The 141,434-nt window shown below is 43.5% G+C and overlaps 5 protein-coding genes and 2 long non-coding RNA genes across 26 annotated transcripts; 4 read left to right on the forward strand and 3 right to left on the reverse strand.

Moving 5' to 3' along the window:
* The first annotated feature begins 985 nt into the window (after window positions 1-985).
* PSMD4 (proteasome 26S subunit ubiquitin receptor, non-ATPase 4) lies at window positions 986-9,402 on the forward strand. The gene is made up of 10 exons (NM_001136560.1): window positions 986-1,053; window positions 5,410-5,550; window positions 6,175-6,289; window positions 6,719-6,805; window positions 7,371-7,439; window positions 7,622-7,837; window positions 8,231-8,339; window positions 8,506-8,637; window positions 8,711-8,778; window positions 9,232-9,402. Exons 1-10 carry the CDS (start codon window positions 1,028-1,030, stop codon window positions 9,400-9,402), a joined length of 1,134 nt encoding a protein of 377 aa, NP_001130032.1. The 5' UTR covers window positions 986-1,027.
* Window positions 9,403-30,560: 21,158 nt separating this feature from the next.
* ZNF687 (zinc finger protein 687) lies at window positions 30,561-40,247 on the forward strand. Of its 7 annotated transcripts, none has more exons than XM_007485414.3 (9): window positions 30,561-30,791; window positions 34,750-36,839; window positions 37,096-37,274; window positions 37,512-37,688; window positions 37,809-37,971; window positions 38,173-38,508; window positions 38,642-38,754; window positions 38,847-38,982; window positions 39,381-40,247. In XM_007485414.3, exons 1-9 carry the CDS (start codon window positions 30,569-30,571, stop codon window positions 39,402-39,404), a joined length of 3,441 nt encoding a protein of 1,146 aa, XP_007485476.3. In that variant the 5' UTR covers window positions 30,561-30,568; the 3' UTR covers window positions 39,405-40,247. The 7 variants fall into 7 exon arrangements, with proteins under 7 accessions (XP_007485476.3, XP_007485477.3, XP_056675347.1 ...); XM_007485415.3 differs by having other exon boundaries at window positions 39,384-40,247; XM_056819369.1 differs by having other exon boundaries at window positions 30,563-30,776.
* A 158-nt stretch (window positions 40,248-40,405) lies between these two features.
* PI4KB (phosphatidylinositol 4-kinase beta) lies at window positions 40,406-68,045 on the reverse strand. Of its 3 annotated transcripts, none has more exons than XM_056819371.1 (12): window positions 68,027-68,045; window positions 56,925-57,852; window positions 52,308-52,352; window positions 49,705-49,932; window positions 47,435-47,662; window positions 45,637-45,746; window positions 45,251-45,355; window positions 44,909-45,032; window positions 44,049-44,314; window positions 42,236-42,368; window positions 41,925-42,045; window positions 40,406-41,219 (listed from the first exon to the last, which is right to left on the reverse strand). In XM_056819371.1, the coding sequence occupies exons 2-12, from the start codon at window positions 57,822-57,824 to the stop codon at window positions 41,038-41,040; spliced, it is 2,442 nt and encodes an 813-aa protein (XP_056675349.1). In that variant the 5' UTR covers window positions 57,825-57,852; window positions 68,027-68,045; the 3' UTR covers window positions 40,406-41,037. The 3 variants fall into 3 exon arrangements, with proteins under 3 accessions (XP_056675349.1, XP_007485479.1, XP_007485478.1); XM_007485417.3 differs by lacking the exon at window positions 68,027-68,045 and adding an exon at window positions 66,345-66,540; XM_007485416.2 differs by lacking the exons at window positions 52,308-52,352; window positions 68,027-68,045 and adding an exon at window positions 66,345-66,546.
* On the forward strand, window positions 66,896-79,577 carry LOC130457527 (uncharacterized). 3 transcript variants are annotated; one of them, XR_008916801.1, is made up of 3 exons: window positions 66,896-67,507; window positions 77,486-77,554; window positions 77,672-79,577. It is a non-coding gene; the product is annotated as an uncharacterized LOC130457527 (long non-coding RNA). The 3 variants fall into 3 exon arrangements; XR_008916802.1 differs by having other exon boundaries at window positions 66,896-67,377; XR_008916800.1 differs by lacking the exon at window positions 66,896-67,507 and adding an exon at window positions 75,711-76,571.
* A 7,941-nt stretch (window positions 79,578-87,518) lies between these two features.
* RFX5 (regulatory factor X5) lies at window positions 87,519-92,365 on the reverse strand. 6 transcript variants are annotated; one of them, XM_056819374.1, is made up of 10 exons: window positions 92,225-92,365; window positions 91,390-91,575; window positions 91,032-91,065; window positions 90,660-90,742; window positions 90,129-90,251; window positions 89,759-89,878; window positions 89,559-89,640; window positions 89,053-89,254; window positions 88,847-88,938; window positions 87,519-88,699 (listed from the first exon to the last, which is right to left on the reverse strand). In XM_056819374.1, exons 2-10 carry the CDS (start codon window positions 91,500-91,502, stop codon window positions 87,734-87,736), a joined length of 1,815 nt encoding a protein of 604 aa, XP_056675352.1. In that variant the 5' UTR covers window positions 91,503-91,575; window positions 92,225-92,365; the 3' UTR covers window positions 87,519-87,733. The 6 variants fall into 6 exon arrangements, with proteins under 6 accessions (XP_056675352.1, XP_016284651.1, XP_007485481.1 ...); XM_016429165.2 differs by having other exon boundaries at window positions 88,817-88,938; XM_007485419.3 differs by having other exon boundaries at window positions 91,390-91,509; window positions 92,225-92,364.
* Window positions 92,366-92,773: 408 nt separating this feature from the next.
* LOC103098472 (uncharacterized) lies at window positions 92,774-115,873 on the forward strand. 5 transcript variants are annotated; one of them, XR_008916805.1, is made up of 5 exons: window positions 92,774-92,905; window positions 93,850-94,298; window positions 95,879-96,720; window positions 97,098-103,834; window positions 112,097-115,873. It is a non-coding gene; the product is annotated as an uncharacterized LOC103098472 (long non-coding RNA). The 5 variants fall into 5 exon arrangements; XR_008916804.1 differs by having other exon boundaries at window positions 93,850-94,214; XR_001627336.2 differs by having other exon boundaries at window positions 93,850-94,214; window positions 96,556-96,720.
* On the reverse strand, window positions 101,822-110,889 carry SELENBP1 (selenium binding protein 1). The gene is made up of 12 exons (XM_007485418.3): window positions 110,747-110,889; window positions 107,999-108,052; window positions 107,588-107,700; window positions 107,186-107,371; window positions 106,321-106,441; window positions 105,063-105,245; window positions 104,540-104,718; window positions 103,571-103,649; window positions 103,349-103,470; window positions 102,939-103,031; window positions 102,601-102,719; window positions 101,822-102,254 (listed from the first exon to the last, which is right to left on the reverse strand). The coding sequence occupies exons 1-12, from the start codon at window positions 110,748-110,750 to the stop codon at window positions 102,092-102,094; spliced, it is 1,416 nt and encodes a 471-aa protein (XP_007485480.1). The 5' UTR covers window positions 110,751-110,889; the 3' UTR covers window positions 101,822-102,091.
* Window positions 115,874-141,434: the final 25,561 nt, after the last annotated feature.

Here is a 141,434-nt window from a genome sequence, read left to right on the forward strand (position 1 = left end):
TATATGCATAATATGTATACACGTGTAGTATTTGGTTATATTTTATATATTTTACACGTTACCTATATATGTTGCATATATTATAAATAGACATGAAAGATAGGGAACATCTAGAGAACAATGTGGCATCAAATGGTAGTTACTATATCTTTTTTTTCCTTTGTTAAAAGGAAGGCTTCATTATGCTGGGGAGAAGGTTATTTCCGGAACAGAAATGGCTGATGCAAAAACAAAAAGTATCATTCGTAGATATACACACATATGTGTATATGCACATAAACGTACATTTTTACGTATATATATATACATACATATATACATATATATAATTTGTATATATTATATACACATGTATATAATATATATATACACATGTATATAATATATATATACATATGTATATATATACATATATATATATACATATGTATATATATATATATATATAATTTAAATACAAGCCCTCAACCCTCTCCTTTTTTCCCTACTTCCTATTCGCCTAGTGGGGCAAACCTTAGGGTTCTTGCATAGGTCCGGATCAGCAAGATCAGGCTTCAAAACTATTCTAGAAAACTGGTCACAGACCCTGAGTTCTATTTCCATCTCTGACAACAAGCTGGCTGTGTGACACTGGGCAAGCTACTTAAATCTGTGCCCGAGGCAGGATGTTTGATGGATTTGCACTGGTAGAGGAAATTCCCTTCACCCACGAAATAACAAGACCGGATCTTATCCCTTGCCTTGTAGAAAGATCCGCTACAGCGTGCCTAGTCCCAGAACGCCAGAATTAGGAGAGAGCAAGTACCCCTCCTCCCATCTCCCGGTTTCTGGTTACGCCAAACCCCTTGTTCTGCTCTTCTGCCACCCCTTAGACTACAACTCCCAGAGGGCGCCACGGCCCTCTCTGTGCAGCGCAAGCGCCTGACCTGAATGGAGCCCTGGGATTGGAGGGGCGGGTTTAGCCAATAGGATAAAGCATTATTAGGTAGTCCAGAAGAGCCGGTCGGGGAGGGAGGAAGGAGGCAAGATGGTGTTGGAAAGCACTATGGTGTGGTAAGAGATTGGGTCCGGGGCCATGGGCGACAGCTAGTCTGGACTGGAAGTGCGAAAAGCCACTACCGGCACCAGCCAGGAGTGGGGACGAGGGAGCCGCAGTGGCTTGTGTCCAGGCGGCGATGGTGGCCTCGGCGGCCCCGGGTGGATTCCCTGAGTCATTCCGGGGCCCGGGAAGGCTGGCAGGCAGGAGGGAAGCGGGAGAGGCCGCCCCTAGTGCTCAGAACTCGGGGTCCATCGCGGCGTTATCAATGTGGCCCTTCTTCCTCCAAGCTTGGTCCTGATTGCCTCTGCCTCCTCCTCGCACCAGCGACCTGCCCCTTCTCTGGGGGGGCTTCCCTTCCGCCCGAGCTCCTAGCAGGATCAGTTCCGTTCTAATGCCTTCTCGGGCTGGAACCCAACCCCTGCTAGCCAGGAGCCGGACGGGCACAGAGAGGCAGCGCGCTCCCTGTCCTAGAAGCCTTGTCATTTGATTACAAGTATGTCTATACAAATGAGCTTTGGATAAGGGCTGAATGGGAGCGTCTATAGTGAGTGGAACGAGGGACAGCACAGAGTTCACATCCCATCTTTGCGCCATGGGCGACTTACTTGGCCTTTCTGGTTTTCTCATCTGTTAAATGAGAGTTTAGATTCGATGATGTGTTCAAATAAGTGGACCACTTTGGGAAAAGCTTCCTTGAGAAGGCAGCTCTTATAGGATGAGGAGGGCTAGAGAAGGGGGAGGGCCTTCCAAAAAGTGGACCTAGGATGATCAAAGAAGTGACTAAAGGCAGATCTTAAGAAACTCTGTTGGGCATTCAAAACCCCTTCATAAATAAGCCTCTGCACACACCCACAAACACACACACACACACACACACACACACACCCCTTTCCAGTCTTTTGATTTGCCAATATTTACTCTTCAGTCCAGTAACATTGGTTTCCTGGGTGTTCTATAAACAAGACACCACTATCTCTTGGCTGTGGGCATTTTCTCTGGCTATCTCCCATACCTGGAGTGTCACCCTCCTCATCTTCACTTTTTGGCTTCCTTTAAGTCCCAGCTAAAATCCACTGTTTACAGAAAATCTTTCCTAACCTCTTTTAAGTTCAGTGCCTTCCCCCTGTACTTTATTTCCTACTTATCCTGTATATAACTTGCTTTGTACATATTTGCATGTTGTCTCCCCTAGATTGTAAGCTCCTTGAGGGCAGGGACTATTTTGTGCCTCCTTCTGTATCCCTGGCACTTCTTCACATTGTACTTGGCACATAGTGAGAACTTAAATGTTTATTGAATCATATTGAGTTATAGGATGAGGAGGACTGGAAAAGAATGAAAACCTAACATGAGCAAGGAGGTGCCAAAGTTTATGTTGTCAGGGAGCAATAGATAGACCAAATTGACTGGTGTGGTAGGTTCCTGTTGTGATTATTAAGTATAATAGTAAAAAGTGAAGAAGGGTCCAGATTGGAAATGTTCTTGATTGCCAGAGTAAAGAGTTTGTTCTTTTTACAATAGACAACATGAAATCATTTGTTGAAGATTTTTTGACCAAGAGGAAATCATAGTGCAAAGTACCTTTTTAGGAGGATTAATGTAGTAGCAGATTAGGATATACTGGAGAAAGGAGAGATTGAAAGCAAGAATACAATTTATTCCAGTGATAGGGTCCTAGATCAGAGTATTCCAGCAGGAATATAAAGGAAGGGATAGATATGAGAAACCTAAAGGGAAGATTCCAACATGACAGTGACTGACTTGGCAAGAAAAGAGAAAGGCTTTGAGCCTTAGGATAATTGACATAAATAGGGAAGTTCAATTTTGAATGCTGGATTTTGAAGAAAGATGATGAGTTCAGTTTTTAGATATGTATAGTTTAATAAGCTAGAGGGTTCTCCTGTTATAAATTTCTAGTAGGTACAAAAATGATAGGTGAGATGTCATTTGGTCAGTAATGTATATAGAATATCAACTTTGTAACTATTGGAAAATATTTTTAAAAATAATAGAATCCAGCCACTGACCTAAAAGAGATCACAAACTAATTTAGTTTAAGGTTATACCTCCTGTGATTTTTGAAGGGAGGGAATGTTTCTGTTTACTATTTTATTATGCCCCTTACCTCATTTGGCTGTCTATGGGTTGATTTTATTCACAGTCCAATATTTTCTTAGCAAATCACTTGGACTGTTTCCAAAGCTGCTTTTGTTTCTCCCTTCAAGGAATTTGGATTCATATTCTGGAAGCTTTAGAAAGAGCTCTTGATCAAAAGGCTCCCTACCCTTTTTGTGAGGATAGCTAATTGGGAGCAGTGAGGTCTTAGTATTTGTTTTGGGTTTTTTTGTTTTTTTGTGATACCAATTCATTTAATGTGATAACTGGTATTGTTTAGTTCTCAGAGAAAGATGGTTGAAGACTGGTTGAAATGATAAAAATTTAAACCACAGATTTGGTTTCATGGTAGTTTATTTCAGTATTTAGATTTCAGGGTAACAAGGACAGAAAATTCACTTTTATAAATATATGTTGTAAGAAAAAGTGTCTGATATTTCACAGCCTTCTTTGACAGAAAAAAAAAAACAACATCTGGCCAAAATTCGTCCTGGTAGTTTTGATTACAAGATTAATTTTAAAGAATTGTCACATGAAAGTTCCTTTAGACTGACTTGTTCTTTTGATGTGAAATCTGGGAGTACAGTATTACTAATATTCAGTGTAGATTTTTAAAATACGATTATATCTTGAGTTAAGGATGGAACAGTATTTCCACAGCTGTACTTGAAAGCTTTGCAAGGTTTTCCCTGCAAACTCTAAATTTTCAGACCTCTTCTAATGACTGAATAACTCTTTTATACTACAAAGGTCTAGGGTAGTCTACAGGTTGGAGAATCATTGACCTACCTTAACTTGAACCTAATCAGTTACCTCCTAAATAACCTCCTTGAGAATTGATTATCAGGGCATCTGAAGTGAGGAAGACTTGGGTTCAATTCTGGCTTCAGACATATCCTGGGCAAGTTACTTAGCCCCATTTGCCTAGCCCATAACCAGTTGTTACTAAGACAGAAAATAAGGGTTTTTTTAAAAAGAAGAGAAAGAGATTGGTTATCTAGGCTTTGTTTAAAGACCTCAAGGAAAGCCTAAATGTCTTTCAAGGTGGTCCCCCTCGCCTTTTCAAATGTCTTCTCTAAGATGACTTTTTCTGGCTCCTTTATTGCCTTGTGACTAACAACTTTAAAACTTGGACTATCATGTCCATCAAAGACAAATAGAAGTGAATTTTGAATTCTCCTAATAGAGCTTCCTTTAAAAGTTAGCTTAGATCAAGGGTGGACCACATTGATGTACTTGTTCCATCATGGGCCAAAGTATTTATGTCCCTCATTGTGCGTGATCTGTGGTCCTAGAACATTAAAAGGGAGATGATAAGAGGAAGCTTGGAAAACTCAAACCCTTAAAACTTAATTTTTTTTAAACCCTCACCTTCCATCTTAGAATCAATACTGTGTATTGGTTCTAAGGCAGAAGAGCGGTAAGGGCTAGGCAATGGGAGTTAAGTGACTTGCCCAGGGTCAATACAGGTGGGAAGTGTCTGAGGCTAGATTTGAACCTAGGACCTCCCATCTCTAGGCCTGGCTCTCAATCCACTGAACTACCCAGCTGCCCCCTAAAACTCCATTTTCTTAACTTCATTCCCATCTTTTAGCAAAGTTGCTGAGCAGACTGTCAAGTGATAAAGCTTAGAAAAAGTGACCTGGAATTAAGTTCAGATTCCCAGTTATGACAGTTACTAAGATCATAAGATTAGAGCTGGGAGGGATTTTTAAAAGATTATCTTGACCACTTCTCTCATTTTACAAATGACCAAACTGATGCTCAAAAAGGTTACATAAGAGGTCCAAGTCACACAGTAGGTGGTAGAGACCATCTGTGTGACCATCACTAAGGTAGGTAACTTCTCCACCTCAGTTTCCTCTTCATTAAAATAGGAAGGATAAAACTAACACCTACTTTTGAGAATTCCCTTTTTAATCCTTCAAACATTGTATAGATATAATTACTAGTATTATTTTCTTTAGCTAGTTTGTAGCCTACTCATTTGCTTTCATATGTTTGTTGTTTTGCAAACATTCTTAAATTTTGCCTGCCTCTGGGAAACTTCCCTTTTAATGGGATAGAATATTAACAAATCAGAGACTTAAGAATGCTTAGAAAGTAGTGTTTGGATTAATACAAATGATATATTGGTGCACAAGTTCTAAGGAAATATTGAAGGCTTTCCAGGTGTAAGAATATTGATGCTTGTCTCTGCATTCAGAATTCCCAGTGATATTGTTCGTCCCTAATTCCATACCCTGTTCCCACAGTGTTGATAACAGCGAGTACATGCGGAATGGGGATTTCCTGCCCACACGGCTACAGGCCCAGCAGGATGCAGTCAACATAGTATGTCACTCCAAGACACGCAGCAACCCTGAGAACAACGTGGGACTCATCACATTGGCCAAGTACGGAGGCTGGACTTGGTGGGCAGTGTTATTTTCCCACAAATAACTTCCCCTGAAATAGGCTGTGCATTATCACTGCTTTTGTCCATGTAAACTTAGAGTTCCAATTCACTTTAATAGCCTGGACAAAAAATTATTAGTAAGATAAATTGGTTACAGGAAACCTAAATTATAGTCTCTTCTAGAAGCATTTAAGAATGACTTTTGGATTACTGATATCACTTTGAATTGACCATTTTCAATTCACCACTACCACAAACCAATTGTCATCTTGAAAATGGATTTGGAAACGAGGGTTTAGACTAGGGAAATAGAATTGAAACAGAAAGGTAGGCTATTTCCCAAGGCCCTTCCCCAAGAGGATGGGATTGGATTGAAGTGTTTCCCTTCTGAGAGTAATCCTGTCAGCAAATCTGTGTTCACTGACTTCTATTTAGAGAGCCCGGTGTAGCACTAGGATCCTAAGGGAATACCTGGGAAGCTTACTCCTTTAATAGAAGACATTGGACACATCCACGAATGAAAAATTTGTATGAATTATAATAATCCTAAAAGGAAAAGGTGGTTGGAGCAGTTAGGAGGCATTTACGTTGGCTTGGACTTGATTTTGTCTGTTTTTTGTAGTGACTGTGAGGTACTTACTACACTAACCCCTGACACTGGCCGGATTTTGTCCAAGCTCCACACAGTTCAACCAAAGGGCAAGATCACCTTCTGTACTGGCATTCGCGTTGCCCATGTAAGTGGGACATATCTTCCCAACTCTGGCCTCATAGCACCTTCATACCAAATTTTTCTCCCCTTGAAATCTCCCTCCCCAAATCAAGTAGAAATAATAGAACTGAACTAGAGATAGTTAGCCTTGAAAATGGAAAGGAGGTGAGGTAGAGCCCAAGATTTGGGGAATATGGGAAGGGGTGGATGACTTTGTAGTAGGAACTTCTAGCCTTTCCCAATGCCCAAAGCATAAAAGGGATGTGAGAATTTAGACCTTAGGGAGATCTAGGATTTGGAGGAAGGAGAAATAAACAAGGCATATGGGAGCTCTTTTCCTAGAAACCAGAAACCATAAGAAAGGTCCCCTTCTTTGGACAGGGGGATGATGTAGTGGGCAAACAATGATCCTGGGTTGTCTTTGGGACTAAGATTCCTCTTCTTTTTCTACAAGTTGGCTCTGAAACACAGACAGGGCAAGAATCACAAAATGAGGATCATCGCCTTTGTGGGCAGCCCAGTAGAAGACAACGAGAAGGACGTGAGTCTATCCTGGGGATGGGAATGGAGATCTGAAAGATGAGAACATTTCTGGAGAAGGGGATATTTGGGACCATAAACCTTAGCAAGGATATTAGGTGGGGGTGAGAGATCCACTTGGATAGGGAAGCTTTCCCTCATCAAGCTGTAAGAACAATAGGAGTGTGACTGGATAGGACTAGAAAGGAGGAAGTTAGGGTGAGAAACTATGTGTATTTGACAGGGTGGAGAAAGAAGGACTGTCTGCTCTTCTCACCCAAGGACAGTGTGGAGTAAGGGCAAGAAGCCAATCTTGAAGTGAGGAGATCCAGCGTTTCAAATCCTAGTTTAGAGACATAGCAATGTGACATTTAATCCTTTAGAACCTTGGTTTCTTTGTTTTTAGCTGACATTTATAAAAGACTAAGATTATTAAGGTCCTTTATTATTTCATTCAGTTAGTAATGCTCATACTCCTAGCCTCACAGGTTGTTTTAGAGAAAGCATTTTGTAAATCTCAAAGTGCTGTATAGATGTGCGTTATTATTTATTTTATTTATCTTTCATTTTCCCAACTCGCTGTGTAGCTGGTGAAGCTAGCAAAGCGGCTAAAGAAAGAAAAAGTGAATGTTGACATTATCAACTTTGGGGAGGAGGTAAGTTGGGAGCAGTTGGGATCCTGACTTGAACAAACCAATAGACAAGACTCTTGAGGGCAGTGAAAAGAAATTTCTTATTTAAAGGATTACCTTTGCTGAATGAACCACTGATGGGGGAAACAGCATTTGGAGGGATGACTTTCATAACCAGATTAACCATCTCATGTTTTTCTCCCCAGGAGGCAAACACAGACAAACTGACAGCCTTCGTGAACACTCTAAATGGCAAGGATGGGACTGGTTCTCATCTGGTGACGGTGCCTCCTGGGCCCAGCCTGGCTGATGCCCTCATCAGTTCTCCTATCCTGGCTGGGGAAGGTGGTGCCATGTTGGGGCTAGGTGCCAGCGACTTCGAGTTTGGGGTGGATCCTAGTGCTGATCCTGAACTGGCCCTGGTGAGGGGTAAAGCCCTGACCCCACACAAACCCCACCTTTGTCTTCCTACAGCATCTCTAGGACCCCATATCATTCATTCAATAAATATTCCTTGTATACCTACTAGGTGCAAGATATTGCTCATAATTTCCATTCTTCCCCCAATCCCCTAATTGTCCAGATTCCGGAAGCTCTGATCTCAGGTTATATAAAAACTGCTTCTTTTGGAGCCATTTGCTTCAGTCCTCATAATTTGACTCCATATTTATCTAGTCTCCTTACCCCGCTTCTCCCTGAAACACAGACCATAATCCATTCTCTTATGCTCTTACTCCAGAGCCCCATCTAATTTTCCTAGAGCCAAAGGAGGTGGGAAATCTGACTTCCCTCTTCTCCCTTCCCTTTCACCCCAGGCCCTTCGTGTATCCATGGAAGAACAGCGACAGCGGCAAGAGGAAGAGGCAAGACGGGCAGCAGCAGCCTCTGCTGCTGAGGCTGGGATTGCCCCATCTGGGACTGAAGGTAGGAGTGAGAGATAGGGACACAGGGCTGAACCCTGTGACTAGGGAAAGGGCAATCTGACAGAATGGGGCTACAAGGGGCAGAGGGAGTGAAGTCCACACACCCTACAAGGGCAGGAGAAAAATGACTCACCCACCCCTTTATTTTCCTCCCTTCAACCTCCCAGATTCAGATGATGCCCTATTGAAGATGACCATCAGTCAGCAAGAGTTTGGTCGAAGTGGGCTTCCTGACTTAAGCAGCATGACTGAAGAAGAACAGATTGCATATGCCATGCAGATGTCCTTGCAGGGTGCTGGTGAGTGAAGGACTAGACGAGGAGGGTGCAGGGGAAAAGGGAGCATGCTGACCAAATGGACCTCTCTTTCCAGAGTTTGGACAGGCAGAGTCAGGTGACATTGATGCCAGCTCAGCCATGGATACCTCTGAGCCTGCTAAGGTAATGGTTGTTCCCTAGTCTCCAACTCTCCTAGCCCAGAAACTCTTGGCATCCAAATCCAGTGCTCCAATACTGGCCTCTCCTTCGTCCATAATCATGGCTTCTTGCTCTTGGAGAATCCTGTTGTTCTGCTAGGACCTATGTATTCTTGTACACTGGGAAGTAGATGGAAGAGTGAGAATATTCTTTATAACTTGCTGAAGGGAAAAAAGATACCATGAGCTTATTTTTAAGGAACAGACATAGGAGAATCCTGTTTTCTCTCTTGCCAAGACAAACAGACTAGACAGTTCTTTTAGAAAGAGCAGCTTTGTTTGACTTCTTTTGGCCAGGGTGAGGGGGCCCTCTTGCCTAGGCACTTCCAAGAGTAGGAAAGGGGCCTGGAAACAGGATTTGTAGGGAACAGATGTTGCCTTCCTGTCCCAAGAGTAACACAGTCATTCATTCCTCAAGGAGGAAGACGACTATGATGTGATGCAGGACCCCGAGTTCCTCCAGAGCGTCCTGGAGAACCTTCCAGGCGTGGACCCCAACAATGAGGCCATCCGGAATGCCATGGGCTCCCTAGCCTCACAGGCTGCTAAGGATGGCAAAAAGGAGAAGAAAGAGGAAGACAAGAAGTGAGGCCAGAAGGGAGAGAGTGCTCAGTCTCCTCTCAGGGGGCTGAAAAGGAAGGGTAGGGTGGGGGGGTTGTCACACAGTGGTTTAGGTGGTGGGCTTGTGTAACAGTTACAACCCAAATAAAGTTTGGCAATTTTTTTTCCTTAAAACTCAAAACTACCATTTGGGGGGAAGGAGGAGAGACTGTACACCGGGAAGAAGGACATTTTTAGCTCTTTGGGCCTCTGAGGTGTAGTCACTGTCAGAAATGGATAAAAGAGCCCGGAAGTGAGTGGAGGGAAGGCTTCCGCTCCTGGGAAAGAAAACAAGGAAGTTTGCCAAACAGGACAGATTAGTTAGCTTCAATGTAAATATTGGGTGCAGTTTTAGTAGGATTCATGGAATTTAGAGCTGGAAGGAACCTGTCATTTTACAAATGAAGAAAATGAAATCTAGGCATGTTAAAGGTCTTGAACAAGATCCCAATTGCTCAGCTGCTGATCCCAGAGTCTATACTCGCTGTTTACACCAAGTTGTCATTTTTCTTCCTACAGTGATCCTTACCATGGACAATTCACTCAGTTTCTGTCCACAGGTGGGAGGGAGATAGATGATGATTTCCATTTGGCCGTCACTAGGATCTTATCTAGGGAATCTGCCCAGCCTGACACCTTGATCCAGGCCTTGGGATCAGTTCAAACAATTTCTTGTGATTTCTGCATTTTAGCCCATCTCCTCAATTATGCAAACCTCTCGATCAGAATATTTTTACAGAAGCTACTTCTCTGCCTCCTTCCTTTGCCATTTCTTCACTATCTGGTAAAGTTGTCTTTTCACTTGTTCCTTCTTTGAGCAATGGATGGGTAAAGATGGAGGCTAGAGTGATCTCAGATGGCTTCTTTGAATCTGCCATGCTGTACTGGAAAGGATATGATAGACTTTCCCCTGAATTTCCCTAAGAATGAAAGGAATGGTGGTTTGGGATTGGGAAGCTCCTTTTAAGAGCACAAAGCAGTTGTCTGGGGTGCTTGGGAATTCTGAAACGGAGTGGGAAGCCTCTGATGGATAGTGATTTTGTTCCTTAGACTATGGATGTCTGGAGTGATTCTGGTATATCACGTGCTCGTACAGTTCTTTCCTTGGATACCAGAAAAGAATCATGATTTTTGTCTTTACATCCATGGCCTAATACGGCAAATTTCCTATTCGAAACAGGGCTGAACGTTGAGGGCATTTGTCACTTAAGATGGCCAGGGGGTCAGGTGGAATTTTGAATCCCCAGTACCCAACCCATAGTACAGATACATCTTTTCCTTAATGCAGATGGATCTCACGATGCTGCTGCACAATGGAGTCAATAGAGCTTAACTCTACTTGTTGGGTGACCCTTGGCAAAGAGCTCCCAGGGCTCTAACCTGTGGTCAAGCTGTAATTTGCAGAGGAGGTGCTGGCCTGTATTAGTAGTTGAGGGAGTTTCCTCAGCCCAGAGCTTTATGGACCCAGGACTTCCCATCTCCTTTACCAAATGCTAAATCAGGATGTTTGGTGGTTTCCTCTCGCTAGAGGTATCTCCATACTCATGATTGTCTTCAGTCTTACTCAAGCCCATTCCTGCCATCGGTAACTGACACTTACATAAATTTGCAAAGAATCTTACACCATCTCAGGATCCTCGCACCAGCCTTGGGAAGTAGGTATCATTGTAATCTCCATTTTACAGATGAAACTAGCAATCATTGAGGTTGTAACTTGCCCCTGATCACATTAAGGGTCAGATGAGGAATTGAACAGCCTTTATCTCTTACCAGCCATACCTCACTGCCAACCTCTGTACTCCCCATACCTCAGTCTTCAAGTCTCCTCTTCCTCTCCTGGGTGCCCCAAAGACATGCTCTTGTCCATTCTAGCTATCCAAAGATATGGTGGAGTCCAAAGAGACTGGCCATTCTGACTTCCAGCCTCCACCCCATTCCTATCTCTTTCCAGGCACTGAGGGACCCTGGCCTGACCAGACCTTGCTTGAGGAGCTGTGGTTAACAACCATCCAGCTTGTCTTGAGAAGGACAAAGAAAAAGAGCACCATATCTAGTTTGAAGAGAAAGTCTCCACAAGGACTCAAGCTAAATAGGAAACTCTTAACAAATTATAAGAAACTAGATTTAATGATACTTTCTGCGCAACAAAATATTTGATTATATAATAGTTGAAGGACAAGAGGAAACCCTTTGTAAAATGTCAAAAAGAAAAGGAATGGATAAATAAATAAAATAAATTCCTTTTTGTAGTACACGGTTCAATTTTTTACTAGCTTTCTAGGGGTTGGACAAAGTCATCAATAAAAAGATTTTTTTAGGGGGCAGCTGGGTAGTTCAGTGGATTGAGAGCCAGGCTTAGAGATGGGAGGTCCTGGGTTCAAATATGGATTCAGACATCGTAGCCTTGTGATCCTGGGCAAATCACTTAACCCCTATTGCCTAGCTCTTGCCACTCTTCTGCGTTGGAACCAATACACAATATTGATTCTAAGACAAAAGGTAAGTTTAAAATATATATATATATATATATATATAATCTCTGCAGTTATAAATGCTTATTAGATATATCCAGCAAAAACCTGACATCCAGGATCAATCCAGAATTTATCTGCATTTATGTTAAAATCTATTTCCTGTTAGTAACAGGCAGTCTTTGAAGGAAGAAGCAGAAATTGTCAATGATTGCCTGAAAAAAACACCAACTTTAAAACTACTCTGAGATATCACTTTTAATTGTCAAGATTTTTTAAGATAATAAAACTAAATGAAATTAATGTGGGGTTACAGGAGAATGGGCACCTGATTAACTACTGTGAAATTAGAATGATTTTTGGAAAGCAACAGGAAGTTCCAAAATGGACCGCTAGGTGGCACAGTGGATAGAGCATTGGGCCTGGAGTCCTGAAGCCTTGAGATCAAGTGCACCATCAATGGGTTACCCACTGTTACCTTGGGCAAGTCACAACCCTTTTTGCCTCAGTTTCCTCATCTATACCACGAGCTGGAGAAGGAAATGGCAAACCACGACAGTATCTTTGCCAAGAAAGCCCCAAATGTGGTCACGAAGAGTCACAAGACCAAAGGGACAACAAAAATTCCAGAATCTTTTTTTTGATCTAGTGATCCTATTCAAAAGGGAAGGAAAACCTGTCATCTCCATAAAATAATAACTATTTAAAATAGCACAAATTGGAAACGATGCATATCTCCATTGATTAGGAAATGACTAAAGAACTTGAAATTGTATCGAAATATTATGCCATTAAGAAACAGGAAGTCTGAAAATGTAAATGGAGGAAGAACATCATTGGGACAACTGGGTGGCTCAGTGGATTGAGAACAAAGCCTAGAGATGGGAGGGCCTGGGTTCAAATGTGGCTTCAGATACTTCCTAGCTGTGTGACCCTGGGTAAGTCACTTAGCCCCCATTATGTAGTCCTTGCCACTCTTCTGCCTTGGAATTCTAAGATGGAAGGTAATTGGGGGTTGTTGTTTTTTTAAGAACATCATGAAGTGATATAGATGAGAAAAATCAGAACATTATAGTCTGACAACAAAATTCTTTAAATATACAGGGAAAGAGCAGAAGGGGACTTCTAAGTAGATGGGACACGTTTTTGTTACTGTTGAAAGGTAATATGCACTTTTAAAAAATCTATAAATTGATGTTTAGGCTTTTTTATGTACAATCTCAAGGTTTTTGTCGGTGGTGTTACTATTTAGAATTTTTAAAAAGTTGTAATGATTTCAATGCAGACATTAATTCCTTGCCCTACTAAGAGCAGGATTCCTTTCAACATATGTAGTAACCTAGAATCTTGGGTGCAAATCTCAGGTTGCCGGCTAAGTATATGTCCATTTTAATGCTCCTTGGAGGACTAGACTCAAAAACAAATGATGAGTTTTTATAGCTAAGAACCTTGAAAATCTCTAGGCTTAAGTTCTGTCAATACTACCATTCAAATACAATTTGGAGGAACCAACTTAAAATCTGGCTGGAATGCTAAACAATGAGGTCGATGGCAGGTTTTCATAACAAAGGTGGCTTTTGTTTTTGCCCCAGAATTTCATTTGCATGTAAATGTGTGTGCTGGGAGCCCAAGGGTTCCTCTTTACCCCAGCCCCCACCCAATTCTGACCGCATTTTGTGGAGGCTATTCCCCCAAGTAGTGCGGGAACTCCCTGATAATTTTGTATCCCTGATGCTTAGCATGTGGCTGGGAACATAGTAGGCACTTAATGAATTAATAAACACTAAGCACCTACTGTGTGCTAGGCACTGTGCTCATTGCTGGGGATACAAAAGAGACAAGATGGTCACTACCCTCAAGAAGCCCCCAATATCTAAAGAGGGAGACAGTGTACAAATACATACAGAGCAATAATAGCCAGGATTAACAGAGGGAAGGCACTGGAATTCCGAGGGTTTGGAGAGGACTCCCTGGAGAATAGTGAGATTGTAGTTGCAGCTTAAAAGAAGCCAGAGAAGTCAGCAGTCTTGGTGGAAGGAGTTTTCCAGGTCTGCGGGGCAGCCAGAGAGAGTGCCTGAAGCCCAGCTATAGAACAGTACTTAGCAGGGAAGAGTCCAATGAGGGTTGGGTTTTTTGTTGTATTTTCAGGCAAGGGCAGACGTGGGCATGTTTGCAGGCAATCGAAATGTGCCAGTAGGGAGGGAGAGAGTGAAAATAAACGAGAGGGGGGCCAGTCTGTTGGAGGAGATGGGATGGAACGGAGCGCTTGAGCAGGTAGCCTTGAGAGAGGGGTAAGGCCAGCTCATCATGTGAGACAGGCGAGGAGGAGAAGATGGAAGAATGCATATAAAATGGGAAAGGGGAGAAGAGGAAACTCGTAGCACATGATTTCATTTTTTTTTCCTGTAAAAATATGAGGCAAAGTTCTCAGCTGAATGGGAAGAAGAGGAGCCATGGAAGGTTAAAGGGGGGGATGAGCCACTGGGGAGAGTGAGATAGTGGGTTGTTAAAGGAAATATAGCAGGGTTGCTTAGCAGCAGGGAGGTCTTGGTTGAGGTTGTGTCACATATATTTGTAGTGGACCAGTCAGAATGGCTGGGTGATTTTCTCTGCCTTTGTTCAGTAGCCTCTGTGAGGAAGCAAAGGCATTAAAAGGTGGGAGGGATTCAAGGCTTGGGCTTGGAAACGCAGAAAAGCATAATTGGTCAAATGATAAGGGGGCCAGGAAGGAGGACAGAGGAGAGTTGAATTGGTTCACTGGGGGATCAAAATGGGGAGGGGGCTACTGTAGCGGGCATGACCTGAGAGAATAGCGGGCTCAGGGGATTGGAGGTTATGGTGTAGGTGAAAAGGAGGTGAAAAGCCAATAAGGGGATTCTGGCATCCTTGAATGAGGCAATGGCACATTTGTGGGTGATGGCAAGATGAAGAGAATGACCATCTTGGTCTGTAGCTGAGTTGGGAGGGAGGCATAGGTCCTGGGAAATAAGTAGGTTGAGGGCCTGAGTGGTTAGAGGACGTAAAGGAAGACTAGGCATGCTGTGGTCCCTTGGCATGAGTGCAAAAGTTGGGAGACCAAATGGTAAGCCAAGTTCAGAATTCATTGAGAAAGGAAAGGGAGTGACTAGGGCAGGGGGCTGGGCTTGTCTGTAGACAGCTTCGGGGATTTTGATTTAGGTAGTAGATAGTATTCGAGTAGCATTATAAAGAGATCAGTTTTGACATGGCTAAAGTTAAGGAGAGTGGATGCTCTCCAGAGCTACTCGCAGGGATCCTGGAAGAGATCTTGGAATGCAGAAGGAGCTGGAGGAAGCTGGCTGAGTGAGCAGCAACTGTCACTTCCTGTCCTGAGCTGGGAGAGGAAGGTTGCTTTCCTGAGTTTACCCACCTCAACCTGTTGTGGGAGAAGAAACCCGTCAACGACTTCTGGAGGTTCCTGTTTCACCAAAGAGATCATCGTTCACAATCTAGCTATGCCTCCTGGTTTAGCAACACCGCCTAAGAAGAATCGGGCTTGGTGGGCTCTGAGTGAACGCAGCCATCTTGGGTTCATTTGGAGTCACTTGGGAACAACTTCTAAGATAACTAATTAAATCAGCAACGGAGGATTGTAGTCAGGTCGCTCGGAAAAGGGTTGGTGGGGAATTAGCTAGTCAGGAAGGAAACAGGGTAGAAGAATCTCTCCTCAGAGAGACTTAGACTGGCTGGGGGTAAAGTATAGAAATCAGAGTCAGGGTAGCCTTGAGTTTCAATCCTCATCGTTTAGCCTTGATTTCTAAATAAACAAAGTTACTTTTCTGCAAATCAGTCCCCAAGACTTGTGTGCGCTGGCTCAGTGAAGGAAGGTTCATTTTGCCTTCCCTTCACCATAGGGAACTGGGATACTTATAGACAGCCCATTAAGTGGATAACACTGCCTATCCACATTATTTGTTTTTTCAGTTAGGAATAGGAGAAGAGGTGATTGAATGATGGAGGTGGCAGAAGAACCTGGAAGTTGCAATGGGGAACAAGGACTATTCATCCCCATGGCCCCACCTTAGCTGATGAGCTGAGGAGAAGGCATAAAAGTGCAGTCAGTAAAGGGAAGGGTAACCAGGGAGGCTGTCATTGGAGTGGGGCCAGGTTTCAATAACAGAGAGTAGATGGAAAGAGAGAGAAGAGGAGAGATTCAGGATGGAGAAGTTTGTTGCCTGTAGAATAGGGATTCCAGTTTGGTTAGAATTCTGGGGTGGGACGTGTGAAGGGTATAGAAAGGCAGCAGGTGGTAGGAGGCAGGGAATGGGGTTTCAGTGACGGCTTACAGAGGATCAGAATCACTGAAATGTGAAGGATATTGTTTGTTCTAGAGTGGAGGCTGCCATTCCCCTTCCCAAAGGAGAATAGAGGCCAAGCTGGGAGCAAGTGCAGTGTGAGATGGGAGGGAGGCCTTTCTTTATTTCTCTTCCCTCCAAAGGGTAGAGATTAGGCAAGAAAAGGGGACAACAGAAGAAGGGAGTAAGACCTGCACCTCAGGAGAAAGAAATGCAATTTCCCGCCAACTGTCTTCCTCTTTTCTCAACAACTGGCACAGGAGGCAAAGGGAGGCCAAGGAGAGGTTTGCTTCTCTGCCCTAGAGATCCTCCACATCCTGGTTGGGAGATCCGGCTGGCAGCAGGAAGTCTAAGCTGCCTTGTGCTGGCACAGATGCAATCTGTTATTTTGGAGCCCATGGAAGATGCCTGCCTGGCCCTTGCTGCCTTTCCTCAGGGAGCATGCAGGAGATGGAAGGCTTAAAGCTGAGTGGTCAGAGGAACGTTTGGCTCCTCCTGAAACTTTCTAAGTAGAGGCATGATCCGACCTGACCTGGAGGGAGGGAGAGAGGGGAAGAAAGGGGAACATTTGTCTATGCACTTAGCCTTCCATCTTTCTCTTTGCAAAGTGTTCTCTTAAGGTTATCAAAGATTTCTTCATTGCTAAATTCAGTGGCCTCTTCTCCTTGGACTTAGTAGCTTTTGACACTACAGAACATCTCCTCCTCCTTGGTACTGCTTCTTCCTTCATCTTTTTTCCTCCTTGCCTAATCATTACTTCTCCATCTTGCTGAATCTTCTCCCCAGCCTCTGTCCTGGGCTGCCGCCTTCTCTCTCTCTTGTCTCTTTGTAAGCTCGGCTATGAGTTCAGATATTCCAAAATTTGTTATGAAGCTATTAATGTGAGTAATATGAAATTTCACCTCATTGGCATTGCAAAAGGATGATAATAGTTTGCATTTAATACCAGTCAGAATTCAGTCAATTTAATGCCTGTATGCAGGTCAAGGGTTTAAATCCATTACATAGCCAGTCTGTACTTGCCTCCCTCCTTTGAGACTGTGATATGCTATTGCAAACCAACAGTTGGGTTCATTCTTTTTCAAAGAGACTTCAACAAAGTGAATAAAAGGAAGAATACTTCAGATGGAAACACTGTCAAGCACACGCACAAAAATTTTCCTTATTACATTAGAACAAACATTTGATGTCCCTGAATGGCACAGACATCCGAGTAGTCATTCTAAAACAGAACGAGATGCTGGAATCTTTTCCTCTCTGGTACAGAATATTTTTCAGGACACAGGTCAAGTCAAAGAGAAAGGCAAAGATCCGTCACCTTTTTTGTGGCTGACCAAGAACTTCAAGGAATAGAAGGGTTCTGGTGATAGAAATGGAGCATCTCTTAGCTGTGTGCATTAAAGACTCCAAAAAAAAGAAACCCCAAACTTACTACATCTCTTCACAGGTGTGGTTAAGGCAGTGAAAGAAAATGGAAATGGAGTATGGTTGGAGAGCTTTAAAAACTAAGTTCAGTTGCGTAATGTCCAATTTCCTGGAGAGGCCCCTTGTAGATGAGGAGGCAGTTCAACAGGCGATATTTTGAAGAAGATAATCAAAGAAGGTGTATGAGGTACAAAGGTGATCAACACACTTTTAATATCGATGAAACAAGCCTATTTTGGAAAAGTATGCCTTCTAGGAATTTTATTTCTAAGAAAAGGAAAAAACAACTAGGACTTCCAGGGTCTATGGATCAATCAATCACCTAACACTTGATTGGGAGGTAGTGTAGAAGAGTTTAAATGCAAACTAGTGCTTGTTTATCACTCAAAATCCTTGTGTTCTGAGACTACCATCATTGATTGCTTTCACTTCTCTGTGGGCATAAAAAGCATGCAAAAAACTGATTTTCTTTTCTCTATTTTTTTTAAACCCTCTCCTTCTGACTTAGAATCAATACTAAGTATCAGTTCCAGGGCAGAAGAGCAGTAAGGGTTAGGCAATTGGGGTTAAGTGATTTGCCCAAGGTCACTCAGCTAGGAAGTATCTGAGGTCAAATTTGAATCCAGGACCCCTGGCTCTCTATCCACTGAGCCATCTAGCTGCCTCCCCTAAGGAACACTTTTGCACTAGCAATTTCTAAAACGATAGATGGTGATGTAATTTCCCTAACCAACTTTTGGAAAAATTATAACATCAAAAATACAATTGAAAATGTTGCCTAAGCTTGATAACAGATAACTGCAAACAATACGTGTGTGTGTGTGTGTGTGTGTGTGTGGCCCAGAGGTTCATTTTGCCACATTGTATATAAACAGTAATTCTGAAGGTTTTCCTTCTCAAAAGTAGAATGTTGTAGAAAAAATGAAAGAAAGTTTGATTTTGATGAATTGGAAAATGACAACGTTCAGGAGATTCTACATTCACATTCCAACTAATTGGTGCTTTTATTTCCATCACCCTCCATGTTACCTAGATAACATAATTCCAAGGGTTTGAAGAAGACAACAAAATGGCAAAGAAACAGATCATGTCCACATGAACTTTGCTATCAGAGAATTTGGAGTGATTTTTTAACCTGTATAAGTTATGAAGAAAAAAATTATGTTGACCAAAGCTTGCAAATTATCTGCCATGAGGATAAAGCTTTCTGCATCTACCAATGTATATAAAAAGATTTAAAGAGAAGTCAGGCCAGTCTCAACTGCTAAAATATTTTAAATGATCGTGGCATTTTTTATCATCAGCGTAGGCTTCTCTTTAGATGATATTTAGTCAGTTAAGACTTTTTGCTTTATATAACTTTTCTATTACTTTATCATAAACTTGAATCAGAAATGCATTTTCTTATCCTTTGCTGATATATTACATTAATAGATTTTTTAAAGTCCTAATTTAACATTATTCATTGAGTGTTTCCACTGAACTGGAACCAGTTACCATATTTTACAAGTATTTATAGCTTTAAATTGGAAAAGGGAATGGCAAACCACTCCAGTATCTTTGCCAAGAAATACTTACATGGGATCACTGTCAGACACGATTGAACAGCAAATTCAAATAATGTGATCAGTATATGGGGGTTCATTATGTACACTAATCAGGACCTAGCTGTAGAGAGAAGTCTCATCTCTCTCCTGAGCTTCAGCCCTTCTCTAACCAACTACTTTCTAGATGGCTCCAACTAGATATCCTGGAGGTATCTTAAACTCATATCTAAACAGAGCTCATTACTCTCCCCCCTCCCCCCAAGTCTACTCTCTTGGACAAAGTTCCTTATTTTTGTTGAAGGCACCAATGTTCTGCCAAGGACAAGTAAAGAACCTCCAGAAGTGTCATTTCCTCTACTTCCCTTCCTCCTCTACTTCTACTCCCACCCTGGCCCAGCCACATCATTACAATACTCATATTTAGAGGGGATTTGGTGATGGGGAAAAGAGAGCTACTACCTTGGATTCTAGGAGTAGGAACTTTTGTGTCTTTACACTGTTGCTCCTGAGTTCTCATTGTACACTGACCATTAATATTCAACCAGTAGACTCTATTAATTCTTAACAAAGGCATTTACTAAATGGCATTGTAAGAACAATAATTATAAACATTCCCTAAAACTTAGGGCATGTGCACCTTCCCCCAACACACACAACAACATATCTAGAGAGGGGGCATCAACTCCAAGCACAAAGACAGTAAAGAACAATTTTAGGGGGGAAAAATCACTTTGAAAGAATTTCTAATGAAATGTAGATCTCCAGACAGAAAGCAGATGGACTCCCTAAGCCCTCCCTTCCTCCCTCCCTCTTTTCTTCTCCCTCTCTTCCTCTCTTCTCTTCTCTTTTCTTTCTCTCTCTCATTAATGCAGGAATTTATTTTGCATGACTACATATTTGTAATGGCTTCTGGTTGTTTTCTCCATGAATTAGGAAGAGAAAGGGGGGAGGGAGATAATTTGGAGCTAGAAATAAAGTAAAATAGAATTTAAAGAAAATAAAGGGAATGACTTCAGAAAAACTGGCAAGATTTTTATGAACAGATGCAGGGAAATTAACAGAACCAGGAAAATAGTTTATATCATGACAATATGATAAAGACAAACAACTCTGAAAGACTTGGGACTCTGCTAGCTTAATGACTAGCATAACAACTAATTCATAAATCCAGAGGGCTAATGATGAAACATTTTACCCATCTCTGTGGCTCCCTCAAACTCAGTTGATAATGAGAAAGAAATTATCTTCTGGGAGGTGTAATATGCTGGGATGAAGTAGATTTTGCAGGGCAGATAACTAAGAGCCTGAATAGACAGCTGGGCAGAATGGCAAGTGAAGCCAAAGCATTTCACAAGCAAAATCAATCAACCAACAAATGAATTAAGATTTATTAAGTGCCTACTGTTTGCACTTATCTCAGTCCTTAATTACTCGTTCTCCCCTTAACACTGTGATAAATTCTGGGTATTGCAAATGTGAACTTGACAGAGTGGAAATAGAACCTCAAGTGGGGAGAAAGAGAAAGAATGAGAACAAATGATTAAAGATTGGGCCAGATGAAAAGAGAAAAGGGCAGAGAACAAGAAGGAACCTTTTGCTTCCAAAATGAGATACTACTGCAGATCTCATTGCTCCTTTCCTTCACCACCTATTCAAAAAAGGAGGGGGAGAGAAAAATATAAGGGGATATAATGGAGGAAAGCACAATTAGCTGGCATAAATGTGAATGGGATGAACTCATTCACAAAGCCAGGAGAGTAGCTGAATGAATTAGAAAACAAAAGTCAACTGTAGTCAATTCAATAAGATGGGGAACCACCCAGAAAGGTATGTGATGTGGGGGCATGGTAGAAAAGTGAAAGAAGTCCTAAATTAGTGCAGTCAGCTGGAAAATGAAGAGATTTTATGAACTGAATTCCCTTCTTTAATAGAGGTTTTGGAGTTTGTGGCTCCCCACTCCAATCAGGGGGACAGAAGGTAGTGATGAGGTTATGGGATCTTGCAGAGTGATGATATATTGTTTACAAGAAACATATTTATAACAAAAGTCAAAATGAAAGATTAGAGCAGAATTTATTATCTCAGTTGACTTTTTAAAAATAAGGCTAATAATTACTATCTCAGATAAAGAGACGTGGTGTTTTGTTCAGAGGCACTATAACATCAAAATTTCATATATATTCATGAAATATCAGAGCATACTTGAAGGAAAAGTTAACTGAATTGCAGGGGGAAGTTGATAGCAAATCTATCATAGTTTGGAAACTCAGCATACCTCTTCCAAAAACATGCAAATCTAAGAAGACAAACAAGAAAGACTATAAGGACTTGAATAGAATTAAAGAAAAGTTAGATGTGCTAAATATTATGAGGAAATATATATATATGTCTCAGATGTGAATGGCACCTTTACAAAAACTGAGTATGTACTAAGGCATAAACAAACTCAGAAATATTAAATACTTCATTCTTTACTAATCACACAATAAAATTATAATCAATAAAGGGAATGTGAAGAAAAATTCAAGCTTAAACAGAGACAAAATAATTTGGTCCTAAGGAGTCAAATAATTGATAACTTCATAAAAGAAAATGACAACAATGATATAAGATACCAAAACTTTTGGGATTTTTCAAAGTACTCCTTAAGGGAAAATTTATATCTCTAAATGCTTTAAACCCTAAATAAGCAAAAGATAAAGAACAAATTAATTGATTGGGAATGTGACTAAAGAAACATAAAAATCCAATTAAACACAAAATAGAAATAATTAAAATTAAATAAGAAATAAAATTGAAAACCAAAACCCCACTGAATTGACAAATAAAACAAACTGTTTTAAACAACTAATATAATAGAAAATTATTAGCCAATTGTTAATATCAAAAGTAGAAAAGGAGAGCTAAAAAGAATAAAGGAAATCATTGAAAATGATCTTAATCATATGCCAACAAAAGTGACAATTTCAGTGAGATGGATAAATATTTTTTAAAAACTACTCAAATTGACAACAGAAAAAATAGCACATTTTAAATAACCCACCTCAGAAAAGCTGGAGAAGTATGGTATACTGGCTAGAGAACTGGCCTTATGGCAGAAAGACCTGAATTTAAGTCCCTGCTCTTGTCACATTTTGCCCTTTGGGACCTGGAAATGAGTCTCTTCTCTATACTCTAGGAAACTCTCTAAGACTATAAATTATAGAAAAGGTGCCAATGTTCATTAGTAGAAGTTCTATTGGATTTCCCTATATCAATGAAATCATAGGACCATTCCCTATCTCAAATCCCAAATCTCAGAAAAAGAAATTGAACATATTCCAAAGGAAATTCTAAAGGAAAAAAAAACAAGCTGGACCAAATGGATTTACAAGTAAATTTTATCAGACATTTGAATAATAATTAACTCATATTTCAATATAATTCAATAACACATTATTATATATTTAATAATTTCAGTATAATTCCAATTTCCTTCCAATGAGACAAACACTGTACTGATACCTAAATCTGGAAGAGATAAAGCAGAGGAAGGTACTTAATGATATTTCTAATGAATATTAATACTAAAATATTAAATATAATTTTAGTACATATTTAAAAGATTATATACTATGATCATGTTGGATTTATTACAGAAATGTAGGGCTGGGTTAGTATTAGGAAAAATGTAAACAACAAGACAAGAAATTTAATAAGAAAACCAATAAAAATTATGATAAATTATAGCTGCAGAAAAGGTTTTTGATTAAATATAGTACGCTTTAAAAAGAATAGGAATAAATAACTCCACATAATTATCACTATTTCTGTTTATTATTCATTCCTATTTTGAAAGGAAATTATTTACTTTGGGGCTTTTATGCTATTTAATGAGGCAAAACCCAGGACAAAGAAAATTAAAAGCAGTTTATTAAAAGTATGTCAAAATTGTGTTGATGTGGAATCTAGAAACTCCAAAACTTGTAGCCTAGTAAGATCTGATGAACCCCAAGTTTAGTCAGGCTACAAGTCTGGGGGTTTCTAGATTCCACATTGACAACAGCAACACATTGATGGGCTGATCACTGGGGATCAGCAAGGTTTCAAAATGGGCCATTTTTTTAATAAGACAATTTGGATAGGTCCAGGTCAGTAAAAGATTTTGGACCAGGTAGGTAACATGACAATTTCCACACAGGTGGGGCAAGTGACTTGTCTACATGACAGGTATGTGCGTGGGGTGACTTGACTAGTGATAGGGATCAGAGTATACCAAAATGTAGACTGAGTGACACATCACCTCCCAACACTGATTAACAAGCAGGTCTGGAAATGATGGGTCACTGAGTCAACAAAATTCAATACCTGACTTTCTGGCCTTAAGATACCATTCCCCAGCTCTCCACACCTTCATTCTCCAGCTTTTCAGCTCCCTTTTGTCTGGTCATTTTCTCCCATTAAAATGTAAGCTCCTTGAGGGCAGAGACTCTCTTTTTTGCTAGTATTTATTTTCTCTAGCCCTCATCATGTATGGCACACAGTAAAACTTGTTACCTTCCTGACTTTTTCCAATAAACCCATTAGAACATAAGTGCTTGTTAGGACAAGGTAGAAAGAAATTTTCCATTCAAAATAATTATAATATGTAAGATAGTTGGGAGTCTATAGACCAAGATACACAGAGGAATAATATGACTATAACTTCAAAATATTTTTTACAGAAATAAAGACAGATTTTTTTTTTAAAGAAACATTAATTTCTTATGGTTGGGTCTTGCCAAAAGAATCAAAATAACAATTCTGCCTCAATTAATTTACTTATTTGTTGCCACGACATTCAAATAATTGAAATGTTATTTTCTAGAACTAGATATACTACTAATAATTAATCTGGGATTTTAAAAAAAGTGGGAAGAAAAGGGGCTTAGCAGTATTCAGTCTCAAACTATACTATAAAGTAGTAATCATCAGAACAATTTGATACTGATTAAAAAATAGAAAAGTAGATTAGTGGAACAGATTAGATATAAAAGAACCAGTGGCAAACAAACCTATCAGTACAACTGTTGATAAACTTTAACTTCTGAGATAAAGACTCATTATTTGACAAAAAAACAAAAAAATTGGAAAAGGAAAATTGGAAAGTAGTCTGGCAGAAATTAGGTTTAGACTAACATCTAATAATATATACTACAATAAGATCCAGATGGTTGTAGATGAAGGCCATATGATAAAGAACTTAAAGGGGCAAAGGAAGGATATATACCTTTCACAGATATGGAAAAAGGAAAATTCTTGACCAACTAAATGGAAAAGAAGTTTGCAGGAGATAAAGTAGATAATTCTGATTACATAAAATTAAGATATTTTCACAAACAAATATTTATTTAAAATTAAGTGGGATATAGTTAACTGGGAAAATACATTTGCAATAAATATCTTGGGGAAAGTCTGATAGCTAAGATATATAGGGAATTGATATCAAAATATAAGATCAACAATGACACATGTAAAACCCAGTGGAATTGATTGTTGGCTGGGTTGGGGGAAGAGGGGAGGGAAAGAACATGAATCATGTAACTGTGGGAAAGTATTTTAAATTAATTAATTAAATAAAAAATTTCAATTAACAACTATATATATGTGTATATATATATATATACACATATACATATATATATACATATATGTATATACATATATATATATATATATATATATATATATATATATATAAGATCAAAAGCCATTTCCAAGAGATAAATAGTCAAAAGTTACAATGAGGCAGTTTTCTGAGGATGAAATCTAAGCTATACCCTTGCTGCTAGCAATCCCTTTTCCTTCCTACTACCTCTACTCTTCCCTTTCTTCAGAATACAACATATCTTGAATCTTCCTTGCTGGAAAGGTCTATCCCACATACAAGCTTGTTATCTGGTGCCCCATACCTATCTGCCTGTTAAATTAGGAGTGGAATGACCCGTGGCTTATGGATATACTATTCTTCTCTGTAAAACACCCTCTTCTGCTTTGCTGCTCTGTAGGACTGTCCAAATATTTTATATGGAAGAACTAGAGGAATGACCAAGATCTTGTCATAATAACCTTATTAGCATCAGGGTCAAAAAGGACCTCTCAACTACATGCTAGGCTTGAAGATTATGGTACCCAAGGCCCGAGTCCTGTATATCCTGCTCCCTCCAGTGATCTGATGATATCCTTCATCTTTCCTATTCTCTCTAGTCCTGAATGTATCCTTTGCCTCTTCTTCCCTTGGCTTTTTCCCCCCTCATGCCTTTCCATTCCCTTAAATGATTCACTTCCCTGGGCAGCCTTATCCATTCTTTACTTCCAAAGCTACTTTTTGTTTAGCTGAACTCACTCTTCAACAGCAACTATAGTATCCATCACTTCCAGCTTTCAGCTTAGTTTATGCCTTCAGTTAAGAGTAATATTTTGCTCTATTGGGAACAGAAATGACCTTTATTCTAAAATTGGCAAAACTTTGATTGTGGAATGGCTGAACAAATTTTGGTATCTGTTGGTGATGGAATACTATTGTGCTGAAAGGAATAGTGAACTGGAGGAATTCCATGTGAATTGGAAAGACCTCCAGGAATTGATGCAGAGTGAAAGGAGCAGAACCAGGAGAACATTGTACACAGAGACTGATACATTGTAGCATGATCAAATGTAATTGACTTTGCTACTAGTAGCAATGCAATGATCCAGCACAATTCTGAGAGACTTATGAGAAAGAACCCTATCCACATTCAGAGAAAGAACTGTGGGAGCAGAAATGCAGAAGAAAAACAACTGCTTGATCCCATGAGTTGATGGGGATATGATTGGGAATGTAGACTCTAAATGATCACTCCAGTGCAAATATTAATAATATGGAAATAGGTCTTGATCAATGATACGTGTTAAACCCAGTGGAACTACTCATTGGTTACAGGGGTGGAGTGGGGAGGAGGGGAGGGAAAGAACATAAATCATGTAACCTTGGAAAAATATTCTAAATTAGTTAATTAATTAATTTAAAAATTTCCATTAAAAAATTAAAGAGGCAAAAGTTTCATTAATTCTGCTCTTTTGCAAGATTCTTTTTTACTTTCTCCACCTTTCAGCAACAACAGGTGGTAAATCAGAGAAGCAGCTTCTGCCTTTTCTTTTTTTCAGCATACTGTCAGAGAACAGAGTATATTCTCCCTATTTATTCTTCTCAGCAGCAGGTGGCAATAGAGGGCGTTCTAACCTCTCCCTGGACAACCAGTCTTCCTGGTAACAAGGGATAGATAGTGCAGAGAAAGACCCAATTCCCTTTGACCCAATTCAGACATCTGTTCTTTATGCTTTGGTCTCACTTTCTTCTTCACTCTTTTTTTTTTAATTCAGCAGCTGATTCTTCTTTAGTTTATGATTAGTAGTCAAATTCTCATTGTCTCTCTATATTTGGATCAAGTCTATTTGTCCCACAGTCAGAGAACAGTCTTGGTGTCCATATTTATCCAGATATTAATCTAAAAGTTCTCCGATTCTTTGATTCTTCCCATTCTAGTCCCAGAAGCAGATCGCATTCTCCGTTTGTTCCAATGTTCTACAGCTTGTCAGATACAAACGTGCAAGTACAGTTTCATCATTCTGAGTCAGAGAACTCAGCCACTGTTTTTCTCTGAAGCTGACTTATGCCCAGAGATAAACAAACTGGAGGAAAGACAGAATAAGTATAGCAAATAGAAATAAATACAAGGTCGTTAAAATACGAGGCTGTTTGAGGGAAAGAGTACAAGTAGTTAGAACAGAAAAGGTTTCTCACAGAAGGCAGTACTGGAGTACTCCAGGGAGGGAAGATTTTTCCAGAAGGGAGCAAGGAGGAAGTGCATTGAGCACAGCATTAGGAGATGGTGTGAGGAGCCAGAGAAGGCCAGTTTGACTGGCTCCTGGAATGTGGGAGAAGGAGTCATGTCCATTGAGGTGAGACTGGAGACAAAGGCAGAGGTCAGATTGTGAAGGGCATCCAAAACTAAACAGAGGAATTTATATTTTAACCTAGAAATGAAATAAACAGGGAACCAGTGGAGTGTACCAAGGAGGGGATGGACAATATGGACAGAGCTGTATTAAGGATGATCACGGGAAATAGTGTGTAGGATGGCCTGCAATGGGGAAAGAAGAGGCACAGAGACCAGTTGGAAATTCCAATAGTAAGAGAGAGGTCTTAAGGGGTAGAAACGACAAGATTTGGTGGTGTGAAGGAGAGTGAGGAGTTGAGAATAATATTCTGGGTATGAATCTGGGAGACTGAAAGGAGGAATTTGACAGAAATAAGAAAGATTGTGAGGAGTAGGAGGGTGGGGGAGCAGCTAAGTGGCTCAGTGGATGGGGAGCCAGGTTTAGAGATGGGAGGTCCTGGGTTCAAATTTGACCTCAGACACTTCCCAGCTGTGTGACCCTGGGCAAGTCACTTCACTCCCATTGCCTAGCTCTTACCACTCTTCTGCCTTAGAACCAGTACCCAGTACTGATTCTAAGGTGTAAGGTAAGGGTTAAAAAAAAATTAGGAAGATTGCTAGAAAGGTGAGGTTTTTAGGGAGAAAGAGCCTGGGTTCTGTTTTGGACAATGGAGTTTAAATGTCTCTGGGAAACTTATTCTGAAATGTTTAATAGGCATTTGGTGAAGCAAGACTGAAGCTCAGAGAGATTGGGCCTGACAATGATGAGGGTGATCATTTAATGCATGAGGGACAGCCCAGCATGGAAGCAGGATATCAAGTCATGGAGGCAGGATATAGAATATCAAGTATGGGGAAAAGTCAGTAGAACAGGTCGGTGACAGAGTGCAAAGAAGAGCAATTTGTCATCTGCCTAGAAATAGAGGGTGGAGACAGCTTGTGAAGGAACTTGAATGCCAAACAGAGGAGTTTAGGTTTTATCCTAGAGGAAATGGAGAGCATGTTTAGAATACTTAGAAAATGAATAAGAGATAAGGAGAGTACTAGTAGCTGGGGGCGGGGGAGCTTCATGTAGATGGTACTTGATCTGAGACTCAATGGAATTCCAGGGATTTCAGCTGGCAGCTGGGAAAAGGGAATGGAGAGGGCAGACCACCTAGGAGACTGAGAGGGGATGAGGGGCCAGAACATGGCTGGTTATAGTGTCAGGAGAGGAGGGGACAGAAGTGCTGGAGGTAGAATTGACAAGATTTGTCAACCCTTTGGATATGGGAGGAATGGTGGGTGGGTGCGAGCTTCCTAGTTAGTCAGTAAACATTTATTGAGCATCTACTATGTGCCAGACACTGCTAAACTCGGGATAGATACAAAGGAAGGCAAAAGATAGTGTCTGTCCTCAAGAAACTCACAGTTCTAGGTTACTTTTGAGGGAGGAGTAAGAGACTTACTGAGAATGTGGGGGGTGCTTGCTTTTCATTTCTCTATTGCATATTTCTGTCCTAAATGAATATTTTGTTGTCCTAATGCTGTACTAAGTGTATTTCATTCAGTAAGTGGCTGAGGTGTTAAGAGGAGAGAGACTCAAAGTGGGAGGTCAGGGAGTTTCTCAGGAGAAAAGGTTCTGCTCCTGTTGTGAGTCACCTTTTATTTGAACCTGAGTTAACATCTGAGGCTCCCAGAATTATCCTGGAGCAAGGGGAAAAGTCAGCTAGAAGAGGTGATTTAATTATGAGAAGATACAAACTGGGAACCTGGATTGATGGGAGTGCAGAGTTTTTTTGAAACATAGGGAGTATGATACAGTGGGAAAAAAACCCAACAACACTGAAATAGGAAGCAGAGGGCCTGGGTTCAAATCCTACTCTGCCATTTACTATCAGTGATTTTAGGCAAGTCATCATCCTTTCTTAGTCTCAGTTTCCTCATCTGAAGGTATAATTTGAAGAACTCCTAGGGTTGGATTAAATGACTCTTTCCAGCTTTACACGTGTAATCTTAGGGGAGTAAAAAAGACAATTTTCAAGACCAGGGGTTAGAGGACGAAAGGAACTTTTATAATCATTTAGTCCAACTCTCTCATTTGACTGATGGAAATTCAGGGAAATGATTCTTCCAAAGTCACCCCACCATCTTGGCTTATTTACTTTAAATCCAATATTCTTTCCATCACACAATCTATATTAATTTCCTCCATAGCTAAATGATACAGTGGATAGAACTAATTATCTGGATTCAGGAAGACCCAAGTTCAGATTAGGCTTCAGACTCTTCCTAGCTGTGAGATCTCCCAGGAAAGCGACTTAACTGTTCTTTGCCTCAGTTTCCTCAAATGTAAAATGGAGATAATCATGGTACCTACTTCATAGGGTTATTGACTCAAATGACATAGTTGTAAAATGCAAAAAGTTTCAATATGTGACTGGGCAAGTCATTTACCCCCAATGGTCTAGGCCTTGCCCAGGATCACATAGCTAGGAAGGGTCTGAAGTCAAACTGGAACCAGGACCTCTCCCCGCCACCTCTCCGGACCTGGCTCAGGTCCATTGAGCCACCTTGGGCTCCCCAAATCAATTCCTTTTACGGGGCTATTTGTCTTTCCATTAAGGAGAGTGTGGATAGGGTCTCTAAGGTCAAATTCAACTCCAAACCCTATGATACATACAGGTAATTAAAGGGCAGAACTCTATCCTTTAAGACCCCCAAATTACTTCACTAAGTGGCCCAGGGGATCAGTAGTAAGACTTAATGTGGGTCATCAAGGAAGGCTTTTCAGAGGATCACATGGAAGTCCCAAGAAGGAGGCAACTCAGCAGACTTTCAAATCAAACCATATTCCACGTGTCCCACCTCCCCTCCCCTAACGACGTCATAGAAAGAAAGGGAAGGCAAAGCAAGTGAGTCTGCAGGAACAGCGCTGGGCCACGTGGAGTTTGGTGTGTGACGTCACCACATGACCAAAAACTCACTCTGCCCATTGACAGAACCTGGCATGTCAGATGGGTGGCGTAGTGACGTCGCCATGGCGTCACGGCGCGGAGTACAGTCTCGGAGGTCATCTTTACGAGAAACTAGCGTGGCCGGGCTATTTCCTGAGTCCAGGAGGAGTTGCCCCTCCCCCTCCAGCAAATAGAAACTGAAAACTCTTTCATATTTGCATACATGAAAACAGGCCAATGGGCTGTAGGAGGACGGAGGGACATCTGAGAGGAACCTACTCCAATGGAAAAAGAAGGACTAAGGCTGAGCAGCTCGGAAGCCACTGAAGCTTCCTCCAATGAACTTTAAGGAGCTCAGGTAAGAGGATAGGTAGGTTTATCAGGTTGGAAACCAATGGGGAGCGAGATTCTCTGAGTGACGAAGCCCCCAGTCCAATGAGGATTGGAGGAGAGCAGGGACCTCTGCCGGAGAGACTTCAGCCGGAGCCAGTAGAATCTAGTTATGGGCAGGGCTGGAGCGTGAACGATGGGCGTCCTGTCCAATGGCGAGTGCAGAAGCAGGCGGCTCCGGCCAGGAGCGCAGAGGGTGCTAAGGGAGGGGGAAAGGCTGTACAGTGGAGAAGCAGGAAGTAGCCGCGGCAAGAAACGGAGGCTGCGGGAAAGGTGGCGGCAGCAGTGGCTGCAGGAGCTGGGCAAAGACCGCATAGTGTCGGCCTGGCCCGGGACCGGAACAAGTAAGCCCGCCCCGGGTAAATACCCGCCTCCGGCCCCGCCCCCTCTTTGGGGGCGGGTAAATACCCTCCCTTCCCCCACTTGGGTAAATCCCCCCGGGGGGGTTGTCGAGGGGGGGGGTGTTGAGGGTGGTAATCTGCACTGGAAAGGTGCTGCTCCGCCGCCGCCGCCGCCCACCTGGGTCCGGCTCCGGGTGGGTGAATCTCCCGGCAGAACCGTTCTCCCTACAAACCGGGTAACTACTCGGGAGACCGGAGGCACCTTGGTGCCGGCCCCTTCCCCTTAGCCTTTGGCCCAAGGTGGTGACCGTGTGTCCAAAGGCTGCAGGGGAGCACAACCCAACAAGGTGCCCGCGCCCCTGGGGAGAGGTAGTTGCGGACCGGCAGTCTCCCCTTCCCTCCGGCCCAGTAAGATCCGACGGGGCTGGGTTCAAAGGCTTGAGGCCTGCGGGGTCAGCCTTTTTCCCCTCCCCCACCCCACCCCTGCTCCGCCTCGAAAGGAAGCTGATGTCCTGCGGCCCTGCCCCACCCCACCCTTGGGGGGCCCTGGTGAGCTAGGAGGGGGGGCGCAGGGAGGGCATTCCTCCTGGCCTTGGGAGACCTGGACTGTGGTCAATTACAGGCAGCCCAGAGCTCTGGGGTTTAAATCCTGCAAAGGAGAGGAGGGAGGAGGGTGCCAACCCCCAGGGCACGAGCTGCTGCTGCAGATTCGCTCTCGGAGACCTCAGTAAGGAACTGGGTGGAGGGACGGACGCGAGTCTCCCCTCCCCATCTTGCAGCCTCAGTTTCCCCTTACGCCTTTCCCAGTCCTTGGACCAGTTTCCCTCCCCTCCCTTGGGCTCTGACTCGATCTACTCCGACCCTGTGCCTCAGCAGATGGCCGATACTTAATTCCGCCCGCTGCCCAGCTAGTCTGCAGCCTAATCGCCTAGTGTGCGCTGGCCACCTCCCCTCCCTCCCCTGCCCCACCTCGCCCTCAGTACCAGGCAGTGGGAGCCCGGGGAAAGTGGAGCACTCCTTCCCCTTCCATTTCTACCCTTCCCCTCCCCCCACAGGCCCTGAGTGGGCCGAGAGCTCAACCTCTTCCTGTTCAGCCTTCTCCTTTGGCTTTTGGGCAAGAACAGAAGGAAAAACTGAGGGGGGTGGGCAGCCCAAACCTGGAGATTTTGAGTCAGGAAAGCGCTTCCAGCCTTAAGTGCCAGGCTGCTTCTGCCTTTTGATGTGGGTAGCTATGGGATGACCTCAGAAACCTAGCCTGAGCAACCAACAAGGTGTGGAGTGGGGTGTATAAATGGGGGGGGGCATGACAGACTGGGCTTTCCTGTACTCTCAATTGGCCACTCCTCTTTTCCACCAGCCACCTCACCATCAGTCACTGCTCCCAGGCCAAAGGAGGGATCTGGGGCCTCAGGAGAGCCAGGGGAGCCCTGAAGCTTTTGTGAGTGCTTCTAGCAAAGACAAAAGCTGGGACCGCTTAGCTCTTAGTTGAATTTGCTGAAGACTGGGGAGAGGATTTCCCTTTTTGCCTTAAGCTGCCTAGGTTTCCTCCCTCCCCCTCCATTTGCTCCCAAAGGTCCCTCCACTGGTACCTGCTGCCACCTGCAGAGACTATCTCTAGTTACCATCCTGGGGCTGGGGACAGGTGAGGGAACTGGCCCCTGGAGGACTGCGGGCATCTTCAGAGAAGGGGGAGGGGATTTGGGAAGGTAGAATCCCTGAGCCTTGTTTTTGGAGACATTGCCTAAACTTGCATTCATTCCCTCTCTTTTCTTTTGATGGGGGTGGACTTTGGCCAGGCTCTAAAGGCTACTGCTGTGGGAAGGACTTAAGGCAGAACCAGGGACGTTGGCGGGCTTTGAACGGAATTAGTTGCCATCAGGATGGTGATGGGAGTGTGTGTAGCTTTTTACCTTGGCAGCCTTAAGGGGGTCGTGCCCCTCCTCCAGCCCTTCTCTCACATTCTAAGCTAGCTTCTCTGGGGAGGTCTCATCTTTAAGTGTTCTTATGCTTCTTGGTCCCTTGGCCTCTGAAGAAAGGAAAAGAGAGAAATATGGAAGAAGAAAGGAGGAGTGGGCTGAGGGAAGTCTGTGCCACTCTAGGGAAGACTGGGGAGCTGAGCAGCAGGTGTTTGTGACTGAGGAGAGGCCCAGAGCTGGGGCTTTTGTGACCAGATATGCTGTCATTGTCTCTGTGTCTTTCAGTCTGTTCTAATCTTGATGTATCTCTGACTTTCCCAGTCCTGTTTTCCATATTGGTCAGTTTACGTTCCCCTCCAGTTGAAGAGAATTACTCCAGTTGGCCTGAATTTAAATTTATGTGATAACCATGGACAGTCTCAAGTGATCCTAACCTCAGATTTCCATTGCCCACTCACCGGATTCCCCAGCAGGTGTGAGATCTGAATATGATAAGATCACATTTTTAGGTGGCACTTTCCAACTTTTATTCAAATTTATCCCTACGGAGTTGGAATGATTCTCTCCCTTTATGGGTAGTTGGTCACACTGTGGTCAAGTGAAACTTTCGATGAGGTTGAACCTCTTCTTGAATCCCAATCTAGGGCTCTGACCATTTGGCCAGATTGCTTTCCTTTGAGCCACAGATGACCTTAATCGATCCTGTGGCCAACCTTGAGCCTCGATCAGTATCTGTATCAACAGTTATCGATTGTTTTTCTTTGCTGGGTTCTAGGCTGAGTGATGGAGTCACTTCAAGGACAGGGCTCGTCCCTCTAAAACCTCAGCTGATTTAGCTTGCTGTGAACTGTCCAAATTGCTCACGACCTTTCCTGTTCTACTTGTACATGTCTACGCACATCCCTATCTCTTTCTCTGGCTTTCTGTATCTGCCTCTCTTGTCTTCAGCCTCTTTTTCCTGCTATCCATTCAGGTCCCTCCCTCCCCTCCATCCTTACCCAGCAGCTCTCTTTTTTCCCCTGCTTGGATCCTTGAGATGTGGTGGGGGTTTCTCATCTTCGATTAGTTACCAAGTCCTGTCAACTCAACCTCCTGTTCCTGCTCCACACTGACAGCACCCCCGTACAGGCTCTCCTCATCATTTACCTTGTCTCTTGTAATAACCTCCTTATTCCTTTCCCTGCCTTTAATCTACTCTTCAGGCAGAAACACCTTCTTCAAGACGGTCCTTCTGCTCCTAATAAAAAACTCCCCAATGGTTTCCTCCTGCCTGTCAAGTAACATTTAAACTGCTCGGCATTCCAGGCTACCCGCAATCTGGCCCTGTTCTCCCTTTCAACCTTATGTCCTAGCCTTTCTCTCTGCTCTGTGCTCCAGAACCAGATCCATGCCAACCCCATGCCCTCCTTCTCTTCCTGCCCCCTCTCTGCAGTGCCCGACCTCCCTCCCTCCCTCCGTCGATCCTCATCTGTCTCCTGGTGGATCCATGTACATGTTGTTGAGCCCCAGCCTTCGCTGTGCTACCTGGTTGGATAGTGTGTGATAATTCTCTTAACACTTAGGATCCTGAGCTCATACATCTAGACCTAGAAGAGACCTTCACAAGGTCATCTAGCCAATCCCTTCATTTAACAGATGAGGAAACTGAGGCCCTGGGAGGTTAATGGCTTCTCTAAGTAACCAAGAAGGAAGCATCAGGAGAGATTTGAACCCCATTGCTCTGACTCCAGAGCCAAGTTTCTTTCCCTTGTACCACTGGGGGCTCCCTTATCATGCAATATTGTGTATTGGAGCTATCTGAGTAATTGTCTTATTCCCTAGTAGACTGTAAGCCCCTTGAGGGCAGAACTGGTGTCTTCTCTGAACCTTGTATGTCCTGCCTTGCTAAGGCACAGAGCTCTGCACACACAGGCCCTTAATAAATGATTGTTGTATTGCATTGTCCAGTCTGAGGGTTCTTAACCAGGCCAAAGAGATGGGGAAGGATGATGGGGAAATAAAAGTAAGAAGTGTCCCTCCCTGAAGTCTCAATTCCTCCCTCTTATTCCCTCTTTCCCCAGGTGTAGGTCCCACCCCCATTATGGGGGACATGAAGACCCCAGACTTTGATGACCTCCTTGCTGCTTTTGACATCCCTGATATTGATGCTAATGAGGCCATACACTCAGGGCCTGAGGAAAGTGAGGGGCCTGGGGCCCATGGGAAGGCAGAACCCAGTGGTGGGGCATCTTCTGGGGAAGGACCAGGCGCTGCTGGAGATAGGTCAGCAGGTCCAGCCCAGCCCTCTGAGCATAGCCTTCCCCATCCCGACATCTCCGCTGTCAGTGTTATTGTCAAAAACACTATATGCCCAGAACAGCCTGATTCTATGGGAGGTGGTTCAGGTGGGGATGGAGCCCGAGCAGGGCTAGGCCCCAAGGAAGGGCCTGTGGGACCCCGACTACTACAGAATGGTTTTGGGGGCCCTGAGCCACCTCCCCCAAGAGCTGCCCGCTCCCCGGTTCCTCCCAGTGGAGAGAGCTGGAAAGACAAAGCAGGGGAAGGGAAGCCTTCCTTGGACCTTTTTGCACATTTTGGGCCTGAGCCTGGGGACCCAGACCCTTTGCCTCCTTCTGCCCCTTCTTTATCCCGTGAGAGGGCCCTGACCTCACCCTCTTTCTCTACCCCTTTTGAATTGAGCCAGGAAAATGGTCCTTCTCTGCTGCCACCTGATTCTTCCCCCCCCTCAGGAACCACAGAGCCAGGCAGTGACAGCCCCCGTCATCCTTCTGGCTCAGGCTGGTCCGCTGTGGCCTCCAGCCCCAAGGAGGTGGGCATCCTTCCTAACAGTTCACCCCCCCAGTTGGGTGGGGCCCCTTTTTTTAAGTCATTGCCAGCCTCAGGAAATCCTCCCAGCTCCCCCAAACCACTGGGCACCAGTCCACCAAGAGATGAAGAAGACGATGAGGGAACCGCTGACAAGTCTGCCCCTGATACCCCCCAGAGCCCTTCAAGTGGAGCTGAGGCAGCTGACGAGGACAGCAATGACTCCCCAGCCTCTTCCAGCTCTTCCCGACCTCTCAAAGTTCGTATCAAAACTGTTAAAACGTCCTGTGGGAATATCACCAGAACGGTGACTCGCGTCCCCTCAGACCCTGACCCTCCTGCTGCCCTCCCCTCCATCGAAGGGGCCCTCCCCGCTGACCCTGGCCTCCCAAAGGTCCCCCCAGGGGCCTCTACCCCCGAGAGCCCCAAAGTGGTGAGTGTCCAGCTAGGGGATGGCACAAAGTTAAAGGGCACCGTGCTCCCGGTAGCCACCATCCAGAATGCCAGTACCGCCATGCTGATGGCAGCGAACGTGGCCCGTAAAGCGGTCGTTCTGCCTGCTTCGGCATCCCCTAAGGCTGTGGCCAAAAGCGTCCTTGGCTTGGCGCCCCAGGGCCTGCCCAAAGCTGAGGGGAGGGCGGCATCGGGGAGCGGGGGCCAGAAGGTCAACGGCGCCTCCGTGGTGATGGTGCAGCCCTCGAGGCCTGCGGGGGCCGGGGGCACGGTGATCTCTCGGACCCAGTCCGGCCTGGTGGAGGCTTTCAACAAGGTCCTCAACAGCAAGAATTTGTTGCCAGCTTATCGGCCCAATCTGTGCCCACCGGCGGAGGCGGGGCTGGCCCTGCCTCCTGCGGGGTACCGCTGCCTGGAGTGCGGGGACGCCTTCTCCCTGGAGAAGAGCCTCGCGAGACACTATGACCGCCGCAGCATGCGGATCGAGGTCACCTGCAACCACTGTGCCCGCCGCCTGGTCTTCTTCAACAAGTGCAGCCTTCTACTCCATGCCCGCGAGCACAAGGACAGAGGGCTGGTCATGCAGTGCTCCCACCTCGTCATGCGGCCGGTGGCTCTGGACCAGATGGTCGGGCAGCCGGACATCACGCCTCTGGTGCCCGTGGCTGCGCCCCCTGTGACTCCCCAACCCCCAGCCACCCCGGGCAAGGGGGAAGGGGCTGCCGAGTCCCCGGCGTTACCCCTGTTGGCCGAGCTGCCGCCAGCCTCTGCTACTACCTCTACTTACACCTGCTTTCGCTGCCTCGAGTGCAAGGAGCAGTGTCGAGACAAGGCCGGGATGGCCGCTCACTTCCAGCAGGCCGGGCCCCCTGCTCCGGGGGTCGCCAGCAACGTGAGTCAGCCTTCTAGGGAGAGGCACCACGGACGTGTGTCGCTTGTGCCTTGGGCAGGGGAGATTCTGAGGAGCGGGGAGAGACCTGGAAGGGAGACCCAAGCGTGGTAGGGAGGAACCTCACGTGGGAAGAAGGGAGCTCCCCGTTTTCCTTCCCCCGGAACGCTAGCTTGGGACGGGAGCTCCCTGGCCTCTAGCCTGGAGCCGGGGGGAGTCCGTGAGGTGCCTCTGGATCACCTTCGCCCTCCCTTTCCAGGTGTGCCCGTCATGTCCCATGATGCTTCCCAGTCGCTGCAGTTTGAGTGCCCACCAGCGCATGCACAAGAGCCGCCCCCCGCACGTCTGCCCAGAGTGTGGGGGGAACTTCTTACAGGCCAACTTCCAGGTCCACCTTCGGGAAGCGTGCCTCCACTTCTCCCGCCGCGTCGGATACAGGTGCCCAGCGTCTGGCTGCTGCGGTCCCCCCCTCGCCTTGTCCGGGCCTCGTGCTGCGGGGCAGCCCTTCCCTCTCCCGCCATTTCCCAAGGACGGTCCTTGCCCGGCCTCTTGGGCTCTCCGCTCCTGCGGCAGCGGGCGGCTTTTCCATCAGAGTCCGGCCTGGAACTGGCCCCGAGGGGCGGAGGGGCCGGGGCCGGGCTGCCGGGCCGCTGACCTTGTTCTCCCTCTCCCCAGGTGTCCGAGCTGTTCGGTAGTATTTGGTGGGGTGAACTCCATCAAGTCCCACATCCAGACGTCCCACTGCGAGGTGTTCCACAAGTGCCCCATTTGTCCCATGGCCTTCAAGTCTGCGCCCAGCGCCCATGCCCACCTCTACACTCAGCACCCCGGCTTCAGCTCCCAGCAAGCCAAGTGAGAGCCTGGGGAGCTGGAAGGGTGGAGGCCGGGGGCCGGAGGGGGGCCGAGGCGCGCCCCTCCCTTGGGGAACGGTGGGGGGGGGGTTCTCTTCCCCCAACGCCTCTCCCTCCGTAGGCTCATCTATAAGTGCGCCATGTGTGACACCGTCTTCACCCACAAGCCTCTGCTCTCGTCCCATTTTGACCAGCACCTGCTACCCCAGCGAGTCAGTGTCTTCAAGTGCCCCTCGTGCCCGTTGCTTTTTGCTCAGAAGAGGACCATGTTGGAGCATCTCAAGGTGGCCCTGGGCACTGGAGTGGAGCCCCCGGAGCAGGGCTGGGGGATGGGGCCGGGCGGGAGCGTTTCTGGGGACCAGGGGTTACGGCACACTTAAGAGGGGGTTGTGGGGAGATGAAGTGGGGCGGGGTGATCCATCGAGACTCCTCTGACCCTCCATCTCACCCCATGGTGACTCCCCTCCCTTTTCTCCCTCCCACAGAACAGTCATCAGGCTGGGCGGCTGGGAGAGGAAGCTGGGGGGAAAGGGACTGGGGGTACCCTGTTGACCCCTAAGCCTGAACCTGAGGAATTGGCTCTGTCTCGGGGTAGGGCAGGCCCTCCCACAGAGGAGTCATCTTCCTCTTCAGAAGAAGAGGAACCCCCTAGTTCCCCTGAGCCCCCCCGACCAGCTAAGAGGTCCAGACGTGAACCAGGGGGGAACAGGGGCAATAGGGGACGGGGCGGAGGGCTTGGGGGCTGGACCTGCGGCCTCTGCCACTCCTGGTTCCCTGAGCAAGATGAGTACGTGGCCCATATGAAGAAGGAACACGGCAAGGTGAGGGGGAAGGGCACCCAGAGCAGATTTTTGGGGTTGCTGGGCACATGGGGGGAAGCTTGGGCCAGAGGAGGGGCCGGGGGCCGCTGGGGAGCCCCAAGCCCTCACTGTGCCTCCTTCCACTTTCTTGCAGTCGGTGAAAAAGTTCCCATGCAGGCTTTGCGAGCGTTCCTTTTGCTCTGCCCCCAGCCTGAGGCGGCACGTCAGGGTCAACCACGAGGGCATCAAGCGTGTCTACCCCTGCAGGTAACCAGCTGACTCGCGGTGGGGCAGCTGGCGTCCCCGTCTCGTGCCCCCTTTTCCCCGTCCCATGCCAGCCCCTTCTCTGTCCACCCCAGGTACTGCACAGAGGGAAAACGCACTTTCAGTAGCCGCGTGATCTTGGAGAAACACGTCCAAGGCCGACACCGGCCACCGAGGCTGGGCACCCAGTCCCCGAGTCAGGCGGGTGGACTCGCCCGGGGTGGCACCCAGGTACTGCGGGGCCCCAGGGTGTGGGCAGTTTGTCCGAGACCCCAGGTCCTGGGAGGATGCTATCAGACGAGGGGGAGGATGGAGAGCCGGGACAGAGATAGGCGCAGGAAGGGCTCCCAGAGACGGAGTGGAGTTAGCACGAGGCGTGCGGCCACTCTTCCCACTGACCCGTTTCCCCGGCTCCTTCACTAGGGTTCTGGGCGCAAGCGCCGCCCATCCTCAGACTCCTGCAGTGAGGAGCCAGACAGCACCACACCCCCAGCCAAGCCCCTCCGAGCAGGGCGCTACCGGAGCATGACTGGGGCTGAACAGGGTCATCTGGGGGGGCTTCGGGGTGATGATGGGGCCCCGCAGTGTCGGGACTGTGGCCTCTGCTTTGCCTCACCCGGCTCCCTCAGCAGACATCGCTTCATCAGCCATAAGAAGAGACGCTGTGGAGGGGGAGTGGGGGCTGCCGAGGAGGTGCCTCTCCAATCAGGGCCTGAGCCTGAAGGAGGTGACTCACCCCTGCCTGCTTCTGGGGGTCCCCTGGCTTGTAAAGTCTGTGGCAAAGGCTTTGACAGCCCACTCAACCTCAAGACACACTTTCGAACCCATGGCATGGCTTTCATCCGTGCCCGGCAGGGAGGCAACGGAGACAACAGCTAGGCCGCACAGCCCCTTTGGGAAGTGGGTGGGTGGGGGGGCCCTGGAGGTCATGGGGTGGCTAGGATGGAGCCAGGGGCTCCACTGCAGCTGTCCCCTTTATTCCCAGGCTGGGAAGGGAACCCCCTCCCCCCATTTCATGAGGGACTCTAGTCATTCCTATCTCTCTTGTCCCATATTGGGTTTGGCTCCTTTCTTTTCCCATTTCCCAACCCAACACTAATCATGGACCCCCCCCCCCCCCCCCCGGGCCCCTAGTGTGTAGTGGGAGTTGGGGTAGGGGTTAGAGACCCAACAACTCTACTTTGGTTTTGGAGGCACACCTGGTATACCGAGGAGGCCACAGAAACACAGGGAGAACATGTGTACACGCTCCTTGCCCTTCCTGCCCCAGCCTCCCACCACGCCAGGCCCAGCCCCTACAGTGCCTTTCAATTTTCTTTTTTCAGCAATTCCTCGGGAGGTTGGTGGGGACCAATCTTGTCACCAGGGGTCCAGGGAGGGAAGAGGGGGGTAGATTCTCAGGAATCCTTTATTCTTGTAGTAATAAGAATAATTAATAATATTAACAATGAGAGGGGAGGGGAGCACTCAGCCCATTAAAACTGCTAGTGGTTTAATTCTCTGATTCCAGCTCCTACTTTATGCGCCTTGAGCTTGGCAGGGAGGGGACAAGAGCTAAAGCTGGGGTGGCAGCTCTGTGGGACCTTCCACCCAGGGTCGTCTCAGATGCCACGGCTGCTTTTCGTACTCCGATCAAGTTCAGTGAGAACACAGGTGGCTAACTAAGGACTTTATTTTGAACAAAAAAAAATAAAAATAAAAAAATTGAGAGCATTTTCCCTGGGCCAGAGGGAGTGGGATGCACCCGGTTCCCCTTGGGCCTGGGGCAGAATAGGGGACTGGGCTCTTCTCTTGGCTTCCATGATGGGGGCCCCCTAAATGGAGAAGCCCGTGCCAGATCCCCTTCCTCTAGGGGGAGCTCCAGTACCTGCTCTGACTCCTCCCCCCAGGGAGGCCCCGGGGCAATTCGAGGGCCAGTCCCCAGTTGCACAGATCTCTCTCCTGGTTGCCCAGAACTGACTGGAGGATAAAGGAGGGATTGGAGTGGGGCAGGGTAAAACCACAGACCCCAGAAAGGTCCCCTCTATCCCCCCAAACTCCAGCATCCCCTCAACTGCTCATGTGGGGACAGTGACTCCCAGGCCTGTTAGGTGGTAATACTGTCACAGAAACGGGGCTGCAGACCCCAAGGCTCCTCCCCACACACTCACTCCTCTGCCCCCGGCAAGCTCCTTGTTACCATGATCCATGGCAGCCCTCACCATCGCCTCCCCTGGGTGCACACGGCCCTCCCAGGGAGTCTCCCAGCGTCCCTCCCGCCGCTCCCCGGGGCTGGGCAGCAGGGTGTCACATGATGCCATTGGTGAGGTACTGGAAGCCATCGTAGAGTTTGGTGGTGATGGAGCGCATACTGCCGTCCACCATCTGCTCCACCAGCAGCTGCAGCTGCTCCTCGGTCATGCTCATGTGGAAGCGCTCCTTCAGGTTGCGGATGGTGCTGGAGCCGTGGAAGCAGGGCAGCTGGGAACCTGGGGAGGGAGGACGCCATCAGCGGCCCGCCGGGGCTGCAGACCACTCCCCAAACCCATTTGGTCCTCCAGTTCTGGAGGCGAACAGGGGCTGCCAACCCTAAGAGCCCTGCCGTGGGGGGCGGTGCCTTGGGCAGGGAGGGGGAGGGGGACGCAGAAGGGTCTGGAGGCTGTGAGGAGGCAGGCAGGGTGCCGGGCACTTATCTCGCCGCGGTGCGGTCTGCCTATGCTACGTCTGACACTCACAGATGACCTGGGCCACAGTCAGTATGGGGCTGGGCGGGGAGTCTCCTGAGCACCATCGGCAACCTGTGGGTGGGGCCAGGGGGGGTCCCAATTGAGTATTGATAGGAAGATGGGGGCAGATGGAAGAGCTCGCCAAGACAGGCTCAGGCAGAGGAGGAAGCCCCAGCAAACGATGGGAAGGAAAGACAAGCCAGTGAAGAGAGCTGGTGATGGGGTGCAGTGAGGGGCTGCTGAATTTCAAGAAAGATGGAGCAGGGACAAGGCTGGAGGAGAAAGGAAATGCTCCAGGGAGATGTGAAGCCTGGGACACCCAGGGCTGCCCTAGGACAGGTAGGCCAGGCAGGAGGGTGGAAGCAGTGATGGGGGAGGGGAAGCTTCTGGCTTTGATTCAGGCTCTCTGACCTCCTGGAGTAAGATGGGGCCACGCTAAGGGCCTGCCCTATCTTTGCCAGCCCCCACCTTGCTGCATGATCTCCACGATCTGCACCACCTTGTCCATGTGTTTTCGGGCAGCAATGAGTCCCTGCAGCATCAGCATCTTGTAGTAGTTAAACATGTCACCATCTAGCCCTCCCATCACCTGGAGAACAAAGAGGGACATGAGGGAAGAAGCTCTGAGCCGGCACCTGTCACTCTCCATCCAGAGGGAGCCCAGAGCCTCCCTTACTAGCCATCAGGCCCACCCACTTCATCCCACTTTCTGGAAGCCGGCTGAGTTCCCCCTCCTGCCGGCAGGGAGCCCGGAGTAGCCAGGCAGCTTCCCAACTCACATCCACAAACTCTGTGGTCAGTTTAAACGCTGAAGTCTCAAAGCCCAGGTTTCGAGGGGAGCTGGACAGGATGAAGCCAAAGTCAATGTGGATGATGTGCCCATCAGCATCTAGGAGGATATTCCCATTGTGCCTGGCAAGGAGATAAAGAGGATCCATAAAGGAGTCAGAGGCTTCATGGCCCCACCCGCCAAAGGCTCCCCACTCCCGAGCTGCTGGAATCTCACACAGCTAGGAGAGTCCATTCCAGAGGAAAAAAATGCTAGCCGAGGCTGCAGTGTCCAAACTGCTATTAATAAGAAGGCGAAAATTGACTAACACCTCGCTTATTTAGCAATCTGGAACACAGCTGATTGATCAGTCAGAAGACTCTGGACATCCAGACCAACGGACACAAAGACCACAGGAAGGTCAGAGGTCAGTCACAGTCTCCCAGTACAACTTTGGTTTCATCCATGTTTCTAACTAACTTCATGGTAGGCTTTACCAGCCCACGGCAAATAAACAGCAGCAAACTGAGTGAGGGGCTGCCAGAAGGGAGGACCCAGAGAACAGGGAGAAGTGTTTACATTTAATTAAAAAAAGGGGGATAAACTGCAAAAAAGAACATTAATTGACTCAGAGTATAATATATCTAAATGTCCCACAAGTCAGTGGGGGGCACATGAATTAAAAAGAAATTCAGGTCTGGATGCCTTCCCAAAGAATGGCCAATAAAGGAGCCAAGAACAGGTGAAGGTGCTGAAGGCCAGAGCCCATTCAGCAGGGCTTTTGTTAGGTTAAGTATTTGTATTCAAGGAGGAAAGGGAGGGTGGGTGAGGGGGGTGCCTTAGGTTGACCTGGCCAGAGGGGAAACTGGTCTTTCATTTCCAACCTTTCATTAGAGCACAAAAGGAAGGGGAGCTAGAATTAGGAAAAGATCAGAGAAGCTACATAATTTTAGTCTTTTTTTAGTTTCATAGATGTTAAACCAGGACAGGTTGGTATCTGCAAAATACTGCTACAACTTTTCTGTTCTTTCTGGTATAGGCCTATAAACTGACTCCAGATCATTTTTTTTTTAAATCCTTACCTTCTGTCTTAGAATAGATACTGAGTATCAGTTTCAAGGCAGAAGAGCAGTATGGCCCTGGCAACTGGGATTAAGTGACTTGCCCAGGGTTACATAGCTAAGAAATATCTGCCACCAAATTTGAACCCAGGACCTTCTGTCTCAAGGCCTGGCTCTCAATCCACTAAGCCACCAAGCTGCCCCTAAAAATAACTTTTTTAAAAGCGATTTAAGAAAAACCTGGCTATTGGCTGGCACAAGATTCCTTTATTCAACAATGGAATCTTCCTTGTTCTAGGTGAGGAGAAACTAGAAATTGGAATGGGCAGATAGGGATCCCTTCATAGCTACCAGTTTGCTTGGTCCTACTGTTTTGTTTCAGGAATCTGGATTCTAGGATCTCTGAATTCACACGTGGATTCAAAATCCTGATCCTTAGCCTTGAAAAAGGATTTCTAGCACCAGCCCCCAGCTGGTTTGCTGTTTGCATGACTGTTGCTTTGAAGATTAAGTTTCTGTAGAGCACACCGTTATGTTTCAGACTCCTTTCTAAGCCCAGGGAAGCCAGGCTCTGCCTCCTCTTCCTAAACTAAAGAGCAAACAGCCTCAGACTATGTTAAGACAGAGGTCCTGCAGATGCATCCTGGATGTGCAATCCCAAGCAGGGATGGGGTGAAGTCAGGGTGGGGCTGGGGCTCCAAGCTGAGAATGCCCTGGAGGCCAGGCCAGGCAGGATGAGGACCTGGGGAGTCAGTCACCCACCTGTCTTTGACCTGAAGCAGGTAGCAGACAAGACAGTAGCCAGCACAACTTTGGACAAAATTGCGCTGGGCACTGAGGAATGCCTCGGTGGTATAGCTGCCATGCTCCTGTAGGAAGTAATCGAGCAGGGAGAGCTGTGACTGCTTCTTCACCTGGTGGATGGACACAGCATTGACCACAGGCTCTATCATGCCGCTGTCCGCAGAGATCACAAGAATCTTGTAGGGCTTGATCCAAAGAGGCACTCGTTCTTGCTCCCAGATGGACTGAAGGGAGAGACAAGGAGCCATGAAGATCATCACCATCTCCCCGCTGGAAAAAAGATGGTGACCCGGCCAGAGAGAGCCCAGAATCCCTTCCTAGCCTTCTTTTCTGTCCATTGCCCTAACCAAGACTCTTTTAGAATCAATATAAACAAAATCCAAAGATCTTGTTGGGACTAAAAAATATAGTAGGGAGGTCTGGGAAAAAGAATGAGAGAGACATAGACACTAATACAGAAGCATACCAGGAAGGAGACACAGGATTGGAGAAAGATGCTGCTCAGGTACAAAGGGAGAGTCACAGAAGAATGAAACCCCCCAAAAGAGATCAAGATCCACCTAAATTCTTTGTATGGAAGTGAATCAAAGCAAAATTGTAATTTTAAGAAGTGATAAAGAGAGGTGGCAATTACAATTCATCCTCCCTCAAAAGCAGGGGTCAAAAGATGGGACAGATGCAGTGCCAAAAGTAGCCAGGAGAGGTCCTTGTAGTCAATCTCTTTAAAGTGACTTCCCCAAATGGGGCAGTTGCATGCAGCCCAGGCCTGTATTCTTTTCATCTGAAAGTCTGGTAGTTTCCCCTCATTCTCCCCTCACCTGAAGTTGTTTCAGCACCTGGAAGGCTAACAGCTCTTGTCTCAGGTCATCTCCACACTTGACAATGACTGAGAGGAGCCGCCAGTTGGGGAGGTGGCCATAGGGGGAGCCCTCTCGGATCCTCCTATAAGAGAAGGCAGGAGAAGAGCGGATGACTTGGAAGCTGGCTCTTGCCAGTATCACCTCTGCATGTCCGCCCTCCATTTAAACCTGTGGTGTGCTGCAGGCAGGGCTAGTGTCCTCATGGAGGGTTGTGGTTTGTACTGCTGAACAATGGGAATGCTGGTATGATGGAAGAATGTGCTAACACTTGCTTGAAATCAGAGAGTACCACAGGCTCACCTGACTTTCTCTTGCCAGGGCTCTTTGAGGGCGACCGCTGATGGGTCTTCTGGGTCCCGCTTAAAGGCAGTAGGGGTGTGGGCTAGCTGCTCTGAGAGGCGTCGTCTGGCAGGAGAGAAACCCATCACTAACCATGGTTAAAGAGCTGATCTCTACAAGAGGGACCCCCGCCCACTCCTGGGCCAGCCCAGTCCAAAGGAGCATGTTTTATTTTAAAACCCAGGATTGTGCAAAATGTAGGACTAGGACATGGTTAGAGACTGCTGCTGACATAAGCAATGAAGTTGAGATCGCAGTTAAAATGATCATTGGCCAAAGAGAATAGCCCCCAGACAGACAGATCAGCTCAAAAAAAAGAAAGGGTAGGACTCTCAGGGTGGTCATACCGAATATCTCCTGCTGCAATGAACACAGGCTCCTTGCTTTCTTGACTGGTGATACTATCCACAGAGAACTGGGAGATGTTGTCACAGCTGTTGGCATGTACTTCGGGGAGCTGGGAGGAGGGGGAAAGGCAGCCACAATAAGCAGAGGTTCCCTCCCACTCTTCTTCTCTCTCCCTCTCCCAGTGACCTCTGATGTCCTTTCCAGACCTTGGTCTAGACTCCCACTTCAATCCTGCCTCCATCATTCCCTTTGTGTTTCCTTAGGAGTGGAGTGCATAAGCTGCAACAAGGACTAAAAGGCCTTGGAATGGGAATCTTCCCTTCAGAGTTGCTGGGAGATTCCTGAAAGCAGATATCCCACGTTGTTCCTCTGAATCTGCCCCATACCCAGACTCTTTCACTTCACAGCTTGGGTGTGAAAGCAAATTCAGTGACAACTGACTTCCATGTGATTCCCTCAGTTTCTTCTCTGAGCCTGGCCTTTAAGGCCTTGTACTACCTGGATCCAATCTCCTTATTTATTAGCCAGCCTTTCTACTCACTGCTCTCTTACATAAACTGTCTGCCCTAGTTAGGTTCATTTTATCCCTTGTCTCTGGAGCCCCCAACATATCCTTACCTCCCTACCTTTGGGACATGCTATTCCCCTACCGGGAATGCTTTCTCCTTTTTTGGAATTTCACCAACACTGCCCCAAACCAAAGCTCAAGTTTCACTTCTTCCTCATTCCAATAGCATTTCTTGTCTATCAGTGGGAATGAATGCTGCCTTATCAGGTTGCCTGTCTCCTCAGCGAGACTGTCAGCTTCTTGAAGGCAAGGACTGGATCTGATTTGTGTTTGTTTCTCCCACAGTGCCTGGCATAGTGCTTAGTATAAACACAGTAGGTGCTCAATAAAGCATTCCATCCTGTAGAGTTGACAAACTGTGAAGGCCAAAGTGGCCTCCAGGGGGCCTGCCTGCCTTGGCATACAGGCCTTCATTCCTGCTCATCTGGATTACTACCACAGTCTGTCTGTCTGATCTTCACTTTTAACCTTTCTGCCAGACACTCCTTAATGCAATTATCTGGCCACATACTCACTCACTCTTCTGCCCCAAATCATCCTGTTTCCTGAGTCCTATCTGGGTTCTTCTGGCCTGGCATCCATAGCACTGCTACCCCTGTATATAGCCTGACCTCTTTCTGGACCCTCAAGGAATCAGGACTGCTCAGGTTCCCCAACCCAAATGCTGAACTTTGATGCTGGTGGCTACATGTCTGCTCATGCTATTCTCTTGGCCTGTGAAACACTCTTCTGTCCTGTCTGCCAAGCTCCTACCCATTCCTTAAGTGTCTACTCCTATGCTGCCACCTCCTCCACAAAGTTTTCCCTAATCACCAGGGAGTCAATCATGACATTTCTCCCTTTGACCTTCCAAAGAATTTTCTTTGTGCCCCTCTGACACTATTATTTTATATTCTTGTTATACACCCCATCTATGAGGTCTACTTGAATATGGACTACATCTTGTCTTAATGGTAGACCTTGTCTAGCACTGGGTTCTGGATTCTGAACCTGCCTTATCAATGTCTGCTGCCTAGAACTGGATTGATTCACAGCCTTTCCTGAGCCCTGGCCATTCTCATACCATTTGGTACTATTTTCTAAATCTGTCTTCATGGTCACCTTTGAGGGCTGGAGTTCTTTCGAGCCTTTTCAGAATATGTATTTCTCTGCCACCACCAGCCCAGAGCTGGCCATTCATCAGACAATGCACACACTTGTGAGTAGGCATGGATTCTCCAGGCTCTCACCTCTACCTGCAGCTCTCCTATGTCGTCCACAGACCAGGCTTCGTCATCATTGTCGTAATTGGGGACAGTGCTGAAGCTGCCTGCTCGCTGCTCATGGGTGATACCACATTCAGGAAGGTTTTCCACAGACCTTGTGCTCCGGATCCGGTTCTCGGGGATCCGAGTTGGGACACTGGTAGTATCAAAGTTTTCACACTCAAGTACTTCCACATAAATAAGATAGGGAGCCTGGAAGAAGACAATGAAGGTTTCAATGGTCTGACCTGACATCCTTCTATGATGACTATGACACTCATACGCATGTCCTGCCACTCTTTATATCAAAGATCTATTTTAGGACTTCTCTGAATGGTGAAGCAGCATGGTAGACTGGAAAAAGTAATGGATGTGGAGGAAGAAAATCTGGCTTCAAAACTTGGCTTTGTTCCTTAGACCTGTGACTTTCATAAAGTCCCCTAATCTGTATAGGTCTCAGTTTATTCATCTGTAAAATAAGGGATTTGGTCTAGATGACTGAAGGTCCCTTTTAGTTCTAAATCCTATGATCTGAAAAAAGGAGTATATAGTGAAATATGAAGTTTTCCAATGACACTGAATTTTCTGAATTAACCAAAAGGGATGGATGCCAGGAAGAACTCTTGTGGTTGTGTAAGGGAACAGAGAAGCAGCTGTAGGAATCAGATAATGGATATAGAGAAAATTCATTTTGAACAATGAGCTCTGAACTCTCAATAACAGATCTGCAAGGGGACCTGGACAAACTGCCAACAAAACAGTATTTGTCAATAACAGTGTGAGAATGAAAGGAATGAATTAATCTCCTTTAGAATTTTGTCAAGTAATTCTGATCCCTGAATCTCAAGGAAGGAATAACTGAAGTGGATAAAAATTGGGGAAGAGTAATTAACATGATGCAAGAGAAGGGGTAGGAAGCTGTTGTATGAGGAAATACTAAAAAGATTAGAATTTATCAAGTCTGGTAAAATGGAAGCTGAGAGAGGACATGTTGAATTCTATAAAAACACAAGGATGGAGGAGGTGAATAAAGACTTCTCCCCCAAATCCAAAATGATGGAGCATCTCCTAAAGTTTGGGCAAGGTGAATTTAGGGAATATAAAAAGGAACATTTATTAGAAGGAATATACAACATCTGTTCTATATTATGTTATTTTTGTTAAATTTATAATACTCATTACCCTGAAAAGTGATTCTGGTTAAGAAATAAAATAGCTTCAAAAAAGGACTTGGAAAAATTATTGGAAGATAGCCATAATGGACTATGAAGAAATAAAGCTGTTTTGGTGACATCCCCAAGCCCTTTGAACTTAAAAGAGTTGGAGGATACAACATATTCTTTTTTGCTCCTCTGTCAAAAAATAAAATCTATGTGGGATAGTAGAGAGAATCTATGGCTAATGGTTGGCAAGCCCCAGGTCCTACCAATAATTTTGTTAATAATTTGCTACTATGTGAACTTGGGCAAATCACTTACATTTTATCTCCAACCCTCATTTACCTTTTTCTAAAGTGAGATAAAAATTTACCTGTTCTTACCATCTCACAGGCTTGTTGAGGTTCAAGTAAGAAAATGCACACAGAATTACAGAGAACTGTACAAATTTAAGGTGTTATATCAGTAAGAAACTAATAAATGGCTAGACATGAGCTTCTGGAAGTTCTTAGGTTATCCATCTCCTTGGACTGTGATCCTCCTCACCTCCCTTTAATTTCTTATCTTCACTTGAATCCAAGCCCACTCTGAAAGCTTTTCTACACTAAACTGATGAAGAACTTGAAGTTCTTCACCTAGAGTTTATCTTGGGGCCATGCTGGCGAACCTATGGCACACGTGGGGGTGGGGGTAGTGGCGTGCCGCAGTGGCACCCTGCACCTTTCCTCATCTCTCTCCATTATCACATGACCCAACCCTCTGCCCAGCAGCCCAATGGGAGTGCTTTCTTTGTCCTGTCTGGAGTAAGGTGGGGGTGAGGGTGGGGCCCTCACATGTGGCAGGAGGGTTGCAATTTGGGCACTTGGTCTCTAAAAGGTTTGACATCACTGCCTTAGGGCTTTCAAACAGCAAACAGTGAAGGAGAAAGGCTGAGCACTATGAGGAAAGGCACTGTGTTTTAGCTAAATTTTATGTTACTAGCAACCATATTGTGCATAAAGGAGGTGATTGATAAATGTTTGTTGAATAAATGGGAGGAAAGTATGGGTAGCTTTTGGGCAGAAGAGCCCCTCAGAGGACAAGTGGGAGCTTACCTACCTTATCCTTAGAGTTGAGGACAACTGCCTGGGTATGGGGTACCCGAACCACATGGTGGTCGAAGCCAGCAGTAGGCAGCCAGACTCGGGCAGGGAGCTTGTGATTGAGTAGGGACAGCTCTGAAATCAGCCTCTGTGTCTTCTGCTCTTTGGTGGGCAGTGTTGCTAGTCGCTTGCCAATTGCCATCAGAGATTTGATGAACTCTCGCTCAGGAGCCAGTCTGACCGGCTATGAAGTATCAGGGTAAGAGATAAGAGGGAGTTATATATTTATCAGACATTTCCCTCCCATCAAAGACCCTTTTGATTGACTGGGGCAAAAGTCCCCTGATGTCCAAGGAGAAGCAGGGTTTGGGGCATGTTTTTTGACTCAATGGCAAAACCCTTCCCATCACCCTTGTGATCACTGTGGATGTTCTTTGAATTCAGGCTCATCCCTGTTCCAGGAGTCCTTAGGAGTTATCCCCAGGATGCAGAGTACAAAAGAGAGAATATTATGAGAAGTGCCTGAGGTTTTTCAGAACATCCTTTAGTAAGAAGTACCTTTCTCACTTAGCATATCTCCTCATTCTGGCTACTAGGCTATTTGACTCTTTCAACTGGAGATAACTGGCATCTACCAGCTACTTCCAGAAGATTTTGGGAAATTTCCTCCATAAAAATATATACTCCCCCAAATCCCACCCCAACACCTTGCAAATGACACTCTTTCCTTCCCCTTCTTCCTCCCATCATTCCACATGCAAGCCATGAACATGCAGGGGTGGGAGGGAGCAGAATTTGTATAGAGGGTGAAAAAGCAATGGAAAAAAGCAATAACTACTAAAGAGAGGCTCAAGAAAAATTAGAGATAGGGGGCAACCCCTCTCAGGCTGACCCATGGGCTGAGTTGTTGCCTCACTCTCAAACCTCAAGGGAGATCCCATGTTTTCCAAGATGTCCTCCCCTTTCCAGCTCTGAAACAGCAGCATAACAGCACAGTTTCAAGCCTGCCAGTTCTGCCCTTGTCCATAAATGTCTCTTCCAATATTTAGGAGGCTTTCCATACCCTTGTCTGAGGTACTCCAGCTGTCTCCTCAAAGAGACAGGGGTAATCTGGGTGAGAAGAGATGGACTAGGGCTTTTTTAGCCTGGTTCCCTTACATCAGAGGGAAGAGTTTATCAAGACCACACACTCAGATTCCCATCCTATATGCACAATGTCTGGCATATAGAAGACATTTAATAAATGTTTATTGACTGATTTCATTCATTATCAAGAGGCCACTCTTTCACATAAATAACATTTCACTCGTGAGATTTTTTTCTCATGAATACTTTCCCTAATTGAGAATTTCTAACTGAATACTATGACTGACCTTCTTGGAAAAACCATGAGGCTCTACATATCCACCAAAACTAGGAGACAGAAGGGATTCTCAGAAAGCCCAGTCAAGAAATAAATGGAGTTCTTTTCATGAGTTTAGAATGTTGAACATGGGGAATAAAACAGATGGAGGAACTTGCAGTTCTCAAATGTCCAATGAGGGTAGCAAGATGAAAGGAAGAATAAACTTAGAAATTCACCCCTACTCTAACCCCTCTGATATGGTCACTCAAGTGGAAACACTAGTTCACAACAGTTATCTCAGAAAAGAGATTGACTCTCCCCAATCCTTAAATCAGTAGAATCACCCAAACCAGCTGAATATGTGTATTTATTACTTCATAGGGAAGATGGGAATTATGACTAAGAAAGGAATTAGCACAGGACACAGAAAACTGATTGGGGGAAAAGTAAAAAATCAACACGCAATAAATAAATAATCATCCAAACTCCCAGAGGGCCCAGCATTTCCTCTCACGTCTCTGCCCAGAGGCAGGGTCTTTGATCCTATAAAACTCTTAGGGTTAGGGAATGCTCTGGAGCTTCAAACAAAAGGACTCAGGGCAAGAAAAGTAAGGCAAGGAAGAGGAAGGCTATGAGGACTAAGAAGCATTCTCCCTAGTCAGCTAGGAAAATAGAAGCACAGAGATTAGAAGAAATGAGATGGGAGCTGAGAGATGGTCTGTGGGTAAGAATTTCTTTTCAGGCCAAGTTCTTTCCTTTCTTGGGATCAGCACCAAACTTACTACCTTGTATATATTAGGTGCTCATTAAGTATTTCTTGACACATGTCAGAGGGCCTCAGCTGAGGGGGAGAGATAAGATGGAGGGGTGGACTGGGAGGAAGAAGACTCCTTTTCAGGGTACAAATTTCTGCCAAGTAATTCCTGGTTCTAGCTTCAATGTCAAATACTCACTACTACCTCTAGCATGCTTACTTATACCAGAATAGGTTAAAAAAAAAAGGACAAATTTCCCTGCTCTCAATGACTGATCTCTGTGAGAAAAAAGAACTGGGCCTACTTTAGCCAGGGCTCAGGACAAATGGCAGCATGGGGAAGGGAAGCCAGTGAGGGGCTGGGACCCCCAGGGGTGAGTTGGAAGGAGTCCTTTAAAAGCTGGCCTTGGCATTTGGGCAAAGGTGAAAGCACTAAAAGGTGATCTGGGGACGGAGAGGAAATGCTGCCATGGGCGGACATGGGGAGTCAGCCACCCAGCCCCAGCCTGGCCCCACTTACGGAACTGAATGATTTATCAACACTCTCGGTACTGGAGGAGAGTTCCTGGGAAAGGGGCCGGGAGGGCAAGGGGAGAAAGGGAGAGGGGGAAGGGGAAGGGAGAGAGAAAAAGGCAAAGAATTTAGCTCCACTTTTGATAACCACTTCTCTTTCACATCTCTATTTTTGTTTTTCTTTAAATAATTAAACCCAGTTTTGGAGTTTGACCCTAACCCTATCATTATAAGGATATAATGAGAAGCCAGGTTGAGACTCTTAATGTCAGTAGGAAAGACAAAGGACTGAGATGGTTTTTGGGAGAGCGGTATGTCTCTTGGTTCTTCTATTCTCACTTTTTCAGCCCTTATTTCAAAGAAAAAAATCCAGCTCTGAGTCTCAGAAGTGAGGAGCTCTGCTTAGTCTAACACTCAGTCAAGGCCCTGAGGCTTAGTGGTTTCCAAAGTGCCAGCTCCTGATTCAGGGCAGGTTTTTAGATGTATGCTCTTCAAGTGAAAAGTATCAGTTACACAAGTCTTGGAGGATACAGTGAAGAAAAAGAGCCAAGTTTAAAAGTTGATGGATGAATCAGAAACCTTTAATTCCACATCACAAGTTCCATACCACACTGGATGCTAGAGGGAGCAGAGGACAAATTAAATTCTCCCCTCTCTTTTGGTATTTTCAGTAATAAGTCCTAGTTATTACCTCTTGCACTGAATATATAGACATCTGTTTAATCTAAGCCTAAGACAAAGATGGCACGATGAGACAGTATTCTATACCTATTCCTATAACTCTGGCGGCTTTAATGAAGCCCCATTATGGCTTAGCCAGGTTATGAGGCTGGGAAAGGAGACAATATCGTGGCTCCTCTTTCACAAAGTTCAGGTAGTGACCCTGACAGGCTTGTGGCCCACAGAATGAAGTGTTCCAGAGCTTTGGAAGAGGGGAAGGGGCAGTGATAAAGGTGACCAGCTGGGCTTAAGAGTCAGAATCCTCCCTCCTCTGCAAAGGCTAATGAATAGTCACTTGGAAGTCTTTATTTTCTACGTGAATATTTAGCTCAACTGCCCAGTTTCATACCAGTTTGTTCCATGCTAACATGGAGATAGTCCCAATTTAGCCTCTTCCTGCAGAGAACTTGAATAGTGGTGAAGATAGGAGGTTGGGGAAGTGAGGGGGACATTTAGGGAAAGTGGGAATAATAGGAAGACACAAGGAAGCTCATTTTAGAAATCTCACCCTTCTACTCAAGGATGAGGGGAGGGTTGGTGGGAAAGTGAGACCACCAAGGCCAAACTGACCTTTGAGTCGACCTTTTATCAGTAGATACAACTTCTACCAGCAACCTGTTTGGAAATAGCTCAGCCCAGTAGCCTACCTCTGTATCTTTCATCCAATCTTCCCCCCAAGTCCCATACTCTGTTTCAGTAATACACTGTGGGGAAGGTTGTTCCATTTGATATCATAACCTCTTCCACTCTCTGGGCTGTAGTTACTCACAGAGTCAGCTCCAGGGAGCAGGGATGGGCCAAGAGGCTGACATCATAACAATATCATGCTGGCAGGCTGGCTGGGGCTTCCAGCATGACACAGAACAGATTTCTCTGTACAAAGGTTGAGGTAGTCCCAAGAAAGCAAGACAGATCCACCAAAAATGTTGTTACTGTGGTGGTAGGGGAATCAAACTAGTTAGAAATGGTAAAGAAAATTGCCTGGTAGTTAGCAGCTAAGGAAAGTTACTTAGCCTGGTTTTTCTGACCTGTGATTACCTGTGGATAGGAAGACGAAGGAAGCTGAGCTCGAAGTTTCTGAAGTCTGTTCCATTACCCCTCCTTAAATAATTAAGAAACAGGTAGTGGAGATAAGGCAAAGGGTGCCTAGTTATATCTGAGCCTGAAAGATTTGGACAGATAGGAGGACATGGAAAATGTGAAAGTTGTGCATAATTCTCCTAAGGGGGGGAGGAGCTCTTGCCCTTCAGTAACCACTTCTGCAAATAATGAGGCTTTGCCTACTAAACTCCAAGTTCCTCAGGGCTTTTTCACCTCTTCATCTTTATATGTTTACACCACTGGCCTACTGTTCAACATATAGTAGCTGCTTGACAAAATGTTTGCTGAATAACTGAATGGATCAATAAATGATAAAGGAAGGGGAGAATGAAGGAGAGCTGCACTGAGATTGAGTCCCTTTACCATTCACTAGTGCTCTAAAAAGAGGTGGGTAGGAGAATCAATCTCCTTTAGATCCCAAAACACCATGTTTCCAAAATGCACCTGGCAAGTGAGTATTGAGGGAACAGCATTCAGGTACTAAAGACTCCAAAGAGACCCTAGAGGTAAAAACTCCCTTCTACAGTAGCTGAGACCAGGTTTTTATCTTTTACTCTCTGGATCATATTTCCCTCAGGGAAGGACAATGGATTCAGATGTCTATTCCTTTTAGCATTGGATAACCTGTGAGGGGGTTTAAGGATCTGGTATCCCCTTCCTTTCTACCAAGATAGAGTGACCTTTGAGACAGAGAGCCAAGTTAGGAAAATAAGTTACCTAGAAGGCCTGGCCCAACTTCCCACAAAGATTGGCCTCCACAAGATGCCCACAACTCTGACCTGGACAGGACCAGCAAGAGTAAAGGCCCCAGTTATAGCTGCTGCCTAAGGAAAGTGTCAGAATCAAAGGATGTCCAGCATTAAGATAGGAATTGCATAAGAAGGGGAGAAAATTTTTCTTGTAAAATTTGTAAAAAGGCCCCAAGTGGTCTGTATACATATTTGGGGTAGGTCACATAAGAACATGAAGAGTCCTAAAAATCTATATTTGGTTTTCAACTGCTTGGGGCCTGGGACCTGGAACTTAGCTGTTTCTTCTCTGGTCTACAACCTCAATCCTGCATCCTTTCTCTTCATGGGTTCCGTACCTCATTCTGGGAACAGTGATCAAGTAAATATCATGGCTGCTTCTGGAAAAAGCCTGCCAGTCAATTCCCACTTGGCTCTATCCACCATACTTGTGATTACCCAGAAGAAAAATAAATCTACTCTTTCCTAACACATTCCCTTGTTTGTGGTTTCTTCCTATTAGACTGTAGCTCCTTGAGAGCAAGGACTGTCTCACTTGGGTGTTTGTATCCCTTGTGTCTAGCACAGTGACTGTTGCACAGTAACAGGTGCTTAATAAATGAGTTTTCTAGCTGAGCATCTAAGTAAGAAGGACACAGCTCCATCTTAGTAGACTGTGGTCATGGAAATCTAGATACTGGAAGCAGCTTCTGTCCAAATTCCCATGGCCAAGAAGGACAGGTGATAGTCTCAGGAGTGGGTCTCTTGGAACTGATTCTGGACTAGAAAGTAAGAATTCACTTTGCCACACTCTAGGTCCAATCTGATCACATGATCAGGGACAAATTGACCTACAAAATCTAATTTCCAGAGACAACAGGTTCAAGATCAGGTTTCATGGCTTTCCTCCTATCTCCTCTTCCTCCGATCACAGACAAACGGTTGAAAGGATCCTTACTGTATCAGAAACATGGGATGTGGCACTCCCCTATGTAGGTAGATGCCAAGACCCCAGCCACATGGGGTTTCCAAAAAGAGCCAATTCCTTTTTTTTTCTTCTTTCCCAAAATGGGCTGGAAGCCAGACTGGGAGCCAAGCCAGTGGTGAGTCAGTGGTGGAGAACTGGGGCACCATTGTCTAGTTGGGACACCAGGTCACCAACAGTTGGTTGTCCACTGGGATATCTTCCCCTGCCATTAACTCAGCTGGGGACTAGAAGGTAGATGTGGATTGTTGATACCGGCTCCCCATCTTTAGGTCATATCCCCATCCCAATATTGTCTGCTTATAGTCTCCTACCACCCTTCATGTCTTTGATCTTACACTGAGAGCTGCCTAGATCCACTCTCATCTAGCTCACTCACTCTTAGACTGCTCCCTCATAGAAGGAAAAAGGGAAGTCAACTATTTTATCCTTGCTTCTTGCCCTGAGGGCTAACATGTGGTAAGGGCATTCTGACTGAATGTTGAAATAACAACAAATGAACCTTGTCTTTGAATTTACAAGGAGAAAAGAAGCAATTGTGATGACAGAAGGCCAGAATAAGCTGATGCTCTATTAAACATCTTTCCATATCTCCTATGACATACGCAGTTCTTAATTCTTTTCCTTTGCCAACAGTCTCTGCCACTCCTTGGCAATTTCAAACAGACAATCCATCCCCTAAGTAAGTTGGAGAGGAAACCGTGCTACAAGCAGCTTATTCTCCACAATCTTGGCCTTCAGGTCTTCCTACCAAGAAGCAAATGGAGTGAAAGCATGGTGGAAAAAGTAGGGGCCTGAGATTCAGAAGATCTGGTTTGTTCACTAACTAGACAATTTGTGCTAGATAATTTGCCATTGGGCGGATTACTTAACTATTCAAGAGTTTTCATTTTCTTCAGCTATAAAACGGAGGAAGCTAGAGTAAATACTCTAGAAAAATTTTTCCAACTCTAAAATCCCATGCTCCTGATGGTAAAATGAAAGGAGAGTCGAGGAAGGAAAAAGATATGGGAAATTACCCCCCAGGCAGAAGCCCTATCCCCATGCAGCCCTGAACAACACTGCTCCTGACCCAATCCTTGTATTTTACCTCCTCTTCATTCTCCACTTTGGGGTTGCTGGCTGTACGTTTCAAATTACTGCTGAGGCTGATGCTGGCAGTGGCGTCCGATTTGGAGCGCTGGTGAGTCCTTTTGGAGGGGGACAACCCTGTGTCCGGAGCTGGGCTCAAGGAGGGAAGCTCCCTTTTTCGGTGAGCTGGCTTCAGCTCATCTGAAAGGATGAGCTTTCGGAGCTTGGTCCCACGGGAGTGTCGCTGGGTGGAGATGTGCATGTCCGAAGAATAAGCCCCAAGTAGCAGGGCACACTGGAGGGAAAAATTAATGCTCTGGCGGCAGCGATGCACAATGTAGGGCTTGATGGCATCCCCCACATCTTCATCCATGTGAATGTACATGTTTAGCAGCTGGGGCAGATAGAAGTCAACGTCTTCATTGCGGAAACAGAAGAGCCGATTGCCTATGTAGGCCTGAACACCAGGTTCCTTGGAGTTGTACAAGTATGAGATGGCCATGGAGATGTCAAATAGCTTTGACTCAAATAGCCTCAGCAGCCATGACTGCTTGGCTGAGTTGTTCTGCCGTCGCCTCCTTGCCCCCTTAGCTGAGCCAGAGGTCCCTGCCTCATCCTCCTCTTGGATGCGGCTAGGTGGCTCATCCAGGCAGCGAAGTTCACTGCCTACACTGTCCCCATTGACAAGCTCAAGCGTGGACTCCTCTGGGGAGCTAGCTGTACCCCCATGCAAAAGTTTCACTTTCTCCAACACCTCCTCACAGGCCTTTTGGGCCACCTCTGGGTCAATGACTGCCAGTTCCCCAACACCCTCAGTGATGACACTGAGCAGGGCCCCCCCATTATTTCCTGGTGGGCTTGGAGTGGGCTCTGAAGAGGAGGAGTTCAGAGGGGCTGGCTCCACTGCCGTATCTCCCATGGCCACAGCCAGACACAGCACTTCCAAGCTAGGGAGGGAGGGAATGAAGAGAAACACAAACCAGTTAGTTTTTCTACTCTCAAGTGTCTACTGTCTTCTAATTCCCAACCCTATGAGGTTCTCCTTAGAATCTGCTCTCCGTTATTGAGTATTATTTAGCTCAAACTTTACTATGTCCTTCTTAACTATCCCTATCCCATCCTCAGCACTCCTTTACTTTGTCTTTATGCTGAGTTTGGACTAGGTTCATAATCTGCATTTGCTAACATGTTACTCTAAGTGTATTTACAATGTTTTCACATGTGAACATATATTGTTTCTCTAACTAGACTGGGTTCTTTTCTAAAGGCACAAACCACATCTCCTCCTTCCTTAGTATCTCTCCAAAGTTTATTTTCTGGTCTTCCCCATTTTTTTCCCTCCTGTAAGTCATGTCTCATACCTTTGGCAATCCCTTAAAATTAGATTTCTAAACCTTAGCAGATACAATGTTTTAACATACACTTTGCCTATAACAGATTCCTCTGACTTCTGATTTCTACCTACTTTCAACATTCCCTTTCCTTTAAGACCCAGTTGAGGTGCCACTTTCTCCATGAAGCCTTTCCTAATTTTTTTGAAAGAAATGCTAGCTTTTTCCTTAAGATCCTCAAGCCACTGTACTCGACTTCTCCTATGCATTTAAGCATTTTAAGGCTTATTTTAGAGTTATTTCTATACATGTCTTAACTTTCTCATCCCACCCCTGATTTGAACATAAGCTCTTTGAGGGCAGAGACTTGTTATATTTCAACTCTGTTACTATAGTAACTGAAGTAGATGCTTAATAAAGGTTTGTGAAACTGACACGAGTAGGTCTATCTTGCCTCATTTATCACTCCTCCCAAAATCCTATCCTGTCCATCTCATCTCTCATTAAGGTACAGAGAGATTTCTATTGATTACACACATGTGTTCTTACCTGCCCTTTTAGACTGTAAACTCTCTGATGGCCAGCTGAAGCCATGCCAGGCCTGGGTAAGAGAAAACCATTCTAGAATGATTCTCAGTCTTTGGCTTTTTAACATCCTGTTGTTTGTTTGCTTTCATGATACCCTCCCCTATTTCTAAAGGAGCTGGATGGCACACATGTGTTACTTTTTACTGAAATTAATGAAAATCTGGGGTTTTCTCTCAAGATAACTAGTGATATTCTGGGGTACCAAAAATTAATCACCACCATGAGGGCTAAAAGTCTTGGTTCTAGAACTGGGGGGATTTGGGCGGTGGGGGAATAAGATCCCTGTAATCCCAATCTGCCTTTTAAAAAGATCCCTAGGAAAAGTCTCAAGTTAAGTATACCAACAAAGAAAAACAGCTTAGTTTATTGCCTCTCTTCTCTGGTCTCCAAACGGAGAGTGATCCTTTAGAGTCCTCGCCAATACAGATAGTTAAGCCCTGTAGAAACAGGAAAACTACATGATGATCTTGCTGGATCTGGGATGGAAGAGGCACAGTGTTAATTCTAGATTAACTTGAGCTCTGGAGTCTGGCTGTAGTCAGCAATGGCTACAAGTCCATGAACAGAAATAAAACTATAATACATTAAGAGACCACAGGCCAAACAGAGGACATTGAAAGATCAGAATGAAGGTGAATTTTGAGTCTTAGTAACAACTAGTCCACTCCTAAGCATATACACTTGGAGGGGCTGAGAGGAGGCTTAGAATCTCAAAGCCATCACCAAACACTCACTCCTCAGACAATGTAAAGGATAAAAAACAACCCCTTTATAGTTTTATAGTCTGTATCTTTATGTCTACTGAAGCATTACCCTAAACCACTCAAAATGTATGGAAGCACTTCAACCAATCAGAATTGGAGGGTATCTCAGGGCTGTCTAGTCCAGCCTATATCTGGAAAAAAAAATCTCTCTATAAAACAAGCAACAAATGGTCTTCCATTACTTACCAAACAGCCCATTCCACTTTTGGATAGCTCCAACTATAAGGGAGTTTTTCACTTCTACATAGTGATGCTAGTTTTGATTTCTAGGGCCAGGAGACAAATCTCTTTTCAAATACCTGAAGAAAACCAGTGTATGCTTCCCATTCCCTCTCCATCTTCTTACATGTTAAAAATCCCTAGTCCTCTTAGAGCTTTTCAAAACTTAAGTTCACCGGCTCCTTTGATTATTCTTGACAGGGCCAAGGAATTTCCTAACCACATACTTCCTGATGCCAATTCTGGCGAAGACTGGGGTTGTAGTTCTTCTACTTTGCCCCATCCCAAAGTTGGGCAGGCCTGGGGGTAAGGGGGTGCCTTCCTTTTTGAGCAGCATAACCAGCACTACTACTTGTGTGGATCTGTCTCTACTCGTACCCATACAACATAATCATAAGATGAAAACCTCAGTCTTTCCACACTATACCTCTGAAGAGCTCTCAGTATTTTGTGCTGTAATCCTGGTTCAGCTAGGACCACCTGCCTTGCCAGCTAGAGATCATTGTATTTCTTCTAGGTCAGGAAAGAAACTGATGCAGCATCCAAGATTTTTTTACTCAGCAGCCAATATTCAAAAGTTTCTTTCTTATAATCCCTCTCCTTACACTTTTTCCCCACATCAGTCCCTCTTTATATCCCCTCCTGTATAATTATCCTAAAATCCAAGGTTTGAAATCTTTTGGAGAAAATTTAAAAAGAAACTCGCCAATACCCCTTATCAAGAAAGCGGATCTTTTTGGAGGAGGTGCCATAAGGATACCTATGGAAATCACACACTACATCAAAAGATCTAGAATGAATTTTGGGATATAATGAACTGAACTGAAGGGAGTTGAACATAATTATTCTGAATGTAAACTTTTATGCCAAAGGGGAATGCCCCTTAATTGCTGTTCTGTCGATGTGTAAATCAACCATTTTTTTTGTTTTCTTTTTCTTTTCTTTCCCTCTTATTTCCAAATTGTTGTAATTTCCCCTTTGTAAAGTGCGATATGTTATGCACCTCTAATCAGAAGAATCTTTAGAGGTATAAGCTGGTTACATGAAATGATTAATTGGGGAGATGAGGAATGTAAACCTGGGAGATTTCAACATACTCATCTCCCAATAGAATCATGGGGGGGAGATTGTGTAAAGGAAATTTCATTCTCTTCCCCTCCTGGATTGTTGACTTGGTTCATCCCATTTTGTATGCTGGGGTTGCATCCATGAACATGAATAAAAGGGTGTGGGCATGCCCAAACTTTCTGAGAGTCCATCTTTTCCCCAAAAACTTCTAGTAAAAGTGAGCTCCCTTTATTTTCTCACATATAAAGCTTCAGATCTTACTCAAAGCTCCGCAAATACATGGCAGCATAACTTTATTCGTGGTTGAAGTGGGAGAAGAGGAGAAAGTATAAGCTTGAGGAACTTACTAGAGTGTTTTAAACTTCAATCCTGAGTAAAATCCAGAACCCTCCTAGAATCCACCCGAAGACCTCACCTCACCAGTTTCCAAGGGCTTTTCTTGCTGACTATCAGTTTATGGCAACCTCTCCCTCCAACTCTTCTAGAAGACCAGACTTGCCAAGGAGTATGGAGCTAGATTCGTCTACTATTAAGGCACAAAAGGTTTTCTCTGGGACACAGAGAACCAGAGATGAGCTTCTTAAACTGGGTTTGGTGCGAGGCATGGAAGAGTGTTTATAAAGCCATCTTGCTGTTTTCTCTAGTACTTAGGGACTGTTGGGGACTAGTTTTAATCCTGGGGTTGGAAGGTTGGGAACAATGGAGGGCCTAGATGGAAAATAAATGGAGAAAGGAATATGTTTAGGTTGTTTCCACATTTTTGGGAATGTCATGGGAAGTAGGGGATTCTAACAATCTCCCAGTCCAACATAGTCCCAAATATAGGTTTTACTGGATTCAAAGAACAAATCTTAAAATCAGGATGTCTAGAGGGCATATTCATAGGGGAAAAAGACAACTATAGGGCAGTAAGTGAAAGGACTAGGTCATCATGTTCTGAATCTACTCAAAAAGCCCCACCTTCTGCCAGAGGGGAAGAGAAAAAAGAAAGAAAAAATAAAAGGGGAAAAAAACCAGTAAGGGAAGAAAATCCAGTTTGGTTTATAATTTCTGTGGCCTTAAGGGTCATACAACCCCCCATTCCTATCTGACCATTAAAGCTCAGACTGTACTACTTGGGGAATCTCTTTACCTCAATCTATTAAAGCCTTAACAACTTGAGAACTGGATGGAAAAGGACACTGGAGAGATCTTTACTCCTCTAGCTAAAAACTGGCTTGTGAGGGGGTGGGGTGAGGATAGGAGTACTGACAATAGAATGTGGATGCTGTAACTCATGTCTGGGCAGGGTCTAGTGAGCTGAGTTGAGAATCAAGTGTTATTACAGGGCAAAGGGAAGACTGTATATATGTGCAGCAGAAGGAAACTGCTCATGCTTGCCTCTCAGGTACCCTCCCACCCAACTCCAAGATGGATTTTTTGAGAATCTGTCTTTGCCAGAAGCTGGGTCTAAAATTTAGAACCCAAGACCAAGTCTCTTTTCCTATTTCATGACTGTGCCTCTATTAAGTGGGATAGAAGGAAGGGTTCTAGATTTGGACTCAAGTTCTCCCTCTGCCCCTTGTTAGCTGGGTGACTTTGGGCAAGTCTCCTCTCTTTTCTGGGAGACTTTCCTAAGCTATGAAATGAGAGTTGTCTTGACCTCTAAGACCTCTTACAGTTCTAAATCAAGGAGCCCGTGACCTAGACAACAAAGGTCCAATTTAGGCTGATGATGGCCACCTTTACCAGGGTATCTGATTTACTTACTTTGTAATGTTCTCTCATCCTGACAGAATTTGAGCTCCTTAAAGGTAGAAGTTGTTTTATTTCTGTATCTCCAAGTAGTACAGTGCTCTGCATAGAGTGGGCCCTTAATGTTTCTGGAATGGAACTGAATTCTAAGACTTTAACAAATGTCTTGGATTTTTCACTTTTGAACCTTTAAGAAGTCATTAAATCTATACCTCTACCTCTAAACAAGTAATTTCCTTTGTCCTGCTTCCTGAATATCACCAAATGAAAGAGACAGGCCACTACTAGTGGCTACTTGTTCTACTAGTAAAAATGTCTTGGCAGGATGATAACAGTGGGGGGAATACTTGCTTTAGAGTCAGAAGACTTGGGTTTAAATCTCATTTCTAAAGCCAAAGAGAACAAATCTAACTCTTTTCAAATACTTGGATATAATAAATGTGTGTTCCCCACCCCCATCTTCTCTTCTGCAGGCTAAAAATCTCTAGTTCCTCTTGGAGATTTTCAAAGCCAAGTCCAAAGCCTTCTTTTGATTTCTCCTCACAGGTCCAAGGAATTTCCTAACCACAATCTTCCTGATCTTGATGCAGAGGCTGGGAATAGCAGTTCTATTTTGCCTGTGTGACCTTGGGCAAGTTGCTTCCCATCCCTGGACCTCAATCTCCTTGTCTGTAAAACTGGGAGACTAGATGGGTTCTGAGTCTTCCTAGCTTTAGATCTATGGATCCTATGAACCTGTATCCTAGGGAGCAAAATGGTATAGAAGAAAACTGGACTTACAGACAAGAAGACTCAAGTTCAAATCCTGCCTCAGACACTTACTATGTGACCTTGGGCAAATCACTTAACCTCCTAAATTTCAGATTCCTTATCTGTATAATATGGGTAATGATAGCACCTACCTCACTGAGTTGGAAGTCCAATGAGATAATGTAGACATGCTTTGAAAACTTTAAGAGTTACATGATAGTATCATTCTAATCTCAACTATCCCCTGTTAGTTTCAGCTCATCTTGCCCCTCTAATATTACAGCTAAAGTTGGGGACTCTCATTTTCCTGGGGTTATAATTCATCTTCCAGGGTCAAGTCAAGCAAATGTAAGCCCTATCAGGAATAAATAAAAATTATGGCAATGTTCCTAAGGGAATATTAAACTTTGGGCAGACTTTCTTTGAGGACCATCAAGGGGGATGGATGGCAGTGGGTTCAATGTGACTGAATTGAGTTCCTTGAGCCACATCTGAGGGAATGGGGCCAAGAAGCCAGAACTGGCAGATTCTGGGCAGAGGTCCCAACCAGTTCTGGAAGCACCAAATGGAAAAGACACATGGCAAGGAAAGGCAGCCTGGTTTCTCTTTTCTAATTGAGTTTTCTCCACCCTATCCCCTTGTTTATTTGGGTGACTCCTCATTCCCTTGTGTGCTTTCCATCAAACCACTGAAGAGATTCTCCTCCTCTGCCCCAGAGCTTTAACTATGCTTAGCTTAAGTGTTTTCCCCATGAAGATCTAGCTTTGAAAAGGGAGATGGAAAAAAAAGGAAAACAAGTTGGAGCAAAAATTGTTACACAGGTGAACCTGGATCACATCTTCAAATCCTTTTATGTAATAAATGCTCCTGAAAAGGGGGTCAGCAGTAGTTGAAATGGATAAAAGGGAAGATGAGGTCCTTTAACTCAGAACTAGGTGGGGGACTGAACACCTAATCTACTAGACCTTTTTTCACTGATACAACCATGATGAAGTTAGGTGGCTAATAAAGCAGCAGCCAAACTCTCAAGACTGTTTTACTTAAAGGTCTTTTCCCACTCTGGCTTACATGTATTGGAATGTAGGTTTATGGATCTGAGGAAGGGGCTTGGTCCACACCTTGGTTCAGATGAGAAGTGGGGTTGGGGGGGGTTCTCTTTTAATCTTGTTAATGTGGTGGGCAGTAGGCCACAGATATATTCGGTAAGGGAGACAGAAGACAGATTCTCAGGAATACTGCATTACTACTATTAATGTCTTTATATTCCCCAGAATCTTTTACAAACAAACAAGGTAGGTCTGATACTGTCCCTCATACAATTCTTGCTATTAAACTATTACAAATCTGACTAGTACAAAGCAGAATAATATGCCTAATGTTACCCTGGGAGTCAAAATTGAACCTAGGTTTTCATCTCCCATGACTCTTTCTACTGTCTGAGCTTGTAGTTATATTGACTACCTTTCTGGGTCTCACACATGGTGCACTCTTATGGAGTCAATAAAACTATTCTTCTAGTGAGCCACTAAATTGAATGATTTCCCCCTGGATTAGGACAGAGATTGACTGAAAGTTACTTCCCCAATTGTTTTTAAAGCAACAAATCTAAAATGAAATAGTCCACATCAATTTTTTCCACATTCTCCTTCATATTAACTTGTCAATCCATTTAGTGTCTGCTTTTTGAATTGAGGAAGAGGAAGGAAATAAGCATTTATTTGCTCCTAATATGTGCTAAGCACTTTATAAATATGATCTCACTTGATACAATAACCCTGGTAAGGTAGACTTGCCCAGTTCATACAACTAGTAAGTGTCTAAGATAGATTTGCCCAGGGTCACACAGCAAATATGTGATTAAGGCTGGATTTACTTTCAGGGCTTTCTGATTCCAGACCCAGTGCTCTATCCGTGAGCAGTCTGTACAACAAAGTGATGCTGAAAGAGACTTCTCCAAAAAATGTATATACCACGACTGGGCTCAAAGGTTTGTTGTTGACACTTGGACCTCACTTCCAGTTTGGTTATCGCCATTCCCCAAGCATTTAGAAGAATATTTCCTTCTGCCCTGGAAAATCAGAAGCAGCTTCCTAAAATATTTACTCTTTAGTTCAAGGCTTTTCTGATTTTGAAATGAGAGGGGTTAGCTAGATGGGGAAGAATATGACAGAGGATATCAAAGACAGATACTGAAATCTGATTCAAGTTTTTTTTTTTTTTTTACTTTCCACACCAATCCTTATGGCCCAAATTGAGAGGAAGTCAAATTGGAATTCCTCAGTAGAGAAGAGGTCATCACTTTGAGATCTCCTCTATTTACCATGAGTCAACTTTAAGCTGTTTTGGGGATGGTACTGGAATGGGGGACGGGTGGGGCGAGGAAGTTACAAAGACCAGAGAGAAGGGGAAGGGGGGTCGGCCAATTGGCCAAAGGAGGATCTAAAAGTATTTTGAAAATGATAATCGGGGGAGGGGAGTTACCAAAATCTAATCGTGATGTAAGGCCACAATTCATAACCCTGAGGTGAAAGCCCAGCGTCAGGGGGATAAAGAGCAACTTGAGAGGAAGGGGAGGACGACTTAGGGTCAGCGGAGTGAGGAAGGGTCAAAGAGTAAAGCAAAGGGAAGGCAGGCGAGTGAGAAAAGCAATTACGGGACCATAAAGGAAGGAGGACACGAGGTAGAAGGGGCCCAAGATCACAAGGAAAAAAATTAGTGGGTGGGTTCGGGTTCAAGAGAAGGAAAGAGGACCGGGGAAACCCTGGAGTTAGGGGGAGGAGCTAAGAAGAGGAGGAAGGCAAAGTACGTGGGAGGACCCCGAGCTTGAGGGAAAAGTTGAGAGGGAACTTGATATGCAGGTGTTCCCAGGGACGGGGAGGGGGGGTCGAGTTTTTTAGTCGGACCGGGGGTGGGAAAGGAGGGTGGGGGAGACGGGAGGGGGAAAGAGGAACCTTGGAGTAGGGTAAGGGGGGAGGGGCACCTTACCTCCAGGGACCCCCGCGGAGGGGACGAGGTGAGGGGTCGGTGTCCGGCCGCCGGCGCCGCCGCCTCAGCAGCAGCAGCCGCCGTTCCCGGACTCCATCGGCCGCCTCCGCTTCCTTGACAGCAGCGGCGGCGACGGCGGCGGCAGCAGCGGCAGCGGCGGCGGCTGCACCAGGCCCCGGCTGCGGGGCTGCCCTCGGCACTGCCTGTGGGGGCCTTTGAGCCGCCTTGACTCCGACTAGCCAGCACAACTACTTCTCCCAGTGCCCGAAACAAACAAAAAAGTCTTCCTTCACACCGGATTCTGACGTGTGGTATCTGTTTCAGAGTCTGAGTCCTCCCTCCCAGGGATTTTCCTCCTCGCGTCCCCAGTGCTTAGGACCCCACGGAGCCCATAGTAACCTATGGAGTCGGCTGAGGTGTCTAATGCATGCCTATCCAGAAATAGAAAAGGGGGTGTGTGTGGGTGGGAGAGCGCAGTAGCTACCTTAGGCCAGAGGCGTGGCTACTTGTGGACGGGGTGTCCCCACTAAAGGGGCGGGGCTAACCTTCTGGGACAGAGTGCTAGCTGCGAGACTCCTACGGAGCTGACTAGGAAAATTCAACAAGTCAGGACTAGGAGTTGAGTTTTAGATAATGGTAGACAGAAATTGCACTAGGCATTCGGGTAGGAAAAGGAGCAAGGAGTGGGGTCAGACTGATGTGCTTTGATTATTAAATGATTATGCAAACTACATGTAAACAAGGATCAGAGATTAATTGAATGTCTATCTCTTCTCTACCGCATCCCAGCCTCCTCTGGGTGAAAACCAACCCGGGAGGCCGAGGGCTGTTTTGGGGGCCGGCGGCACAGCAGAGGGGTCTTTAAAGAGCCTCTAGCTGGAAGTAAGAAGACAGCTAGGCCCACAACCGTTCCTCCCTTGAAGGGCCCGGCCACGGACTCGAACCTTCCCCTGGCAGAGTTTCCTAAAGCACCGTTACCGGACCTCCCGCGAGGCCCCCGTTTCCCGCGCTTTTACCCGCCACCTCCGAAGAGGTGATTTTCTTCCCCTCCCCCTACTCCCCCGTAAATAGCCTTCAGCTCCCGGACGGCGTTTTAAGGTGTCTGGCTGGGCCCCATAAGCCAGATCAAGCTTCCCTTTCCCCTACCCCGCCGCCGACTCGGGGTGAGTGAGGGGCGGGGCGGGGCGGGGCAAGTGAAAGGGCGAGCCTGTGGGAGGGTCATGTGACGCGGGGGGGGCCCATTCATTACCCGCGCCCTAACCCACCCTGGCTGCAGCACAGTCTATGTGGCATTCGGGGTGCGCACCTCCAGGAGAGCTCAGTCTGTAGCACTTTCCTCTGACCCCAACTCCAGGAGGTGGGCGGGAACCAGCCCTGTGGCCTTCTTTTCCCAAATAAACTGAGAGGACGGTGCCGGATTCCCTACGGCTCTGTCCCGCCCCGCCCCCGCCCCCGCCCCCGCCCCCATCCCTCCTCCCGGCCGAGTGTCTCCAAGTGGTGGGGTTCTTGTCTCATCCCCCACTCCACCCCAAATTGGGAACCTCTTGTGGGCAGTCGGGGATCAGATCGTATCGCTGTACCTTTCCTCAGTAACGGATTTATTCGTTGAGCTCCCTCTCACGTGTGCAAATGTACCCAGACATAGACGTACAAACGGACATACATAGATTATGCATACATACATCTTGGAGGTTTTCTGTTACCTCGACTTCAACAAATCAGCAAACAGGTATAAAGAGGAAAGGCGATTTGCCTAATGTCATTCTGTGGCAGAGACTTAGACCTGATTTCAAATCCTGTACATTTTACACATCTGTAAAATGGGCATCATAATAGTATCTACCTCACAGGGAGGTTGTAAGTATGGAATTGCAATCGCTAGCTATTATTATTTTTACCTTTAATAGGTTCATTAGTAAGTAAGCTACAAATTCAAGTCTTTCAATTTCAAGTCTGGAGTTCCCAATATCTTTCCATTAGAGCCCGGTGCCACATAGGAGGAATTTTTGGATGAGTAGTAGATGCAAGAGGGAAATACAGAAGAAATAAAAGATGGAATCACTGCTTAGTTTGGGTACTTTCCTCTGGGTGACTTCTGTGACATTTATACTCTTCTAATTTTGTCTCTACCTTTGGTCCAGGGCTGACTGTTTCCTTCTGCCTAATGTCTCTCCTACATGTCAGTGCCTCCTAATTTTCTTGTCATTTTCTCCTCTGGTAATCTGGCTCAGGGTTTCTTAATTGGTGTGTGTGTCAAGGGCCCCTTTGGCAGCTTAGAAAAACCTATAGACATCTCAGAGTAATAGTCCTAAATGCATAAAATATATATAGAATTACAAAAGAAACCAATTATGTTAAAATGTAGTTATCAAAATATTTTAAGAGTTCATAAGTTCCAGGCTAAGAACGCTAGATCTCACTTGTCACCACTCGCTTAATCTTGCCCTTACCTCTAGCATAGACACTGATTCACTCACATACACAGGCACCAACACACACAACCCAAAAATCTACAAGCTCTGAGCTTGTAGTCAGGTTGAGCTAGACTCCATTTTGTCCAATTTGCCTTGGGGTCAAACCTTTGCCTGAACTAAATTCATATCTACATATAAGTATATATGAAATATGTACTTTGGGACCGTTTTGTTAGGTGGTTCCACGGGCTGCCAGCTGCCCCCACCTCCTCCTGGGGACCACAGACATGCTGTTCCCCATTCCAGCAGCTCCAGGGTAGCTCTGGATTCTGCGGCTCTCTGTGCAATCCACAGACCACTGCTTCATGGCCCCTTAATTAAAGAGTGGGCCACTTGTAAAAATAAAATTGGTGAGATATAAAAATAAAATATTTAGATGGAAAAACTGTTCCAATATAGGTTCAAAACTGTTCAGATACTTTTACTTGCCAATCAGGTTCAAACTGTTTGGATACTTTTGATAGGGGTAATCAAAAGGATCCTCAGTGATATCACCCTTACCCTCTCAAATACAGGAGAGTCCTTTTTTCCTAGAGCCACTTACCTGGCCCCTCTGCTAACCAGACTAATGATTCAACTCCACACAGGTTGTGTGGGTACCTCACGTTTTGGGGTTTTGGGGTTTGGGGATCCTTGTTAGCAGGGTGGCTCAGGCAGCTGGGACTTCCTAATCTTGCTGGGGAACCTCCATTTGTTGACTTAGAAAAAAACACAGAACTATTAAATGGTCAGAAGATCACTCTTTAATCAAGGAAAAGGGGTTCAGTGTGATAGTAGGCCTCTACACAGAACTGCGCACTAACAACTACACAGAGTCCTAGGATTGAACTCTGGATGCTCTGGACACTGACCCCTGGGAGAGCCAACCATGCTAGATTGACAACTCCAAACTCCAAGGAGCCATTAAAGTTGGGAAGCTTAAATGCCTTTCTAGGTGAAACATAGGGGATGAGGATGAGAGGGACAGTCGATTGACTTTACAATGGTAACAAAGGAAAATGAAGAGTTCCAGACAAAAATAACAGTGAGGGGCTGTTGCTTTACAATGGACACAAAAGGTCAGGGACTTTCCTCTGGGCTAATTCTCAGGGGACAGCAGCAAACTTGGGGTTCCCAAAAAAACCCAGTTGACACAAGGTAGAATATTTCTATTAAATTTAGCCTGGTGGATATACATATACCTTCTCTTTCTTTCCTTTTTAGGTTGAAGCTCTTTAATAGATTTACAGGTCATCAAGCAAATACATTTTTACTGGCATTCATTTAGGTCTCTCTACTCTTATCAAGAGCTCTTCATTCTAGGGACAGCTGAGTAGTTCAGTGAACTGAGAGCCAGGCCTTGAGATGGGAGGTCATAGGTTCAAATCTAGCCTCAGACACTTCCTAGCTGTGTGAGCCTGGGCAAGTTGCCTATCTCTTACCTTCTCTTTTTTAAATCACTTATCTTCTGCCTTGGAACCAATACATAGTATTGATTCTAAGAGAGAAGGTAAGGGTTTTTAAAAAATTAAAAGAAAAAAAAGCCCCTCATTCTTATATTTTAAGATTGGATTTTGTAATCTTAGCCTTGCATTTAACTTTCTTTCCAGAAGTATCATTTGTCCCTATATATGTAATCAAAAGTGGGTAGTTGTCATCAAGTTTGCCAGGTCTTGAGATATGTCCCCTAGGGATTGCAGCTGGCATTTCCTTGTTATTACTATTAGGTCAATGAATAGCTATTTTAGTACCCCATATCAGGAAGTCATCAATAACTACTATTACTAGTTTCTTCTTCCTTTGACCTTTACTGAATCAGTAAACATCTGATGCCATCATCATTGGCTCTGAGTGTTCACTTGTCTTTCTTCCCTCATTCCTCTTTTTCACATATTCTCCTGATAGAGATGACAAAATCACAAGACTGGAAGGGACTGCTAAACTATAACTAGACATGATGATAAAGGCCACATGTGATTGTCTTCCCTTTTTTGAAAACCTCCAGTGAAGTTGAAATCCAGAGGCAGATCCATCCACTTTTGCATTTAAAACCATTAAGAAGTTTTCTTTCCATCAAACTTAAATCTTTGCAACTTCTACCCATCAGTCTTAGTTCTGCCCTCTGGGACCACACAAAGTCTAATCTCACTTTCAAAAGACAACTCTTTTAATATTTTAAGATAGCCCTCAGTCTTCTCTTCTTCAGGCTAAACTGTTTCCTTTAGTTCATCCTTATATAGCATGAACTTGAGACTCTTTACCATTCTGGACATCCTCTTGATACTCTTCATCTTACCAATGCCTTTCCTAAAATGTGACTTTCAGAACTGAATATAGTGTGTGATCTGACAAGGCCAAAGTCTTTTCTTCCCTCTCCTCATATTATATGATGAAGTGAAAACTTCTGATTCTAACATTCAAGCCTCTCTCCAGTCAGTTTCCAACTTTACCTTTCCAGTTTTATTGTTCCCCATTTCTGTTTATGTGCTTCATGGAGAGTGAACTGTTTATCTTTCTATCATAGAAATATCCGGTATATGCCTATCTTCATGACTTCCATTCCCCATACCTGGAATGCCTCCTCTCATCTTGACAGCCTCTGTCAGTCCTGTAAGACCTAACTTTCTAAAAGTGAAACTTTATTTTCCCCTTTTCTGAACTCGTGTAGCATTTTAGTGCTTACGTATTTCTCATACTATATGTTGTCAGATTTGTTTATGTGTGTTTTATCCCCCTAATAAAATTATCAAATTGCCAAAAGGACAATGTTTTATTCATCTTTTAAGTCTCTGTACCAAACAAAGTGTCTTGTCCATAATAGACGTTTATTCAGTGTTGTTTGAATTGAATCATAGAATTTGGGAGTTGGAAGAGATCTCAGTGACCATCCACTCTATCCCATTCATGAAAGAAACTCTCACTGTAACATAACAAATAAGTGGTCATCTAGTATCTACTTGATCTAAAGTTTTAGTGCTGAAAAGATCATCTGGGCATTTGACAGATGAGGAAATTCTGGTCCAAAGAGATTGAATGACTTGCTTAGGAGCAGAGTTGGGAAACAAAACACATAGCCCCCTTCTAAATGTAAATCTGCAATCCTTTTTCTCCCAGACTTTTTATTTTTCTTTTTTGCCACATTGATTTCTCCAGAATTAAGAGTAGTGTGTGTTGATGAAATGCAGATTGGAATTGGGACAACTGAACACATGTAGGAAAAGCCTTTAAATCACCCCTAAATTGGATGTTGACAAAAACAGCATAAGACATAGTAGCCCAGTTTATTATAGGAAAGCTTTTCAGAGGCATTTTGAGCTGGGTCTTGAAAGAAATGATGGACATTGTATGGTCATGGAGGGCACTTCAGAACTTCAAAAGACCTGTGATTTAGGTGGTATAGCTGAAGTAGCCACTGAAAGACAGCAATCCCTCTATAACTTTCTAGACTGTTATAAAAATTTCTGAGACAAAACAAAACAAAACAAAACAAAACACTCCCTACCCCTATTTCAAGATGGTGAACTTTCTGGAGCCTCATTGAACTAGAGCTGTCTTCAGGTGGAAACATAACAATCTGTCTGGGGGCCCATACTTGTTTCTTTTTAAATTGTTTGTTGCTGCCTTTGCTATTACATTGCAGTGATATCCTTCTTTGTACCTCTCTCTACTAACAAAGAAAAAATAGTTAAGAAAACCCTTTTACATAGCGACTTCACCTGATAGTATATGCAGCACCCTTTTTTCCCTTAGTCATTCTGTTTTTCTCTTTGGAAAGAGAAGAAAATATGTTTCACCATCTGTTCGGTACCCTTATCATTAGAGTTGGGCTGCCTTTCATTGTTTCTGGTGAAGCTGTTGCAGTCATTATGTATCTTGCTTGCCTAGTTTTGCTTGCTTTACTTTGTGTTAGATCATACAAGCCTTTCATACTTCTCCAAATTTTTCAGATTTGTTGTTGCTTTTATAATACAATATTGTTGCATTATATTCACATGCAACAGTTTTGGGGCTATTTTCCAGTTGATAAGAACTTAGAATTACAGAAAGCATTAGGAGAGATCTTGGTGGCTATCTAATCCAACCTAGACATGAAGGAAATCTCTAGCCCAACATACCCAAGTTGTCTAGCCTCTGCTTGAAGACTTATAAGGAGGGTATGCCCATTACTTCTCCAGAGAGCTGTTCCACTTTGGGAAATTGTTAGCAAATTTTTCCTGGCATTGAGGGTAAATGTTCCTCTTTGCAACTTCCTGATCTGGGGACAAACAAAGCAAGTCTAATTCTTCCTCCAGGTTGACAACCCTTTGGATTTTGCAAACAGTTATCATGTGCCCAGTGAGTTTTCTCTTCTAAGTAGGCTAAACATCCCCTACTTCTTCATCTGGTCTTCAGATGTCATTGGATTCAAGGTCCTTGACCATGTTGGGTGGCATCCTCTGGACATACACTTTATTCTCAGCTACTTTTGTTTTGCTACCACAAAAAATTCTCTGAACATTTTGGTATGTTTATCAGGCTTGTCTTTCCTTCTTTGATCTCTTTGAGATATATGCTCAGCAGTGGAATGACTAGATCAGAGGTTATAAATGGTTTAGCCACTTTTCTTGAATAATTTAAAAATATTTTCTACATTGTTTGGACCAGTTCACAGCTCTATCAATAGGGTATAATGTTTCAAGTTCTATGTTTGGTCTTTTCATCTTAGTGGAGTCTTTCAGAGCTTGAACTCATATTGGCATAGACTGCAGGAGTCACCTCTTGTGCCAAAATGAGGCCTTGGAATGGAACTTCAGTGGTGAGCTATAAAGGCAGAGTTAAATTTTTGCTTTTTAGTTGTAGAGCAAATGGTAAATTCATTTAGTGAGAAGAAGGAACAATGGATAATAATGAGGTTGGATCTGAAAGCATAAGCCATTAATCTGTATCTGTTGAAAGTGCCCATTCTAGGAGTTCCTACACTAATGAAACCACAAGACATATGATTATTGACCTAAATTTAAAGGGATTTTATGGATCCAGCCTTCTGGCTTACTTTCAACAGTCTCTGAAGCAAGTATCAAGTGGTAATGAACACTATTTATGCCTAGAGTGGAAAGCCAGAAGCCAGCTTTAGAAGTATGGTGTGGCAGTGTTCTAAAAGGCCACAAGATGGGGATATTAATCCATGAAAGAAGACCTTTTTCTATTAAAAAGAGATTTCACACTGCACTCTTGCAGAGTTGGAAATTCTTTTCCATAGCTAATGATAAAAACAGAATTTTAAGAGTACATTTGCTTTTATACTGAAAATAGTAACAAAAGTACTTTTAACTAGATCTTAAAATACTTGCCATTTTTGAAATCCACGAGGGCAAGAGTTGAGGAGGCGAAAAAGACTGAGCTTGGGACTGAAGTCATGGAGGAAAGAAGGGAAGTGTACTGGAAGTTGGCTTGACAAAGGTTACCAGAATTTTGATTGGGTGGTAGATATGGGTTGAGTGAACCTCAAAGGAGGAGAGTGACAGCGGTAGAGGGAGAACTTAGAAGGGTCAATGGGGAACAAAGAGTATTCCAATTCTTCTACTTCGACTGGAGGGGGGGGGGAATGTGGGGGGAAGAGTGAAAGTGCAGCCAGTGAAGGAATGCTGGGTGGTTAGGGAGGGGCTGCCCCAGGAGGGAGCCAGGTCTCAGTCAGAGCCAAAAGGTAGGAGGAATAGGGAAGGAAGAGATTGAAAATGAAAGCAAGATGGTTGCCTATGGAGTAGACATTCCAAAGAATGCAGGAGTAGTGGTGAGTAGCTTTACAGTGGGACAAGGGGGGGGGGGTTCAGGGGAATGGGAATAAAGGATAGGGCAAATTGAGATGGAGAAGAGAGTTTGAATGAGGACAGAATGAGTTCAGAATCATTGGTGGGGTAGGATATAAGGAGGGGGGCAGTTTGTAGACTTTACAATTTTCCTATTGAATTTCAGCCTGTTAGAATGTGACTAATGCCCTAGCCCAGGGATTCTGGGATTCTTAACCAGAGAACCACAGACCACCAAAGATTCTGAGGATAGTTTTCAGGCAGTCTCTGAACTTGGATTGGAAAAAAATGACATCTTTCCTTCCATTACAAATGTTAAAATACATTATTCTAAGGAGAGGTCCATAGGTGTCACCAAACTGCTAAAGGGTTCCATGACAGAAAACTCATTTTGGATCCTGACTATCTTCTAGGTGGCTAGGCTGTGCAATGGCAAAGAGTGCTGGGCCTGGTGTCAGGAAGAACTGAGTTCCATCTGGTCTTATGCACTTACCAGCTATGTGACCCTGGGTAGATCATTTGCCTTCTGTCTGCCTTAGTTTTCTTAACTGTAAAATGGGGATCATAATGGCATCTACCTACTGCAAGCTTTTAGTGCTCTCAGACAGGTGTGATCCAGGGCAAGTCTCCTCACTCTCCTCTCTTCTCCACCCCCCAAAGGCTGAGTTCTGCAAGTTCTTGGCCTGGGTTTGGGTTTGAGAACTAGACCTGTAGGTTTGCCTCCTTTGAAATTTAAGCTAATTAGAAGGAAGGAATAAGCATTTATTAAGTACCTACCATGTTCTGGAGCTGCACTGAGCACTACAAATATTCTCTTGTTTGATCCTCACAGAACTCTGAGGCAAGTGCTATTATCCCCATTTTTCAGATGAGTGACTTTCCCTGGGTTACACAGCTAGTAATTGTTGGAGGTTAGATTTGAACTCGGCTATTCTTGGCTCTAGCACTCTATCCAGTGGCCTACCTGGAGGCTTTAGCAGTGGCTCATCATCCACTAGCACCCACCTGGAAAACTGCTAGTCAGAGTGATAGAACTGCGGGCCCTTATTGGGTTTGGGATTCATAGCAGCAGGCAGGGCTGGAGATAGGAGCTGAGACTCTCCTTGGCTGTCCTATGCTTCTGCTCCTTGCTCAGTTCCTGGCTGAGAGCCAGAGACCACTGTGCATTCCAGAATGCTTGCACAGGTCTGTGACCTGGAATTGGGTAGTCAGTGACAGAGCCGCCAGTGGGCATCTCTGCCTGCAGCCTGCTTGAGGTCATGGTGCCCCCATTTGGGACTGGGACCTCTTCTTGCCCAGTGCCCAGCTCCAATTCTCTTTAGCTCCCTATTCTGGAATGTTCCCTGTAAGTAATCTTGGCCACTCTGACCCCATTTCTACAGACTTCTCTTTCCGTATGCCAACTTCATTGGAAAATGACTCATTGCAACTTTTTCTTAAATATCCCATCAGCATTCAGTCTGGTGCATTTTCTAGATTTGTTTGGAATTTTGGGGAAAAGGGAGGGCTCATATTCCTGCTATTCTACCATCTTGACACTGTCTCTTGTCAACTATTTCTTTTTTTTTTTACCCATATCTTCACTAAGTATTGGTTCTAAGGCAGAAAAGAGGGGAAAGGGATAGGCAACTGGGGTTAAGTGGTTTGCCTGGGTTCACACAGGAAGTTTCTGAGGCTAGATTTGAACCCAGGACTTCCTATCTCTAGGCCTGCCTCTCTAAGAACTGATTCACCTAGCTGCCCTTTGGCAACTATTTCTTAATGATCTATTTTATGATTTTCCTAGGAATCAAAATCAAGCTCATTGGCCTAAAGTTTGAAGATTCTGTTTTTTCCCATTTTTGAAAATTGGGGCAAGATTGGTCCTTCCTCAATTTCTCTTGTTTCCCATGATCTTTCATATATCACTGACAAATACTTCCTCAATTCTTTGAGGACCTGAGGATGTCATTCATCTAGTCTAGGAAACATGAATTCATCAAAGGCAGGTAGGTACTCTTTTACTCCCTTTTTTTGTCTTCAACTCTGTGTCAGTCATTTTTATTATGTTATTTTCATTGAAAGGTCATTCTCCTTTACAGAGAAACAAAATAAGGATCAAGAAGCTGACATTTCTCTCTGTTGGCAGCTCTTGTTGACCCATCTACCCCAAACAAAGGAATTTCCTTCCTTTAATTCTTTTTTTCTTCTCTCAATAGAGCTTTAAAGAACTCCATTATTGTTGTCTGTTGCTTTCCTGGGCATCTTTGACTCATTCAGAGTTTTTACATTCCTCACACAATTTTCACAGGCTCATGTGGCACACATGAAATACACATGTGGTACACATGAAATATACATGCGGCACACATGAAATACACATCTTCTGTTACCTTACCTTATTTCTATCTTCCATGCATTTCTCATTTATTTATTTATTTGTTTTTTAATCTTACTTTTTTTCTTAGTAGCAACTCTAAGACAAAGGTGTAAGGGCTAGGCAAATGAGATTAAGTAAATTGCCAAGGGTTACACAGCTAGGAAGTGTCTGAGGCCAAATCTGAACTCAGATCATCTTGACTCCAAGCCTGATACTCTTATCTACAGAGCCACCTAGCTGCCCCACCTATATTTCTTTTTTAGATCTGTTAAAGCTAAATTAAAACTCTGGTCCTTAATTTCCATAGAGTTTATTAATATTTACTTGAAATAGAGAGCATAGAGATAGAGGGAGATTTAACCCTATTCTAATCTTGCCATGTGGGCACTTCTTCACATAGCTATCATCTCAGCCACCATCCTTCCACCACCATGTTCCATGTTCAAGGGAATAGAGAGACAGCACTTCCTGGAACCCCTTCTTTTATTTCTTCTCCTTTACCCCTGGATCCTAACCTGATCCTTTCTTGGTCATTGTGCCTAGGTCACTTCTCCTGTGTTCTATGTTTGGAGCGCACTCACCTGACGTAAAGCTAGCAGTCTGGGGACACAGGTGAGACCCTAGGGGATTCCCTTCACACAGATTTAATATGGTTGGTCCATATTAGTCTCTTCAGAGAAATATCATTTTTCCTCCTCTTTGTAATTGTTTGCTCTTTTGTGTCTTTAGAATTTCATTCTTCAACAACTATCCCTCATGGATTCACTTCCCCTGAAGTATTTTATTCTATGGAATCTAGCTTACCTTTCCTGTGAATTATTTGAAATCAGCCTTCCAAAAATCTAAGGGACATGTCAGATTATGACCATATTTCCTCTTCATCAGAACCTCCAAGAGTGAGTAGTCATTTCCTTACTAATTTCAATTCTTTTCAATAAATATTTTAAGGTCTTTATTTTATCTCTTTAAATATTTCAAAATTTTATTTTTAACATTTAAAAAGTGTTTGAATTCCAAATTCGATCATTCCCACTCCTTTTCCAGCTGCTGAGAAAGCAAGCAATGTATCCATTTTCATGTGAAATCATATAAAACACATGTCCATATTAGCCATATTTCCAAAAAAGCAAGAAAAATATATAAAGTGAGAAAATTATACTTCAATTTGTACTCAGAGTTCATCTGTTGTGTCTTTGGAGGTAGAGAACATTTTTTCATTGTGAATCCTTTGGAACCTCCTTGGATTGTTGTATTGATTAGAGTAGCCAAGTCTTTCACAGTTGATTGTCATTATAACATTGCTATTACTCTGTAAAATTATCTCCTAGGTCAGGGATGGTGAACCTATGGCACAGGTGCCAAAGATAGCCTGCAGAGTCCTCTCTGTGGGCATGCACACTGTCCTCTCCAGACTTCATTACTAGAAAGCCAGAGGGACTCAGGTTAGAGCTGTTCCCTTCCCCTTCTCCATGCACCTGAGGACATTCCTCCCTTCCTCTGCCCAGCAGCCAATGGGAGCTCTTCCTTCCTCCCCTGTTTAGGGTAAAGGGGTGAGCAGCCCCCTCTACTAGATGGGGAGCATGGTGTTGCACTCTGTCTCTAAGAGGTTCACCATCATTGTACTGTCTTCTCATTTTATATCGGTTCATATAGGCCTTGTCATGTTTTTCTGAAACTACTCCCCTTATCATTTTTCATGGCACAATAGTACTCCACTGCAATCATACACTACCACTTGTTTAGCCAGTCCCCAATAAATGAGCATCCCCTTGATTAGAAATCAAAAATTCTTTCCCATCACAAAAACTTCTATAAATATTTTTTGTACATATAAGTCCCTTTCCTTTGACTTTGATCTTTTGGGATACAGAGCTAGATGTATTGCTGGATCAAAGGATATATACAGTTTTATAGCCTTTTGGGCCTACTTCCAAATTGTTCTCCAGAATGTTTGGATCAGTCCACTAATAGTTCATATTTTCCCCTTATCCTCTTTAGTATTTATAATTTCTTAAAGGTATGAGGTGGTATCTCAGAGTAGTTTTAATTTGCCTCTTTCTCCAATCAGTAGTGATTTAGAGCATTTTTTCATATGACTGTAGATAGCTTTGATTTCTTCTACTGAAAACTGTCTGGTTATGTCCATTGACCATTCGTCAGTTGCAGAATGGCTCTGACTTTTATAAATTTGATTCAATTATATATTCAGTTTTTTAGATAAATAAGGCCTTTATAAATAAGCTTATGGTAATTTTTTTGTTATTACTTCATTGTCTATGGTCCCTCTTAGCATAAAGTAGTTTTCCTGATTATCCCTTTTAATTAGGTCTATTTTTGCTTTTGCTTTGTCTGAAATGCCTTTTTTAAGTTTAGGTGAAGTATATTAGATTCTGTTTCAACCCTTCATTTTAACTCTGGGTATGTGTTTCATGTGTATGTCTTATAGCATGTTGTAGGATCCTGATTTCTAATCCCTTCTGTAATCTGTTTCCATTTTATGGATGAGCTCATCCCATTCACAGTTATGATTGTGTTTTTTCTTCTATCCCATTTTCTTCTGTTTCATCTCTCTCTCTCTCTTTATCCTGTTTCTCCTCAATAATTTATTTTGCTTCTAATCACTGATCCCTTTAAATTTCCTCCCTTTTATTTCACTTCCCTTTTGCTCATCCTTTTCCCCTTCTTTATTATATAAATTATATTTTGATACACAGCTGAGTATGTGTGTATATATATATATATATATATATATATATATATATACATATATATATATATATATATATATAGTGGTAGTCTCTCGGTGACCGAGAATGACAATTGTCTTTGTGCATTATCATCTATTGATGTACCCTCATGTGGCTTTGGAGTCCAAAGACTGAGGCACAGAGTTTGTGGCACATGGGACACCAGTTGTTATGGGAGGTGCGGTTGTGGCCTGGTGTCGGCGTTCTCGCACAGTGGCAAGACGTCGACGTCGCTCATCTTCAAAGGTGGCGGTGGCATGGTGAATGTGGGTTCTCCAGCTGCTTCTGCCAGAGGCAGCGAGTTCTAGTTGCTTTGGTGTAATGCCAGCCCACTTCAAGTTGGACTTTAGCTGATCCTTGAATCTTTTCTTTGGTCGGCCTTGTTTCCTGAGTCCAGCTGACAGTTCACCCTAGAATACCTGTCTTGGTATTCACTGTGGGTCCATGCGGATGACGTGTCCAGACCATCGTAGCTGGGTTTTGAGGACCAGGACTTCGAAGCTGGTGGAGTTGGCTCTGTCGAGGACTTCCTGATTGGTGATTCGGTCCTGCCATCGGATCCTCATGACTGACCGGAGAGAGCGTTGGTGGAATTGCTCCAGCTGTTTCATGTGCTTCCGGTACAGTGTCCATGTCTCACAACCTTACAGGAGTGAGCTGAGCACCACTGCGTTGTACACTTTGAGCTTCGCAGTGCTTACACCGCTGTGTTGGAGGACTTTGGAGCCGCCCGAGTGCCTGGCTGGCCTTTCGGATCCTGGCATTGATCTCATGGTCTAGGGACCCGTCGTTGGCGATGGTGCTGCCCAGGTACTGGAAAGTGTTGACATTAGAAAGCTGCGTGCCGTTGATTGTAATGCACGGCTGGTTAGTTGGCCTCCCTGGTGCAGGTTGGAACAGCACCTCTGTTTTGCTGAGGCTGATAGTCAGGCCAAACAGTTTTGTTGTGGTAGAGAACCTGTCCACAATGGTTTGGAGATGATTTTCTTGGTGGACCATGAGAGCAATATACTTCCCTCTTTGAACCAATTCTAATGACAGTACAGTTCAAGTGTTGCCCACCACACTGTTTTCCCTTCTACTATAAAATATTTTCCTTGTGTGCCTCTTCTATGTGAGAAAATTTTCCCTCTTCTTTCTTCCCCCTTCTCCCAGTACATCCCTTTTCCTGATCCCTTCATTTATTTTGGAGATTATTGCAACATAATTGACTCACATCTATGCCTTCTATCTATGTAAACTCCTTTTAACTCCCCATATGATAAAATTCTAAGGAGTTACATGTATCATCTTCCCTTCTAGGAATGTGAATAATTTAACTTTATTGAGACCTTATGGTTACTCTTTTCGTGTTTACCTTTTTATTCTTCTCTTGAGTTTTGTGTTTGAATGTTAAGTTTTTCTATTCAGCTCTGGTCTTTTCATCAATAATGCTTGAATGTGCTCTTTTTTATTAACAATTCATTTTTCCCATGAAGGATTATATTCAGTTTTTCTGGTTTGGTTTTAGTCCTAGCTCTTTTGCTTTTCAGAATATCATATTCTAGGCCTTCTGTTCTTTTAAAGTAGAAGCTACTAATCTTATGTGATCCTGTCTGTGGCTCCACAATATTTGAATTATTTCTTTCTGTCTGCTTGAAGTATTTCCTCTTTAACTTGGGAACTCTGGAACTTGTCCACAATATTCCGAGTTTTCATTTTGAGAATCAGGAGATGATTAGTGGATTCTTTCAGTTTCTATTTTACTGTCTGGACCTAAGCTAATGGCAATTTCCCCCAATAATTTCTTGAAATATGACGTCTAGGCTCTTTCTTTGATCATGGCTTTTAGATAGTCTAATAATTCTTGTATTTCCTGGATCTATTTTCCAGGTCAGTTGTCTTTCTGATGAGATAGTTCACATTTTTCTTCAACTTTTTATTCTTTTGACTTTGTTTTATCTCATGGAATAATTAACTTCCACTGGCCCAATTCTAATTTTTAGGGAATTAACAGGAATTAAAGGAAAGGGAAGGATAAGGGCACCTGTACAATTAGAACTTAAAACATATTTGAGGCTTTTCATAAAGAGGAGAGAGCTAGATGATTTGAATGGAAAACTCTTATCTTCCTAAGAATGATCTAGCAGAACCAAAGAGACTAACAAGTAAGAAACCATCCATTCAGAGTCAGAACAAGAGAAGAATAGCAAGAGTTGGTGATTTCTTATTCAGATGTATGGAGGCAGCTAGCTATCAATCTGATAAAAACAGAAAAGTCTATTGTCTTCCTTGTCAGCCAGGTGGTGAAGTGGATTGAGCCTTGGCTGGGCCTGGAGTCTGGAGTTTTGAGTTCAAATTTGGCCCTCAGATTTTTTTAAAAATATATTTTATTTGATCATTTCCAAGCATTATTCGTTAAAGACATAGATCATTTTCTTTTCCTCCCCCCCACCCCCCATAGCCGACGCGTAAGTCCACTGGGCATTACATGTTTTCTTGATTTGAACCCATTGCTATGTTGATAATATTTGCATTAGTGTTCATTTAGAGTCTCTCCTCTGTCATGTCCCCTCAACCGCTGTATTCAGGCAGTTGCTTTTCCTCGGTGTTTCCACTCCCATAGTTTATCCTTTGCTTATGAATAGTGTTTTTTTCTCCTAGATCCCTGCAGATTGTTCCGGGACATTACACGGCCACTAATGTAGAAGTCCATTACGTTCGATTATACCACAGTGTATTAGTCTCTGTGTACAATGTTCTCCTGGTTCTGCTCCTCTCGCTCTGCATCACTTCCTGGAGGTTGTTCCAGTCTCCATGGAACTCCTCCACTTTATTATTCCTTTTAGCACAATAGTATTCCATCACCAACATATACCACAATTTGCTCAGCCATTCCCCAATTGATGGGCATCCCCTCGTTTTCCAGTTTTTTGGCCCTCAGATTTTACCAATTTGGTGACTCTGGACAAGTCACATCACCCTGTTGGCCTCAGTTTCCTCATCTGTAAAATGAGCTGGAGAAGGAAATGGCAAATCATTCCAGTACCTTTGCCAAGAAAACTCCAATTGGAGTCAAGAAGTGTCAGATACAACTGAATGACTGAGAAACAACAACTATGTGCCAACAACAACATAATGCCAGGCATTATGCTAAGCACTAGGAATGCAAAGAAAGGCATGACAGTCCTGTAGCAAAGGATACAGGGCTGGGATGAGATTGGTCAGGGTAGGGAGGAGGCAGGATAAAGACACCCTTAAGTTAGATGGGAAATGATGGGTCTGGGAGCAGCTCAAAGAGAGGGAGGGGGTCCTGGGAGGAGGTGGAAGTTTCAGTGTTGATTCAATCTCACAGGGATATGAGTTCTTGGAGAGGGTAATAAAGTTCATTCAGGAGATCAGCTGTGAGCAGGAAAGCAGCTATTTGCCCAGGATCACGCTGCCTACTTCCTTAGGCAGGATTTGAATTGAGATCTTCAGGACTCCAAGCCCAGTAGGCACTTCACTACCCAACTACATTAGTCACAACCTTTGAAATCTTGGAAATAGCAATTTGGATTTGGAAACACACCTTTTACTTTTCTATTGTTTCATGGCAGGTGTAGGGGGGTGAAGGGAGCTGTGGATAGAAATAATGGGTTTAATCTGCAAGAAGGTGAATTTTAGCTTCCTGTAAGGTGCCATTGAGAGTTAGGTAGCTTGTTAGCCCATGCTAGCTGTGTGACCATGGGCAAGACCCTTAAACTCCCTCTCCCCTACCTAGGCCAGTGTTCTCCTAAATAGTTTGACAATACACCCCTATTAGTAAAAAAATTTTATTTATTTATAAATTGCATGCATATGCTAATGTACTAATATGCTATATTATGAGACATACAAAAAAGACTAACAAATAATGGTAAAGAAAACAATTAAAAATATTAAAGGTATAAAATCCTTTTTGCTCTCACTAAACTATTAATTTTTTAATCTTTAAATATTTATATTAGTATATGGTGTTCTGAGTAGTTAACTTTTTGTTTTGCTTCTCAGAATTTTTAACATGTTTTGCCTTGGTTCCTTAGAAATTTTAGGTATTTTACTCAGATTCTTAATAATTCACACAATAAGCTACCTTTTCTTCAAATCTGTTTTTAAGACATATTTGTAATTATTAATGTTATGAACAACTTAAATTGAAAAATTCTTCCATCTAAAGAAGGGGTAAATTGATGATTGTCATTAAAGTGCTCAATAGGAGTCTTCTCTTTTAGACCCTTAAATCTAGAGGTTGGATAATTAGTGTATAAACTATAATATTTTAATTTTGTGCTTATTGCGTTTTTGTGTTTAAAATGTAAAAAACAACAAAAAGGTAAAGTGGAATGCAACTTTTAATGTGAAACTATTCTTATAAGTTCTTATCAGTAATTGAAACAAATTCTATTTAATTTCATTTTCTTAAATTATAATTTGGATATATATTATATATTTAATACAAAGTGATAATTTTGAGATATTTTCTCTGAGGTTTTAAAAAACATTGCACTATGAAATATAAAGACAATATCAACATTGCATATTTTTACTGTTATCACAACAAATAATATTAAAAAACAATTTAAAATTTAATGTAGCATGACAAAAATTATCTTTTAAATTTTTTTATAAAAACAAATATTATTTTAGAACTTTCTTATTATTAAGGAGCTTTTATCATGTGAAAATGGGTGAAACAGTTCCAAACTATGATAAAGTTTTTAACCATTGTATTTTACTTTTTAACACACACTGTTGCAAAAAAGGTAACATTTTCCATTTTTCTTGGAATACACATTATTGGGGAGTGATAGTACACTGTTGTTCCTTGTATTAATCTTATTCTATCCAAATGGTTCTGAAAATGAATCTGTGGATATTGGATGAAGTGTTGCAAAAAGAGCCCAGAACATGGGGGAGGGGGAGATCCATAAGGACTCTAATAGTAATCAAAATTTATATGGTCATTTCTGCTCTATACAGTTCAGTGTTTTAAATCTAATACTTCTTATGAAATGATGAATGTTGTAAGCTAATATTTTAAATCTTTATTGATAAATTATTATACTTTACCTGGGTCCATGAATTTAATAATTAATTTTTAATCAAAATGTTCATATAAATAGTTCCCCACCCAAAAAATTTTAGGGAGTAAGGGTGGGTGGGGGAGGATGTCCTAGGGGATGATCCTGCATAATATTGGTTGAGATTTTTAGCCTTAAAAAAAAAAAACCAACCAAACAAAAATATTTAGAGATGTTTAGACCTTGACCAGAAGAACCAGATTAAAAATTTAACTTTAATCGTTACATTTACCTTTTTCTTATTGCCATCTACCTCTTCTTTATCCTTCCTGAGTCTCCATCTCCAAAGTCTACTCCCTAATCCTACTCAATTCTTTTATATTTTTCTTTTTTGGTCTTTGACCTTCTCTTAAAATGAGTAAATCTGGACTGGTACCTGGGTCTGAATATGATTCTTTTACATTTTCTTTAATTTCTCCAAAATTTTGCTAAATTTTTTTCCTCCAAATTCGACCTTTTACCTACCTATAGGGTTTCTTTCTTTTTTATCCAGCTCAAATCTTTTTTCACCTACTACTTTCTCCACGGAACTATAGTTTCTGATTGGTAAGAGTTTTTCCACATCTTGCTCAACCCAAGTCTAGTTTGTCACTTTAGTTGCTCTCCCCTCTCACCTTTTCTGCCTCTAACTTTGGGAACTGTAATCAACTTAATACTATTATTTCTGAAAAATATGACTTTTTCCAAGTTTTTTCACTTCCCTCACTCATTGAGGTGAGAAAATAAAGCCCATTAGAAATATCTATAGTCATACAAAATAATTTATGTATTAGTTATGCTGAAAAGGATATGAACAGTTTTCAATAGAAAAACTACAAACTATTAAGTATGTGAAATGATGTTTTAAATCACTAATAAGAGAAAGGCAAACCAAAGCAACTTCAAGTTTTCACTTCATACCTAGTAAACTGCCAAAGATGGCAAAAGATGAGAATAGTCCATGTCAAAGATATTATGGAAAAACGGACATGCTAATACATTATTGGTGGAGCTGTGAATTCATCAGTACAAACCATTCTTGAAAAAAATTTGGAATTATGTTCGGACATCTATTAAAACATCCATATTCTTCAATCCAGAGATTCCATTGAGAGGGATCTATCCCAAAGGGTTCAATGATAAGGAGGCTCTATATATACGATTTTAGCAGCACTTTTTTTTAGGAACAAAGAATTGGAAACAAAAGTAGAAACCCATAGATTGGGTAATTGCTAAAAATTATTAGCATTATAAGTGCCATAGACACTAATGTGCGTAGTTATAGAGGAGAAACAAAGGAAGACTTATGTGAACTGATACGTGAATTTGGCAAAACCATTAAAACAATACTTCTGTATATATGGAAATAGTAATCTTTTTGATGTTTTAGCAAGTTTAGAAGTAAAAAAAAAAAACTTAATTGCTGTGAAATCACCACGACCAAATCCTGACAGTCTCCCTCTCCCAGGTAGACAGAAAAGCATCTTTCTCTTTGCAGAGGTAGAACAGCAAAGATTTTTTTGGATATATTGATTGGTTTTGCTGAACTGCTTTTTTCTTCTTTTTATTATAAGAGATAGCTCTGGGAGCAGAGAGTGGGAAAGCTACATTTGGTAGATAATGTAAAAACAAAAGTACTGATATCAATACAATTGATTTTAAAAATAATAACTAAGGATGGCCTGCAGAGTTAAATGCTCTGCCAACCATGTGTTTGCAGCCTCTTATCTAAGATTTTAAAATTCCCAATTAAGTATCTTTGCAGGAAATGACACAAAGATTGTTGAGTTCAGGGAATAGTTGTTTAGAACATAGTTTGAAGAGGAGTAAAAAAGGTCAGGAGAGGTAGTTACATATGAATAATTTGTATTTATATTTCTGTGCATCTATATGATTTAATTTGCCCTTCTCTAGGCTAGAACAATTTGTCTTTTTCACCTCCCCTCCCTTAGAGTAATTCCTTCTGTCTACTCCTTAACTGATCAGAATACAGAAGTATATTTATCATCCTTTATTAGTTTTGTGATCCTTGTTCTTAATATTAAAAGTGGATGAGAAGCAAAGTCCACCATGTATTTTTCTTTCTTACCCTTCCCCTAAAACCCTCAGATGAAATGGTTTTTCCTTCCTATGGCCTTGATAGGGGAAAAAAGGGTTGATTTGTCACCCATGGAACTCTCTATTGACATGCATAAGTATAAAGTTTCTTGTTCTGACAAGAATTTGAAGGATGAAGGAAGAGCTGGCAAAGACAGTGTCCATGAATATCAGTCGTTTGATTAATTTTAAATTGTGCCGGAGAGAGGGGATATAGAGGAAGCTAGTGTATTGGATTCAAGTCAGAGTAAAGCTTGAGGGAGTCCTTGTAAAATCAAGAAACTGAAGTGAAGGCTTTTCTGAATAGGAAATGCTTTACAGAGAGAATGGGTTTATGGACTTTTGTTTAAAGGGAAAACATTCCCTAAGAAATAATTAGATGATCTTTATCTCTTGAGCCTCTGGGATGAGCCAGATGGGTAAGGATGACTTCTGATATAGACAGGGATAAAAGAGACTTAGGCAAAATAGGCTTTAGACAAATACATGGTATATTTGGATAAGTCCCTACAGGCCTGTTTTCTTATGTGCACTAAATGGTTTCTAAGGCTCTTTTCAGCTTTAAAATGCTTTGTTATATCAGGGCTTGACTGTTCAACCTGTAAACTGAGAAAGCGTTCAGCTCATATCTACTATTCACATCTCCCTGAAAGAAAGGCAAAGAAATCAAGGTAGGAGGGCATGGCAGGTTTATTGGTAGGTAATACTGAAGCCAAGGGCACTAGCCTGGGAAAGGAAAAGGGAAGGACAAGACACGGTCAGAATGGGGAACACAAATCCATATAGGAAAGGGAAGGGGACAGCCATATAATAAGCAGGATCAGAGAGAAGGGCTCCTGCAGAGTAGGTGCATGTAGGAATATTCAAATTTCCCCACCATGTACCCATTAAGGGGGTGTTGCTTTGGGATCTTTGTGTCCAAAGAACAAGGAACCTTGGGGCATGTTCCCTTTTGGATCTTTATTCCCTTGTCCTGTGGTTTGTGCTGCTGCCTCTCTTCCCATGGATTGGGGGGGCTCCTCCCAACTTTTGTTGCCCTTGATGACACTCACTTTAGGAGTGACAGGACTTATATCCCCTATTTCTTTGGCGTGTTGGACACTAGGTTCCTTTCCTCTCTTGAAATCAGTGTCCTCTTCCTTCTCCAACTTTATAGGAACAGACCTCGGCTTTTCCAGCCCTCTAGCCGGGTCACTTTCCCTTCCAAAGCCCCAAGACTCCGGTGTTACCCTGGGGGAATGGGCAGCATCTGTAGCAGGCAGTGGCTTCTCAGGGGAGGAGCTCTGTTCCCCCTCACCATTTGATTTCTTTCGAGGACGCCCTCTTTTACGCTTGGCATCAATCCCTATCTCTTCTGTATCCTGGCCCAATACTTTGGCTGCTAGCTCTTGTCCTCTGGGATCACCGATAGGCACTTCAGCTGTCCTCTTCACTCCCTTGCCCCGGGGACCCATATCCACCCCTGGGCCTATCTCCCTGTTTTTCTCCAGGCTCTGGGACTGGATGAGACCTTCAGGTGGCGCTCGCCCAGGGATAGGCACAGCAGATACAGTGGGCAAGATCATGTTAATGATGGGCAGAGTTCCCCGGGGTACCCTGGCCCCACTGGGCAAAGGCAGTGTAGTGACTTTTAGGGTACCCGAGGGAAGTTTGGGGGCTAGGACTGGTGGGGAGACTCGGAGAGGCCGAGGAAGTTGTGGGTGGGGTACCCGGGGAAGGAGCACAGGCAGTCGGGCCACTAGAGCATTCACTTGGGGGTTGCTGGCTGCTGGGGTTGGGGTTTCTGCAGTTTTCTTCCGCTCCCCTCGAACTGGGAGGGCAGACCCAGGTCGGGGCTCCACCTCCTTGGGGGGCTGAAAAGAAAAGAGTGGAGCAAGGGATAAGGATCGGGGAAGATGGATCAAATAACACACGGAGGGGACTAAGCTCATAACTTCCTGGCCCACCTCCCCCCAGCCCCACTGGAGGACCTCGAAATCAGGATTCCTTGTCCTTCGCACCTGGGGCTGGCCCTTAGAGGCTTTTCCATCTGGGTTCTCCAGACCGTTCTTGGTAGCAGATGAGGGATCCCGTGGGAGCCTTTCAGGTTCATCTGAAAAGGCACAAGATTGTGCAGTGTGGGGTACGGAGGAAAACCAGCAGTGAGGCAGGGCTAGGTCATCTGTGGGCTGGGCCTCTCGGGTAAAGGGGCGTCGAGTCAACATACCAGTGAGTACCATGGCCATGAGCAGATGTGCATGAGCAGATCGAGCAGAGATGAGATGCTGCTGCAGCAGGAATCGGGCCACCTCGACGATGGAGCTGAAGGAGCGCTTTAATATGCGCTCTGCCCAGTCACAGGTCAGGGCACATGCTGCTTCCACTAGTTCGTCCCGAGGACCCGGACCCACTTCTGGGCCCAACTCTGGCTACAGGTGGTAGAGGACAACAGCCCTAGCTCCCTAGCCAAGGCTGGGGCGCCCGGAGCCCTCCCCAGGGATTCCCAGCCCGGGGCCTTCTGCTAAGGGAAGGGATCTTCAGTCTGAACCTCTCCTGCGCCAGAATCCCAGGCTCTCATAGCCCCAGCCCAGCCAGAAGATAGCCGAGATAGTATGCCTCCAGGACACGGGACCCAAACCGAGTCAGGTTTAGAAGCATGCCATTAAACAGATGCTCATCCAGGGATGGGACCGGGGGCTGGGGGGGTCTCAGAGTGCCAGCTGTTCTACTCACACTCTCTGAGCCCTTGAGGTCAAGTCCAGGCAAGGGTGGCATAGATACCAGTGTCTTTCTTCGGATACCACTGTAGCAATATCTGGTGTCAGTTAAGGAGAAGCCAGAACGAGGGATATCCTGATACCTTATTTATACCTGCACGGTCCAGCCCCGCACCTTGGTCTCACTCCTTTTCCCACCTTTCCATCCAAGGATACTTGGATTGGCCCCGGCCTCCCAGCCGCCGGGCCTTGATGTCAGGGAAGATTTCCCGGATGATTTTGCCAAAGTTGGCGGTGCTGAGCGGGCGGCAGCAGGCTAAGCTCTCACAGTACCTCCTGGGTAAGGTGGATCAAGCATGGCCAGGTGCCCAAGAAAGGAAGACCAAGGAGAAGAAGGGATCTGGTTGGGAGGATGGTTGGGGCAGAGGTGGGGGGCAGGGGATGCGGATGAAGGATGACAATGAAGTGAAAGCAGCCGGAGGGAGGAGGAAGAGTCCCTGGCGGGGCTTGCTGGAGGGTCGGGTCCACAAAGGTACAAGCCTGAGTTACCTGCAGTCCTTGGGTGGCCCCCACCCCTCTCACACACCTATAAGCATCATACACGTCCTGCTTTGGCAAACAGGTGGCTGTATGCTCCTCCAGGTGGTTTCGAATCCATCGGTAGGCGTACATATACTCGTCATGGCTGAGTGCACTTGGCTCCAGGTTGCTGGGGGTAACGGGAGGTGTCTATGACCCCAGGAGCAGGCCTTCCCCAGCGAGGCTTCCACTCCACACCACAGTAGCCAGCCCACACCGAACAAACCCTTGTGCCCCTGGGTGATCCCAACCCCAGGCAGGAACCGTAATAACCAGATACACAGACCCTCCCAGCTCCCCCTTCCTGCTCCCTTGCTTCATGCCCAAGAGTCATTTTATTAATAATGGGGGACTCCTGCTGCAAAAATTGCCCACCCTGATGCAGGCATCTGGTCTGTGACAACTAGTGCGTCCCAAAGGCAGGATCTGAACCCAAGCATCCTGGCTGACTACACGACTTGCTTCACTACTCTGTCCCTTTCCACCCTAAACTCCATCTACAGAGTTCTGCAAACCAGCTTTCTTGTACTAAGCTTACCTTTTATCTCCACCACTGGGGCCTGAGGGGAGCTGAAGGTAAAGATAGAGCTTGTCGTTGTCTGAGAATCTCTGCACATCTTGCTGGATTGGGGAAAGAGGGGAAGCAGAAGTGGCAGTGAGGCCCTCGATGAGCCCTCTGATGCCGACTTCACCGATTTTAGTTCAAACCACACCCCCTCCCCATTTTATAGGCCAAAGAGCCCAGACCCATGAAGGTTGAATGACTTGTCTAAGGTCACACAGTCTACTATATAGCTGTGATGAGAGACCTCCCTCCACTGGCTTCCACCTCCCATTTTCTTTCCACTAAACTACCATTCTGCTCCTGTGAATCCACTATTTCTAGCAGACCCTGCCCCATGGTACTCACCAGGATCCCCTCTACTTTGTTCTGCACCGCCTTGCTGTGGGAAAGAGAAAGCTGAACCATCAGCAGGGGGAATTCTAGCTCACCCTTTGGGCTCTAATTGTCAGGGAAGGGAGAGAAAGCCTTTAGCATAGTCCCTGCACCTAAGAAAACACTAGCATGGTTGTTTACTGGGATCAGAAGATTTAAGACAGGGGGAACCAGATTTTACAGTTGAGCCCATCATAATTAAGCCCCCTCCCCCCTCCAGTCCACCTGATAATACTTGTGTGCTGGGGAGAGAAATGCCCTGGGAGGAGGAAGGGGGACCCTAAGGCTCTGCTGGAGCAAGAAGAGTGGCATGAGTGAAGCAGGGGCTTACGAGATAGACCCTCGGAGCTTCTGTAGGAGAGTGGTGGGTTCACCAGCATCCCCACTGCCTGGGGCTGCTCCACCTGTCTTTGGGCTCTTGGCATCAGGTTCATCTTCTGCCATCCTGGCACTAAAATTTGATTGAGGCAGGTATAAATCTTGGATGTCTTCTCCACCCTTGGCACCCCTCAAGTTGCTTAAAAAAAGAGGACTCGTAAGCCTGGACCCCCCAGTGGACTGATTCGCTACTGGCCTCCCCTAACAAGTGCAGTTAAACTCTAGAAAGTCCCTCAAACTTTTTTTTTTGTCTGTTTAATTTTAATTAGCTGCTACCTGAGGGTCAGGAGGTGAACCCCTGAGGGAATGTGGGAAAAAATGGCGCCACCCCGACCCCCTAAAGCATTCCCTCCATTCCAGCCCCCAGCAAGTTGGACAATAGGGAAAAGGGGAAATTGGGGCTGCTACTAATGGGGGGGGGAAGAAAACCTACATGCAAGACCTCCCACTCCCCATGTCACTCGGCACAAATGCCCATCCTCAATACTCCCCCCAGCCCGTACCTAGCTGGGTTACCCCTGGGCCGCAGCTCACCTAATCATTGCAAAATGGGGAAGGGGCGTGGGGCATGGCAAGGTGGATCCCCGGCCGGGGAGGGGGATGTCCCAAGAACTGGGGACCTCTGCGTGTGCTTGTGGCTGGGGTGGGGGCGGGGGGTGGAAAGGGAGTTGGAAATACAGCCTCCATTCCCAGTGGTTTGCTCCAAATCCAACACTGCCTCCTCCCCACCTTTATGCACTCGCCCTCCTTCCCGCGCCGAAAAAAGGGAGTAGAGAAAGAGAAACTACCTCCGAGCCACCTCGACTCTAGGTCGGCTTCACGGTCCCGGCTCCACTCGTTGCTCGGTCTTTTTTTTTTTTTTTTGATTGGTCGGTTCCGCCCCAATCTGCCTGGATACACCAGCTTGCCCCTTCTACTATTGGTCCCTGCCGCCTCCGAGACAGGGCGCCCAGATCGCCCCGGCAGCTGCTCTAGTCTGCCTAGTAACAGCGATCCAATTGGTTAGCGGAGGAGGGAAAAAATCCAAAGTTGGCAATATTTGAGCGGTAACGGGGAAGTCCGGGCTGGGTTTCGGTTAAGTTGGGGTCGGTTGCGACGGGTAGCTCCAGGAGGTTCTGTTCTTAAAGGGGCCGCAGCCAGAAAGCTGGTCCCCGGATTCTTTGTGCTTTCCCCTTCCATGGGGGTTTCACTTTTGTCGCTGGCACCGGCCAGCAGGCCAGGCCGGGGAGCTACTGCGCCAGGGGCCTGCGGCCTATACAGGGAGCGGGCGGGGACGATCCCGGGGTGTCAGGCGACGCTGCCTCTGCTGCCACTGCGGCGGCGCGGACGTTGGCGCCCCCCTCCCTCCGCCGTAGTAGCCCCTGCGCCCACTGCGCGCGCACGAACAGCTCCAGACCTCAAGGGCCTGAGAGGAGTAGCTTGCGCGGCCTGGGCTCTCCGTGGAGGGGGAGGCCACGTCCCAGGGCTTGGTAAGTTACCGAAGGGCAGAAAGCCAACCTGGGAATTGTTTTGTGCCCAGCACAGCTAGGGGAGGCTGGGATTGCACTTCCTCACCCCATTGGTGTCGGAGGGGTCATTTAAATTCAAGTCACCTCCCCCCCAGTCACACCTCCCAGTGGAAGGACAGCTAATCAGTTCGGGGCCTTGGAGCTGGAGGACTCCCCCAGGTGGTGCTGCATTTGGCAGGTAGACTCCTGTAAGTGCTGCCGAGGTGTAGCGGACTTTGAGTCAACCACAAATACAGCTTCATTTGAAAGATACAGGGATAATAAAGCCCTGGCGGGCAATCCTGGATGAGAATCTCTCAGAGTTCTTTCCGACTCGTGGCTGCTATGGTGCTGCACAACCAATTTTTCTATTTTGTCATTTTGGGCTTGAAGGCTTCTCCCCTTTTACCTCAAATTACTGTCAAGCGCTCTGTTGGTGTAAGTAGGGGACTTTAACCCCATTTTGTGGTTCATGGATCCTTTGGGAAGGCTGGTGAAACCTGGGAATCCCCTTCAATTTCTGACTTCCCTAGTATTTAAAAAAAAATTAAAAGACCTTACCTTCTGTCTTAGTATCAATTCTAAGACAGAAGAACTGAAAGGCTAGGCAATTATAGTTAAATGACTTGCCGGGGAATCACACAACTAGGAAGTGTCTGAGTTCAGATTTGAACCTAGGTCCTCTGGACTCCAGGTCTGGTTTTCAGGCCACCTAGCTGCCCCCATCCCATCATATTCAATTTACTGCCTGCTCTCTATGTTTGAAATTGTGAACCCTTAGGGGTGTTGTTTTCTTTTGTAAAAAAAAAAAAGAAATTTAATAAAATTGCCTCATTTCTTTCTAACCTTTATGACCTTTTTCTTCTGTGTATTCTTTTTAATGTTTTGCTTATGATTTTTTTCTTTTTTGTTCTATCTCTGTCTAGTTTGGAGACTTTTCTGAGGAACAAGTGAACAAGGACTTGCAAATTATCTGAGTAACTCTTTTGTATGTTATCAGATGTGGTGTAGATCTGACAATAAAACTGCTGAACATGTGCTGATTAGATTTGATGGAGGACTGTTGACTGAAGACTTTCATTGCTGAAGCATCAGTGACATTTACACCAAGGAAAAAACAAACTACCATAGCGAGTGACAGATTCAGCAGATGGCACCAGTAGATTGACACCAGTCCCTTGAGAGGTCACAGAGGACAGACCTTGGATGGAAGACAGTCTACAACTGTCTCCAGAATCACACCAAGAATGTTTCCAGAGGCACTAAGGCAACCAGTCAACTGGATATCAGGGTGGGAGAACTGAGGCTGACTACATGCTTTAGCTTCAACTGAGAGTTTACTGGGAAGTTGTCTTCTTGACGACCAGTTGTTTGAGTCAGTTAATCAATAAGCATTAAGTATCTATTTACCAGTCATGGTGTTAGGAACTAGGGATACAAAGATAAACACCTGCCCTCAAGGAGCATACATTCTGGGGCCAGAGTGGGGAGGAGAAAATATACAAAATATGCATTTCCATATGAACCAGATTCAAAGGTAGGGCAAGGTAATTTGAATGAGTGACTCTTTCATGCATCAGCAGATGTAATGTAGGTCTGATGACAAAACTGCTGAATATGTGCTGATTAGACTTGATGGAGGACTATTGACCCAAAGACATTCATCGATGAAACAGCAGTGATGTTCCCACCAAGGAAGAAATCCCAGGCGGTTTAGTGAGATCAGGGAGGGCTTTGTTAAGGGGACACCTGAGCTGAACTTTGATGTTTAGATAGGTCGGCCAGGATTATATGCCACAGAAGCAAATACTATAATTTGTAGTAGTATGTAGACGTAAAAGGAGGGCAAACATGGAGAGTACCAGCCTCTTCAAGAAATTCTCATGAGTTTAAGCACCTAGAAGGGAAGCCAAGAGCTGGGAGACTGGGAGGAAGGTTTAAAGATTAAGAGAGGAATGACATAGATAAAAAACAAGGGAAAGATCTTCAGCGTCATATCAACTCAACAGAGAGAGAGAGAACAAGCTGCACTAATTTTATTTAGGATACTAGGATTAGGGGTTCTCAGGATATCAATCAAAAAAGTAAAACAACAGAAGTATTGCCATAATATTGACAAGCAATTACAAGATAAAGGAACAGATAGCAACACAATTGTACAGCACAGTGCCCAGTAAAGAAGCTGACTTCAAAGTCCCTCTGGACTTTGATCTAACCTTCTTCCTAGAACACTGGCACCAAACTTATTTAGATGTTAAGTGTAGGTCTTAGATATTACAAAGGACTTTTACAAATAGTTTGCTAGACTTCCAGACTGCAGATAATAATAGAAGCTTAATTTTCAAGTTTCACAAAATTTAAGACCCATCCAATTTAAGGATTCAGAAATCAATCATGTGAACTGTTAGAAATATATTCGTAAGTCTGATCCATGAACACTTTGCTCAGTCAGCTTTTGAATACGTCTTTAATATCTTCATGATTAGTTATAACTGAAACCCTTCAAAACATCATAGGGAGGAGATCAAGGAAGGCTTCCTGGAAGAGGAGATGGCATTTGATTTGGGCTTTAAAGAGTTGGTAGCTATCCCTTCTTCTTAAAAGACTCCTTTGATGCCTCTTCATGGTGTGGAAGTGATCCTGGGTACTTGAAAGCATTGTCAAAGAAACAAGCTGTGGCAGGTTCTCCAGTGCTGGGAAGGGGCAGACCAGTGACTGCAGTGAACCGCTATATCTGCTGCTTTTTGAAGTCCTCCTACTAAGTAGAGGCTCATCAGTGGATGAGAATCTACTCACTTGGTGAAAAGTTCTTTGGCAGTAACCCCTAGGTGATAGTAACAGAGTGGAGGAGTGGGGCATTCTGTGAACATTCACTTAATTGTTGTTAGGACAAATGTGAGATCCTTTTCTGATAACCAATGACATACTATAAAAACTAACTTGTGTCAATTACAGAGCATCAATTTCTACCTGAAAAGTCTTTAAAGGCCATATAGTGTGATTTCCTAATTATACAGATGGAAAAGAATCCTGGAGAAGTTACAAGGCAAGTAAGGAGAAGCACTTGGTCAGATGGGCACCATATCTTTGGTGATTTGTGTCTTCTCTGCATATATATATTCTCCATATAGCTTGACATTTTTAAAATAAATAAAATTGGAATATAAAAGAGGGTTACATCTCAATGGAAGAACAGCTCAGGTTCTATTTGGAAAATTAATGAAGGAGTTTGTGGAGTTAGCTTAATTGTGTACCTAACAGCAACTAGAAATGTTTCATGGAACATTTTATCATTTTATATTACAGTAATCATGATGAAGTATTTACAAGAAGGTCAGTATGAAAAAAAATTGTAGCTTATGTGCCAGCATTATTTTCAGAGTAAAAGGAGTAGTTGTTATGCAAAAGACTAAAGCATACTCTCAAAATTAAATCAGTATATACATTGATGTTTAATAGCTTCAGTATAGAGATAGGCATAGAGGAGAAAGAAGAGAAATGTCTGAAAATAGTGGTTCAGGAATAAGAAAGGCCAAAGGTTTATAGACTACCCAGAAACCTTGTACCTCTATGTTATTAATATTTTCTTTTTAAAACGTTATTTTCTGTCTCAATATTGACTCTTAAAACAGAAGGACACGGGGTTGTGAGGCAAGATTTGAACCCAAGTCCTCCCAACTCTAGGCCTGGCTCTCCATGGTGCCAACTAACTGCCCCTAGTATTTGCTTTGAAAAGAGAATTGATATGTGCTGCAAATGGCAAGTCCTGAAAATATTGTCCAAGGACAATTGATTAGGTAAGTACTTCATCAATTTAATGAACTTCCCTATCAGCTCTAGTTTACAGAGTTCACAAGGGTCTTTAGGGCCTCTTAAATGGCATCTCATGTCGTGTTTCAACATGCCTACTAGCATCTTATTTAAAAAAAATGTTACTGATTTTCTTTTTAAAAACCTCACTATCACTGCCCCCAATGGACTCTTTCCTTGTAACAGATGAGTATAGGTCATGTTATAATAAAAAAAAAACCAACTCCATGTGCAGGCAGTGTTGGAAATGTTTGCCTCATTCCCCATTTCTAGCTCACCACTTAGCTGAGAGGAGGGAAACATGCCCTCCCAGCAATCTTCTGAAGTAATGACGGGTTCCTATGTTTCTCTGATTTGTTTTCAGTGACAAGGTTGCTTCCAAGATGCTTTGCTTGCTGAGTCTCAGGAGAATGGATAGGAGCTGGAATGAACCATTCTTTGCCTTGGTCCAACAAAGTTAGTTGACAGATCACCTGTGCCCTTTTTCCTCTGACCACTTTTCAATTTTTGTATTTTTGTGTCCAGTGCTATGGGGGCAGGGTAAGAGATTTGCCCCTTTTCTGCCCTCAGGAGTTGATGGTGCTTTAGAGCAGACATGTGCTTGTGTGCTTGCTGGCATCACCAGAATGGGTTTTCCCAGCCTAATAGGTGCTTGCAAACTGGGTATTGATTGACATTGAAGCCTATACATGACTGAAGCAGATAGACAAGTATTTCAAAGAGGGGATCGATGGAGAGTACTTTTTTTTTTTTGTTAGCCTTCAGACTATGTTTATGTCCCAGATTAGGAATAAGGAAGATAGGTCAAAACATAGAATGGGACTGTGAATTTTTGATGGACTATGCAGGAGACTCTTTGGGAAAGAACTTAGCAGAAAGTCAGTTGCCCTAATAGTACTCTGAAGTTCTGTTACCTTGCAAGAGCAGCTAGTGGGTTATTCAAAGGTTTTGTGTTTTGTGTTTGTTTTTTTCTATTTATGACTCCTTTGCATCTTTTGTTTTTTCCTCCCATGGAGCAAAATAAAGGATGTTCTACATCAAGTTTTCATTTTTTATTTTGAATGCCTTTACTGGAGCTAGAAACCCCATTATCCACATTTGAGGAAACCTAGATACAACCTGTATTTTAATTTAATTTAATTTCAATAGAATATAGGCTTCTTGAGGGCAAAGACTATTTGGCATTTAAATCCTCTGCACCTGTTGCTTAATCTATGTGTGTTGATTGGAAACTTTGGAAATACCAGGGTAGAGGTATAGCAAACCCAAACAAGCAAATCATCCCTTTGAGGTCAGTCCTTGAGTGAATCTACGTGAATCTAAAGTCTTTGGATTTGCCCTGTGCCTTAAGTGGCTTGCATCCTTATCACTCAGGAAAATGCTTTTCTGTGAAAATTACCAATGACTTCCTTTTTTTCTTTCAGATTTTACAAAAATAAGCATTTCCACATACAAAGGAAGAGAAGGTTGTATATAAATGAAATATAAATTTCTTATGTGTTTAGCTTACTTTTCTTCATATTTACATAATAAATCTCATCTGCAAGTGTCCCAGCCCCTCCCTGCCTCACAGATGAGACCAGCATATTCATACAAATTATGTCTTGCTTGTCTTTACCTTTCTGTTTATTATCTGGAAGGTGACATTCACCGTTTATTCTTGCAGTATGAATTCTGTAGCTGTGTATAATGTTCTAGTGGTTCTACTCATTTTACTGTTCATTAGTGTATAGTTCTGAGTTTTTTTTTTTAATTAGCTTGTTCATCACTTCTTATGGCACAGTAGTATTCCATCACAATCATATTCCAAAATTTGTTTGTTCATTCCCCAATGGATGGGCATCCCATTTAATTTCCAATTCTTTGCCACCACCACAAAAAGAGCTGCTATAAATATTTTGGGGTATATGGGTTCTTTTTCTTTTTCCCTGATCTCCTTCAGAAATAGACCCAGCAATGATATTGCTGAGCCGAAGGGAGCATGCACAGCTTTATAACTCTTCAATGACCTCTTCATTGCCAAATTTGGCATTACCCAGTGCTAACCTTCTTCTCTTTTGTTTTCTTAGAGGGTCAAACATTCTCCTTATTAAATTAATTTAATAATACATCAGTTCAAAATGACTAGTAGGGAATGTAGAAATATGGAAAGGTAGGGGTCAAATCATGGCCCCTTGAATATTAGGCAAAAGAGTTTGGATTGGGGCAGTGAGGCGGCTCAGTAGATAGAGTATCAGGCCTGGTGTCAAGAGCACCTGGGTTCCAATCTGGCCTCAAACACTTCACAGCTGGGCAAATCACTTAACCCCAATTGTCTAGCCCAGTGGTTCTCAACCTTTCTAATGCCGTGACCCGGCAATACAGTTCCTTATGTTGCAGTGACCCCAAACCAAAAATTTATTTTGGTGGCTACTTCAAAACTGTAATTTTGCCACAATTATGATTCAGAATGTAAATACCTGATATGCATTATGTATTCTCATTGCTACAAATTGAGAGGTTGAGAACCGCTGCTCTAGCCCTTCCTTACCCATCTTCTGCCTTGGAACCACTACTTAGAACTGATTCTAAGGCAGAAGGTATGGGTTTAAAAAATAAAAGATTGGGTGAATTGATTAGAGATGTGAGGTAAGGGACAGTAAAAAAAATTGAGATGACTATCCTGGGTGGGTGGTAGTTGCCTCAACTTACATATAACATATATTTATAATTTTTATTAAGATATTTTATTTTCCCAATTACATGTAATAACAATTTCCCACATTTGATTTCTGAAATTATAAGATGCAAGTTGTCCCCTTCCCTCCACCCCTCCTGGAGATGGCAAGCAATTTGATCTGTCTTATACATATGTTTTCAGGTAAAACATACTTCTGTATTGATCAGTATTGTAAGAGAATATTCATATAAAACCAAAACCCAAAATAAAAAAAAACAACTTATATGAAAACCAGTATCCTTTGATCTGTGTTCCAACTCCACTAATTCTTTCTCTGGGTAGCATTTTTTGTCCTAAGTCTTTTCAGAATTGTCCTGGATCATGATATTGTTGAGAGTATCTAAGTCTTTCACAGTTGATCATGGTACAATATTGCTGTTACTCTGTACAGTGTTCTCCTGCTTATTTCTCTCTGCATGAGTTTGTGTAAGTCTTTCCAACTTTTTCTGAAATCATTCTGCTCATCCTTTCTTATCACACAATAGTATTTCATCACCAACCTATACCATAGTTTATTTAGCCATTCCCCAATTGATGGACATCCCCTCAGTTTCTGATTCTTTGCCACCAAAAAAAGGGCTACTGTAAATATTTTTATGTAAGTAGGTCCTTTTCCCTTTTTTATGATCTCTTTGGGATATATATACCTACTAGTGGTATTATAGGATCAAAGAGTATGTTTTTTCTAGTGTTTTTAATAGGAATGGGTATTGTATTTGTCAAAGACTTTTTCTGCATCTATTGAGACAATTTTGTTCTGTTAATTTGGTTGTTGATATGGTCATTTTTGCTGATAGGTTTTCTTATGTTAAACTAGCCCTGCATTCCTGGTTATATTTGAAAAATATTAGATTAAAATTAATATCTCCAAGTTCTTGTTTTCTATGAAGTTTATTAATAATCTCTTGAAATAGAAAAGTTAGATAAGCATTGATTTAAAGACTCTTTCTTACTGACCATGTACTACATGTGAGTTACATGGGTAGCTCATTCTGCAGGATTCTCTGTCCATCTCACCTACCTGCTCAGGGAAGTAGAGATTATCCTAACCCTTCAGGACTTGCTTAAAGGCCTTTCCACTGTTGCCACTACCTCCCCTTCCATAATCTCCTAAATTTCTCCAGTTAAGCTACCTGAACTTCTCCTGAATGTATGGAGTAGCATTGACTAGTTCCTCTAATCAGGGAAGAGAAGCCCCTTTGGTCTTAGCCAAGTTGGTTCCCTTTTATAAACCCAGTACAGAGGGGTGGTTCTGTTTATTAGTCATCCAAGCCAATCAAATCATTTCCAGTTCTGAGATTTAATCAGACCAAGGTGAAGTTTGTACTAAGAGATATAAATCTAAAACCTGAATTAATGGCCTCATTCCTGAGATTCTTTAATTACAACCCCATCTGAGCCTAAAGGAAAAGAGAAAGCAGAGTTATTTGGATGAAGAATATTTTTAAGTTAGGTGAGCAGGACTGGTAGAACACTACCAATAGCAGGAGAACCCGCAAAATGAATGAAGGAATTATTGAAATATTGAAAATTGCTTTCTTGACCAAATGCCAATCTGGTTAACAGGTTTCAGCAACATGCCCTTCCATGGGATAATTAAACAATGAATTGGCTGGGACCAATGGAAAATCCTTTAGCTGGGGCCTCCCTATGGCCTGCTGGTAAGGCATAAGGGCTCTGGATCAAGTGACACAGGCCAGGGGACACTTCAGAGTAAAGTTCAAGAAGAGAAGGATATCCAAGGTGACCTGGGATGGGGGAAGAGGCAGGCAGGGGTTGTTTGGCAGAGAACCCTTCAGCAGAACAATGAGATTTTTGGACATTTTGTGAGATTGTGGTTTCTGCCCCTTCAATGGGCACATTTATAGTTGCATGAACTTACATCTAAATTCTTTTCTCCTTTTTCAATTTGGCAAAAATTGTGCAAGTGCACTTGGGTGTGTCGTATTTCTCCTGGTGGTAGAGATTTGGTTTTGTTTTTGTGTCTTTGTATCCCGTGTGCTTAATAAATATATGCTGATTTGAGGATAGTAGGCCCCATGGAATGATGTCCATTTTGCACCTGAGAAAACAGTACCTATCTCCATCCCAGAGACTGCCCCTTTCTCCTAATCCTAATAACCTTTCCAATGGCTAGCTAGGGTAGGAGGTAGAAGACTCTGGCTACGGAAAAGAGCAAAGCTAAGTAATAGGTCAAGGTCTTTGGCCTCTGTTCTAATCACATGGGCTAAATGGACAATGTACATGTTGAGATGGGTTTACAAGATCATGAATCTCTTGTATGGTTCTTTACTCTAAGCATAAAGAGCCCCTCCTGCCGGGATGTATGTAGATAAATGTCTATCTCCCCCAGTTATAAAAGACTCAAAGAATAGTATTCAATTTATTCCTTAATACCCACCACCAGTGGGAGTGGAGGGTTGGGAAGGAAATGGCAACACCAAGGTCAACCAAGACACCATATAAAAATAGTAGATAATGAGCAAAATATAAAAGAGAGAGCTACCTCTCAAGATCCAAACCAGACCCCCTCCCTTCCCCCAAGGGCTCTGGTGGGGTAACAGGTATCATGGGGAAGGAAGCCAGAAGGCTTTTGGGAACCAAGAGGCCTAGGCTCCGTGGTAGGGGAAGGGCAGGCTTCAAAGCCAGATGTCAGAGCTGCAGTCACCCCCAGGGTATCGGAGCTCATGAGCTAAGGCTGGACCCAAAGGCTCTTTCCCAAAATCCACCAGGAAGTTAGGGTTAAGTTTCAGGCCCCCCTTTTCTGTGTTTACATCAACCTGCAGCATCACTGAACCTTCCCTGGAAGAAAAGGGACAGATATAGGGGATAAAGCAGAGGTCAAAAAGCCTTTTCCCATCCTTGAGATTTATTCTCCACCCTCCCCTCCTGTAGACACCAATTTATGGGACCCCCCCCCCCCGCAGTTTGTCAGTAGAGACTTAGGTAGGATGATGACTTTTAGGGGAGAGATTTTAGGACAATCACAGGAGCTGGATTTCTATTTAGGGAATATAGGAGAGAATGTATGTTAGGAGAGAAGCCTGGGAGGGACTTTCCCTGTCTGGGAGGGAGGAGGGAGGGATGTGATGGGAGATATGAGGGTGGCAGGAGAGAGAAAGATTAGGAAGCAGAGGCAAATTCTTACCTAATGAGGTCAGGGTAGAACTGCTTATCCCAAGCACTATACAAGGAGGTGGTGACATAGAGACGCCGTCCATCCAAGCTGAGCTGGATCATCTGGGGACCACCTTGGACCTTCTTACCCTAGGGGAAGGAGCGTAAAGGATCCTGATAGCCTCGGTTGATATAGTATATATCTATATTTCTATCTACACACATATATGGCCAGAGAGAGAAAAAGACATTTCTCTTCCTCTCCCTCAGATCACCCTGTTTTCTCCTTCCACCTTAAGTAGGACCCCAGACCTGTATGATAACGTCTGTAGTGGGATGTCTGTCCCTAAAAGAAGGAGGTGCTTTTACCTTAACCACCAAGGGCTCCGGTTGACAGTTCAGTTCCTCATCCTGTAGGACTCTCACAGGACCTCCCTGAACAATGCTTCCCCCAAGGAATATCTGTTTGAGAGAGGTGATGCTGAAGGTGATAGCACTCTCCATACTGGAATTGTGTCCATATCACTAATCCATCTCCTCCTCCCCAACCCACAGCTGTGCCTCGCATCCAAGAGCTCCCTTTCCATTCTCCTTGGTCAGCAATCCCCAGCTTCTTGCCTTTCCTCCTGTCCTCATTCCTTTGTCTTTACAAATACTTGTCCTGTTCCCCTTTCCCCCCACCAAATCTTTTTTTAACTCAACTTTGATTTCCCTTTGGTTTTTCTCCACTCTGCCTCTAGCTCCCCCCTTTTCCATAGGTCTCTCCCCAGCTCTACAACCTGTCCAGCTAAGCGGGGCCTTTGAGGATCCGATATGTCATATTGCCTCACGTCACCATGAATCCAGTTGCTAAAGTAGAGGAAACGGTCGTCCAGTGACAGGAGGATATCCGTGATCAGGCCTGAGGGGAGGGAAGACAAAAGATGATGACTTCTGGATTCCCCACTGGCAGGAAGCAGGGGCAGGCCCTGGCTCTGTTCAGCCTTCCCTTTGACAGTTACCTGGCATATCAGGCAGCATCCATCCCTCCACTTTCTTGGATGGCACCTGGATCACCTTTTCAATTTCCCACTTGCCTCCCTGTATCAGAAGTGAAGCAGAGAGTTCAGGAACCAGGAAGGATGAGGAGAAAGAGACTGAGACAGACTCGGACCCCTCAGATTGTAAGAAGAGAGACGATGGTTACCAGCTGTTTACTGAACACCTGCTGGGTTGGCAGGTATGGAGGAGGTTAAGAAGAGGACCAAAACCATGAGAATGTGCAGGTAGGGAGGGTGGTGGTGCAATTGTGACCCTGTTTTCTTGCAGGAGCATTTGGTATGATTCTGAGAATGGGGGATAGGAAGGTTAATGGAGAGGGTAACGCCTTGGCTCATTCTTTTTATTACTATTGATTTTGAGGGGGAATACATTTTGATTTCTGAGTTTGCTTTCTTCCCAATCTCACATTAGAAAAGGCTAACATTATAACACACACACATACATGTTTATATGTGTGGATCCATACAATATATGCTTTTATATTCCAGTTCTTCCTCTAGAGGTCAATAGCAGTTTCCTTTATAAGTCCTTCATAGTTGATTTGAATGATCATATTCAGAATAGCTTAGTCACTTTTTGAACAAAATTGCTGTTACCATATATGACATTCTTTTGGTTTTGCTCTTTCTCTCTACATATTTCATGCCAATCTTTCCATGTTTTTCTTTTTCTTTTTTTTAAACCATTATTGTCTGTCTTAAGAATCTATCAGTTCCAAGGCAGAAGAGTGGTAAAGGTGAGACAAATGGGGTTAAGTGACTTACCCAGGGACACACAAGTAGTAAGTGTCTGAGGCCACATTTGAACCCATGTCTTCCTAACTCCAGGTCTGGCTCGCTATCCACTGAGCCATTTAGTTGCCCCTTTTTCATGTTTTTCTAAAACCAAGCTGCTCATCATTTCTTATGGCACAGCAGTTTTTCCCTTACCTCATTCTTATAGAAGCGCTGGATGTTAGAGCTGAGGGCACACCCCACAAAGCCCTGGGAGGCATCTGGGTTGTGCAAGAATCGGATCTCCAGAGGGATTAGTCCATCCTGCATCTGTAGAGTTTGTATCAGCTCGCGACGCTGCCAGTCCCACACATGCAGCTGGCTCCCATATAACCCTGGGAGGGATGGAGGGTTAGGGCACAAAGAGAAGGGGCAGGAAATCTTTGGCTATTGGGATACAGGAATGGGGCTGAGGGGTGAGGAAGGTCAGTGGTGAGCAAAGCTAAGGACCAAAGTAAGAAGCTAAAAGCAGAGAAAGGGTTCTAGGAAGAGAAAAAAAATAGAAAAATAGAGCCAAGTTTAGGATGGAAGAAGGAATATTCAGAACTTCCTAGGCCATGTCTCCAAGAGTCTACAGTCCAGAAATGTGAAAATTAGGTGGGCTGAGAAATGAGAGCCAGCATTCAGGAAGAAGTAGGGAATCATGGTGGGAGGACATGAACATGGAGAGACCCCTTACCAGCTTTGACATCTGCAGGGTTGAAACCATTTTTGAACACATTAGGGGCAGCCCACTCAGTGCTGATCATGACATTGTGCCTAGGCTGATACCAGAAGTCGTAGCCCATTCGAGCAGCACCTCCCGGCTTCTGCCATGTCCCCTTCACCTCAAATGTCTCCCCATCTAGCAGTACAAACCCTCCTGAGGAGGAAAGACATTAAGAGTTAACATGCAGACCCATCCCACTCCAGAATCTAACCCTATACAGTCATTAGATTCCCAATATCTTATCTCCCAACACTAGTTCCCCTCAAATTGCCATATCTTGGTTCCATAAATTGAGGGGATTCAGGAAGAAAACAAGGAGGATGTGGTCTCTGGCACCTCATGTTATCATTCTTTGGCTTACTGGCCCATAGAGGCAGGTATTTCTGCAAAAATACGGTGTGCTTTAAAGATTGACACCCTTACTTAGAATCTTGACTTTGAGGTTCAAGAAACCGGGCTATAGGAGTTCAATAACTTGACCAAGATCACAGAATTCCAGTCCCCTAGTAGAGAAGGGGCTCACTAGTCTTGCCTCCACTTTGAGGAGTCCCAGGAAGACCAGTGCCTACCAGACCAAATCAGCAATCATTTGTTAATCACCCTCTATGTGCCAGACACTGTGTAAAGCCCTGGGAATACAAAGAAACAAAAATACAGTTTCTCCCTACTCTGATTGCCAGGGCCATCATCCAGGAGGCCAGTCCATATGAAAATGTGGCCCCAACAACTGCCCTGTGAGTCTTGTAGCCCTTGCCTCCTCAGGGGCCATAGCTACTAAAGATCCAGAAAAGTTCTTGCCCCAGAAGTCCTTGGCACCTTCAGATGGCTCACCACCAGAAATAGTTTTATCAAGAGAAATAACATTATGGAGGAGGCATTAACATCTGCTTTGCTGCTGCACCCAAAGGACTCCGAGATCTTTTGAGCTGACTTGGAACTGAAATTTCTGCTCTGTATTGTCTCCCCTGTTAGAATGTGAGCTCCAAGAGAACAGGGCCCTTCTTTTCTCTTTCATGCCTGGCACTTAGCACAGTGCTTTGCACATAAATAATCCTTTCAGTGCTTTCTCATTCATTCATCTAATAACGCAGAAGCAGCTCAGATTGTTCCCCAACATCCCTCACCCTGACTCTGCGACCCCAGCCTAGACATTTAGGTATCTGCCCTATGCTAAGAGAAGTCCTCAGCACAAGATCCCTTCCCATTCATGTCCCAGAAATTCTGGTACCTTTAGCATTGCCCTTAGCATCCCCCAAGGCACTGATCATCACCTCTCCACTGGCCAGACAGTGGCTGGTGTGTAGGCAGGCCAGGTCACACTTAGACATCACCTCTGTGGGCTCCACCACCTGGATGGGAGTTGGGGGTAGGAAGTCAGCAACCAGTGTAGCTCGGGTTCTCTTCCCCTCTCTTTTTCCTTTCAACTTCTTCAAAACATGGTTTTACATGCTTCAGAGAAGTGGAGTAGGGATGAGGCAGCCATCGCCCAGATCTTAATTAGAATGTCAGAAACTTCTTTTCCTGGTCTAGACATCACTTCTCTCTCTTTTTCCCCCTAACTTTAATTTTATTTAAAGAGTATATGAAGTATCCAAACACAAAATCTAAACTCACATGTTCTGGCTTTGATCTTTAGTGTTACACTATTAAACAATTCTTCCACACCAACACATCTCAAAAAACAACAAACTGGAAATCACTTCTCTTTGAAGAGGAGGTGGACTAGATCTAGAGCAAGCCTGGACTGATGTACAGTGGGCATAGTGGCTCCTAGACTCATCCATTGTGAAAGATAGGTGCTTGGCCATCTTTAGGTCTATTTTCCATGCCCTTAGCTCTCCTATATTGAGAGATCCACAGATGGGATTATTCTAGACCCCCTCCCCCCATTCTTGTGTCTCTTACTTCTAAGATCTAATTTTCTTCTTCCTATTGCTGCGGGGAACTTCCTATTAAGGAGAACTCAAGAAATCTATTTGGGGCAATTCTCCCTTTCCCCTAGGACAGAGGGTGAGGGTGGTGGTGGTCAGGCAGACTTGGAGAGGTGGGACATGGTGGATCCCTAGTTCTGGCCAAGATGAGGTGGAACCTGCCTTATGCAGCTTTGGAGCCCTGGGCTCGGAGGCCACATCCACTACGTAGATGCGTGAGGAAATGAGGCTGGGCAGGATTAGTTTGGTACGAGACTTGGTGCTGTCTCCAAAGCAGCTGCTACAGGTGTTCCAGCCTGAATGGTGCAGCTCATCTTTCATATTTGGCATCGGCAGTCTATGTATCACCTGGGAACAAAAGGGGAGAAGCTCTGAGTAGGAGAAGGAGGAAAGACTTGATCAAAATGAAAAAGAGGAAAATCTGATTGAGACACCAAGTTGGAGCAATTTTGATGGAGATAAGCAACAAGGATAAGCCAAGGGTTTGAGTGGCACCTTGGTGGTGGGGAAAGGATGAGAGGGAAACCCTCAGGCAATTCCCTGATGCCCACCACCCAATCTCACCTGGCTGTAATAAGGAGACTTGGGGTCCACATCAACGGTAGCCAAGTAGTCTGGGGCCTCTGTGCCTGTGTTTCTATAGATACAGGGCAGGTAGAGAAGCTCCTCTCGGGGCCCTAATACATCAAAGAATAAACATTGAGGTCAGCCTAAGTAAAGGTGGGGGTAAAAGCAGAGGGAGCTAGGTAAGGTCTGAAGATTGGCACTGTGGAGGGAAAAGGAAGGGAGCAGAGAAAATGGGGAGCCCAGAAGAGGCAGGGTAAAATCAAGCCAAAACTGCTCATTCACTAGGGTGCTGCAATTATAGTCATAGCTGGGTGTCCGACATGGTTTATGAACCAAGAGTCCTTTTGGCTTCTCCAAGTGCGCACCCCTCTCCACTCTAGGCATTCTGTGCAGAATAGAAATACTTGCCTTTCATAGCATCCAGAGGGGTAGGATAGCCAGGCCCACATTTTTGACATTTAGCTGTGAAATAAAGATTAGGGATTAGAGAGATGCTTTATTCTATAGCCACATGAAACATCAGCTCAGGTTTATCCCATGTTGGCCCAGGCATTTGACTCAGTTTCCCCACTTCCCCTTAGCTTTGTCTCCTCCATAGTCACCTTTCCTCCATCCTCTTTTTTTTTGAACATTATTTTATTTGTTCATTTCCAAACATTATTCATTGGAAACAAAGATCATTTTCTCCCCCCCCCCCCCACCTCCTCTCCCATAGCCGACGCATGATTCCACTGTGTATCACATGTTCTTGATTCAAAACCATTTCCCTGTTGTTGGTATTTGCATTAGAGTGTTCATTTAGAGTCTCTCCTCAGTCATAACCTCTCCACCCCTGTAGTCAAGCAGTTGCTTTCCCTCGGTGTTTTTATTCCCACAGTTTATCCTTTGCTTGCCTCCATCCTCTCTTAGAATGTCAGGAAAGGAGAGGGAAAAATATAACCTGGAGATTGAGTGTACGTACATATGTTGAAGGGAGCAAAATCCCAGAACCTTGAAAATCTTTTTCCTGTTGATAATCTCCTACAGGGTCTCAGAAGAAAATTCTCTGACCTCTCACCTCTTGGAGAGGACACACAAGAATAAAGTGCTAAGAAGGACCCAAGCAGCGTGTGGTTGTAGTTAGGCAATACTCCACTTCCTGGGGCTTCTTGCCAGGGACCCACATTATATAACTAGAAGCCTGGATATAAAAGCCTCTCAAGGGATAGTCGGTCTAGCTGAGTTCATGAGGTTTAAGGGGCTGCTGCAGTTTACAGGTGATGTCCTGGAGAAGGCATCAGTCATTCCTAGAAAGCTGTGGGATGGTTTATGAGGGGCATGGTGATAGAAATCAATGGGGTGTTGGGGAGAAGACATTCCAGGATGAGTCCAGTGGAAAGGAATTAATTCTAGCAGAGACTTTCCCTTATTTAATTGCTAGGTTGGAGATGAGCCTAGAATGGCTGGAGAGAAGAGTTCTGGGGTATGAATATAGAAGGGTAGGAGAGGAAAGAATAGGAACGTGCCCTGGTTCAAGCCTCCCTGCATCGTATCTAATCTGGCCTCTCCAGAGATGAGGGAAGTTGGATATGGGGTAGCCAGGAGAGAGCAAGAGCCAATCTTCTTTCCTACAACTGTGACTTCCCTGATGTTAAATTTGCCTCAGCTGTGAGAGCATTAGAGCAAAAGAACTTTTGGCTACAAAAGAACTATTGGCATGTTAATATCCAGACTAGGTTCTGGCAATGTCCCATGTGGGTGGAACTTAGAAGGGATCACAGAGAAGGGAATTAGAGACCTGTTTGGCCACTTTATAGACCTTTGCCAATAGTGTGGCCCCTTATAGGTGACAATCCATATAGGGCACAAGAAGAAGGAGGCAGAGACTCCAAGACACAAAGGCAGAAAGAGTGAGACACAAAGAAACAAGGTCAAAAAGGAACTGTAGAGAATAGGAGACAAAAGTTGGATCCTATCTCTCCCAGGTAATGTGGGGGTAGGAACAATAGCTCCTCATCTTGGGTTTTGTATTCCTACCTAACCATTTCTAACTCCTTCTGCATCAGGCTTGTAGAGGTTCCAGACACTGGATGCTAACCAATTCCAGTCTTTCTCCCATGCCACCATCTTTAAGCAGGGTCCTTGCATACCCTGAATACTGAAAACATAGGAAATATTGAAGAATAGGGGCAAGAACTTCACATTCCCATAAGGTGGCAACACAAAATCCTAATCCTGTCTACCACATGGAGATTAACATCTTGGGACAAAGAGAAGGCTACCTGAAGCCTCCCAAGGATTGGCCACTGACTTCCTTTTCCTAAATGACCTAGGGCAGTGATGGCAAACCTATGGCATAGGTGCCGAAGATGGCATGCAGAGTGCTCTCTGTGGGCATGTGGCCCCCTGCCAGAATTATTACTAGAAAGGCAGAGGGGCTCGGGCAGAGCTGCTCCCCTCCCCCTTTCCACTGTGCCTGATGACATTTTTTCACATCCCCTGTCCCTCTGCCCAGCAGTCCAGTGGGAGTGCACAGGGGGTAAAGGGATGGCTCACAGGCAGCAGAACTGGAGGGGAGAGGAGTACTCAGACCACTCCCCTCTCCATCTCTACACTTGCTGAGGACATTCCTCACTTTACCCACCCACCTGGGAGCACATTCTCTCTCCCCAGTGTGGAGTAATGGGAGGGAAGGGCATAGCACTGTCTCTGGGGGGTGAGGTGGGAGCAGGGCTTGGCATTCTATCTCTAAAAGGTTCACCACCACCGGCCCAGGGCATCCAGGCTGGTCAGAGCCAGGGTTGGGAAGGGTGAGGGTAGGATTCTTGGGTTCACTGAACCCAGGAGACCGTTCACTGTTGATGCAGCTCCTCCTCCCAACTGAGGCAGTCATGAGAATCTGAGGTCAGTGGTTGGGGTGGAGCTAATCATTTCAGAAGGGTTTGGGGGGATCTTAGGTCAAGCTGACCTGGGAGGGAAGTAAAAGTCCTCCCAGGCTGAAAGGGACTCTGCCCTCTGCCTGCCCTGATACCTGCAGAATGCTCAGAACAGCCAAAAGAAGCTGGCCCGAGGGGGCAGAGAAGCCACCTGGGGAGGAAAATAGCGGGCCCAGCCTCTGCGGCGGCTCCCGGTGACAGACACCAGAAAGGGGAAGGGGGAAGGTGGCCTTTCTCTTACCCATGCTGCACACCTCTGCTCTGTCCGCAAAGTAGCAAAGTCTGGCTGTGGCTTGGGGAGGCAGGAATTGTTGACGAAGGGACAGAGGGAGGGAATTTATGCAACTGATGGGGGGTGGGGCAGGGGAGGACCCTGGCCAAGGGCCAAGGCCAGAGGGAAAAGGAACTGGCTGCTGGCTGGCCAGGACTCTTCCCAGTGGTCTGAGCCTTCTAGGGGCTGAATGAAATGAGTGGGGGAAGGGCCTGTGGAAGGGAGGAGGGAAAGTGATCCTCTGCCCGGAAATGAACTCTCAGCTCTCCTCAGATCCCCTCTGTTTGGGGGGCCAGGCTGTAATTGGCTGTAATTCACATTCTTCCCCTCCTTTCTCAGATCCCAGGCCCTCAGGCCCCAGCCCTTAGTCCCGACTGCCCAGAGGACCCACATAGTGTCTGTAGCTCATGCCCAGGAGCTGCTGGCCTCCCTGCCACGCTCCCCAGCAGCTTAGCTTTGCCTCGGCCTCCCTCCCACCCTCACCTCCTGGCCTAGGGTTAGGGAGAGGGGGTCTGGAGCTGCCTGCCAACCAAGGGATTAATGCTAGGCTTTGAAATGGGGAGAAAGTTGAATCTCCCTATTATTATTTTTATTATCTTTTCTTCCCTTGGGAGGTGGAAATATAGGGAAAAGTGGCTGCCACCCCCTCATCTCCCAGCTTATTTCTCTTCAAGTCCCCAAGGGCTAAGGGATAAGACTTGCAGAGCTTTGCCAACTCCCCAGGCTCAGTTGTGGTGAGACAGTTAAGTTCTCGGAGGCTTGGTCTGCCCCTCTATAAAATGGGAGCACTCTCCTTTGCCCCTGGGTCACTCAGACCCAAGAAGAAAGGAGTTGGAGGACTCCAGACAGGAACTTCCTAAGGGCTTCTCCTGGGGCTGATAATAATGGCAGTAACTGCCACTCCTGTAGTCACCTGGGAAAGGCTGAGGACAGACAGGTAGCTTTTAAATTTATTATTTTAAATGAAAACCTTTCCCTTCCATCTTAGACTCAATACTGGGAATTGGTTCCAAGGCGGAAGAGAGGTAAGGGCTAGGCAATGGGTGTTAAGTGACCTGTCCAGGGTCACACAGCTGGGAAGTGTCTGAGGCCAGATTTGATTCTAGGACTTCCCGTTTATAAGTCAGGCTCTCAATCCACTGAGCCACCCAGCTGCCCCCACCCCCAGGTGTCTTAACACTTTCAGGGAGGGAAGGGTGTCAAGGGGAAGTAGCTACTAATTAGACTTCTGTCCTCTCCTTCCCTTTTCCCACCTGCCAGACACCAGTGTTCAATCCATCCTCCTTAAGCGCAGCTCTGATCTTGTCTCTTCCCCACCAGATATCTTCAATGTCTCACTCACCTTTGCTGGAGAGACAGTGCTGGGCTTGGAGCCAGGAAGGTCTGAGTTCAGATCCAGCCTCAGACCCTCATTAGCCTGTGACCTTGGACAAAATGCTTCACTCTGTTGGCCAAGTTTTCTCAACTGTCAAATGGTGATAATAATGGCAGGGTTGTTGGGAGGATCAAATGAAATCATATTCATAAAAACATCTATATAAATGTTAGTTATATAATTATCATTGCTCTTAGTTCTAAACTCTTAAAAAAATAACCCTAATTTTCTATTTTAGAATCCACACTAAGTATTAGTTCCAGGCAGAGGAACAGTCAGGGCTGGGCAGTTGGAGTTAAGTGGCTTGCCCAGGCTGGCCTAGCTGGGAAGGGTCTGAGGTTAAATTTGAATCCAGGACCTCCCATCTCTAGGCCTTTTTATCCTGGCATTGAAGGCCCTCCATGCTTTGGCCTCTCCATATCTACTTGCCTTTCTACTTTTTTTTTTGTCACTACTGTTCCCCTAGGCTGAATTTCAGCCAACCCAGTAGGCTAGCTCTCCCCTCAACACGTGTGGTGATTTCATGTTGCCAAGCCTTTGGCCCTGCTGTTCCTTAAGTGGGAAGTGCCTTTCCTTTTCATATCTAGCTGTTACAACCCAATTTGTTCCCCAGGCTGTTAACGGAGGAATAAAGAAGCCTGACAGTGATTTCTTTAGCCGTGAATGCATGTGGTTGCAGAAACAAATCAGGCCCAGAACCTTGCTTTCTATACAATATGCAGGAGGCTGAGAGGGATCCGGACCCCTGGCTTCTTGTTGGGAGAGGGGCTTGGGAGACACTGAGGTGAGAGAAGAGGGGGACGTTTTGTGACATTCCTTAATCAGATGACTTTTGGGAAGGCCAGTGATCTTGGGACCCATCCAAGCAGCTAAAACATTGTGGGTAAAGGCAAAATGGAGTCCCTAATATTAATACAAGACAACCCACATACCATCTTCTAGTTGCAATTTCTCCCCTCTGAAAACTGCCCAGTGAGTTGTACCTTTTGTGCCATTCTCAATAGTTCTTCTTTTTTTTCTTTTTTAACCTCACCTTCCATAAGTACTGGTTCCAAGGCAGAAGAGCTGTCAGGGCTAAGCAAAGGGGGTTAAGTGACCTGTCCAGGAAGTGTCTGAGGCCAGATTTGAACCCAGAACTTCCCATCTCTGGGCCTGGCTCTCTATCCTCTGAGCCACCCAGATGCCCCCTCAGTAATTATTCTTGTACTTGTCCTAGTTCCCCCACCATTTGATAGGCCCCCTGAGGGCAGGGATTATATCCCATTCATTTTAGTATCCTTCTAGGGCACTAGTACAGCCCCTTGCCCATCATGCTAGAAGCCCAGTAGATAGTTGTTGAATGAATGAATAAATGAATGAATGAATGGAGAGAATAGTTTAAGAGCAGGGAATTCTGTCACACAGCAGAGAGAAGGTGTAGCACAATAGTAGGTGTCTTCTCTGTTCACTTTGTTCACACAAACTAAGGATATTCCTGGGGATTTCGGGCCTTGACACCATGAAGCTTGTCAATGGAAGAGCCAGAAGGTAGAGGCGACTGGCATAGCGCTCCTTTGTCCCTGGCTCTTGAGTCTTCCCCATCCTCAAAAGCTGACTCCTTGCCAGGAATGACCCCCATTCTACGAATGCTCTCTTTTCCCATAGCCTGACTTTTTGTCTGCAAAAAACACTTTCATCTTCAGAGATGAAAGTTCCAGGGTGGGGTTTTATAGAGCTGGAGAGTCCTGGGTGCCAGAGTATCCAGGCTCGCCAAACCAGCCAGGACTGGCAGGAAATGGAGCTGGGCCCTCGGGGATCATGGAGCCCTCAGAGAGAGAAAGAGGCTACATACCCAGTGGAGGGGCCCCCCTGAGCATTTCTCATCTCAGAGCCCCCATCTCCCCTCCACTTAGGAGGGGTCTGTTGTGTGGTCTCTGTGAGTTACAAAATTTAGGAAAGTGGTGGATGTAGTAAGTACTTATATAATTGTTAATCATAATAATAATGATTAATTTTATTAAAATCCAAGCTCTTTCACCTGGTCTTCAGGATCCTCCATGCTTTGGCCCCTCCCTCCCTCCCTCCCTTTTAATTTTAATTTTTCACTACTACTCCCCCATGTTGAACTTTAGCCAAGCTGATCTACTGGCTTGTCCCTGAACACATCTGGTGATTTCATACTACCAAGCTTTTGGCCATGCTTCTCCTTAAATGAGAAATACCTTCCCTTTCCATATCTAGCTGTTAAAATGGAACTTGTTTCTTGGAGCCCAATCCAAATGCCATCTCCATACAGAATCTCTTCTTTTTTGCCCCCAACTAGTTGTAATTCATGGAGCTTAAAGTCTAGTACAGAACAATAAAGCAAATATTCAACAAGCCTGGTGCCAAGCAAGCATTGGGGATATGAAGAAAAGGCAAAACCAGTCCTTGCCTTCAAGAAGCTTCTGCTTTAATGGGGGAGAAAACCTGTGCCTAAAGAGGTCCATACAAGTTATCTACAGAATAGAAGGAACCTCAAAGCAGCTTGGGGAGTGGGTAGAAAAGGGTTTGAGTGTTTGAGCTAAGTCTTAAGGAAAGCCAAAGGTTTGAGGAGGAAGAGCATGCCAGGCATGGGAGTTCACTGGTGTAAAGCCAGGGAGGCAGAAAATGGAGCAAATGTATGAGGAGCTGGTAAGTCGATCAGCTTGCTTGGGTCATGGGAGCACTTGGAAGGGAGGAACTGGTAAGTCGATCAGCTTGCTTGGGTCATGGGAGCACTTGGAAGGGAGGAATGGTTAAGAAGAGTTGGAAGATAGAAGGGGCTAAGTGTTATGAAAACCCAGAGAGGAGAGAGTGTCCAGGAAGAGAGCATAGTTAACAATGTTAAATGCTGCAGAGAGGTCAAAGAGGCCATTGGATAACTTTGGAGAGAATAGTTTTTTTAAAAAAAAAATAATTTTTATTTAAATGACTCTCCCTCTTCCCCTCTTCCAGATTCATCTTACATAACAATATTTTTAAAGAAAGAAAAGAAAAATCAGCAAAAATTAATACATTGACACCATCTAAAAATATATGCTATATTTCATATCCATGGATCTCCAATTCTGCAAAGTACATTTCAGAGTGTCTTCTCTCTCTCTCTCTCTCTCTCTCTCTCTTTCTCTCTCTCTCTCTCTTTCTCTCTCTCTCTCTCTCTCTCTCTCTCTCTCTTCTCTCTCTCTCTCTCTCTCTCTCTCTCTCTCTCTCTCTCTCTCTCTCTCTCTCTCTCTCTCTCTCTCTCTCTCTCTCTCCCTCCCTCCCCCTCCCTTGGTCCCCACCCTCTCTCCCTCTCTCTTTTTCTTTCTTCTTAAATCCTCACTTTCTGTCTTAATAACAACTTTAAGACAGAAGGGCAAGGTCACGCAATCAGAGTTAAGTGACGTGCTCATAGTCATACAGTCAAGAAGTGTCTGAGGCCATATTTGAACTTGGGTTCTCCCATTTCCAGGTGTGGAACTCTCTTCATTGTGCCACCTATATGCCCCTATCTCTTCTTTGGAGACATGCTTATTTTCAGTAATTTTGCAATATATGCTTTTGATTGTTTTTTTTCTGTTAACACTGTCCATGTTGGGGATGTGCTGGTACATATTTAACGACCAGTTCTCTTGTTTAAAAAAAATATAGGACATAGTTTTAAGTTTAATCTGCATTATTGACATTTCTCCCATAATTTTCTTTGATTTGGACAGTAAATAAAATCATACTGCAAGCCTTGATTTGTAGAGTTTGTTCATTTCTGAGGTCCAAATGCACACACTGAAAATGTTATAATTGGTGTTGATGGAAGTTTGAACTGGTACCCCTGGTCATGTTCTTGACTCTGCTTATTCACTTTGTGTCAGATTGTAGAAATTTTTCCATGCTTCTCTAAACAGGTCCTATCTCATAGCACAGTAATATTCTATTATATCCCTGAGGAGTGAGTTAGATTTTAACAGCTAGTTATGGAAAATGAAGGTCTTTCAGCTTTAAGGAACAGCACTATCAAAGGCTTGGTAACCTGAAATCACCAGATGTATTAGGGACAAGCTAGTAGACCAGCTTGGCTAAAGTTCAGCAGAGGGGAGTAGTAGTGAAAAATAAAAATTGAGATGGAGGGAGAGAGTGTCCAGATGTAGCTTAGTCATGTGCCACAATTTGTTAAGCATTCTCTAATTGTTAAATATCCTCTTTGTTTCTAATTTTTTTGGAATCAAAAGTATATGTTGCAAAATTTGAAACATTTTGTTACAAAAAGTGCTGTAATAAATATTTTTATCCACATAGGAACTTTTAGAGAGAGTAGTTTCAAATGAATGATGATTTTGGAAATCAGAGTAGAGAGGACTGAATGAGAGTGAGAGGTGATGAAGTAGAAGCACTCAATGTAGACAGCTTTTTCAGGGAGTTTGGTTGAGAAAAGGAAGAGAGACATATAGCCATTGCTAGTAGAGATGGGAGGATCATAAATGCAGATGACTAGCTAACGTACAGTAAATACATCAGACCAGTATAAGGCTTATAAAACCTAGTAGGGGAGGACAGTTTCTCCTTTATGTTTTACTTCTCAGGTTTCTGAATCCCTTTTTTAAAATATATTTTATTTTACCAATTACATGCAGTAAAAATTTTCCACATGCATTTTCTGAAGTTATAGGATCCAAATTGTCTCCCTCCCTCCTTTCCCTTCCCCCTTCCCAGAGAGGATAAGCAATTTGATTAGGGTTATACATGTATCATCATGCAAAGCTTGATTTCATATTGTTCATTGTTATAAGAGAATACTCGGATAAAATCAAAACCCGCAAATAACTCAAATACACTAAAGTGAAGAATACTGTGCTTTGATCTGCAGTTCAACTCCCACAGTTCTTTCTCTGGAGATAGATAGCGTTCTTTGTCATAAGTTCTTCAGAATTGTCCTGGATCATTGGATTGCTAAAAGTAGCTGTCTTTCACAGTTGATCATTGCACAATGTTGTTGTTACTGTGTACAGTATTCACCTGTTCATTTGGTCTTTCAAACAGTTCTTTCTGAAATCATCCTGTTGATCATTTCTCATAACCCAGTAGTATTCTATCATCATCATATACCACAATTTGTTTAGCCACTCCCCAGTTGATGGACATCCCCTCAATTTCCAATTATTTGCCACCTCAAAAAGAGCTGCTATAAATATTTTTGTACAACTAGCTCCTCCCTCCCCTTTTTATGTCATTAGGATACAAACCTAGTAGCAGTATTACAGGGTCAAAGAGTATATGCACAGTTTTATAGCCCTTTGGGCATAGTTCCAAATTACCCTCTAGAACAGTTGGATCAGTTTCACAACTCCACCAACAATGCATTAGTGTCCCCAATTTTGCCACATCCCCTCTAACATTTATCATTTTCCTTTCCTGCCATATTGGCCAATCTTCAAGGTGTGAGGGGTTACCTCAGGGTTGTCTTTTTTTTTTTTAAACCCTTACCTTCCGTCTTGAAGTCAATACCATGTATTGGCTCCAAGGCAGAAGAGTGGTAAGGGTTAGGCAATGGGGGTCAAGTGACATGCCCAGGGTCACACAGCTGGGAAGTGTCTGAGGCCAGATTTGAACCTAGGACCTCCCATCTCTAGGCCTGGCTCTCAATCCACAGAGCTCAGGGTTGTCTTAATGTGGATGTCTCTAATCAAGGGGAATCTAGAACATTTTTTTCCCACGATTATTGATAGCTTTGATTTCTTCATCTGAAAACTGTTTGTTCCTATCCTTTGACTATCTATCCATTTGGAAACAGCTTGTATTATTATAAATTTTACTTAGTTCTCTATTTTTGAGAAACTTCAGGTCTCTGAATCTTACCACAAAGGCAGGGATAGAGTTAGCTGTAAGGAAGCCAAAGAGATAAGACAGGAAAGGGTTGGGGCCAGTACTGCTTTCTTCATGTCAAAATTGTCCGGGTCAACATTACTTTGCATATTTTTTCTTAAAAAAAAAAAAAAACCTTTTACCTTCTATCTTAGAATCAATACTTACTCAGACACTTCCCAGCTGTGTGACCCTGGGCAAGTCACTTGACCCCCATTGCCTAGCCCTTACCACTCTTCTGCCTTGGAGCCAATATACAGTATTGACTCCAAGACGGAAGGTAAGGGTTTAAAAAAAAAAAGAATCAATACTTAGTATCAGTATCAAGGCAGAAGGTCAGTAAGAGTTAAGTAATTGGGGGGTAAGTGTCTTGCCCTGGATTACTGCGAGGGAGTGTCTGGATCCAAATTTGAACCCAGGTCCTCTTGACTCCAGGCCCAACACTCTAAATACCGAGCCACCTACCTGCCACTGTCCTCACAGCTTTTGTTCCAAAGGACTATGAGACTTCTCCATCCAAAGGAGATATATCATGCTCCATGAGAGGCAGAAGAAAGAGAACCTGAAGGCAGGACCCTGGCTCTGTTGTTTATTATCTGCGAGACCTTGGGCAAGTTTCTTTTCTATTCTGCCCCTCTATTTCCCCATTTGTGAAATGAGAGGATTAGATTGCCTAGTCTCTGTGGTCCTTTCAAAATCCAGGTAAAGCTCATAAGGGATCCCCAAACCAAGCAAAAACAGAACAACTCAGTCAGCCCATTCTGGCTAGGAAGGGCAGGGTTCGGTTCAAAGACCTACAGAACAAGATAATCAGGATAATTACTTTCTAATAATCCCTTAGCTTGCTTCTTAGATACTCTGAGCCTCTCTGATTCACCGCTTTTCTTTACTAGAGGCAAAAATTAGATTCCCCCCTAGGTTACGTTCCGGAGAGATGGACTGAGGACTTTGGCTTCTGCCCTGTCTTCCCTGTCCCCAGCATTTCCTTAAACCCAGAGGGTTTGTATTTTATTTTTTATTTTTTTAGTATTTGGCTATAAACATTGCCCAACTCAGCCCCAAACCTTTTTTGAATCTTGTAGCTTGCAGCCTATTTGAAAGGAACTAGAAGGTCTACCTTGGGAAGGCTGACTGGGAAGGAAGGGTTTGGAGTTTCTGGGTGACAAAGAGATAAAGGCAGACAAGGGACTGCGGTTAAAAGGCTTGGCTGGTTATACAACTTCTGTTTGCTTACCCTTTGCCTCGTGCCACTCTGCTTCTTATATAAGAGCTGAGTCACAGTTGACATACAAGGGGCTGATCCCAGTGGAACAACCCATGCAGAACCATGGCTAGGCCCAGGTGCCCCGCTCCTCCTCCACTAAGGGACCCCTAAGCTGTGGGCCAGGTTCAGGCTTGGGGGCGGTTCCTGATCTCTGGAGAGGGAGCTCAGAACCCTGCAGAACATCACTTAGAGCTTGGATTTGGCTCAGGTCGAGGGACTTTCCCTAAAACAGGTGGCAGAAAAGTACTCAACAAACAATATAAATCAGGATCAAGGCAGCTTCACAAAAGAAATGCTTAACACGCGATACCCAGAAGCACCTATTAAATGACTTGTCACTGGCACTTTTGACATCAAAGCCGGAGCATTTAGCAGGTCCCTTGGGCTCTGCACTGTTCAGAGAATCCCTTCAGGGCCACATCTTCTGGCAGCTCAGGGATTGGGCTCTTCTTCTTGCTAGTGGTTATCCCCCTAAAAAAGCAACAGTATGGGCTGGGACCTCTTCCTAAAGGGAACATGGGGCATTGAGCGGAGGGGTCTAAGAGCTCCCCACTTCTCCCACTCACAAGGTTGAAGCCATGCTTTGCCATCTGCCTGGTCAGCCACCAGGGTCAGGCACTACTCCCAGAGGAGCTAACCCTTTCAGCTCCAGAGCTCCCACCCTGGAGATCCTTCTACTGACCTGGTTGGCGAGGACTTCCCTGACCCATTGTCTCAGCCGGGGACCCAGTGGGGCTTCACTCTATTCCCCGAACATCTCTTTTTTGGTTGTTGTTTTTTTTTCCAAAATTAAGTTATTTTATTATTAGCAATTTTTTTCACAATTTAGTTATTTTATGTTCATAGATCTTAAACTTTCTGGAGAATAATCTGGTTGTTGTTTTTGTTAAAGCTTTGCCTTCCATCTTTGAATCAATACTGTGTATTGGTTCCAAGGCAGGTTAATGGCAAGTATATCTGAAACCAGTCCAACCTCCCATCTGGAGACTTGGCTCTTAATCCACTGAGTCACATAGCCGCTCTCCTGAACATCTTCTTGTCAATCTCCCTGCTGCCTAATAGTGCCTGGTGTGAAAAATGGAGTTGGCCAAAGGGAAGAAGAAGGGAATAAACACTTTTAAAGAGCTTGCACAGGACTAAATGCTTTCCATCATGGTTGTTGGAAGTCGCCAATCCACTCAACCCAAACAGGTTCTGCCAGAACCACTTCTAGTCCAGTGATTTTTCAACCCCACCATTCCTTGTTTGAATTTACATGCAAAAAATCACCCTTGATATATCCCTGTGATTCCTCCTCTGCTACACACACACACACACACCCTATAAACCCCCGTTTTGCCAGGAGACAGAGCATGACAAAAGAAATGAGAGAACCAAGCTTCACTTTCTTTCACTTTTGACAAAATAGCAGATTAGGAAAAAATTGTCTTTTTGGTTGTTTGAAATTAATAAATCATATGATGGCATGTTGAAAAAAAAAGAAAAGAAAAATCACTGTGCTATCAGGAGCCATCCCTCTTTGGTCTAGAACAGTCCCAGCACTTGGAACACAGAGATCCCAATGTCTTTTCTTCTTCAGTCCTAATTTTTTTCACATCTGGCTCCAGAGAAGCAAAGTAGAACCCATAAAAGTAGCTTTTATAGCATCATCTCCACCTTTTTCAGAATGCCATTTGGCTTGAATCTCATTCTGTAGAAGCCCCAGGGAGAAAGAATTACATCATTCTCAGTTAATAGCTCATATTAGGCCATCAAAGCCATTAGTAAAATTTCTGCTTTGGGTTGGGGAAGGATCTTGGGGTCCCCAGGTTCTGGTCCTGTGTCATGGCTCTGAACTCAGTCAGAAAGCAATCAGAAAGCTCAGAAGCTCTCCTCTGGCCCAAGGTAGCTCCTGGGAAGGAAGTGATTCTTTCTTCATGTCCCAAAAGGGAAGAGACTCAAAATATTTGGGAGATTTGCCTTCTGATGCTCACGGTGTTAACAATAGGATGGAATCAGCTTGGCAGATGATGTTCTGACTCCTAGTTCTCTCTCTTTGTTAGCAGTCTATGTTCGTTTCCTTCATGACGCTAAATGAAATGGCTTTTCTTGAGATCTTCCAAAGACAACATCTAGATATAGGAAACATTTAGGACTACCATATGTGAATTGTTCAATTCTTGCCTTTTTTTTTGTCCTAGTAACAACACTAAGACAGAAGGGCAAGGGCTAGGCAAACTAGTTTAAGTGACTTGCCCAGGGTCACACAGCTAGGAGGTGTCTGAGACCAAGTCTGGACCCAGGTTCTTCCAGTTCCAGAGTTGATGTTATCTATGGTACCACCTAGCTGCCACCTGCCATGGGTGAATTAATGCTCAAGTTAATTAAAATACATTTATTAGTGCCTTTCTGAGTGTCAGCATAGTGTTGGGTACCTGGCATACAGTGCAAATGTGAGACTGCTCAGGCCTTTAAGGAGTTCACTTTCTACTCAGATGAGACTTAGTGGGGAGAGATGTCCACAGAACATTAAATTGAATATTATTGGGCTACTGGAATCTAATATTTTACCAGACTTAGTGAAAGGGCTGTCAAGTAACTAAATTTCAAAAGTCTTTTGTTGCCACTGGTAGATCAACAAAGACTTGGAATCGTTAATAGCATGGCAAGTTGTATGGAGTATGGAATTCACAAAGGAAAGTTACTTGTGGCATTTTCCATATCTGGCCACTTGGGATATTTTTTTATGATATTTGGGGTGTGCGATTCTACAGGTGGGGAAGTCAACTCCCTGACAACTCCCCTGTTAATTTGGTTTTATGGCAGTTTGTAACTATCATGCAACCGTTGATAAAAGTTAGGTCTGTCAGAAGGATGAGAAAACAATGGAGAATTGCTCTTTTTGTACTTAATTCTGATCAACAAGAAAGAACTGGTCAGCAATGTGGAAGTGACAAGAACCCTAAGAAAGAGGCCCAAGTGATATTGGGGTTTGTAATTCAGAAGTAACAATAATGACAACAGCGGCAATAATAATCGTCGTTTGTGTAATGCTTTTAGATTTGCAGAGTACTTTACAGGCATAACTTCACTCGAGCCTCTCCTCACATCCTGTAAGATAGACGTTATCACTATTATTATACCCAATTTAACTGAAACTCCCAGCAGTGTGATATGTTTGGTAACCTCTTGCTTCCTAGGCGGGACTGCTCATCTCGACCTGAATTCAATGTTGGAAAGTCCAGGTGCTCCCAAGGACTTATTATCATCATTCTGCTGCAACAAAGCACAGTGAGCTCATGACTGTAAAACAAGAGAAAAGCAAGAATAATCATGGCATTTTCTCATAGGAAGACAAAAACAATAATCAAAACCCTAAAGTCCACTCATGTAAAGACTTACATCTTTATTTTCATCAGTTTCGAACTGAAATTCAGCATTTTCTCCAAACGTGAATGTAAGCAGCATTTCACAGTATTATTAGACTCCACCAGGTTACTGCAGAAGTCTGTGACCCCAAAATTGTTGAGAACCCTTACACTAGAGCTGCCAAGAAAGTAGCAGCCATAGTTGTAAAGCAAACAGAGAAGAAGCAATAGGAAGAGATAGCAGAGTAAGCTGAATACTGAAGGAGTCAGTGGGAGCTGGGGACAGAAGATAGAAGACTTCCATCAGAAACAGCTGACCCTTCAGCAGCTAAGTGGGAGCTTGCTGTTTAGAGGAGAGGCTTTGCTTTGCCCATTGACTGAAGAAAGACTTAAGCAGCTGCTGGAGGCCCACTGTCTAAGAAATGAGTCCTGTTGCTTTGTGAAAGGATATTAAATCTGTTATTTTCTGGCAGCATTTATAACCTGCAGAGGGGAAACATCTCAAGGGTGCCTGTGTTATTCTGTATTGCCCCCTCTGGTTTCTGAAACCAACCAGAGAGAAGAAACAGAGAGGGAAAGACAGGCTTTGCATCTGTTTTTTTTTTTCCCTGACCTCTGCTGTGAAACTTGGAGCTGATTGCACAAAGGAGCTCTGGTATTTATTTGCACATCTAAGGAGCTTGGCAGTTCTCTGGCTTAAGGGAACTGTTTATCTCTGAACTAGCCCAACACTTTTCCTCAACACCCTTTTCAGGGTGGCTGTGAGTGAAAAGATCTTGTGTTAATGGGGAGGTCACTGGCAGGGGTTCAGGAGTTATAGTGGTAAGTAGAGAGAACATATTTCTCCTTCAACTTCTAGTACTTGGAGAGAGAATTTTGAGCTATAGTTAGGTGTTTCTTGTAGTTTTGAGGCAGTTAGGTGGTACAGTGGATAGAGTTCTGTGTCTGTAGTCAGGAAGACTTGAGTTCAAAGTCAGCCTCAGATACTGGATATGAATAAAATGAGATAATATTTGTTAAGTGCTTAGTACAGTGATTGGGACATAGTGGATGCCTAATAAATGCTTGTTTCCCTTTTCTGTGTGATCTGAACAAATTGGTCAACAAACACTTATTAAATGCTTACTATGTTAACCACTGGGAACAGTTCCTGTTCTCAAGGAGCTCATGTTCTAATAGAAGAGACCACAAGCAAACAAATAGGTACAAACAAGCTATATTCAGGATAAAAAAGGAAATCCTAAAGAGAGGGAAGGCAATAGGATTGAGAGATTGAGAAAAGCTTTCTATAGAAGATGGAATTTGAATTGATATTTAAAGGAAGGCAAGAAAGACAGTAGGCAGAGATGAAGAGGGAGAATATTCTAGGCATGGAGGACAAGCAGAGAAAATGCCCAGAGTGGAAAGCTAGAATGTCTTGTTTATGGAATAGCCAGGAAGCCAGTGCCACTGGACTGAAGAATACCTGGAAGGGATTAAGTTGTAAGAAGACTGGAAAGGTAGGAAGGGGCAAGGTTTTGAAGGTCTGAAGGCCAAACAGAGCATTTTGTATATGATCCTGGAGGCGATAGGAAGCCAGTGGAGTTTATTGAGTGGGAAATGTGACATGATTTAACTTGCTCTTTAGGAAAATCACTTTGGTAGCTGAATGGCAGATTCATTGGAGTGGAGAGAGATTGGAGGCAGGTAGACTCTCCAGCAAGCTATTGCAATATTCTGGATTTGAGGAGATGAGGGCCTGCCCTAGAGTGAGGGCAGTATTAGAGGAGAGAAGGGGGCATATGCAAGAGATGTTGCGAAGTTGACATGTACAGGCTTTGGATACAGGTTGGAAATGGGGTATGAGAGATAGTGAGGAATCTAGGATGGACTCCTAGGTTGTGTGCCTAACTAAGGGGCTGTGAGTATGATGTTGCCCTCTATAGTAATATAAAAGGTATGTGCGGGTTGTGGCAGAACAGAGTTTAGGTGGAAAGATAATGAGTTTGATTTTGGACATGTTGAGTTTGAGATATCTGTGATATTCAGTTTGAGATTTCTGAAAGGTGGTTGGAAATGTGAGATTAGAAGGCAACTGAGAGATTGGGGCAGGATAGGTAGATGTGAGAATCATCAGCATAAATATGGTAATTAAATACTCGAGAGAGAATTCACAGTAATATAGAGAGAAGAGGACCCAAGACAGAACCCCTGGGGAACTCCTATAGTTACAGGATCTGATCAGGAAGAGGATCCAGTAAGGACACTAAGGAGTAGTCAGAGAGGTAGGGGAAGGGTAGATCAATGCAATAGATTAGGGGTAAATGACCTCAGCTACCCAAAGATCCTAGCTTTTGGTATAAAAACTCACTATTTGACAAAAACTGCTGGGAAAATTGGAAAACAGTATGGCAAAAATTAAGTTTAGATCAAAATCTTATACCGTATACCAGTGATGATGAACCTTTTAGCGATAGAGTGCCAGGACCTGCCCCCACCCCACCCCCCTGACTGAGTGCCAGGCATGTCCCCACTCCTTACCCCACACAGGGGAGGGAGAAAACTCTCCCACTGGGCTGTTGTGGGGAGGGGGGTCAAGTAAGGAATGCCATCAGGCCCAGTGCTGGCAGAGGTGGGGGGGAGCAGCTCCGCCTGAGTCCCTCTGCCTTTCTAGTAATGAACTCTGTGGGAGGTTGCGGGGAGGGTGACAGTGCCCAGAGAGTGCTTTGTGTGCCATCTTTGGCACCGGTTCTATAGGTTCGCCATTACTGCCCTACTACTACTAAGATTTTTCATTCTGCATTAGTTCATGGGTATATGATTTAAACATAAAAAGTGATATTGTAAGTAAATTAGGGGAACATAGAATAGTTTACCTGTTAGATCTGTGGAGATTGGATTTAGCTATCTTCTGATTGTAACAATGAAGGTACTTAGCTCTTCCTTTATTGGGAAGAGTAAGTTGTAATCCACAATCTATTTTTAGATTTTAATCTACAAAAAGGTGGTAACTCAGTATTTCAAGTAGATCTACCCATTTTAACTACAAAACAGTGTTAAGTAACTACAAAAAGTGAACTAACCAAAAAAGGTGTTAAGTAACCCCAAAAAAGTATAATCTAATCAAAGAAGGTGTGAACTAAAGAGTGGGCAGTCCTGGAGAAAAGTGTCTGCTGTGATTGGTAGCCGTGAAATTTAGGGGGAGGTGACATAAGAGAAAAAAGATCTTTATAAAGAGGACCAGAGACCAGAAGAAGATATATTTGATTCGATATTCGATTCAAGGAGTTCGAAGAGCTCTCTGACTTGGAGGAGAGACTGGAAGACAGACACCTGAGGAGCGACCGGAAGACAGACACCCAGACTTCTTTCCATTTAGATGGTCACCGTTGGTGAGTGAAAGGCTGACTTAGTGACCCTGCCTTTCCTCTGAGAAAGGCCCATTATCTTGATACTCTTTTCCCTGATTAGGGCCTTAGTATTTCTACCTGGCTCAGAGGAAGCTGGACTTTCCTCTCTCTCTCTCTCTCTCTCTCTCTCTCTCTCTCTCTCTCTCTCTCTCTCTCCTTAATATCTTACCTCTATTTAAAATAAACTATCATAAATTCCATTTACTTTAGTAATTCATTTGAGATTTAGAAATTAAATCCCTGGTGACCACATATATAAATATTCAGAGTCCAACGACAATTAAATGTAACAGATCTATGGAGAAGGGAAGAATTTATGACTAAACAAGCAATAGAGAACAATAATAAGATATAAAATGAATAGTTTTGATTATATTAAATTAAAAAGGTTTTATACAAACAAAACCAAGATTAGAAGGGAAACAACAAAATGGGGGACAATATGACTGGCTGGAAACTTGGAATGCAGGGCTAGCAGCAACCCCTCCTTCCAGTTTGTTACTATGGAAAACTTATTGGTGGTATCCACTTTTGCATAGCTAGTACCACAGCAATAACATCAGACTTTCTTGAAGGACAGCCAGTTTGGCAGAGATAACAGACCGGACGCCATAGCATCCATTTGTGTCTTTCAAGAACAACAGATTTCCTTTACACAAGAATAAAATAGTGATTATCAGGAAAAATGAACTTCTAAACTCAATTTAGAGACCAATGAAACATGACTTGGGTAGTTTTACAAAATGTTAGTAGTGATATAAAAAGAAGTGAATTACAGAATGGAATCGATTTGATTTTCTCAGTTTCCAGGGTCTTTGTTAGGATAAAATGAAATACTCATAAACCATACAGCAGTTAACAAAAGGTTTATTTAACCATAGCATGGAAAGGATAGTTGTCAAGGATACTGTAAATTCACTTGAGTACTGCTGCCCTGCCTCTTTTTGGGACATATTGGTGAGCCATTCAAGCCTGAGGGAAAACAATTCCTGCTTCATTATGGGTTATATTTTGTACTTAGAATACTAAACAGCTATGTCAATGGCCTGAAACCTTGCCCTTGAGCCAATGAAATATTGATATTTTAATACCTTAACATATGTAGTTTACATCATAAATATGCCTTCTATTACAACATATATTTCCCATATATGGTCCCCTCATAGGTGATACCTATATATATTCACTTTACTCAATGATGATGTGTATATCTGTGGGAAAGGGCCCATGGTTTATGGGAGAAGTGTTCTACTGCAATTTTTTTCTACCATACTATTCAGTTAAATACCTTTGCTTAAAAGTTAGTGTTTTCTAGCTAAGAAAAAGAAGCAAGCCCATTGATGGCAGTTTGTAAGTTATTGTTTTTGAGATACAGATTTAATGAATGCTTTGAACCTGAGAAAACTATGTTTAAAAAGGGCTTATTGGGTGCTATACATAATGCACTTAATTGCAAAGTATTATATTCTATTCCTCTCCTTTCCTCTTATCTCAGGGAAGTAAATGCTACTCTTCCTTTTCTATCCTTGTTCACACCTCTTAATTCTGGCAGGAACTTGCTCTATCAGTTGTCCCCTTTATTTTTTTCTGGTCATCCTATGGCACAGGTCTCCATCACTGGAGGTAGAGGTTCTATCCATGGTTTTCACCTTTCCTGCCAGTGGTCCTGGTTCCAGTAGAGATAGGTATAAGTCATGGCTGCAGGGAGCATAGTTAAAAGTACACTAAGCCACAGACAAGGAGCTCCAGGCTTTCTACAGTGGTTTTCTGCCCCCATGCACATTCAGCAGACAATATGGAGTCTCTCAGGAGTACTGTCCCTAATGTCTGGCATGATGAATCACTCAGAGCCTGAAGGATCACATAAGCATTTCCTTTGATAAAAACATCCAAGAAGCCCAAGGAGAAAGGCTATTCCCAAAGTGGCAAAAAGCAGTCCAAGAAACCAAATTAAGGGTCCTCAGCTCTATTAGGAGATTAAACTTTCTGTCAAGGAGATTAAAAGCAGTTGGCAAGGGGTCTCAAATTCTTTTGCCTGAGTTCTGGAACTGCTTTTATATCTTCTTTGTCTGAAGAACACACAGTTGAGACCTAGATCTGTCCATGTGGGGGCAAAATTAACTCAAACTACCCAAGCCTATTCCATAGAGTCTTGGTTTACAGCCGCCTTGGTTGATATTATGGACTCTAGTGTCCTAGTCTACAAGTATGGGGGAGAGGATGTTGATTAAGGGAAATCCCTGATCAACTGAGTAATCCTAATCTATTTTATGAGATTACAGGACATAGACCTTTGTGAGAAAGGGGCACCTTCTATGAAAGGGAAATATCCTCTAGCTCCTTGCTGAAGAACATACACTCTGCTCATATGAAACAAAAACTCCCAGTTGGTTCCCATGTATCTGAATACCTAGGGCAGTGATGGAGAACCTTTTAGAGACCTTAGAGATCAAGTGCCCAAGCTGCAACCCTCCTGCTGCAAGTGAGTTCCTGCCTTACCCCACACAGGGGAGGGAGGAAGCACTCCCATTGGGCTGCTGGGCAGAAGGGTGGGTCAGGTGAGAAATGTCCTCAGGTGTGTGTAAGGAAAAAGGGGGAAGGGAGCATCCTGACATAGGTTTGCCAACATGGCTATAGGGGGTTCTGTCCAAGTGATTAGTCATTAAGAGTCAGGAAGGGTAGATGTTTGTGAGCCAGAAAGTTGCACTCTCAATAATATCCATGGAAATTGCTTTTCTTACTTTCTTTTGAGCATTTTAATTTTGGAACTCTACCAGCATATTCTTTCTCCCCCTTGGATTTTCAGCAAAGGGGAGAAGAAATTTCATTTTTCTACCCCCCATAATCCAGAAATGATGGCTATAAGCATGGGGCAATAGGAATCATTTTGTGTTTACCAAGGAAGGATTAAGATCATGCACAGTTTAGGGATTAGCAATCCTGAAAAATGGATGTTTCCAGCCTTAGAGGTTGAGAGGTCTGGATTTAGGCATCAGCTATTCTGAGAAAAGAGAGCTTCTAAGAAAAAGATGACCACTTCCTATGTCACAATAGATTTATATCCTGGCTGGCCCAATATCTGGATTTTGTGGGTTGCGTAGGCAATACAAGTTGAAAGGGCTGGGGATGTTTAACCTGGAGAAAAGAACACTTGCTGGTAGTGGTAGGAACACAAAGGAGACACACACACACACACACAGAAGATGAATGAGCCTGTGGAGGTTATTATAGAGGGAATGAGTAGATTTACATGACAGCTGAGTTCTTGTCAATCATTCAGCAAGCACTTATTAAACACCTACTATGCATTAGATATTGTGGTTACAAAGAAAGGCAAAAGATGGTCTCTATTCTCAAGAGTCTCACAGTCTAATGGTATTGGATTATGAGAGCCAATTGCCAATTTTTCAGTATGAGAATTTACACCTTGGGAATGAGCAAATGCTAAAAATCAGGGTTTGGTTTTTTGTTTTGTGGATTGTTTAAACTTAAGAAAGTGTAGATGGAGAAAATGTTAATTAAACAGATTAAACTAAAAATGTGTTATGGGTTTGGAGGGTTGGTTGTTAAACATTTACTAGCATGCTTTTGGTCAGTAATAAAACTCAGAATGAGCTAAGGTTAGTGATAAAAACTAAGGGTCCTTTAAAGCTTTGTGGAGGAAAGGGGAGTCAAAGAATAAATAGGATTACTATTTTGAGATGGGCCTGGTTTGATGTGAGTTAATGAGAGAAGGGAGGAGTACTCAACTTTTATTTTGCTTCTATTTTGAACTGGAAAGATGAGGACAAAATGGAGGTTCCTAGAGAGTTGAAACTCAAAGTGAATAGGGAGATGAGAGGTTAGCAATCCTTGATGAGTTCAAATAATGAAATCTGGGTGAACTGTATCCTGGGGTTTGGAAAAAACTGGCAGGCATTATTGCTAATATTTTGCTATTATTTGCATTATTGCTAATAATAATTTGCTGGTGATCTTTGAAAAATTACAAAAAATGAGAGATTTCCACAGTACTAGAGAAGTCAAAATATTTTTCTGATTTTCAAAAAGGAAGAGAATAGAGGCTGGGTAAAATAGACAAATGAGCTTGACTTTGGGTTCTGATAAAATTCTTTTTTTTTTTTACATTAAAAAGTTATTTTTTCTATTCCATGTAGAAATGGTTTTTGATAATTGTCTTCTGACATTTTGTGATTCAGATTCTTTTACTTACTCCCTTCCCCACTCCCCAGGTGGTAGTCTGATAGAAGTTATACCAATGCTTTCATGCAATACATAGTTCCATATTCCCCATGCTGTGAAAGACACATATCACATATGCAGTAAAAAACTCATGAAGGAAATAATGTGAAAGATAGCATACTTTGATCAGCAATCAGACTCCAACAGTTCTGTCTTTGTCTGTGGATAGAATTTTTTTAAACCCTTATTCTCTCTTAGAATCAATACTGTGTATTGGCTTCAAGGCTGAAGAGCGATAAGGGCTAGGCAAAGAGTTAAGTGACTTGCCCAGGATCAAACAGCTAAGATGTTTCTGAGTTCATATTTGAACCCAGGACTTCCCATCTCTAAACCTGGCTCTCAATCTACTTAGCCACCGAGCTATCACCAGTAGCATTTTTTTTTAAACCCTTACCTTCTGTCTTGGAATCAATACTGTGTATTGATTGGTTCCAAGGCAGAACAATGGTAAAGGCTAGGCAATGGGGGTTAAGTGACTTGTTCAGGGTAGCCCAGAGAGGCATTATCCTAGATCAGATTTGAAACCAGGATCTCCCATTTCCAGGCTTGGCTGCCTCGATGTCCTCTGTAGTTTTTTTTTTTAAACATATTTGCTTCCATGTTTCCCCCATTAGATTGTACACAGGAGCTTATTGATTTGGTTTTGGGCAATCTTCAGGAGAGACATAAGCCCCAGGGAGGAAGTAGAGAGAGAAAGCTTTTAGAATGAGGGACATAGATGGGAAGTTGGTCTCATCACATCCTTTGGCTTATTTGAAATGCTAAAGACCACATGGCTCTCATCTCACTCCCACCTAACTAGCTCATTCAAACAACAAATGAAAATCAGAGAAGTTATACAAAATATTTGTGCATTTTGTATAACTTCTCTGATTTTCATTTGTTGTTTTACTTGCTATTTATGTCAGGGGTGTGTTGAAGCCAACTGTATTGTTAAATTTTTAATGTGAGCACTTAGAGCTAGGAAAACCACAAACACTATAAGTCAGGACTTAATTTATTGTTTTACAATACAATACAATAAACATTTATTATGTGTCAGTATTATACTGAGCACAGAGGATGCAAATAAGAAAAAAAAATAGTCTCTGTCCTCAAGGAGCTTATAGTCTAATGAGGTAAATTAAACCTACAAAAAGAAGCTGAAAAAGGGGAGGACAGAAAGTATTCAGCATAGGTGTCATGATGATGATGGAGTCAAAACCAAGATGGTGGAAAATGGAAGAATTGACTAGACTTTTGGACTCTCTATTTATTTTAGTATTAATTCCAAGACAGAAGAGACGGAAGGGCTAGGGAATCAGGATTAAGTGATTAAGACTTACCTAAAGTTACAGAGCCGGGAAATAGCTGAGGTCAAATTTGAATCCAGGTTCTTCCCAACTCCTGGGCTGGTGCTTTATCCACTGTGCTACCTAGGTACCCTCTAGGCCCTCTTTGAAGGAAGGTTTTGGGAGGAGTTTTTTGCTCTACTCACCAATCAGAGGGAAGGAAGCAAATGAGAATATGGTGAGTGATATTAAAGCTTAAGATGAGTTTTCTAGTGAGGAGAGGGACTGAAAACCAAGGAGGGCAAATGGTGGAAAATAAATGTTTTATTGTTCTAGACTTAAGAAAGTGATGGAGAAAGTGTTACTAATGCATATTAAACTTAAAAGTCTGCTGCTTTTGGAGAGCCAGTTAAATATTTGCTAGTATATTCCTGCATTACGCTAATGAATCATACCCATTACTTTTCCTACCAGTCTCCAGATTGGGCCAACTACCTGAATCATAAATTTATAAGGCATTTTTTTGGAGTGTGGAAATGATACTGCTACATTTAGCCATCTCAGAATTTTGTCCATTCCTATCCTTTTACTCTTGATTTAAAAAACATATGAGATGTCAGAATTTCCTTCCCTTAGGTAGCACACAAATTCAAAAGCAGATCTTTTGATGTTTCCCACCAATTTTTTCTTTTTGTAATTTGAAATGTTTGTAAATTTTTTCTGTTATTTTGTAATTCCTTTAATAATTCAATCACACATCTTGTTCAAATTTCTACTAGCTATTTCTCAGGGGACATAGAAGAAGTTCCTAGCTTAGGCCTTTGATTTTCTCACACTGCAAAAATATTACTCAGCATTGTCTGCGGGTGGGGCATTTCTTCATGGCTTAAACAAGTGTCTCAAATTTTCTGCTAGCAAGCCTTCTTTGCCTTTAAAGACTTCAAAGGAAGAAGGAAGGAAGAAAAGAAACAAATACTTATTAAGGATTATGTGTCAGGAACTGTGCTAAGTACCTTTCAAATATTATTGTATTTCATCTTCACAAAAACCCTGTGAGGCAGATGCTATTATCCTCATTTTAAAGTTGAAGAAACTGAGTCAGATAGAGGTTAAGTGACTAAGTGACTTGCCTGGAGTAATAGCTTGTGTCTGAGGTTAGACTTGACTCTGGTCTTTCTGACTCCAGGCCCATCCACTGGACCATCTAGCTGCCTTCAGTTTAAAAAATTAGTTCTTTCTCTTGGGGGTTGTGTGGGAAATGGGTATTTGTGGGAGAGAGGAGTATGTGCTTATGGGAGGGGGGATAGTGATCACTTTCCGGGCACTATTGACTACTGTTATGTTTTTGAGTCATCAATTGATCTTGGTAATTTACAAAATAGAAGCACCCCCCCCCCCCAGATTAAGCAATGTCTTCCAGTTGGACCTTGCTACATAGATTTATATATAGATCTTCACACTCCTATCAATGATTTTATTTTGCTCTGTTTGCTTTATTTTTACTCTGTGTCTACTTTTAGGATCAAGAAACATCTGTGTGTTTCTATACCTGTTAGATCACAGAATGTTCACAGTGTTTCAGAGTCTATTTTGTTCAAACTTTAGCTAAAATTGTATTTAACAAACCAATCATGTTAAATCAAACACCCATTATACTGTACCATACAGTAATAAAGCAACAGACAAGAGTAGTTAATATTTAGCAAATAAACCAGGAAAGTGAATGTGAAATGAGTGACACCCTAAAATTCCCTCTGCAGAGCCATGCCAGATGCAATTACCACACAAAACACACCAACGATTAGCCCAGGACTCTGCAAACAAGATTCACTAGATCAGCACCACATGCAAAAGAACAGCAACTTATCCAAGTGCACAGCTGAATACATTATGACTCATTGGCAGTAATGAACACGGTGCATTTTAAATCCTATGAAATACAGAGGATCATTCATGTAAGGATCATCCCATGTGAAAAAAAATTTAAATGTTAAGATATTAAAATATGGACTAAAAAGAAAAAAATCCATTGAATAAATTAAAAAAAATCAAAATCAAATCAAAATAGTGTTTCAGAGATCAGCTGAGTGGTTTGAGTGGATTGAGAGCCAGGCCTAGAGGTCCTGGGTTCAAATGTGGCCTCAGACACTTTCTAGCTGTGTGACCGAGGGCAAGTCACTTTATTCCCTTTGCCCAACTCCTATTGCTCTTCTGCCTTGAAACTAATACACTAGAATTAGAATACAATAGAATATTGATTCTAATATGGAAGGTAAGGTTTTTTCTTTTCTTTTTTTTAAAAGTGTTTTAGTCAGTTCACCAAGCATTTGAAGACCTACTATGTGCCAAGCACAGGAGATATAAGGAAAGGCAAAAACATTGTCTTTGCCCTTAAGAAGCTCATGTTCTCTTTCACTGCCAAAATTCTCAAAAAGTAAGTGGACAAGGGGCTTTGGGGGATTCTGCTCTGATCTGTCTGACTTCTCCTATCTCCTTTGCTGGATCTTTATCCAGGTCACTCCAATTAAACATGGGTATCCCCTACATCTCTGTCCATGCTGTTCCTCTTGGTGACCTCTTCAGTTTCCCTGGGTTCAATGGTTATCCTTATGTAGATGGTTCCTGGGTCTATATATGTAGCTCTAACAGATTCCCTGAGTCTCAGTCTTGTAACATCCCCTGCCTGTTGGACATCTCAAACTGGGTGTGCCTTAGGGAGTTCAAAACCAGCTGAGCCTAACAAAATGCATTCTCTCTACTCCATGGTCCCTCCCAAAGGGTCACTCTGGAGCCCCCCATCTTCCTTAGTCAGCCAGGCTCACACCATGGATGGGATCCCTGAATCCTCACTTGTACAGCATCTGTTGTCAAATCTCATGGTTACCTTCACAACATCTTTCTTATGTGTGAGGTACACAGGGACTTATTGATCTGGTCTTCAGGAGAGACACATGGATAAAGGAGCTCCAGGGAGGAAACAGAGAGAAAATAATGTGTATATATGACATAGAAAGTAAATCGAAGCTCATCACTCTATCCACCACACCACCTAGCGGCCCGACATGGCAGCACCAATTCTCAAACTACAAACCTTGTCATCGTCAAAATAATTTGGTCCAAGTTAAAAAATGGAGAAATCGATCTGTAACCCAGATTAGGTACGCAACATCAGAAGCAAATGATTGCAGCTGCTGCATTAAGGATTCATTGTTTGACCAAAACTGCTGAGGAAACTAGAGGGCAGTCTGGCAGAAATGAAGTTTTGACCTAGTTAAACTCTATACAGGGATGCCAAGATAAGCTCTAAATGACTTTATGACATATGTAAAAGGTCAAATCACAGGGAAAAAGGAAAAAATACCTTTTGGATAGGCACTAAGGAAAGAATTCATGACCATAGAAGATAACATGGATCATTTTTATTACCTAAAATTGACATTTTTTTCACAAATAAAGTCAATGCAGCCAAAATTAGAAGAGAATTAGAAAGGAAGACATCTTTGCAACAGATTTCTCTTATAAAGGTTTAATTTCTAAGATCAATAAGCAATTGATTCAAACTTATAAGAGTATGAATCATTCCTCAATTGACAAATTGTCAAAGGACATGCATAAGCAATTTTCAAAGGAAAACATCCAAACTATCAATAGCCACATGAAAAGATGCCCCAGATTACTAAAAAGTAGAGAGCTACAGATGAAAATAATTTTGAGGTTCTGTCTCCCAACTATAGGATTGGCAAAGAAGACAGAAAATCTGACAAATGATGGATGGGATAAAGGAAAATAGGTACATTAATTCACTATTAGTTCATCTATGAACTAGTCTGGCCACTCTGGAAAGTAATTTGGAATTATACTAAAAAAGTTACCAAACTCCACATATCTTTTGATCTAAACATTCTCCTTCTAGGCTTGAATTCCCAAAGGAATGAAAGAAAAAAGAGAAAGGATTTGCATTTTTAGTAGTATTTGTAGTGACAAAAAACCCCAACAACTGTAATTTATTAGGCAGTAACAGTTGGGAACTGGCTGAACAAATCATGTTATATGAATGTAATGGAATTCTATTGTGCCATAAAAATGACAAAAAGGATGGATTTGAAGAAACCTGAGACTTTCATGAATGGAGGCAAAGTGAAGTGAGCAGAAACATAGGATAATTTATACAATGACAACATCATAAAGACATTTTAAAAGACTTAAGATCTTTGATCAATGCATTGATTAACCATGATTCCAGAAGACTAATGATGACTTATACTATCTACTTCCTGACAGAAAGGTGATAGATTCAAGCTATAGAATGATATATAGTTTAAAAAAAACCCTTACTTTCCTTCTTAGAATCAATATCATGTATTGGTTCCAAGGCAGAAGAGTGGTTAAGGCTAGGCAATGGGGGTTAAATGACTTGCCCAGGATCACCCAGCTAGGAAATGTCTGAGGCCAGATTTGAACCTTGGATTTCTTGGTTCTCAATCCACTGAGCCACCTATGTGCTCTCTAGAAATAATTTTTAACAATTGTTTTCTGACATTTTAGGATTAAAGTTTTTCCCCTCTTTATCTCCCATACCCACAGGTGATAAAGGTCTAAAGGAGGAAAACCAATATAAAAGGAAGCTTAAAAATGTGAGAGGAAGGAGAAGGACTGGCTAGTTAAGTACCTGGCCAGGGACATGATGGAAAAGTCAGAGAAGCCTCAAAGTTGTACAGTCAGGAGAGATATTCTGCTGAGCAACATCCTTAAATGGAAGTTCTAGAGTTCATGGCTCCACCCTCCAATAAGAGGATCAGAGGGCAGTAATGGGGTACAGTACCAAAGCTCATAAGATCTTACAGAATGATGAGGTTTTACTAAAAATGAGTTTCCTGGGGCATGGTGGAAAAGTCAGAGAAGTCCCAAAATAGTGCAGCCAGATGAGAAATGAGGAGAGGAAAATCATTCCATGACAACTGTCTCCCTGAAACAAAATACCGTATTTTGAACTTGAATATTTTTCTGTGATGCTCTGTGATAATGAATCATGGAATAGCATCATAATTTCTTAAGAAAAAAAAGTGTAGGGTTTTGGGGGGTGTCAATTTGGGGATCAAAGGTCAATGAAGAGATGCATAGTGAACAAATAGGCTATAATATATTGGCAAAGCAAAATTATATGCTCAAAGTGAAGTAAAAGAAATAATTGAAAAAGCTAAAGTTTGATCTTTACTTTTTTTAATTGAAAATTTTTATTTAATTAATTAATTTTGAATATTTTCTCCATGTTCTTTCTTAGCCAATGAGCAGTTCCACTGGGCTTTACCTGTGTCATTTATTAAGACCTATTTCCATATTATTAATATTTGCATTAGGGTGATCACCTAGAGTCTACATCCTCAATCATATCCCCATCAATTGATCCTTATTTCTTATAATTAAATGATACCTAATTATATCCATGTATCATAATCTATTTAGCCATTTCCCAACTTTTGGGCATCTAATTTGTTTCCTTTTTTTTATCATTATACATGGTGTTTCTAGGAACATTTTTAAACAGGTCTTTTTATTTCCTATCAATAGCAGAGTTAGGGCATTGTTAGGATAAGGACTTAATTAACTAATTAACCTAGTTAGAAGTAAGGATTTAGTCTAGAGAAAGAGTTTTGAATTTTACCTTGGCTCTTTTAAGCATTGAAGGAAAGAATTATCTGTGGGTTACTTTAAGAGAATTGCATGATAGGAAAGACAGTTAGAGAACTGGTCACTCTCTGGAGGTTCTTTGCTTGGAGTAGGTGGCTAGAGAGTTTGCTCTGATCAATCTGTGAAGGATTTTTTAAAATTTTATTTAAAAAATTTTAAAAATAACCCTTACCCTCCATCTTGGAGTCAATACTGTTTATTGGCTCCAAGGCAGAAGAGTGGTAAGGGCTGGGCAATGGGGGTTAAGTGACTTGCCCAGGGTCACCCAGCTGGGAAGTGTCTGAGGCCAGATTTGAACCTAGGACCTCCCGTCTCTAGGCCTGGTTCTTAATCCACTGAGCCACCCAGTTGCCCCCTGTGAAGGGTTTTCTTAAGAGTTAACCTTGGAGAAGTTGAGAAATAACTTTTCATCTGAAGATTAGTTGGAGTGAGTGCTTTTCTCTAAGAGAGAAAAGTGGCCAAGAGGGGCTGTTTCCTCTCCCTTGAGCAGCATCAGTTTCAGGAGCCTGGCTGTGAATAGATTGATCCTAACTGTCATTAGTTGACAATTAATTTGAGGCTGCTGGTAAAATTTTATAGATAATTTAAGGAGAATTGTATAAATTTAAGGTCCTCTATTAGAATAGCTTTAGTTAAATAGATTTAATCTTTAGAAAGTAAGAATAGATCAGTGTAGGTTCACTCTGGGTGAACATGACGCAGTCCCTTGTGGGACAGTGGGGATTTGGGTTATAGTTAGAAATCTTAGTGTTAGATTTACTATATCCTGTTTTATCCCTATATCCTTTTCCTGTCCCTGCTCCTCCTCTTAGACATAAGTAATAAATAACATTGGATCAAGCTGTATCCAGCAAATTTATCAACTGCCTTCAACTAGAGCTCCCTGACAGTGTAGGTCTATCAATATCAACATCTCAATAAGATCAATATTATACATAATAGCATAAACCTAGTAGTGAAACTGGAATAAAGGTGTAAAAGGAAAAAAAAATATCCCAAAAGAATCTGTAGGCATCTCTTTAAAGTCTAGTAGAAAAGGGTGACTCCTCCTAAAACAGATCAACCTAAAATAATGGGAGCCGACCATATCCTCTTGGGGGGGAATTCCCCATCATTGAAATCTATCCTCTAGGAAATACCAAGAAATATATCTTGACCCTGCAGAGGAAAATTCTATGAATAGTCCCAAACAATATGACACCCTATGAGTTTTTCAAAATGATTGAAGATCTCCTGTTATCACACTCTATATGTGTACTCTTTCTATGAGGGAAGCCTCTCCAGAATGGAGTGCTTATATTTATATTACTCAATAATTAATTCAACAGGAATTTATTTTGCACCTGCCATGTTAGAGCATCTGTTTTAGGTGTTGGAGATATAAAAAGCAAAAGTTTTTGTTCTCAGCCCCATTTTATGGGGGGGAAACAATATGTACATAGAAAGTTAAATCAAAATATACACAAAGTAACTTTAGGAAAAAGGTTGTTAATGGTTAGAGTGATCAAGATGGAGCTCCTGTAGGAGTTGGGACCTGAACTGAGCTTCCAGGGTACCTGGGGATTCCACTAGGTGAGTTGGAAGTGGGAAGTGAATGCATTCCAGTGAATGCATGCCAAGATGTCTGTTTGAAGGCATAGAGATGGGCAAAGGAGGAAAACAACAACTCAATTCAAGATGATTTCATATGTAGATATTGATTGACAACAACACTGTCAATTTATAGCAGCTCAGAATAATAAATTATGGTTTGTTTTGAGGGTCACTTTCCCCCAAGTGATTGTTTCTAAGGGGAAAGAGGAAAAGATGTCATTTAACTTAGAGTGGTAAGCCTTTGTTTGAGATTTTAGTGTTGTATCTTTCTAGGGTGAATACGAATCTGTTTCATAGTGCCTCCAACATTACCTCCAAGATGGATTGATTTGTTTCCACTGTTGTAGAATGGACAGTCCTGGGGAGAGCTACCCTTTTATGCTGGTCTATAAAAGTGAGTGAATGGACCTCTTTGGTCCTCTGTTTTCTCCTTTCTCCTTTTTTCTAGAATGATCTAAAATGTGATGTGTGTGTGTGTGTGTGTGTTTTTGGGGGGATTCACCTCATTAAGATCAGTTATTGATAGTGTTGGAGCAGATGTACAGAGGATCTAAATGGAGAGTTTCTGTACAAAGTTCATTTTCTGCTTTGGAGGGACAGTGGTAGAATCTCGAGATCATATGGTAACTGTTGAAGGAAACCACACAGCTGAATGATTAGAATTCTTGAGACTTGTCTTTCTAGTAAACCAAAGTTTGAGAGTGCTGAAATCCAGCGTTCTGGTGAAAGAGGGAGGATATTTGAAACTTCAGAATCTAGCCTCCTAGTTGAAGAAGGGAGAATTTTTTTTTTGATTGTGCCAGTGTAGAGATTGCATTGTGAGTAATCTGAAGTTTGATAGTTTGATAATACATTTTTCCATCAACAGAAGGGAATTTCCTAGACAATGTGCTTCTTGAAGAAATAAGAGGATCATGTGTGTGATTACAATAGTAAAGAACAACATGATATAGGGGATAAGGGAGCTAGTCTTGTCCTTTTTCTTTTATCACAATTTATTAATAATACAGGTCTAATGGATAAGGGACTGCTTGTCTAGCAAACCCAAGTACATTTCCATTCTGAAAGGGTCCAATGCAGAGGGTGGCCCTATGAATTTTGTGAACATCATGGGAAAATTCCCAACATTCCAATGAATCTCACCATATTGTTGGCATTGTTGCCTATCTAACAATATCAAATGCATTTTCCTTCTGAGGGTAATATAAATCTCAGAATGGTGCTATGAGTCTGGGGCACTGCCTTATCCTTGTGGGAAATGGGGCTTACTAAAATGTTGGAGGCTTCCCCACTGGCAATCCCAAGTTTGCTTACCTTCTGAGGAGAGTTCAAACCAAAGAGGAGTGACATTAGTCTTAGAAAGTCTTAGGGACCCTAGGGGAAAAAATAAGGTTTATAGGAAGAGATTTATATTGATTATTTATGGGTTACTTGAATCTTACATATTTGTTTGTATGTCTATTTGCATGTTTATGGACTCCTGTAAATACCATTTGCAATAGGTCAGGCTTTTATGAAGTCCTGGGAGATATAGGGATCAAGGAAACAAGTGAAGGGTTAACCTTGGCCAAGAAGATGCCTCTTAGACTGGAGCAATGAAATAGGGGTAGAATATAGGTTGTTCATTACTAGTAAATGTATTTGTTTCTTCAAGTGCTGCTTTTACAAGAATAGAAATCCATGTTATTCACATTTATAGAAACTTGAATGAACTATATTTGAAGCTTTTCCCAGTGTAAATTTTTATAGGGGGATAATACAAACCTAAGAGATGCTATTTGAGGAGGAGGGCTTGCTCCAAAGTTTTAAGACCAAAGATAGAGTGGGTTTTACTTAAATATTATGAATTATGTATATTGGAAAAAAACAGGGCTTGGGTATGTGTATATATCTATCTAGACATATATATATATATATACACACATATATGTGAGTCATAAAATGCAGTTGCAAGGGATATTCCTTTATTTTGTTTGTAAAAACTTACTCAGAAAAAACCTCCAGAAACCTCCTGTGATACTTTTATGATCCTCAGTTAACAGTCTAGCCCTGCCTACAACTCAGAAAAATGTGGGGAAGCTGGAATGCAAAGGAGAGAGGGTTTGGCTGAGCTCCTCCTGGATAATCAGGTAAGAAAGAGAACAGAGTCTGCTCTCTTGTTTTGTAGGTGGCTTATCTCTATACCTCTTACCTTTTTTTTCGAGTGTGAAAGTCTATACAGAAGGATCACTCAAAGCTCAGGAATTTAAGAAATAAATAGATAACAACAACAATAAAAATACCATTCAATCTGTCTATGATATAAGCTTATGATTTAACATTTAATTTTTCCAAGATAGTTTCCAAACTTTAAAGCCTACTATGTAGATGGAGCAAACAGATTAACATTCATTCAGTGCTTTTCTTCAGAATTTCTTGTAACAGTGTCTTGTATATATTATGTGGCTCTGCAGGCAAATACAGAGACTAGAAAGGGCTCCCCAATACTACTCATATGAGAAAATACAGGAAGCAAAAGCAGAAAGGTGACAGAGAGCACTTGTGTCATAGGAACTGGGAGATGATATTAGGAGAGAGGAAATGGTCAAGATCAATTAAAAGGGAGAAGCAATATTATCATGACTATATTAACATGTGATCAGGTAGAAACAAAT

Source organism: Monodelphis domestica, chromosome 2 (assembly GCF_027887165.1).
Source record: "Monodelphis domestica isolate mMonDom1 chromosome 2, mMonDom1.pri, whole genome shotgun sequence".
Lineage (NCBI taxonomy): Eukaryota > Metazoa > Chordata > Mammalia > Didelphimorphia > Didelphidae > Monodelphis > Monodelphis domestica.

Coding starts and splice junctions, on each gene's coding strand:
- PSMD4 (NM_001136560.1), top strand. CDS start 1,028: ATGGTGTTGGAAAGCACTATGGTGTG. Junction 8,340..8,505: donor TGCCCCATCTGGGACTGAAG/GTAGGAGTGAGA, acceptor TCAACCTCCCAG/ATTCAGATGATGCCCTATTG. Junction 8,779..9,231: donor ATACCTCTGAGCCTGCTAAG/GTAATGGTTGTT, acceptor TCATTCCTCAAG/GAGGAAGACGACTATGATGT.
- RFX5 (XM_016429165.2), bottom strand. CDS start 91,502: ATGGCAGAAGATGAACCTGATGCCAAGAGCCCAAAGACAGGTGGAGCA. Junction 90,743..91,031: donor ACAAAGTAGAGGGGATCCTG/GTGAGTACCATG, acceptor TCCCCAATCCAG/CAAGATGTGCAGAGATTCTC. Junction 90,252..90,659: donor CCCAGTGGTGGAGATAAAAG/GTAAGCTTAGTA, acceptor CGTTACCCCCAG/CAACCTGGAGCCAAGTGCAC.
- SELENBP1 (XM_007485418.3), bottom strand. Junction 103,032..103,348: donor GGCCCCGCTTAGCTGGACAG/GTTGTAGAGCTG, acceptor TCTCTCAAACAG/ATATTCCTTGGGGGAAGCAT. Junction 102,255..102,600: donor TTCTACCCTGACCTCATTAG/GTAAGAATTTGC, acceptor CTTTTCTTCCAG/GGAAGGTTCAGTGATGCTGC.
- ZNF687 (XM_007485412.3), top strand. CDS start 30,569: ATGGGCGTCCTGTCCAATGGCGAGTGCAGAAGCAGGCGGCTCCGGCCA. Junction 37,689..37,808: donor TTCAGCTCCCAGCAAGCCAA/GTGAGAGCCTGG, acceptor CTCCCTCCGTAG/GCTCATCTATAAGTGCGCCA. Junction 38,983..39,174: donor TCGCCCGGGGTGGCACCCAG/GTACTGCGGGGC, acceptor CTCCTTCACTAG/GGTTCTGGGCGCAAGCGCCG.
- PI4KB (XM_056819371.1), bottom strand. CDS start 57,824: ATGGGAGATACGGCAGTGGAGCCAGCCCCTCTGAACTCCTCCTCTTCA. Junction 45,747..47,434: donor TAGGAGAGCTGCAGGTAGAG/GTGAGAGCCTGG, acceptor CCCTCCTCCCAG/CTCCCCGAAGTACATGCCAA. Junction 41,220..41,924: donor CGTGGAGATCATGCAGCAAG/GTGGGGGCTGGC, acceptor CTCCCTCCCCAG/GTTCCCAGCTGCCCTGCTTC.